We start from the raw sequence: 127,170 nt of genomic DNA on the forward strand, positions 1-127,170 counted from the left end.
TTTGTACCCCTAAGAGTGAATGTGGTCTTGGCATTAGAAAAATAAATATATGAATGAAGCATTATTTTGTAAGTAGCGGTGGAAAAGTTTTCACCATACATATCAACTTTGGTTTTAGGTTTTGTCTTCGAAATATGGCCTGGATTGGCCGGGAATGTGGTTAGGAGGGGGTAGAAATAGAGAGATATCTTCTCTGTGGACATCTATTTACAGATATAGGTCGATGATTGCAAGTTATTTTTGTTGGAATGTTAATTGTAGTGACAACATCTCTTTCTGGCATCATAAGTGGATAGGTGATGCCCCTTTGAAGCTTACTTATCCGGAACTTTTTACAAAGGTTTCACAACCTAATGCTAAGGTTTCTGATATGGTTGAAGTGAGAGGTAATCGTGTTGCTTGGAGTGTTAATTTCCCATATAATAGGCTGAGTGGGGGATTTAAGTTAAATTTTGATGGGAGCTCTATCGGCAATCCAGGTTTGGCAAGCATTGGGGGTGTGTGCGAGACTGTTTTGGAGAAGTCATCTTCCTATATGTTGGCCCTATTAGTATAGCCACGGCTAACCGATCGGAGTTATTGGCTTTGTTGTAAGGGTTAAAAAATTGTATCTTTAGAAACATCAGGAATAGCTGCATTATATAAGGAGATTCAATGAACGTAATTAATTGGTGCAAGAAGGAACAACGTATTCTATAGGAACTAAGGTCTAGCTGGTCACCGATTATGGATCTGGTGGCTTCACTTTCAATTTCTTTTGGTCATGTCTTTCGCGACACAAATTCTTTGGCTGACACTCTGACTAAATGGGGGGCATCTTTGTCCGCTCTAGCTATCTCCTCCGATGTATTTCTTTTGAGTAGATTTTATAAATAAAGTAAAGAATATTTGTCAAAAAAAAAAAAGATAAACGAAGATAAACAAAGGCAATGAGCACGATCTTGGAATTTTCTATTTGTGAGATAGATTAGTTGAATTTAAATGGGAAAAATCGACCGCCAATCAGCGTTGTCAGATTTCTTTCGCTTTGGCAGCCTGGTCACTTTGGTCAATTTTGGGCCGCTTTGGTAAGCTACTTAGGGCCGATTCGGCCAAAGCTTCTGCTTCTTCGACCAAAGGCAAGAACTATCTATATAAAACTTTTTTTTTTTTTTTTTTTTTCAAAGTTTTATTTTAAATTTTTTTATTTTTTTTATATATAACAAATATCTAATTTGTTTATATTAATAATAAAAAAAAAATTTCTGAAGTCTTGTTTCGAATCGGCCAAAACACGTATTTGCTTCTTGTTTTATCTGAAGAAGACTATGAAGCGATGAGAGCATTGCCTCCGACAAAGAAAAGCATGGAACTTCAAGATCCGTCCCAATCAACGAAACGTCCTCTCTCTGCACGAAAATTACATCTCTTCACAAATCAACATGATCTTAACCCATTCCTTCCATTGAGAAATAACAATTTCTTTCATTAAGAAATCTTAGGATAATAACAGGGGATAAGTCGTAAGATTGGGATCCCTTGTGTTTTTAATTTTATTCTTGTTTAGAACTAGCTTTAAGAGATAGAGATAGCCCGTTTCTCTTAAGCATATTGTTAGGTATGTTCATTTTTTTAAAATATTTATTGCTATTTTCAGTATTTTTCAAATTTGGTTCCGAGCATTATTTAGTTTGGTCGAAAAAATAAGAAAAAATTACAAAAAAAAAAAAAAAACAATCAAACCAAGACCACATTTTCTATCCAACTTACCCTCAACCTAATTTTTTTTCTCACTTTTTTTTCCAAAACAAACTTTCTATGCAAATACCTCATAGGAAAAAATTAAAAAAAATTTAAACGAAAATATCCTTCCCGTACACAAAAATCATTATGGACTTTTGGACCCAAACTGATGCAATATACCTTCGTTTTGCTTCGATATGCGCAAAAAATTGAAGACTTCTGCCTCTGAATAACGCTCTCTGTATTCTTTTCTCTTACGCCTCTATAGTGGTAAGAAACTTTGTTGGTTAGTCAACGTTTGTATATGGCTCTATATTTTTCTTGTTTGTTTATCTTTGGTGGAGGTAGAAATTTTTTTCTTGAATATTGCTAACCGAGAAAACTCTTTCCTCTCCTCTCTCTAAATCACAACACAAAGTGCTCCTCTCTCTCTCTCTCTAAATCACACCGCTAATGGCCTCTTTACTTTTTCTCTCTAAATCATTCCGTCATAAAAATAAAAATAAAAACTTTTCTCTAAAAATAGGGTACCTCTCTCCAATTTTATATACAGGTTATTCTCTTCTCTCCTCTTTCCCTAAGAAAGGACATGGGTGAAAAATCATATCATTCTCTCTAAAAATATGGCACATCTCTCCAACTTTAAATAAGGTTATTCTCTCTCTTTCCCTAAGAAAGGTCAAAGGTTATTTTCTCTCTTTCTCAGTACGACAATAGAGAGGTACCACTGAAGGCCATCTGATCCTCTGCCGCTCCCGTACACTCTCTCTTTAACCAACGGTGCGTCTTCACTTTCTCTCTTTAAATTACTCCGATGAAAGAAAAAAAAAGCACCTCATCTCTCTCTAAAAATAGGGCACTTCTCTCCAACTTTATATACAGGTTATTCACTCTCTGTCCCTAGAAAGGCCGGGCTGAAAAGTCACGTGATTCCTTACAGCAACAATAGAGACGTACCATTGAAGCGCATGCGATCCTATGGAACTACAATACACTCTTTCTTTGACCTGTGAAGCCGGAATACTTGTTATTTCCTTAATAAATGCTTGGATTTATTTCTATTTTCTGAACAAGCAACTCAATACAAGTCCTGTATAGAGTATAGTTAGCAAGTCGGGGGCTATCAATAAATCACCATAAAATCGAAAACAAATCGTTTTTTTTTGTTAATGTCGGATGAAAAAATAAAGTAAAAAATAGTTTGGCAAATATAGTTCATATAAAGATATCGCTAATATATCGGATTAGGCTCAAAAAATTGGATAAATTTATAATATTAAAAATTCTAAAATTCTAAAAAATATAAATTATTTCAAAGCCATCAATAACTAATTCATCGATAAAAACTGTACTAGACTAATATAATTAATTTACATGGCTCGTGACTCTCATCCAATCATCCAATATTAAATACATAATTAATTATTATATACCAAAAATATATATACCATAAAAATCTACCCATTAAATACTTTAAGAAACATCACACCTACTTATTACATACCAAAAAAAAATATACTATATAAATTTATTCATTAAATATTTTAATATTAAATACATAATTAGCTAGTATATGCCAAAAAAAAATGTACCATATAAATCTACCCATTAAATACTTTAAGAAACATCACACCTACTTATTACATACCAAAAACAAATATACTATATAAATTTATTCATTAAATACGTTAACTATGGTGACAAATATACTATATAAATTTATTCATTAAATACTTAAACATCACACTTACTTAGCAGATACCAAAAAAAAAACACACGATTTTTGTTTTCTCATTACAATGATTTAAGTATAGTATGGTAACTATGGTCACTCCATAACTATGGTTAAAGTTTTATGAAAAAATTTAATTGAAAAGAGGCTCATAGAAATTTGGGTTTCACAAAAACTCCACAACTATGGTTAAAGTTTTATGAAAAAATTTAATTGAAAAGAGGCTCATAGAAATATGGGTTTCACATTTGTGTGTTTACTGTTTAGAGAGAGAAAAGGAAGAAAAAAGAGAAGAAAATAAGGCTAAGCTCATAGCCATTAGGGTTTATAGAGATAAGGCTAAGCTCATAGCCATTAGGATTTATAGAGAGAAGAAGAAAGAGATCATGGACTTCACAAACCGTAATGGAAAAGACCCTAACTGATTTTTAGAGAGAGAAAAGGAAGATGGGATGCTTTGACCAGTAGATGATTTTGTAAGCTGATTTAACCCTAGATTCGAATTTTCCCAATTTTATGGTTACTTGGACTCAACAGATAATAGTTCCTACAACGGAGCATTAAACCATTGTCAGCGGCGGAGATGTCTTCAATTCTAACAATGAGGCACCATCTTTGTCAGCGGCCTCTCAAAGAACAATAACTCTTGCTCCCTTGGCAATTCGTCCTAGCCCAGGTTTGATGTCAATACTTCCTTTCGAATTTATATAACCAGGAAATCCATTATTCAAATCCTTGTTACGTCGTGCTCAGAGCCCATCTCAAGTATAGAAACGAGCGGGTTTACCTATCCATATAACCAGGAAATCCATTATTCAAATCCTTGTTACATCGTGCTCAGAGCCCTTCTCAAGTATAGAAACGAGAGGGTTTACCTCATCTGCTTATGGGGTTATTTAAATAATTGAAAACAAACTACTAAAAGCCATGAATTAAATTCCTCAATAATTTTAGGGCCCCATATTTACTTCCTCGGAAAAAGTTTGTATAGAGTGTCAACCCTAGAAGTAAGGCACACCTTGAGTAAAGTTAGTCTGATGGGTGAAAAACCCTATAATTAACCATCTTGACCTCTAGATACAAAACAATATACGAAAAAAGAATTTAGGTCGACACCTTTACAAAACGCAGCCACCAGCAACAAACCCGGGATAAGAGCTCAGGTTTTCTATGCAAACATCAAATGTAATTAAAATAGTAATATAATAGAAATTGTATAAAATAAAGATCAGGGCGACACAGCGATCAAGAAAAAAAAAAACCCCAAACCTTTACGGATACGTAAAATAAAAAAAACCCCAAACCGTTACGGATACGTAAAATATTTCTTTGTTTATGGCAATTCTTTTTGTATAAATTTCAAGTCAAAACTATCATTTACCATTTTATTTGCAGGGGAACCAACAATTCCAATTAAAAATCAACTAAGTATGGATAATTCCCAGAACATATCGGCATCTATCCAACCACTGAGCAAATACATCAATCGTCACCTAGCAACAGATTACTTAAGCTATTTATTTGGTTAAATAAGGTCACAATCACCCCAAACCCAACATCAGATGGGCACGGGTACAGCATATCAAACTCTACTTTGCGGCACACCGCCAGTTGTCAAATTTAACGCTGCAATTGACAAAGAAAAGGACAAATCAGAGGGCTCAGGAGATAGAGTAGATGTTCGTTCAGCACAATCTTCGGATCAGCCTCCTGGTTTCGAACGCCACCATGGCTTGGGTCTTCGTGAGTTGCCAATGTCTCCTCCAGCTTCCACTCACGAAGACTCAAGCGATGATAACTCTACACAAGAACAACGGAGACATGATCTCAAACAGAGGAGAGAAAAACAGAACAAAAAAAAGCCACGCAGAGCAGGATCTTTATACCAAAAAAGTGATGCCTATATAATAACCCCTGCTCATTTTAAATGTGTTTATTTACCCAAAAAAAAAAAACCCTGCTCATTTAGGCATGAAAGATTTAGCACCCACGTACAGGACAAACCACCAAAGAGGAGGCACCAGAACCAAACAAGCAAGGGCATGATTCTTTAGTGGTAGGTTTTGCTCACAAGAAAAAACTGAGTGGTACAATTTGGGCAAAAAGAAGCTATCATACATCCACAGCGAGATAGACAACTCAGATAAATATAAAAAAAGTATATAATGAGACTTATATCTTTGGTACGAAGCAGTCACCATTAATCTACACCCTTGAATTTGAAATTCAGAAGGCCATTTATTTCAATGACCAAGCTCAAAGTTCAAAAAATAATTTCTCGAACTATTTGACCATCATATTCATAAGTGAAATTTTAACATCCTTGTATGACCATCATATTCATAAGTGAATTAACATCCTTGTATCAATGTTAAATGATTTCATTGTACACAATCCCATAAATAAAGTCAAAACCTTTCGCAAGAGGGCATTTTAAGGGAAAGAAATGAAAGCATCACAAAGACTAAATAAATCATGAGAAATGTACAGCTACAAGCACGCAAGCAATCCATGACCTCCAGCGAATAATTCCATTTCGTTTCACTGACAGTGATAACAATACGGGGGGAAGGAAGAAGATGGCAGAGGAACAGCGCCTGCACCTCCAGTTTCTCTCTCTATATAAAACCCACCTTTAATTTGCCCTTAAACAGAACCAGAAAACGATAGAGAGAGAGAGAGAGAGCCTCAATCCCTGCCACCAAATCTTAAGAATTTGATTGCCAGCAAAATTAGGATTTCATCCCTTTTCTCTACATGATAAAATCTTCTTGAGAAACTATCCACAAAGCAAAATATATACTCATCAAATCCCATATAACGCATCCATCTAATATTCGTTTCTCAGCCATAATTCTCAGTTTCAAAAGCAATTCATGGTTTAAATTCAAAACCGAGGTCTCGGCAGACCTTAAATTATAAATAATCCTACTCCTTTGAAAGAGCACAAATGATAACCCAAAACAAAATATGGAGAAACCACATTAATTAACTCTCAGAACTTCAAAGCAAAATCAAAACTCTACAAAAGAGTTTTCTTTCCTCACTGACTAACTCCGAGCCACTTGGAAAAGTTCTCAAACTCGGTGTAATCACTGTCAGAGACCATCATCTGGTACCATGCTTTCCCTGCTGCTTTGATTGCAGCCGCATTCTCCTGAATTCCAGCAACATTTTATTATCAAACCAAATCAAATATAGGAAAAGAAAGTGGCATTAACTACAAACAAATAATGATAATGTTAACAAATAGCATCTGTAATATTCAATTAAGTTGATAACATCCATTTCTACCAGTGGTTTAAAAAACAGATCCGTGCCCTAGATCGGGCACCCCAAAAACCCATTCAAATCAGTGAATCGGCATTTTGGATCGGGAAACGACCGAATCGGTCAGATTCGGCCTTAAACAAAAATCAAAAAAATTATTAAAAATCATTATAAATATTGGTTTTTAGGAATCCAATACGAAATAAGCGTACTACATTCATAACTTTTATTTTTTTGCATCAATATACAAATATTGAGATGTTCTTTCCCTGTATAAGATTCTCATCAAACATTTATTAAAACCTAACTAAATACAATATTATACATTGAAATTACAATTATTGGTTTGTATTTTATTATTTTATCACCATTTTACTATACAAATAAGAATAAATTTGAAATTTGTCTTATAATATCATCTAATTTAAAAATCTAATTTACAACTATAACAAAAAAACAATACATTGCATAATATACATAATACAAGAGTACCTAATATCTCACATTGCTTGTAAATATAGGGTTCTTGCCAACTTATTTATTATTTTCCTTTTTTTGAAATTTAATTTAGTATTTTTGGAGAAATAACTAAAAATAACTAGAAATCACAACAACAAAAAAAATTTAAATAGTAAATTAATAATATACATAATACAAGAGTACCTATTATTTCACAAAATTAGTTTAGATCAGATAGTCTATCCAAGATAAAATTAATTATCATCCATGTCCTACAGAAGCTCTCAAATAATTAATACTGCATCAAAGTTCAGTTAGAAACATTAAACTTTTAGAGTTGGTGTGGTACCTTTATGTCAAAAATAATAAATTGAATTTTTTGTGGAGATTTTTCTAGTAGAGATTGAACCTTGATTCCAACTCATTTAATAAACTCTACAACCATTGTTTATCCCAACATTTATGGAGTCAATCAAACACCATTCAATAAACTTTTCAACCATTATTTCTCCCAACACAATAACCATTATTTATCCCAATATTTATGCACTCAATCAAACACCACTTAAATAACTCTTTAACCATTATTTATCCCAGCACAATAGTAGCAGCTAGAGAAGAATGATAAAGATATCCCACATCGAATATTTGTTGGAGGAAATCAGAATATAAATTTAGTAGAATGGTGAGATTACATGTGCGTAGTGTGGGATTGAGATGGCGTGCGACGTGTGTTGAGGTCATTTACAAGGCACATGGTGGATGGGGGCCGTGTTTATGACTTTTGGGGGGAGAGTCGAGAGACTCATTTAAAGCACTTGTCTGTAAAAAAGAGGCTCGTGAGTAGATAAGTCACACGCAGCGATTCACGCGATCCATGACATCATGTTTACTGAATCTCAGTAAAAAACGGCCCAATCCCATTTTATGGCTGGATCTGGGACGGGCTCGCCAATACCCGATCCGGATCACCTGATTCCGAATCGGGTCGCCAATTTTATAAACACTGATTTCTACACAAACTGCTAAAGTGTGACATGGTCAATACTCAGAGAAAATTTGACTAAATACTCAAGAAATGGGTCAAAATCCCAGATTTGATGGAATGTCCTCTAAAAACAAAAAAATTCAAAAATTCAAAAAAAAAAATTCAAAACCACATTTGTCGGGCAATCTTGAGTTTGAAACCATGATCATACAACAATATCACAATAGTCAGTGGTACATCATAGGGACATCCACCAGCAATATTACATAGTCAATGATGAATCATAGGGACGTCCACCATTGATTACAAATGGTGGACAGCGGACTAACCATACCCAGGTAATTCCACAACCCACAAACAAAAACTAGAAAACCAGTGACTTCACCTAGATCAACAGGAAGGTCATTGTGGTTCACAAAGCAAATGATAGTGCCATAGCGTCAGTAAAATCAGCCAGGAATACGGGTCTAGTATCCATTAGCCAAGGATAAGTATGTCATCAATCAAATGTGATTTCTCCATGGCACATGAAGTTCCACTTGATCAAAGAAGCCAATTTGACAAGTGGCCAATGCAGTGGAAGAGAAGCAGCAGTCATATGGTCAATGTCCCGATCGCCATGTAGTTTTGTATTTGATAAGTACAAAGAATGTACTTGCACACCCAACAGGTCCTTTTAATGTGGATTCAACTACCGTAATAACAGGAGCAACTGAATCACTTTCTGATGCAGCCATTTAACAGATACTTCTGGATGTCAAAGCATCTATGGTTGCTAAATCCTTTTACTTCAAATTCATTTCTTTCTCTTTGAGGATTACTGCAAATCCAATTTCATAAAACATATTTTATCAGTTCCTAAATCCTTTTACTTCAAATTCAATTTTTTCTCTTTGAGGATTACTTCAAATCCAATTTCATAAAACATATTTTATCGGTTCTATTAATATAACATGGAACCCTGTCCTGTTGTCCTTTTCATCCATTCTCAGGGAACTCAATTTCCTAGACAGATTAAGTCCTTAATTATCCATGAGTATAACAGATCCATTTAGTTATTCACTTTGTCACATCTTACCTGAGTCGACAAGCTCTTAAATTGTCCATAGATCAGCCCACTGTGGTACACTTTATCTGCTCTAAAACTTATTTCTCATATGTACCCCCCTCCCCTGCTCCTGCCCCCACCCATCCCCACCCACACACACACTCTGGAGGTGACAAGACATCAAGAAAATAGGATGATCGCCTAGTGCTTCATTACACAATCCATCAACAAACAAGATCCAAAAGAAAAATGTCATCGCTAAAAACATGACAATATAACTGGAATTTCTGCATCCAATCATCCAATACTTCTCCCATCATATGTTCTATGGATGTGAAACCAAATTATACACATCTTGGAGTTCTCAAGTTCAAGTTGCATTCGCATGAGATGGCCATAAAATAATCTTCTAAGTACAAATTACTTTTGTGGATGGATCTTCCTTTGCTAGTTTTGCATCTTCAAGTGTAGAGGATCTTTCTCATCCATTCTTTTCTGGATAGGTATCCAGATCAAGAGATCCAACTAAGCAAATAAGACAGCACATGACATAGCTAATTTGATATCTTTTTTCGATGAAACATAGGCAATCCAATATCTAAAAAGCACTATAGCAAAAGCCAATCACAATAGAAGCTTCCAAGGAGATAAATTTGTATCATCTTTGTTTGCCACACATGCTTCACATAAACACGTTTATTTAAAAAGTGATTTGGACCATACAAGACAAACAATCCAAAAATAATGTTCTAACCTCTCAGGCCAAAAGAAAACATTCCAAATGGCAGAGAGTCGTTTATATCCCATATCATTAATTCACATCCATAACAACGATTTGCACTAAAGAGAAATTTAATACTAGCACCAAATCATTTAGAATATTACATTTGCAACCCAGATCCCAGTAAAGAGATAAAAAGTGCAATTCAACCTTGAAAGTGCTTGAAAGTTCAGTAGAAATAAGATATCAATTACCTCCTCCAAACTGTGGCAAAGACCATGACTAATTTCATAAACATAAAGCCAAAGAAAAACACATAAGGACCAAAAGTAACAAAGAATGCTGAGCACTCTGGTTTACTACTTGGACAGCAGACTGTTGGAGCACCAGTCGCTACCATGTGCAGCCAACATGGATTTGTGCATTCACATTATTACCATCATAACTGGCTTGACCTTGAGCATTTAGCAGTTAACATTAGTAAAGCCGCATCTCAAGTAGAATTTCTACCACTGCAATAAGACCATGACTTATTTCAAAAAAAGAAAGCCAAAGAAAAAAACATAAGGACCAAAAGTAACAAAGAATGCTGGGCACTCTGGATTACTACTTGAAAAGTAGACAGTTGGAGCACGAGTCACTAAATCATTTGCCATGTGCGGCCAACATGGATTTGTGCATTCACATTACCATCATAACTGGCTTGACTTGAGCACTTAGTAGTTAACATTAGCAAAGCCGCATCTTAAGTTAAATTTCTACCGCTGCACTAACACCCCGCCTTCCCAAAGAAACAAAAAAAAGATCCTGGATGGAAATTTTGCTATTCTGGATACGTCCCACAATGAGCACTAGGTACACCATTAAGGAAAGACGGGGTTTTGAATCTATTTTGTTCGACTAATGATTTTATATGAGATGAATCAGAATGTCATTTGCTATTTTGGCTAAGGGATCAAGTAACATAACATAAAGTAGTTTTCCTCTTCCAAGCAAGTCAAATCATGTGAATCTCAAAATAAGAAATTCACCAGCTTGGGATCCCATCATCCTTACGAAAGCATCTTCGAAGTTTTCATAATGCAACAGGTTTACACTAGGGTTGTCAGATTTGCTTCAAAGCCTTCTTCGGTTTGGTTGGAAAAAACGAAGTAATTCGGTGCTTCAACCGATTCAAAGGAAGACTTCAGAAGTTTTAAATCATTTTAATATAAATAAAGTATATATTTATATATAAAAATATTTTAAAATAATACATTTTAAAAATAAAAATTCAAAAAATAAAAATAATTAAAAAAATACAATTATATGCTTCGGCTGAAGAGGCCAAAGCTTTAACCAAAGAAGCCAAATCAGCTCAAAGCGGGCCGAAGCACAAAATTGTTTTTTAAAAGACAATTATGTGTTTCGGCCGAAGCTTCGGCCAAAGAGGCTGAATCAGACCAAAGCACGCCAAAACGGCCCAAAGCAAGGTCGAAGCGGATGCACCGGAGCTTCGCTTCGCTTCAATCTAGGCCTAAAATCCAAAAGCTTCTGCCACTTCGGCTGAAGCAAAGCGAATCTGATAATATTGGTTTACACATAATACTTCCATAAAAATCAATATCTCATCAATCCTAAACAGACAGCATCTTAATAAACCGCATACTTCCATTACCAATCTATACAGGAAGGCATATAATGCAAGTGAATAACAGCTGAGGATGCCAAAAGAACCATTTTTACTAATATAAAGAAAAGCATCCATACCACACCTTGTGAGTCGAAAATTTACTTTTCAGGCAAATTAGAATAAGAAAGCATGAAATGTGATCAACTTGAGCACAACAGATTACAACTAAGCTCACTCTTCTTGCAAAAATTACCATGACAACTCCACATTCAAGAAAACAATGCTTTTGTGAGTCTTATAAGGGTTTGAATGGACCATGCAGATGTATTAACAACTAGATATCTCAAGCGTTAGCCTCCCATGCAAATCTAAAAAATATAAAATTCATAAAATGGCATTCTTAAAGCCAAACATATAAAAATATGTAGATAGATCCCATAAACCACACATACAGCAGAGACAAGGACAGGCATTCAACATTACTGATCCATATTTTCTCTTCCAAACTAGTTCATACAGATGCAGGTTTATGACCAAATTCCAAGCAATAATGTTGCACAAAGCTCATGTAAGAATTCTAAAATGAACACTGAAACTATGTAGCAGGCACCACCTGATTTAAGTAAATTATGTCGCATATGCTCATTTCCAACCAAAGAGACCAATCTAATTAAGAAAATAAATACTATATAACAGCACATCATTGACCAACTAAAAATGCTAAAAAGTAAAAAAAAAAAAAATGAGCATGAAACAATACAGTAGGGATATTAATAGACATCACAGATAAATGACATCGCGAAGAGACCTTGAAAACCAATTTCATCTGATATCAGTGAAAGAACTTTAAATACTGGTAAAATGTGTAAAATAAATAAAAAACAAATGAACACAAAATAAACTGTACCATTTTCAATACAAACAGTATTTATTGGAAAAGAATCTAAACGCGTGAAACAAAATCACTAGCAAAACCAAGCTACATAATAGCAAAATATAACATGGGAAACTGGAACTATAATTTAAAACAAAGAATCCGCATAAACCCAATCTATAATAAGGAATATGGAAAATAGTCCTTTAGGTGGAGGGGGTTTGGGACCCAACCCTAAAGAGACAATGAAAATGGAGTCCCAACAAATCATATCATACATTATACAAATATAAGGACCATGGAAAACAGTCATTAGGATGGTGTCCAATGAAATGAGGGACAGTGATGGAGAGTTAGTATGACCCATTGCCTGTGGACATGATTTGTTCTTGTCAATCCCAAACTCCCTCCATCACTATCCATCATTCCAATGGAAAAGTGATGGCCCTCAGGACTACATTTTTTCTACAGGCCTGCGGATTTTATTACATCATCTCTGAAAATAAAATTTGTTTTTTTAAAAAATATAGAAACTCAGAACAGCAAAAAGCAATCCACCATATTTGTGAAAAGCAAGAGTTAATCAACAAAAAAGATGAAAAAAACACCAGATGCAATCTTAAATATCAGTTATTGACTCTTACAGGAAAAAAAAATTTACAATCGTGAATTTATAAGGGAAACCTAGCAAATAAAACCAGAAATATAATACAAAAGCACAACCTAATACAAATACAGATACATTCTCAAGGAAAATAAATATTATCAACATTAATAGTAGTAAGAATAAACTAATAAACAAGGTTAAACCATAATTATAAGATGTACATTAAAAGAAAAAAGAAAAGCCCAAATAACCTCTAAAGAACGAAGAATCTAAACAACATAAGTATAATAAACCTAGTTAACAAAAAAAATGAAGAAAACAATGGCAAACCATGAACATCAGCTATCAACTTCAAATGAAAGAAAAACATAGATACCTACTCGACAAGAAAAAACAACTACTCGATCTTAGCAAAGTAGATATAAGGAAAAATTACTCAAACCCCCCGACTCAAGTTTCTTAACATCCTTCCCCCAAAGCCTTTTTAAATCACTAAATAAACCCCAACACCTTTTTCCTTTGCAACTACCCCCAATTAAAAAAGGCTTTTTTTTTTAGAACCAAATACATTTGACGCATGTTTACAACACCTTTTTTTTTTTGTGCCAAACCGGTCCGGCACATTGATTTCATAGTGCCGGTCTGGTTGCCAGACCAACACCAATATGTGTCAGACCAACAAAATATGTGCCGGACTGATACCAAAAGATGTGCGGGACTGATACCAAAACGTGCCGGACTGATACCAAAAGATGTGCGGGACTGATACCAAAACGTGTCGGACCGATCCAGCACATTAACCAAAACAGTGTCAGATAAAGCCGGTCTGGCAGTGTTTTGTTCTGGACCAGAACTACGAAAGCTTGTTAATAAGGTAAAGCGGGGTATCTTGGTCATAATTTTTATTGAGTAGTTGATTGGGGGGGGAGGAAATGCAAAGGAACACAGTGTTGAGGTTTTCTAGTAATTTAAAAATGCTTTGGGGGAGGGTTAAGAAACTTGAGTCAAGGGAGGTTTTAGTAGTTTTCCCTAAATATCACAACAAAATATGATTAATAAAATAAAATAAAGGAAATGGCTGGGACAATCCCTAAATATGTTCAAATCCAATCAATAGAACTATGAAACAAGGAAAATTCAAAAAATCAAAACATAATAATAAAGAACACATTAAATCTAAGCATTCCACATAGAAATAAACCTAAATATCACACAGCCAATTCAAAACTAGCAGAAATAAAAAATCCATATCCAACCAGCATAAGTACACAAAAAAAGGAAACAAAACTGATAAAACAGCTAGAAACTCAACAGACTACGAATAAATATTAAACATACAGCAACTCCATCTAAAAACAGTTTGGAATTCGATCTAGATCTGACCTTTGGTGGCTCCTTCCTCTTATTATCGAGCTTCTCCTGCTTCGCCTTAACACGTTGAGCCTCTGCAAGCAACGCCATCCTCCTTGCAGTCTTAGCATAGGGATTGAGCTTCAGCATTGCTCCCAAATTCTTGAGTGGGTTCTTCTTAAGAGGCTTCCTCTTAACCTCCTTATTGATGGGCCTCACAACCGACTGAACCTCATCAGAGTTAATTATCCTCGATAAATCAGAATTCACCATCTTTGATCTGGGCAAAACGTAACCCTTCTTCTTCTCTGAAGGCTTTTCAAAGGTCCCATAAACTGAGTCGAGTTTCTCAAAAGCTGATTTGGTCCAAATGATGAACCTCCCAAGATGACCACCGGGTGCAAGCTTCAAGAGATTGAGTCGCTCTACATTTGAGATCTCAACACCCGGAATATTCCGAAAGGCCTTCGCGATCTTCGAGCCCTCTGTCCCGTACACAATCAGAGGGCCCTTACGAGAAACATATCGTCGGTTCCTCATCTTACCCTTGCCCGGTCTAATAGCATGTGACTTCTTTGCCTTCTCGACATCAGGGGCAGCCCCAACGTTCTTCAAGAGTTTCAGGGCCGAGGAGGTCTTTTCAAGGGACTCGGCAGAGTCGGAGATGACAAGCGGAAGTTCAGGGATTTTCTCAATCCTGTGCCCTCGAGCCAAGACCAATGATGGCACAGCACTCGCCGCCAAAGCTGACACAACAGCAAAACGCCTCTGATTGATATTAATCTTTCGGTGCCATCTTCGCCAAATCTTCGTAGGGGCAAACATTCGACCACCCCGACACATGTTTCCAAACGCACCCTGCCCAGCACGGTGGGTGCCACCACCGGGAACGCGAGGGATTCGTGAGACAGCCCGTCCAGTCCCCCACGACTCAGCCGAGGTCTGGTGCCCAGCCTTGGTGCTCACAGCATATGGCTGGCGCTTGTTTTTAGACATCTGAGCATGGACGAAGTTGACGATATCAGGGCGAATCGCCGCTTTCATCACATCCGGGAGGGGCAGAGTGGCTCGGCCATCAGTGGCCATGTCTCCCTCGAGCGTTTGCACAGTCACGAGGGGACGAGCAGCTGCGGCCGCCATTGATCTGAGTCTCTCTCTCTCACAGCCTGAAATTACATCAAATGAGCGTAAATCCAGTGAAATAACTGATACACTGATAACCCAGGGAAAAGAATAACAAAAAAAAAAAAAAAACATGAGAAAAATGGGAGAATCAATACTCAAATGGATCGAACGCAAATACAGGTAATAATGAACACATGTTCTCTTGAAGGCATCATTCATCAGCACATACATATTACATATCAGAACATCAATACAGAATTTGGTAAATAAAATCGGCATAACATTTTCAGCATAACAGTATTAATAATATCAGTATAACATTGGCAAATAAAATCGGCATAACACTATCAATTAAATTAGCATAACATGAGATAATCAATGGGGACAGTCAATAATTCTTCATGCATTCAGTTAGACTCAAGTTATCCAAATCTCAATAATAGCTCCTAATGAGTTGGAATCAATCTCGACCTTGTAAAACCTATAGTCTTAAGTTATCCAAATCTCAACAATAGCTCTGAATGAGTTGCAGTCAATCTCAAGCTTGTGAAATCTATTCCTATTCTTTGTTCTGCACCACTAATTGCAATGGCATAAGTTAAGGGCTAAATCCCATATGATATAATACAATCTTATTATCAACAGAATTCTGGGGTTATTTTGGTATTAAACATTACATGTTTCTCAATCCCTGCTTTCAGTTCTTTCGCCGCTGCAAATTTTCAGCTCAATATAAGTTACCAAAGATGTTTTCAGTATATCAAGTTATCAAAAATGTAAGCTCTAAAGAATTCTAGTCAAGTCCCAAGCTTATGAACCCTATCCCATTATTTGTTCTGCCCCACCACTTACAATGGCATACATGATATATAAAATCATATTATCAACATTTTCTTGGCATTATCTTGGTGTTAATCATTATCTGTTTCTCAACCCTAGCTCAGTTCTTTTGCAACTGCAAATTTTAAGCTCAATATTGAGTTATCAAAGATGCCAAGACATTAACCATGTTGCAGTCCCTTTCTGAATTTCCCCCTTTTTTTAACCGTGACTATGGAGATTGCATGGCAGGTGTTACGTATTATAAGTTAGAATGTCAATACGATGCAACCAAGAACATTTCATTTCCACACACCAAAAAACAAAAGAGCCATAAAGGTGCTGATCTTCATTCCACATAATACTAAGATTCTAACTGGAGATATATATAGAAAACAGACAAGTGGATCATCATAGATACAGAGAGCATCTGATCATAGATACAGAGAGGAAGGATGATACAGAAAGACATACAGAGGGGGAACATTCCAACAAGATGCTTCTTTTTTAACATGAGGCGTCCAATTGTTTTGAGAGAACGAAGAACACAGAGAGAGAGAGAATGATAGAGAGAACAATGAGGAGGAAAATAGACAGAGAAGAGATTTACCTGTGAACTGTAGAGTCAGGTCGAGCTTCAATAGCGAGACGAGGCGTTCTTGACGCAGGGGCGTCTAGGGTTTCAGATAGGAACGAGGAGTGCAGGCTGCCAAATGGGCCCAGTTGAAGAGAGGGGATCTCTGAGACAGATTTAGGCGATGGGTTAGGGTTTAAGGGAGGGGCGGACTTCAAAATGAGTATCTTGAGTATCCAATCAAACTTACCGTCGTTTTTGAAGTCCGTCATTTTCTTAAAAGGGCAAATTATATGTTTGGACAGGAGGAAATCTTAGATATTTGCATTCAAGAAAATCTATGGAATTCAATATCAGGGATTTTTGCCATGGATTCATCAAATCTTTTGTTTAACTCAAAATTTGGGATAGTGTATCTATAAAAAAATTTGAGATAGTTTTTCTCTTTAAAATTTAACATGGTTTTTTTTTCTAAAATTTAATATACATTCTATCCTAAATTTAAAATTTGAATTCTTTATCTAAAAATTTTGAGATAATTTTTTTCACTAAAATTTAGGTGCTTACTCTCTCAAAAACTTAGCATGGTTTCTCTTTCTAAAATTTTAAGATACTCTCTTTAAAACCTAAAACTTAGTTCCCCTCTTCAATAATTTTGAGATAGTTTCTTTCTTTAAACAATTTTAAGTAGTTTCTCTAATGATATAGTTCTTCTCAAACCTAAAATTTGAGATAATTTATCTCTAAAAATTTTTCGATAGTTTCTTTTTCTAAAAAATTTTATGTATTTTCACTCTCTAAAATTTGATATAGTTATTCTCTTAAATTTTAATATGCTTTCTCTCTCTGAAACTTCAAGTTTTAGAAAGTTTCTCTCACTAAAATTTTGAAATGGTCTAGTGCCTATCTAAAATTTGATATATGTTTCTCTCTCTAAAATTTAAAATTTGAGATACTTTCTCTCTCTAAAACTTAAATTTTGAGATAGATTCTCTCTCTAAAAATTTCATATAAATAGTTTCTCTCTAAAATTTAAAGATACTTTCTCTATCTAAACCATAAAATTTGCAATAGTTTCTCTTTTCAAAAATTTTGAGATACTTTCTATCTCTAAAAACTTTAAAGTTGTTTCTCTCTCTAAAATTTGATATAATCTCTATATGTAAAATTTTAATATATTTTCTCTTTCTAAAATTCAAAATTCAATATAGTTTCTCTCTCAAAAAAAAGCGATACTTCTCTCTACAAAATTTTGGCAGTTTCTTTTTCTAAAATTTATAATAGTTTCTCTCTAGAATTTTAAGAATACTTTCTCTCTCTATAATTTTAAGAATAATTTCTCTCTCTAAAACTTTATCCTTGATATAGTTTCTCTCTCTAAATTTTTTTGAGATAGTTTCATCGCTAAAACTTTTTAGGTGATATAGTTTCTCTCTCTAAAAATTTGCATGTACTTTCTCTCTCTAAAATATGATAGTTTCTCTTTAAAACTTAAAATTTGATATAATTTATCTCTCTAAAATTTTGAGATAGTTTTTCTCTCTAAAAAAATTTGGCATTCGCTCTCTAAAATTTTAACATATTTTCTTTCCATGTAATTTTAACATACTTTCTCTCTCTAAAAGTTAAAATTTGAGATAGTTCATCTCTCTAAAAAAAATTGGTACTTTCTCTATCTAAAATTTTAACATACTTTCTCTCTCTAAATGTTAAAACTTGTGATAGTTTCTCTCTCTAAAAATTTTGAGATAGTCTCTCTTTTTAAAAATATTTGATACTTTCTCTTTCTAAACTTTTCATACCTAGCAAATGCTACCTATGTTTTTGGTCGAGGGAGCCAATTAGTGAAATTCTAGAATGCAAAAAAACAGGTTTTGGTGTAGAAATGAAATTATGGAAAGGTAAGTCTTATTTCCATGATTTTGATTTTCTTGATTTTAAGTATACTAGTCATTAAACAATCCAAATGATAGATTTTGACAATATCCAATATATTAGGAATTCATGCTTTAAAATCCATGTACCCAAACACGCCTTAAGAGTAATGATCTTATAGGACCCTCCTCCACCTATATGTGTGGGACCCCTAAGGATCGCCATTAAAGTTAGCACAGATCTAAAAAAGTTAGCACGGATTTGACTTTTCTATAAATCCGTGTCAAAATTAATGGTAATCCTTTAGGGTTCTACACATGGGTGTAGGAAGGTCTCATAAGACAATTACTCATTTTATAATATCCATTTTATTTTTCTTTATTATGAAAAGAGTAATGATCATCCCACACCCATGTGTGTAGGACCCCAAAGGATCACCATTAATTTGTCACAAATTTCTAGAAGAGTTAAGTTTTGATAACTTTTCTAGAGATCTGTGTCAAATTTAATGGTGATCATTTGGGGTCCTACATATACGGGTGTGGGAGGGTCTCACAAGATCATTTCCCTTATGAAAGAGTAATGATCCTATGAGACCCTCCCACACTCATGTGTGTAAGACCCCAAAAGATCACCATTAAATTTGGTACACATCTCTAGAAAAGTCAAGTCCCACACCCTGTGATAACTTTTCAAGAGATCTGTACCAAATTTAATGGTGATCATTTGGGGTCCTACACACATGGGTGTGGGAGGGTCTCACAAGGTCATTTCCCTTGTGAAAGAGTAATGATCCTATGAGACCCTCCCACACCCATGTATGTAGGACCCCAAATGATCACCATTAAATTTGGCACAGATCTAAAACTTTTTGTTATTATAACCCGGTTTCTATAAGGCCAAGCCTACAAATCTAGAAATGCAGGCCTCTTAATAAATCTATTTTTGAGATGGATTTTAAGACTTGATTTTTAAAGATATGTAATCTTTAACATGGAGATCATGAATATAAATAAATGTTAAAAAGTATAAATAATAATATTAGTAAAACAAATTGGACTATTAGTTTCCATTGTTTTTAGATGGAACACCTACTTGCATCCATCTTTAAGATGGATGCTTTACACTTTGTGGACCGCATATGTAGAAACCCACATGAAACCATTTTTCTTATACATATGTCAATGTTTTGAAATTTATAACATTTGAAAAGAAAAAAATACCCATTTTTGGTTTTTCAAAAACCGAAATGGACTTGATTTTCAGTTTTTGAAAAACTACCAGTCTTTTTAAACTTAGCAACAGGTCAATTTATGAGTTTTAGACCTACAAAAGGAATCGTGGGGTAAACCCTATCACCCTTACCCATCTTCTCACCATCGCCATAACCTTTTCTCTCTCCTCCCGTTGCAACCGAGAATGATGACTTCTTTTTTGGTCCTAATTGTACATCTTCATCCCTCTTTGCACTACTACTACTACCAACTTTAGACCCACTATTGGAAAACCCCCCTTTATCACTATGATCTTCAAGAGGATCTTTAAAAGCACACTTACTAGCAATATTTTCAATCAGAATTTTGAGACCTTTAGCATCGCATTCCTCAACTTTTCATGTTGATCACTTTTATCGGTAAAATCGGAAAAACCTTCACTTGGAGAACCCTAAATTCGTAACCAAATGCACCAAAATCGAGATCTTTCGATCTTGGGGTGATGAACCATCGGGCATCTCCACTACTAGATGCCAATATTGAGCCATGACCAGAACCACTACCACACAAAACTTTTTCAAACCCTGAAACTAAGTCGTTAGGTCTCAATGGAGAAGATTTCAATCTTGAGGTGGCAGACGTTCGATCTCCATGACTAGATGCCAATGGTTTTAGCACGAAAATGTTGGTTTTCAAAAACCGAAGAACAAATAAATTCGATTTTTTGAAAAATCAAAAATTTTGGTTTTTCAAAAATCAAAAATTTAAAAATTTGGTTTTTCAAAAAAAAAAAATTGGCAGTTTCATCTTTTTTAAAAACTTTGTTGTGAAGTTCAAAAAACAAACATATGTGTAATAACATAAAGTTTTAGTTATTTTCGTAGTAATGCAAAATAAAATAGATATTTACATAATTTTCCCTACTTAAAATATGAATTCCACTTATTTGGTGGAATTCATATTTCCATTTTTTATACTTAAAAGGTGGAAATGCCAAGGAAAGGTGTATTCCTCTGCTGAATAGCAACCAAACGCTTTTTGGGACATTTTTTTTTTGGAAAAGTGAATCCCCCGAAATCAAACATCCCGTAATCTAAGCTAAAGGGGGAAGAAATGGTTTGGGGGATAAAATACATCAGAGATAATAACCTAATACAAATACATTCTCAAGGAAAATAAATATTATTAACATAAATAGTAATAAAATAGAGTAATAAACAAGGTTAAACCATAATTATAAGATACATTAAAAGAAGAAAGAAAAACACGGAAAACATCTAAAAAATGAAGAATTCAAACAACATAAGTATAATAAACCTAGTTAACAAAAAAAAATGAAGAAAACAAAGGCAAACTGTGAACATATGTTGTCAAATTTAAATGGAATAAAAACATAGATGCCTATTAAACAAGAAGAAACAACACTAAATTTTACCGAAGCAAACATAAGGAAAAATGATTGAAACCCCCTTGACTCAAGGTTCTTAACATCCTCTCCCCAAAGCCTTTTTAAATTACTAAAATAGCCCTACATTGTTTTCCTTCGCAATTACCCCCCAATTCAAAAATGTGTTTTTTTTAGACCAAAATATCCCATTTGACCCATGTTTACAACACCCTTCTTTTTTCTTTTTTTTCTTTTTCTTTTTTGTGCCATACTGACACCAAAATATGTTGGACCAGTTCGCCACATTGATTTCATATTGCCGGTCTACCGGACTGACACCAATTGTGTCAAACCAACAAAAGATGTGACAGACTTATACCAAAATGTGCTGGACAAGTCCAACGCATTGACCAAAACAATGGTGAATAAAGCTAGTCCAACAGTGTTTTGTGTTGGACTAGCACTACGAAAGCTTGGGTAGAAGGCAAAGCGATGAGTATTTTGATAGTAATTTTATTGACTATTTGATTGAGGGAAAAGTGCAAAGGAAAACAATGATGGGGTTGTTTTAGTGAGATTTAAAAAGGATTTTGTGGGAGGATGTTAAGAAACTTGAATCAAGGGGGCTCTAGTAATTTCCCTAAATATAACAACAAAATATGATTACTAAAATAAAATAGAAGAAATAGACAGGACAATCCCAGAATAGTGGATAACAACTCTAAAAAAAGAAAATGTACAAATCCAATCAATAGAACGATGAAATAAGGAAAATTCAAAACATAAAACACAATAAATAGAGAACACATTAAAGATAAGCATTCCACGTAGAAATAAACCTAGATATCACACAACCAATTCAAAACCAGTAGAAATAAAAAATCTATAACCAACTAGCATAAGTACACAAAAAAAAGAGAAGAAATAAAACTAATAAAACAAACAGAAACTAAGCAAGCTACGAAAAAATATTAAATATACTGCAAATTCACCTAAAAACATTTAAGAATTCGATAGCTATACATATTCAAATTTAAATAAACTTTGACTACATTCTTAGAAAAAAGTTTTAATTAATTATAGTGAGGTAGAAAGCAGTTGGAATATAATTATAACGAAATAAATTCACCATCATTCCAAAGAAAGCAATATTTGTAGTATCCGACCACAAAGTTGTAACAAATAAGCAACACTTTATATAAGTTTTTTATTTACACTATTTTATAATATTCGAAAACTTCACTCTTATGTATCTGCCTCAAAATTATGCTTCTTAATATTAGTCCCAATGCAAGAGATGAGATGGTAACCATATCCTCATCCATCATGAAATTCAAATGGAAAAAAAGTCAAATGCATAAGTTAATTATAACATCATAAGAAAATCTCTAAAGTAATTGTTGAGCATAACAACTTTATTATTATTTTTTGAAAGTAATAATGATCATACATTCAAGTATAAACACTAAATTTCAGTTGTGAGGATATCTTTATAAAATATATTCCTTGTATGTTTTCCTATACGAGCTTCAATGGTACAACACTTCACATAAATAAGTGTTGTCTTCAAGTTTATTCCTATTAATAAAGCTACAAATAGTTGCCCATGTGCAAACACATCATCCTTTAAAAACACATCAATATAAGGAATTGTTTGACCTTGAGCTTTATTAATTGTCATTGCAAACGCTAAATTTACTGGGAACTATTTTTTAAAAAAATTAATTGGTATATTTGCATCTTTTAAAGGCAATAAAGGTATTCTTGATATGAACACAATCTTTCCATGATAATTTCACTTATGTTTTGATTATATTTATTGTGAATTCTCTGTAAATCATTTTTGTTCCGTTGCACGTACTTTTTTTAGAATTTAAGTTGCAACGTAATATAACTGGAGCTCTGACTTTTAGTGTAAGTTTATGTTGTGGAAACCGCTTGATGTTAGTCTATTCAAGAATTCTTATAGATATAGATTGTGTCTATTATCAGAGACGTCATCAAAGTTGTAGTAAGAAAATTCCTCTCTAGGGAAAAGCTGCATGACTTGATCATTTATTTCATCAATCCATTCATTCATTGTGGACAAAACTGTTTTATTGCAAATGTTATTGGGGGATCCAATATTCTCAAATGTTTTTTGGAATAAAAAAAAAAGTTCAACTTCAACATTCCTTGGACTTTGCAGATATATTTGGGATTCTTATATAGTCATTATTATATGTCTCTTCAACACCTAGTCATTATTATATGTCTCTTCAACACCATGCCCAACTCAAAGAATGAATTTTACAAAATCACTATCCGCTTTTACTCGCATATTCTCTTCCAACAAAGACCAAATATATGACCAAGTCAAAGTTACAACAATAATTTCTGATCTTACTGCTTTCATCGCAATTAGGAGGAGCAGAGTGGCTTGGCCATCGGTGGCCATGTCTCCCTCAAGCATTTGCACAGTTACAAGGGGACAAGCAACTGCCCATTGATCTGAGTACCTCTCTCTTTCTTTCTCTCTCTCTCTCTCTCTCTCTCTCTCTCTCTCTCTAAGCTTGGAACCCTAATCTCGTACTTCCTTTTCTTGAGTTGGGTGGTGGTTTTTTACCCAAACATAATGTTAGTTGAGGGGGAAAAAATGACTTTGCGGGGTATAAATACGAGAATGATAACAACAATCTTAGTGAAATGGCTAGTGCCCTTGTCATCTATGAAATGACCTTTGAGTGGCTCCGTTTGATTGTAAATCATATTACATGTGTGGGGAGTGTACAGTGAGCAAATGAGCATACAAATTAATGGTCAACTACTTTTGTTGTTGTCCATTTACTTGATGGATGGTGTTGATGAGAGAAGAGAGGGTCAATGCATGCAACACGATTATATTATTAAACAAAAAGTCAATATTAATTACTTCTAATAAAAAATGGAATAAAAAGTATGACTTACATAAAACATGGCACTAGATCGAAAATTTGTGTTAATTAAATTTAATTTGTTCGAGTATGATTTGAAAAATGTATAATGAGTATTAAGAAGTGTTGAGAATGGGCTGGGGCCGTGGTGGTAGTACCACCGAATCCCATAATGAAATCTTGGGCTCCATTCTCATCAAAGGATAGGGCCCACATCCTCACTAATTCTCCTAAAAAATATATATTTGAAAGTGTATACAACATATAAGGGGAAGATGGTAAATCGTATTATTTAAAAAAAGAATAAATTATTCAATTCACATAATAATCAACTATTAAACAAAATCCACACATGTTGCCCACTCAAATAGCGATATATCCAATTGCAAATGGACAAAAATAGCAAAGAAAAATAATCGAGGATAATATTAAGATTTTTGTTGATTTTCTTTTTGATTAATTGATGTAACAAGATAATGTTTCAATTTCTTCAAAAATCAATTTTATTTTGAATCAAACTATGCATTTTAAAATATTTCTAAATAAATTGAATACTTTGGAATAGGCATTTCCAAACTAGGTTTTACCACTGAGTGGGTAGTTGTCCCATACCACAGCCCAGTAGGTCATCACTACCAGAAACCATCTAGTCATCACCACCATCCATTGAGATGGATGATGATCTAGAGTCATTGAAGCATACAAGAAGAAGACATGATGTCCCTCTCTACCTATCACCATCCAATTATTTGAACGTGCCCAATCTCCTTAGATGACTATTAGCTTGGCTAGACAATCATAGATTGTATTTATATTCCATATGCACATATTGAGGGATAGAACACGTGTCGTTAAATGAAAAGATCCTTTACGAGAGAACATTTAACAATTGGTTTTGAAAGAGAGAATTTAAGGCAATTATGTAAGGTAAATAAAGCTTTCAATGGATAAAATATAAAATAAAATGTCTTTTGTATCCAATTTTCTCTATTTAAATTTTAACATATAGGAAATTAAAGCATGAGAATGAGATCTTACAAAAAAAAGAATGAGAAGTACTATCAAAGAAAGGCAAAGGGTACACTAGATTTGAATGGGAATTATAACATTCATGTGAAGAGTAGTATTACGAAGAGGGGAGGGGATTGGAATTCTACTTTAATTCGGTAAAGAACAAAATTCTATCGCGAATGGTTTTCTCTTACAACCCTTTGAATCCTAAAAGAAAACATTAATAGGCAATGTTTTCATAAATATTGCTTATTTCCCTATTTGGATAAAAAAACTAGGGTGAAATTACTTTTCTACCACAAATCAATTCCCCTATTCTAAGTCAAAGATAGAGAAATATTATTCCTTTCTAAAAGCTAAAAAAATAACAATTTCTCTAAAAAATTTCCTTTCATTAAAATGGGTCTTGTTGAAGTGATTTTAAGCTACAATGTGCGAAGAACACAAAACAAACGTAAAAGTACTTCAACAACCACTCTGTCAGGGTATAAACGTGAATATAGCTTTATTTTATTTATGGGGATCAAGCATATTCAAGGTATCCGTGGATGCTTTGTTACTTACATTCATAGTCTTGATATGAAAAACCTCTTTTTAATATAAATGAATTCATCAGGCAAAGAAATATGGAAGAGTCAGCAAGTGAGTCTTGTTGTTCCAACCACTTGTATGAACTCGTTCATACAATGATAAACACTCGTCAATATTCGAATATATCTGCTATCTCTCAGGGATTGTATTTCTTAAGTGCTTGAGCTATTTATAATTGTCGAACATTGGTTGGTAGCTCTCGATTTGCGATATAGCGCATGAAGCGGTCTCTGATAACATGTGGTTTTGCACAATTGTTTGTGGGTTCTAAAGTCTTTTAATGAACTTTATGACATAAATGGTATTGCTTTTTATTTCATTAGTATATTAGAGAGGCAAAACATACATTACTTGCAGTATTTGATAAAAACATATCTACTACCCACTTTTCTCAAGGTTTAGAAAAAAATATTCATCGGTGTGTACAACCATATTTGAGAAGATCTCATATAAAATCCTCTTTGATTAATGATTTAAACAAAATCAATTAAAATCGATAGAGAAAGTTGTTCCAACGAATTATAGGTCACAATAGGTCAACTTCACAACTTCTCTCTTATGATCCATCCACCATGCCGGCTATATCATGTAAAATCATAAAGAAACTCTTAAAACTTTGAAATAATTTAGAATAAAGGATTATGTAAGATTTTAGAATAAATAAACAAACTAGAAGTTAAAGAAAGGCCCCAAGCCCGAGATTCGGATATGGCGGCCCGAGTCAGACTTAACAGTCGATGCGTGTTTCTCCTCAACCCTCAAAATTTACTTGAACTGGAGAATCTCTTGGTCTTCAAAATGATTTGGATTTAAGACTTACCTAGGGTTTTCTTGAACAATAGCCTAGGTTTTGAGGGTTGAATGGTCACTAATATTCGAGGGTTGAAGGCCTAGGGTTTTTATAATTGCTCAATATGAGGAGGTTAGGGATCTAAGGCTTATAGGTTTATCTCAATCTAAAGGTTTTTATCTCTCTAAATCTCAATATCTCCAAATCTCCATGTGTCTCAATATCTTAGCTGATTTTGAACTCGAATTGAGAGACGGTATTTCTAAGTTATAATAAATTAATTCAAAATATGTAACCGATATTTATGAAGGTTTTGGGATGTCAATGAGCATGTCAACACGGTCTACTGTATTGTTGAGCTATGCTATGCTCCAAATGATGCTAGAGTCCTTGTGATTTGACTGGGTGGAGGTTAGATTGATTTTGCATTTGTTTTCGATGTTCCGATCATCAATTCTTCCTTTGATGGCTAAGACCTATCTTCTATGGGTTTATGTTTCCTACTTAAATATTGGAAAGTGAATTTTCAATATGTTTATTCAGAGAGAAAAATATATTAATTTATTTTCTCTAAAAATCATTTTATAACGTCTATAAATCATAATTTAGATGGGGGCCCATCATGAGATATGGGACGTACCATAAATTAACGCACGAGGAAGTGTGTGCGGCATACATAGGATCCCCATGAAGAGCACCCCCCACTTTGGGGGGCTTCTTTCCTATTTTGTGAGCTTGGTGTATGAAAAGTTATGATGGTATCAAACTATATATGTTACAGAATGCAAATGTACATTTTGATCAATACGAATGTTAGGAATCCTTCAGCAGCTCATTCTTGATAAACTTGGATAATTCTAGATAGATTAAGATAAATTTGGTAGTTTTAGTATTATTATTAAGGTTTTCCTAAGATTATAGTCTACAATTCATAGTATACTAGGGTTTATTGCAGTAGTATGTTCTATAGAGGTTTTTTTAGGATGAGCTAATGTTTATTTTTTTATAGGATTTGGGATTTAAATTTAGTTTTTCAAGTTCATGGGAATTCCCTTTTAGCCAAAATTCAAGTCAGTGCTTACAATTGGCCCTCTTTGGTGCTCATTCAGATCTTCAATGAACGGTGAGCATCAAAGAAATAAATACCTGATATACTAGAGCTTAGAGTCATTCACTTGAATGCCTAACACCATGGGTTATAGAGGGTGCCACTATCAAGAATTGTAAGAACTCCTACCAATGGCTTGAGGCAATATTATTATTATTTTGTTGAGTGGTGTCTCTACGAATCTTGCCATATCTCTTTGGCCATCATGACCCGTAAGACTTCAATTACCAATGTTTCGAGCCGATGGTCTTCGTTTATTAAGAGGTCCCTTGTCAATTGTGCCAATTTACCTTTGTTTGAGCATTAATTTTTACTTAAACTAGAAATATGTCGTACAAAGGAAAGCACCATTAGGACTCGTAAGATTTCGACTACCAATGCTTCAAGGTGCACTTGTTGAGAGGTCCACTGCCAATACTACAGGTGTACCTTGACCACTTAGCTAGAATATTATATAGATTTATGGAAGAAAAATATAGTAACTTGAATTACCATTATACTTTGATTTCTAAGATTTTTCTATGGTTGTGAGTTGATAGGTTTCACTTAAAAACAAAATTAAAAAAGGTTTTTACTTGAGATGGTCATGTTGATACTTTTTTGGTTTAATACTCTCAAATCTTGGATTCATACTTTTCATCAACAACTGGAAATGTCATCATCTCTAAGCGACTAATCCAACTACTTCGTTTTTTTTTTTACTATCTAAAAAAAGACCTAAAAATAGGCAAAAAAATTGAGATAAGGAGTAATGTCGAGTTTATAATTATAATAAAGAAATTAAAATTTTGATATCCAAGTATCCCTATCCGCCCCCTTCCCTTAATAAATGAAACTTTGTATCTATTAAGTTGACATGAAACAACTTTCTATTATGAGAACTTCAAATGCTCTCTTTCATTGAGAGTTAGGAAATTTTAGCATTCATTAATGGTGACTACCCTACACCAAGTCAAAAGATTTCCACTCTTGATGGTAAACCATACTATAAAGTTTGGTTAAAGTCTGATCGGCTTCTTAAAATTTGGAACACATGAAAATTATCAGAAGAGTGTCTTAGCTTGTTATTAGCCTCAAGACTTTTGCAGAAGTTTGGAAATGTCTAAAAAAAGCCTATTCAGATAATTCTCAAGTTAGGGAGTTCCAACTTACCTAGCAACTCCAACGTTGTAAGAAAGGGAATTCAACCTTATTAGAATACATATATAAATTCAATAGAATGTGTGATGATTTGGCAGCTATGAGGAAAATATGTACTAGCTGAAAATAAGGTTTTTTGGCTTCTTAACAAACTTTGTCCAAAATATGAGTTTTGCTACTACTATGTTGAGCCTCATATTCATTCCTATTATGAAATTATACAACTTCTTTAAAGCAACAAGATTAGAAACCAGTCACATGTCTTTGAATAACACTCAAATCCAAATCGAACTATTGCTTTTATATGACAACCATTTTTTTTTTTGACCCAACGAGGTAACCAAAATTACAGAGGTAGAGGGATGAATAACTTTGGTAGACCCAACAAAGGTAACCAAAATTTAGTCATCGTTTTCTTCCATGTGAATTCTTGAGCTATAAATCTAGCATAAGTGCTACAGATGTTTACATCCACCTACAAGACGAGTCTATATCTCTAGACATATTGTATTTGATGAAAATATTTATCCTTAAGCTAATCGCAATTCTTTGTTTAATAGTGTTCAGGTTTAGAAGGGGAGTTATCCACCTACGCAAAATGTTTAGAGTGTTATGAGCCTGACATACATACTCATTCATCTTTTGATTTTTCACTTCCGCATAAATTACTCGTACGGGATGCCCTTGATGTATTTGTTTCCTCAAGTCCTGCTTTGACTATCTTCAATAATAGCTCTTCAACTTCTTTTATAGAAGAAGATATCATGACTTCAACACCAATCCAATATGTTTAAGATGATGCAACACTCAATTATGGTGATGAAAATGTTGGCACTCAATAAACCAACCAACATAACTTTTTACCAGGCTTTGAGCATCATCGTCATCCCATGGTCACAAGATCTCAATATGATACTTGAAGACCTCAGATTCTTCCATCCATAGTAGCAATCTCACATACTCCTCATTTTGAAGCTATACATTTTGAACTTAAAACTACTAAGTCTGTTTTGGGTCATCCGGGTTGGCATCGTGCGGTGGAAGAGAAAATTGAAGCCTTACATAGTTATTCAAATTGGGAACTAGTTCCATATCTTTCAAGTATGAATGTTGTTGGTTGTCGTTGGCTCTACAAGACTAAATTAAAATTTGATGGTAGTTTAGAAAGACTTAAAGCCAGACTAGTTGTTAAATTATATAATCAGGTTGCTAGAATTGATTTCTCTGAAACATTCAGTCTTATTATTAAGTTTGTAGTTTAGAAAGACTTAAAGACCAATCAACCAACTTGATGTGAAAAATGTTTTCTTACATGAATTTCTTAAGGAGCATGTATTTACAGAAAAACCTCTGGGATTTATTGGCTCAAAAATTCCAAATCATGTATGCAAATTAGAAAAAAGCTTTATATGGTCTCAAGCAAGCACCTTAAGCCTGGTTTAATCAACTTAGTGTCTATTTATTATCATTGGTGTTTTATTGCACCATAATTGATTCATCTGGATTTGTTTCTCGTATTACTCAAGTCATTATTATCATTCTTATATATATTGATGATATTATTTCTACTAGTGATAGTTTAGATCTTCTAGAATGATTCATTTCCCAACTTGAAAGGGAATTTGCAATGAAAAATCTTTGACCTCTTCACTACTTTTTTGGTATAAATGTATCTTATTTTTTAGGTAGAATTTTTCTTCACAAAGCAATAAACCCTGGATCTTCTTGATCGTGCCCATGCTCGGTGCTAAACCTATTCTAACACCAATGACAATGAAGAAAAATATTAATGGGAATTCTGATCCATTTCTTGATCGATCTCTTTATCATAGTATTGTTGGTGTACTTCAATACATTACCATAACACGACCAAACATTTCCCACAGTGTTAACATAGTGTATCAATTTTTGCATGCCCAACAATTGCACATTTTTAGATAGTTTAAGCATATTTTTGTTATCTCCATGGTACACAATCATGTGGCATAAGAATATGTTTTACTAGTTCACTTGAGTTATATACCTTCTCTAATGCAAACTGGGCTGAGTGTCCAACCACTGGTTTCTGCACCTATCTTGGTTCCAATTGCATATCCTAGAGTGTTAAGAAATAGTCGATTGTGACTCGTTCCGGTGTTTAAGTAGAATACCGATATATGACATCCACTGTTGCATAATTAAATTGGTTTTCTTTTTTTCTTTGAAGCATTGGGTTGCATGTTCTTCATCCTCAAGCACTTTTTGTGACAATATTAGTGCTATTTACATGATAATCATGTTTTTCATGTATAAACAAATCACATTGAGTTAGACTATCATTTTGTGTGCGAAAAGATTGCTCTTGATTAGTTCGCACTCGTTTTGTTTCATTTCGCAATCAAGTGGCTGATATCTTCAACAAGCCTTTGTCATGGGATGTTTTTCGAGATCTTTACTACAAACTTGGGTTTCAAATGCCTCCCCAACCAAGTTTGAGGGGAAGTAATAGAAACAAAATTAAGAATTTCCGGTTCTTAGAAAGGCCGCAGTTGAAAATTCTTCTCTTTCATTTTGAGATGAGAATATAACAATATTGTATATAACAATATAGGAAAGTGAATATTACACCATTGTAATGGTAATTATACATACAATGAAAGAACACTACAAATAATAGAGTGAGGCACAAGTTTTTTTCATGAATATCATCTCTCTAAAATTCTTGAGATATTTGATTTTTAAAGCATATAATTTGGCCATTGTTTTTTTGGGCATGTTCTTGTTGTTATTTTACTCTGTATATCTTTAAGTTACTGATTCTTGTTAGTAGTTTATGTTTACTCAATTTTGTTGGTTTTTTTTGTCATTGATTTTTGGTATTAGTTTATAATTTATGTTCTTGATAGGGGGTTTGAGATTCATCGCCAATAAATTGTTCATGCAAATTAGATATTCGAAAAGAAAAGAAGTTTAATCTTCAAACAATTAAAAGTCTATTGATTTGGATGATGCACGTTCTTGCCCAAATTCGATTATGCAACTTTGTATATCTAATTCCTAGCTTAAGTATATGAACATGATAAAATCTTTTTTCTATAATCTCATTTATAAATTAATTGCAAAGAAGAATCGACAACAAATTTGAGAATAAAAAGGGGAAGACAATGCCAAAAATACGAGTTCTTTAGAAAGCAATATGATGAGATAAGCTAATGCATTACTTGAAGCTTCATCCCTTATTAGTTGACAAGATTTCGTAAAAAATAATAGTTAGATATTCAAAAAAGTAAAATTTAAATAAAATTAAATAATAAAATAGATCCTTAAAAAATAAAATAAGAGAAGATGTCTTTGAAACTTGAAAGATATAAATATATCATAAAAAAGCAAGAATTAATGACCCCTCTGAAATGAGATAACATTAGGCAAAATTTTAATTTTTACAAACTGCTCACTCCAACCACCTAGAAATATAATATTTGGGTTAATGGCATGTGATAACAAAATCTTTGATCCAAATCAAAACCTCTAATGAGGTCGAAATTGGGAGTTAAGCAAATTTGGTTTGAGGACCTCCAGAGCTACTTTGATTTTTTTCACTTTACTTTTGATTGTGTTTGGTATCCATATGCCTATTCGACTATGAAATCACTGGAATTGGACTGAAATAAAAAACTTGTCAATTCAATAGCCAATCTCGATTTTTAAAACACCGAATGCACGCCATCCAAACTCCGAAAACCCAATTTGATTTAATCTCCTGATAAATAGGATTAGCACGAAGACAAACAAGGCCTCAAGGAGCAAGAGAACTTGCAAGAAATTAAAACATTTAATAAAATTAAAACTAAGAAAATGTTTAGATAAAGTATCAACACGATTATGTAGAACTGAGGTGCACCTTAAATATATACCAAAAAAAATAGCTTTGACATTGCTACCTCCTCCAAGGTTTAGATTGCATATCAACACGATATTGTAGAAGCGAGGTACAACTTAAATACATACCAAAGCATATTGTTTTGACATTCTAAGACGTCTTTAGGTCTGCAGGGGAATCCACCTCAAAAGATCTTTTTACAAAATCAACTTTACTCAATTCTAATTTTTGTTGTTTGCAAATATGAACCTTCCCTAAAATACAATCGAAATAATAAAATAAATAAATAAAACACATTTATCTCCCTTCTAAAACATATTTATTTTCTAAAAAAGATAACCTTTCTAACTATATATGTTTATCAAAAGTTTGACTTTTTAACTAAAATAATGACTTTCTAAATATTGGACAATATCGTCTAACATAGTTTTTCCTATTTTTCTCTATCTAGAAAATAACTCATAAGATTCTAAAATAAGTATATTTTATACCTCTTAAATCTCTACAACAAAAAATACAAAAATAAGCCCGATAAACTAAAAACCTAAATAATAGCAAATCTAAAATCAAGAAAAACAAAACATTGATTTTTTATTTGGATCAATTTGCCAACATGGAAAAAAAAAAAAAAACATGTTTGAGTAATTCTTTCACTATAGGTTATTTGTATTTGTAAATATTTTTCTTTCAGACTATTTCCTGTGAAACAAACGATCCTTAAATTTCACGATTAGGAATACATTTTTTTAGGCTATTATAATAATTTATTTTAACATAAATTAGAGGTGGGCCTTACATGGATTGTTTAAGGTTGACATTTATACAAACCACACCATTTAAATCATTGAGCTATGTATAAAATGCTCATGAGCTATACGCCATTGAGAGCATAATTTAATTCCACTCTTAGAATAGAAATTTTTTTGGATAAAGTATTTATATAACAAAAAAGAAAAAAATTATATAAGGTTGCAACCTTAAAACGTAGAATTATAGATCACTTAAAAAATCCATTGAAAAATATTGTTTTAAAGTTGATAAACCTTTTAATTGATTATCTCAACATCGAGATTAATTAATATAAAAAAATTATAAGTTCCAAAAACAATGCATCATGCAACACATTATCTAGACCGTTTTGAAGTTTTTGGTATGTTTATAGATCTACTTGATTTTAATTATTTTTGGGAGTTTAAAATTTTATAATTAAATATGAAAATATATTTTCAGATAATTCTAAGAAATTTTGACCTTTGAAATTATATATTACAATGAAATTTGGGGGTGCGCCTTAATTGGATAGTAGGTTGCAGCTTTATATAAATCGATTTATAAGTTCAGAGAGCGAAAATTCGTTGCGATGTTTGCTTTGTATGTATACCCGCGCAACATTTTACACTACCGACGGTATCAGCGTTTTCCAGTAGACCCTGAGACACGTTCTTTCTGTCCCTCTGTCTTTTCCCAACGATCTCAACGCCTCTGCAAACCCTAAACCTTAAGCGGAAAAGCTCGCATCCTATTTCAGAATTTGTCCGTCTTTTTACTTTCTCTGGTGTCTATTTATAATGGCGCCTTCTTGCTACGGAGATGATAAAGAAGAAGAAGTAAGCAGCCATGGCTCAGAGGACCAACTGGAAGATGACTTGGACGCTCTGAGAAGGGCCTGCCTTTTAAGTGGACGAGATGCTTCGGTTTCCTCTGATTCTCCGGACAAGAGTGAGAGTGAGGAGGTTGATGACCTTGCAATTGTCCGGATGTTGCAACAGAGATTTTCTTTGCCTTCCACTATGGATTTGACTAAGGTCGATGGTGCTGAAGGTACAGAGGTTTCAGATGATTATGACGAGGATGATATGGAGATTCTACGTTCAGTACAAAGGAGGTTTGGATGGTATCAGTTAGATGGTGAGTCCGGTCTACTGTGATTTATTTCTGTTTGGACTTTGCATTTTTATTTTCTGCGGTAATGATGGGTATTTCTTGATGGTGCTTTTTTCTTTTTGATTTTTGTCTTTTGGTGGTGTTTTCTAATGGTTTTAATGCTTATAGTGATTTATTTCTGAATTATTTGTCTGACGGGGCGATGATCTAAAGGTTTGGATGTTTTGAGCGGTTTCATTAGTGTTCATCGGCTTCACATTGCATATTACAAGGGGAAATTTATTTGTATTTCCATAACAGGATTTGGAGTATTGATTATTTTTATTATTGTCAGAAATTGATGCCCAATTTAAGCGAATTGTTCGGATATTGTAATGTGATATTTTATTATGTACGTCCCATTGTACCATTTACATTCCATGACTGTTCCTTCTTGATCATAACCCCGTTGTGCCGTGTAATGCCAGGATATATTTGTCCTACATTATTCTGAAAGAAATATATGTTCATGCCGCATTGATCATTTGAATGTGGATAAACCTTGAGTAGATTTGGCAGCCAAATGTTTGGTGCCATGCTTTTAGGAGAAATGTTGGCTGTAGTATTAAACTAAGCAAGGTTTAAAAAAACGTATGAGTGACCTAGATCGGCCACCCCAATAACCATTGGAGATCGGTGGATCGCTGATCCGGATTGACAAGATTCGGCATTAAAAAACGTACTATAACTTTTTTAAAATGTAGTCTTTTAGGTTTTCAAAAAAGAAGAAGGTATGTTTGCATTGTAATTTTTAATTGTTTTTACTAAAAATACATAAAATTCTGAGAAACTAACTCATGTTTGAGTGTTTGTTATCCATTACACCCGTTTTATGGTCAAAATAAGATTTAAAATGCAACACATTGCAATAAAATCAATAGCCATAACGCAAATTTTTATAGTGAAAAAAGAAGGAATCCTACTATAGTTTTAGACCTTTTGAGTTAATAGAGAGAAAAAAAGGTTATGACTCTCACCATGAGCTATCGTGTTTTTATTAAATAAAAATGGCAATCAAGGAAAAATCTATGATCCTCTATTTTTGCTTTCTCTCCATTGAGAGAGAGAGAGAGAGAGAGAGAGAGAGAGAGAGAGATTGCAATAGTGCGTTTGTTTAGCATAGTTGTTTCATGCAGTTGCTGTGAAGCAAAACATAAAAGTCCCACATCAGGTGTTTAAAGAAGCAAAATGATTTATAAAAGGCCTAGACATACTCAATAACGAGTGGGTGTTAGCCATACGTGCAAATTGCTAAGCCATACTCACCAAGGATTGGGAAAACCATGTCCGGTGGTATGGTAATTGCATGGCTTCCAAAAGAAACTTGTTGTGGGCTGCCTATTTTCTCTTAAACAAGCATTTAAAAATTGAACAACTGCCAAAAAATTCAAAAATCCCAAACATGTGGCGGCTGTTTTAGGCCGGTTCTGCACCGACAAAACTGCATCGACAGAACCGGCCGATTGCTGACAAGATCGATCGGTTTGCTCAGAAAGTGGGCCGGTTCAAGGGGGCAGTCGGCCGGTTCCTGATACATTATGGGTACCGGATTGGCTACAATGATTTTCAATTTGGATCGGGTGATTTCGGTCTGGTTCAACAATTTTTAGAACTGTGTTATTAAGTAACATTGTGTACCACAAAAAATCCCCTATTAGGCCTTGGGTGCTCTATTACAAAATGGATATTTTTGTATAGTGTTCTTTATTTTATTTTTCATTTCCCTTTAAATCTTTCTATAAAATCCTTGTTTGAAGAAACATAAACTATTTGAAGCAGTGTTGTTTTTGAATTCGAGAGACTTTCTTGCTCTGCCTATCTATCTATCTATCTATGAACTAATAAATATGAATGCAATTGTGTCAAGTGTAAGGGCCACTAGGCTGCCTATCTTAGTAGTGCTCTTGCACAAGGAAGCTAGACCTTGCAGTTTTGATGGAATCCAGTGCACTAGGGCTTTTTGTAAATTCACCCAGATGGTTAACTTCATTTTAGGTTTCAATTGTTTAGTTTGAGCCATTATTGTAATATGCAACAATGAAATCACTGTTACCTTGTACTTTATGTAGATTCTATGCAAAAGGCATCAGTGGCTAATGCCCCTGAAAACATACCTGAGAGCCAAACAGATCGAGAAGGATCAATGGAAGATGTTTCAAGCTCAAGGGCTTTAGTTCCTTGTTCTTCAGGCTATTCTGGTGAGACACATTTTGAAAACTTGTCTGCCAGTTTCATTAGACGTGATCCAGAAGACGTAAATCCAGAAGGCATATCTTACAGTTCATCTGCATTGTCGTTGAAATATTCTAGCTTCCCAAAAACTGCACGAGTCTTCTTTGAAGCTCTTAAGAAGAACAGGTTGTGTCAAAAATTTTTAAGGAGTAAGATGATTCAAATTGAAGCATTGATTGATGAGAATAGAGAACTGAAAAGACGGGTCACATGCTTAAGAGACTTCCAATTGGCGTGCAAAAGACATTCTGGACGGCTTCTTGGACAAGAATCTGATGCTCGTGTGATGTTGATTTCGCTTCCAAGGATTGTTAGAAAGACAAAGGTATTATAGCTTTTAAAATATCCTCCATATTAATTTTGATTGTGGCTCAAGTAGTCATGTCTTTAGCATGAATTGTAATATAGAGTCCTGTAACATTGTCCTGCTTGCAAAATGGATTTATATTGTTTCCTGCAATTTAGTGTTTAATATAATCTTATGAAGTCCACTTGTCATATCTAGAAATCTTGCAAAGCTCCAACTTTACTGATTTCTTCTTAATTTTGGTTCACATGGTTTGAAAATTTAAGAATACAAAAGCTGCAATGTGTTTTTTAGCATCCTGCTTTTAGGTGTCATCCGTGTTAGATTCCTTGCTGTTGTTGATGTGCTTAGCAACAGCCTTGGACTTGATTTTTCCAAATTTGAAATTTTGAATTGTATTGAATTCTCTCTGTTTGTTAGTGTTGGAATCTTAAATCTGTATGTGGCATTTCCTTATTATCATGTGTTTTGACAGCATTTGTAGTCTTGAGCCTATTGCTGTGTTTTGGGTTCTGAAAACTTACTTTTAATCATTTTTAAATGTGCACGTTGCTCTTGTAACTTTAGTGTAGTACTTTGATGGGTGTTCTCATTTGATATTTCTAAGTTGCTTGCACTTATTTGCAATTGAATGTCTTCCTGTTATTTTATTATATGTGTTTCATTTTGTTGAGACAAAATGATTTTTATGGCCCATTGATGTCCATTGAGCTCTCTCCTTGTGAAGGAATTCTAGTGGACATGAATCCATGATGATTGTTTATGAGTTTTCATCTTCCAAATGTTTGCTATTGGCTATGTGTGGAATGACCTGAATAGGTGCCAACAGGAAGAACTTCTGGTTCTTGGGGCCAATCTCAAGCACAATTTTCACCTTAGTAAAACTTTGACATTGATGTATCCATGATGGGAATTGTTCTCTTGGAGAGGAATGCCCACCTCCCTTTCTCCAGATGTCTCAGTCACTAAAACCAATAACCAGGATTTCAAATCTCTTCTAGCATTTGGAGTGAGGGCATCGGTTTGTATTGTCTCTAGACAACCCTGTTGTTACTCTGGGTTTTTATTTTTATTTTTATTTTTAATGTTCTCCAATTTTGCTTGACTTTATGACATGGGACTTGGACATTGACTTGGCTCAACTGACCTATGGCATAACTCATCTAATGTGGGTTTGACCTAGAGATAACATGATCCAAAGCATGATCATGAGCTAACACTATGGGCATCATTTTAACACTATGGGCACCATTTTAGTCAATTGAAGACATCAAATTAGAAATCTGATACTTTCTGATTGCCTTTTGTAAATAGTTTCTTCTTATAAATACAAGTCAACCTTCTCATAAAAAAATAATAGAAATCTGATACTTTAAAAGCCAAAATCCACTTCTGAATTTTGAGTATCTTGTTTATGATATGCTGATTGTATGGAGGTTCTTCGATATGTCTGATCACGCCATCTTTCATGTTATCGCACTATTATTATAGTTTAACTTGATTTCATTCCAATGCATTTATGTATTAGGATCCCTGTCTTAACACGGAAGCCCATGGTATTTTCTTTATTAATTTCAATTCTTGAGAGTTTGGATTTTTGTGCATTTCAAAAGTCCTTATGCTGGTTCCATTTAGTCATCACTCACTACATACTTCAACATCCAAAGCTGATCTTCCATCTCTTATTTAGGAGTCTAATGAGGTTGCCCAATAATTGGTGAGAGATAGGGTTTTGAAACCATCTCTTGTGGATACAAACAGTTTTGATTAGAGTGCGGGGTGGATCAACAAATTGTGTGAATGAAGTATATACTAATAAATTTTTTTCATTAATGAAGTTAACCAAAAAAAAAAAAAAAGTCCTGAAGGACATCTTGTCAACCCTTTGTTGTATTATTATTGATTTCCACACTATTTCAGTGTATTTTATTTCCTTCTTGGTATTTATTAATGATATGGTTGCCTTATCTGAGAAGGCTTGCTGTTTTCACAGGACAAGGATGGCAAAGCAGGTATGAGTCTTGGACCTGCTGAAAATTCCCATATTCCTATCTTTAATATTGTGCGAAGGAAGCTGCCAACAGAAGATAGAAAGCTTTGGTCTACGGTAGAGAGGGAAAGTCTTATAAAAGGAATTAAACAACAAGTCCAACAATGCTTACTTCAAAATGCAATGCAAGTTTACAGGTACAATTATAGAACTTTGCATATATGTTTTTTGGGTTCGTAATGAAAGTTGTATTTGCCAATTAAAGGAAAGTAATTTAGGTGCCTTTCTGTTTCTGTAGTTCAGAGGTGGCCTCTGGTGATCCAAATCACTTGGATTCGATTATTGCAGAAATTAGCAATCTGGAAATTACACCTCAGAAGATTAGGACTTTTCTGCCTATGGTTGACTGGGAGAGGTTAGCAACCATGTATGTGAAGGGCCGCACTGGTGCAGAGTGTGAAGCAAGGTAATAGAGGTTCTTGCTGATTGTGAAACATTGTTTTCCATGCATCTTGTTTCTTTTAGATGTAATTCTTATGCGAGTGAGCTTTCACACTTACAAATCATGAAAATAATGGGAACGGATTTATTCACACTTACAAATCATAATGTAATTCTAAGAAATAATTGATTTATTTTCTTGTAAATAATCCTTTTTAATGATAGAAAAAGTGAGTTTGATGTCAAGCCCTCAAATTTTTTTTTTTATAGACAAAGGTTAACTGCATTTAAAATAAATGTATTACAATTATTCTCCTAAAGAAGGCAATCCCACAGATTGGGTGCTCAGACAACAAGAGTTAGAGATAGAGAGAGAAGAAGAGAAGAAAATTAGAAAAACCTAAAGAGGAAAAATGGGCTGAGCCCAACATATGTAAAAGAGATGTTAGAGGTAGGGGGAGAAAAGAAGAGACGAAGAAAAAGAAGGGAAAACAAAAACCTACAGAAGAAAAAATGGGCAGAGCCCTACATATGTATAAAAGATGCAATCTCTTAACGAGAAACAAAGTGCCAAAAGGTTAGAGGTGAGGGTCTCCAGTAGCGGTAGCTGTCCATGATGAATGTGAGACCTCTCCGGGCTTGCTGTAGAGCCGAAAGGAAGATCTGGTGAGAGCTTAGGCTGTTGCAAGATGGTATAGAACCTGTTGAATCTGATTTCTGGTGATGATGTCTGATTTCCGGTGATGATAAGAGCACCCAGCAGCATGGAGTGTAGCGCACCCAAGGAGGTTGTGTTAGGAGGTGCTTTTGTAGATGATGACATTATCCAAGGGACACCCACTGACCATAGCATAATACCCCTCCCTATATTGACTATACCCATTTCTTCGAGTGGAGTGTAGATAGGTGAAGGATGCAAAGAGAGAGGATGAAAAAAGGAGTATATGACCCTCCCTAGATTTTCTATTCCCACTACTTAGAGTAGAGAGTGAATGGGTAAAGGATGAAGAGAGAAAGGATGAGACAAAGAGTATATGAAGTGTGCCTGTAGTGGCTTAATTAAAGTGAGAGATTGTAACCAGCTTGGAGATTGTAGAGGAGCTACAATGAATATAGTGGAACAAAGATTGGAGCTAGAGATAGAGAAAAAGGTCGAAGAGGGAGATGGGTTTGTGGGAACACAACAATTGTGATAGAGTTTTGGTAGGACGAATAATGAGAGTAGAAATGGAAGAAGAGAAGAGAGTGGGGTTGGGGGGTAAAGGTTACAAAGGTGCGTACCTTAGATTAGTCTCTGTTCGAAGCGAATACTTCGGCCACCGGGGCAGTTGGTGCTGAAGTAACGATAGGGTCCAGATGGCTAAGTTAGGTAAGGCTCTAATGGTTTGAAGCGGAGCAAGTTGCCCCAACAGTCAGGGGAGAACAAATAAAACCTCAGGGAAATACTTTTTTTTTTCTCTCTTTTTTTTTTTTTTGGGAGGGGTTTTTTTTTTTTGGGAGAAGAAGTTAACATGGGTTAATAAGAAAGAGTTGGGGAAGTGGAAAAGAGAGAATGTTGAGGAGATCATGCTGGTTGCTGATTCGATAGACCGAAAGAGCCTCCTTCCTTGGCCAACGATCTGCCTCTGAATTTGCTTCTCCAAGAATATGTGAAAAGGAGACCTGCGGCAAAAGATTGCAAATGTAGAATATGCTATCAAAGATGGATAGAAGCCTCCAGGGAGGCAGTTCCTCTTGTGTAGCCCAGCTCACTATGTTACTGGAATTGACTCCACCAAAATCTCAAGAGCGTCAGGTACTAATTGAAGCACCTTGTTGAGTCCAACCAACAGGGCCATGGCTTCCGCATAGGTAGAATCTTGGTGTCCTATAAATTCTGAGAAATGTAGGATGGTTGAGGTAGGTCCTACCAATGTTCCATCAATACTCGAAGGGCCAGGGTTTCCTACGGAAGAACCATCTATATTGAGTTTGAGGTAGCCTTGGGGAGGGTAGGTCCATTGAGGTCTAGGTCTGTTTGTTTGAACATGAAGTTGAAAAGGCTGTCCCAGTTGTTTAGAAAGTGGGAGATTTGCATAGTGGCAAAAATGGGAATGGAAATGGCCCAATATGATATCAAGGATGAAATCGAATCGAAAACTGACTGGGTAGTTTTGTGAGTGCCCCTGAATCTCCTAGAGTTTCTTTCTAACCAAAGACTCCAAAATAAGGCTGCCATCGCAATATGCCATAGTTTTCTTCCTAGCTTTGAAAAAAGCGGTGTAAAGTACATTCGGAACAGTTGGGTTAAGTTTTCCGGGGTTACCCATTGTAATCCAAAAAGGTTTAGAAGAGAAGACCAAAGATTATGTGTCACCTCACAGTGGAGGAAAAGGTGGGAAATAGACTCCTCTTGGAGGCACAAAATGCATTTGTTTGGGAATGAGAAACCCGTTTTTTTGAGTTGGTCAAGAGTGAGAATTTTACCTTGAAGGAGTACCCAGACAAAAGCCTGGATTTTATGAGGGATGGGTAATGACCATGATAAATTGAGGAGAGGTTTGGGATTGGGGTTAAGAATGAGGGAAGAATAGAAGGATGATACTGAGAAACAGTCCGAGGGAGCAAGGGACCAAATCAATGAGTCTGGTCGATTAAGGGTGCTAAAAGAGCTTCCTAAGGTTTGCATAAGTGGGATAAAGGCTGAGGATTCCTAATCTGTAAGGTTGCGTCTGAAGATGGGAGTCCATACTAAGGATGCACCTAAAAGGGCCACATACTCTGCCACTAGGGCCGTTGGGTTTCTGGCTACTAGGAATAGTGAGGGAAAAACTACCAAGAGAGGAGAGGTTTCTGCCACTAGGGCCGCTGAGTTTCTGGCTACTAGGAATAGTGAGGGAAAAACTACCGAGAGAGGAGAGGTTCCAATCCAGATATCTGTCCAGAAGTGAATTCTGAGGCCATCTCCTAAACGGTACCTAATTCTATTGGTAAATTCTGTCCTGGTTGAAGAGATACTTTTCCAGGCCCTAGAAGATCTGTGTGGAGGAGATCTAGGAAGCCAATCTTGCCCATTTAGTCCATATTTAGCTTGAATAACCTCTTGCCATAGAAGTGGATGGGGGGAGGATAGTTTCCACCACCATTTCCCTAGAAGGACGTGGTTCATAATTCTAAGATTTTTAATACCTAGACCACCGAATGTCTTTGGAAGACATACTAGATCCCAAGCCACTAGGTGAATTCTCTTAGTATTTTCCACCCCTAACCAGAGGAAATCTCTCAAAAGTTTTTTCAATTTCTGAATGACCGAAATGGGGATTTGGAAAAGAGACATGAAATAAATGGGGATACTAGCAAGAATGGCTCGAATTAAGGTGATTCTACCTCTAAAAGATAGGAATCGACCTTTCCAAGAAGCAAATTTCCATGTGAATCTCTCTATCAAGTTGTCCCACGTATTTTTCCTAGGCTTACCTATGCATAGTGGGAGACCTAAGTATGAGGATGGGATTGTGTCAGTGGTGCATCCAAGACGAGAAGCCAAGCTCTGAAGAACTGAGGCTTCCACATGTATTCCAATCATTTTAGTTTTAGAGAGATCGACTTTCATTCCTGTAAGAAGTTCAAAAGTTCTCAAAAAATGCCACAGACAATCTACTTGAGAAGGATCAACATCGCAGAAGATGAAGGTGTCCTCTGCATATACGAGATGGTAATTGTTGGACCTAAGTGTGAGGTCTTGAAACCCGTGAGAGAACCAGATTCATAAAGGCGAGAAATAGCCTAACTGAATAGTTCCCCTATCAAGGTGAAGTGAAATGGTGAGAGAGGGTTGCCTTGCCTAAGGCCCCTCTTTGCTTGAAAGAATCCTTATAGGGATCCAATGAGAATGGAGGTTGAAGGGTTTGTGGTGCATTTGGAGATCCATTTTCTTCATTTGGGACCAAAGCCCATTTTAGATTGGATGGAATCAAGGATATCCCAATCTACCCTATCATAAGCCTTTTCCCAGTCTAGTTTTTTGACTAAACCTTGCTGCCTTGAGAGGAATCGAGAGTGAATGGCCTCATGGGCTGATAGAGCCCCATTTAGAATTTGTCTATTGGCTACAAATGATGACTGAAATGGGTTAATAATGGAGGCAAGGGATTGTTGGAGCTGAGAAGCTAGCACTTTAGCTAAGATTTTATAAGAGGAGTTTGAGAGACTATTTGGGCGAAAATCCTGAATCCTATGGGCTCCTTCAATTTTAGGGATCAAGGCCATAAAGGTAGCCTTGTGAGCAGAATTAAGCCTTCCTCTCTGAAACAATTCTTGAAAGAAAGCTATAAGATCAAGGGAGGTAACCTCCCAAAGGTTTTGGAAGATAGCTATTGGAAAGCCGTCAGGTCCTGGGGATTTATCCTTCAGAAGATCAAAGGTAGCCTTCTGGATCTCTTCATAAGTGAAAGGTTTCTCTAACAATGCCGAGTCCTCTAGGGAAATAGATTTGAAAGTGATGCTTCGTAGAGTGGGGCGAGGATGGTTGGGCTGGGAGAAAAGATTAGAGAAAAATCTAATAAAGAGATGATTGATGTTGTTAGGCTTTGAAAAGGTTTGGGAGCCTATAGGAATTTGAGTGATAGCATTTCCTCTGCCTCTTGCACTACCTGTCTTATGAAAGAAAGCTGTGTTTTGATCGTCCTGTTTGAGCCATTTAATCTTAGACCTCTGAAACCAGTAGGTCTCCTCTTGTTTCAAAGATTGGGAATGATCAATCCTAGCTTGGATTCTAGATTGTCTTTTTAAGGAAGATAGGAGTCTAGTTTCTTCCAACTGATCTGCTTCGAAAATTCAGGTTGACAATTCTCTAATTCTGGTCCTGAAATTTGAGGGAAGGTCCCTACTCCAAATTTTAAGTGCTGCTTTAAGGTTTTGGAGTTTGCGTGATAATCTAAAGCCAGTCCAGCCAGTTACATTGGTGGAAGACCTGACTGAAACTAACAATGGCATGAAGGTAGGTTCCTTTAGCCAATGTAGTTCAAATCTAAAAGGTTTATGGGTTCAAGAAGAGGGATTAGTATCTAACAGGATAGGCTTATGATTATAAGTTGTTTTTGTGAGGGCTCGGGAAGTGGTACCAGGGAATCGAGTTTCCCATTGTTGATTAACTAGGAATCTGTCTAGCTTAGACATGATTGGATTGGGGGCATGGTTAGACCAAGTGAAAGAGGCTTCAAGAGGGGACTATCTATGAGAGGAATGCTTTCAATGAAGTGAGAAAACTCCCTCATTGAAGCATTAATGCTCCCTCCATTTGATTTTTCATGTGGCCAGCTCACGGTGTTGAAGTCTCCTGCTAGCAGCCAAGGGGTAGTGTGGGGAGGAGATAATGGGCGAGATCTAACCAAGGAGATGGTCTAAGGGTAGGCCTGTTAGGGCCATAGATGAAGGGTGTATGAAAGAGGAAGTTATCTGAGATGCAGTTAAAGACTATTGATACAAAACACTCAAGAACTTGGCCCAATGAACCTTGGACGATGCCTGGGTTCCAAACAACTTAGATACCCCCAGAAGCACCTTGAGAGTCCTTGTCCTCCCAAGCACACAGATTTCAGCCCCAGATAAATCGAATTTGAGTCAGATTTGGAGACGAGAGTTTAGTCTAAAAAAGAACTAGGATGAAAGGATTAAAAGTATGGACTATGGAGCGGACTACACTTCTTTTGGCAAGACTGCCAAGACCTCTAATGTTCCAACATATTACTTTCATCGGGAAGAATTTGGGTGGCCAGTGGATTTCCTAGAGACTTTCCTCTTGGTGGGGCTAGCAGTGTGAACCGAAGCTGAGGAGGACGACTGAGTTGAGATCTGTGGGGTATCATAGTTTACCCTTGAATGAAGTTTGTCTAACTCTCAAGCACTTATACTTCTGCGAGGAGAATGAAGTACCTGTGAATCTCCAGCGTTGGTCCTAAGTTGGTTGGTGAGGAGATCAATATCTCTCGAAAATGCTAGTCCTGCTTCAAAGATCGTGTGTGCGAGAAGTGGAGCACCTCTGTTTAACCTTTCCATTTCCTGGGAGTCTGTGGAAACTTACGATTGGATATCCGAGTTGAAATCAACAACTTGGACATAATTTTGGGGGATTGATGGTGTATGGTAAGGGAAATAGGGTTGTAAGAAGGGGGCGTGGATTAGAGGATATTGGTTTGGTGCAGGAGGGGGGGGTGAAGTTGAAGGTGAAATGCGAAAGAAGTAGTTAAGTGGAGGGATGCAAGGCGGTAGCTGACATTCAGTCTGCTGGGCTGCGTTCAGAGCAAGCTTCATTTCTAGGGGCATAGGCACCAGGACGTCGAGGTCAGAATGTTTAATCCCTGTTCCTGGAGGGTTCGGAAGCGTAGTGGAGAGTCTACTGATGGATGAAGGATTGGTTGGAGTTGGCTCCGAAAAGACAAAAGTTGGAGAGGAGAAGGGTGAATCTGTAAAGGGAGGTGGGAAGCTTGCACATACTACATATGAAGGTGTTAGAATAGAGGTTTCTGTTGGTTGAGGTGGCAAAGGTAGAAGAGGAGGTTGAGTGGGGGGTTGGTGTGAAAGAGCAAAGTAGTTTTGAGCTTGAAACTACCCCGGATAAGCAGGTTTCTGTTTTTGGTGCCTCGGCATCTTTGAAGATGAAAAGAAGGTTTGGTCTCCTTCCACGAGAGATTGAGAGTGGGGAATAGTGGAGATGGGATAAAGGGAAAGAGTTTGGAGATTGGGGGGATTGTGGAATAGGAGTGTATCTAATGAGGACCATTGTCGAGTTATCTTGGTGAGGGGTGATTGGGTGTTGATCGCCATTGAAGGGCGGTGGATTTTGGGATGTGTGAGATAATAGAGGGCCGGTAGGAGAAGGGGAAGAAAGAGGTGGAAAGAGGTAGTGATTGATGGTGTTGTCATCAAAAGATTCATCGGGGAAGGTGTAAGGTCTGCCTGTTGCTTCTAGGGAAATGGAGGGTTGAGAGGTTGGGGGTGGGGGCTGGGTATGGTGTTCTGCCCGAGGTGTGACATATGGGGAAGTGGAGGGGTGGGGGTGTTGCCACCTGTGTGTGGTTGGGGAGTGGAAGAGTTAGAGGAGACGTTGGGCTGATTACAGCTGGGGGCATTCAATGAAGGAGGAGGAGCTGCGGAACCAATGTGGTAGCTTTAAAGGGTGTGATTGACACAAGGATAGGTGTCGTGACGTATAAGGGGGCTTGATGACAAGTGGGGTGGTCAAATTTGGGGCATTTAGTGAAGGCTCAAGGGGGTAACAGATATTGAAGTACTCGTGCGAATACCTCGGACGGTGTGGGCGGCTGGCAGGTAGTAAAGCGGTCTTTGGATCATGATGGTATTTGGGGGGTTTCGAGGAGGGGACCCTTTCCTCTATCAGATTGAAGGCGGTGATCACGAGAACGGGAGATGGGGTTGCATCCTACGGTAGATGGATGTGGATCATGGTCCACAGGGTGGTGCGGTTTAGTGGAGTGGGCCCTTGGATCATGGGGAACAAAGGGTTGGCTATTACGGTCTCTATGGTCTTGGGGATCATTGTTTAAGGGCTCTCGTTCATGGGGATTCTCTTGTTTGTTTCTCTGGACCACAATCCACCCTTCATGGTCTTGCTTTTGGGCTTTCATGGCGATTCTAGTCCTGAACAGAGACTGAGATTTTGTGAGAGAAACCATTAAAGTGCAGATTAAGGAAGCTTGGGAGAATTATAATTTTTCCAAGGGGTAAAAAACCCATAGATTTCCAATGAACCGAAACGAATTGACCATGACAATTCCTTAAAATTTTGAAAATTTTGTTGGTCCAAAGGTGAAGAGGGATACCTTCAAACGTGACCCAAAACTTACTTCATTTTTGGGCACCAAGGTGCGTATTCCATTTTTGTAAGGTTAATTTGCACCTTTGAAGTTGAGATTGGGACTAGAGGGTATGATCGGAGAAGACTTGTTTGGGAAAGTGATGAGGTACTTACCATTAAAGAGATTCCTACTGACAACATGGGGATTATTGAAAATAACCTTCAACCAAGCCGTAATCCCTTTGATGTCGTTACGTTGAGGTTGAAAAGTCCCTATGAGAGAGTTTTGTAAGGCTATGAGGCGGCCAGTGATTTTATGGTTTGGAAAGAGCCAAACATGGGATTCAGCTTTGAGGGAGGTGACTAGGTATTCTGGGTTTGGATTAGTTAGGTTATGGACTTGTGAAGTTTGGGGGGTAGAAACATCTGGAATGGATTGTACTGCTTGAGCAAAGGTTTTGGGGTTATTATGGGCTTGGTTCCCTCTTTCTATCTCTTCTATAGGGGCATTATGGGTTCGAGGAAGGAAAGGATTCGCTGTGGTGGTGAAAGGTAGAGTTCCCTACAAAATGGGTTGAGAGGGTTCACTTTGAAGGTGGTCTGAAGATACCAGTAAACTAAGTTGGGGGAGTGAACGAGGATAATTAATTTAGGTCTCCGAAATTGAGTGTGCAGGGGTCTCTGGTTTCTGACAGAGGGATCTAGTAAAGGAATAGGTTGATTATTAGGGTTCCTGCTAGGTCTGGGTGTCTGGGGATGTATGTGCTTTCTGGAGGTCTGTTGAGGTTGAAGAGAGTGATACTTGGTATTATGTCTTACAGTGGGTAGGAAGTTCCCAAAGTTGGTAATGGTCTTTGTGGTTGGTAAAATGAATGGGAGTTGGGTCTTGATGATGATAGAAGCTTGAAGCCTGTTGATGTGAAGTTCCATTATACTGAGCTGGTGGAGCTTCGAATGCCCAGTTGGTGGGCCTTGAACCTTTGTAGCCCTTGTGATAGCTGGGGTATTGAAGACTACAGTCCCTGTACTGGTAACGACGTCTCTGTGGAGAGGGGCTTCTTCGTGGAGCACTTCGACGGAGAGGACTAAACCTACGGCGTGGGTAAAACCTGTAATCGCCTCTCATGGTTTGCATTGATGGGTCCAGTTCAAGCCCTCATTGTTATATTGAACCCTTTTAGTGTCGGTTGATCTATCCACAAATTTTTATGGCACTCACTATAAGATGTGATGGTAGATGACTGGCCTTATACATATTTTCCTTAAATTAACACTGAAATAGAATGGATAGCTATATATACATTATTACATCCAGTTGTTCTGGTGCCTTCTCTTTTGACCATCAATGACATGGTACGTGGTGTAGCAATTAGAGAGTATCTAAGGTCCAAGGCGTGCAAGTGTCAGTTATCAGAGAAGGGGAACTGGGACAAGATATCACACTTCAATGTGGGACATTATGGGATCTATGATCTAATATGTGCTTCTAAAACTGTACCATATATTGTTATTATTTCCATATCCTTGGGATAGAGTTTTCTTTTTGTGTTTCATTTGATAGTTAGGATGGTGCAAGTTTGAAGGATGCTTTTGAGGCTTCTTTAATACAAAACCAACCTGTGGGGTACCTGTGCTACATGCAGGTTTAAACAAAAGATAAAAATATGTATCATATATTGATAAATACTATTGGAATCTATTGTTATTATTACCAGATCCTAGGGATAGAGTTTTCTTATTGTGTTTCATTTGATAGTTAGGATGGTGCAAGTTTGAAGGATGCTTTTGAGGCTTCTTTTGTACAAATGTAACTAGTGGAGTACCCGTGCTACACGCAGGTTTAAACAACGGATAGAGTATCCGATCTAACTGAAACTATAAGAAATTTTTTACAATGATAAATTCAATTTTATGTTTATATTATTAAAAGTATCCGATCTAACTGAAAATTAAGTTAATGATAGAGATCATGGAAGTTTGTTAAGAATCTAGCTCTAAGTTAATGATAGGGATCATGGAAGTTTGTTAAGAATCTAGCTCTAGTTCTCTACAAAATTTATTAAAGATAAGTGAAACCTATTCTACATTTACTAACTCAACAAATATTTCAGCAAATTTGAAAGAAAACTTCATAATCCTAATCAAAATAACAACTATTGGGAACAATTTTCACTCACATGATTTGGGGTTTGCAATAATGATCGTTTTAAATAATGCTTGGAAAAGGAAATAGCCGACATGGAGCAGCCTCGTTGCATTCTGTTATATAGATACCCATTGTTTTGTTCCATACTCGTAAGTGAAGCTATGGACCATGCATTGGATGGTGGAGATGACGATTTATAGATATAAAGGCTTTTATAGAACACATTGAGAAAAAATTCCCAATAGCCAATGCCTATATTTTTGCAATTTTCATGAACCTAAAATCCCAGTTTGAGGATTTTTGAGATGGTTCACCATTAGGGAATGCTATAAAATACAAATGGGGTTGGGCTCAATGGTCTTTTCTTCTTGCATTCACTTAAAGTGCTTAAATGCGTTTTTCATGTTGGAGATGGATATGCGTGCATATCCCGTGATGAGTTCCCCTGAATTTCAGGTTTAGCATTCAATTGATGTAGTTGGTGTGATAACTCTCTCACTTAACGCATAAATATTATATTGTTGCTACATGATTTCTTCTCAATATGTAATTTTCCAAAGGTTTCTTCTACTACTAATGTTTAGCCATTTCAAACACTTATGATTTAATTCTTAGTTTTTGAAACAATAAATGGTGGCCCTCTACATCTTCTCATCTTTTTATATTTAAATATGGAAAAGAGATATGTTGCCTATTTCTCATAAAAAAAATGAGAGAAAAAAAATGAGAGAGAGAGAGAGAGAGAGAGAGAGAGAGAGAGAGATGAGGGGAAAGAAAGTGGGGGAAGAGAAATAAGGAACAAAAAAAGGGTATACTGAATTTGGGAGTAACCTGTGGCAAAGGACTCATGCCTTCACAAGTTCACCCAGAGGACCTTTAACGTGTGTATGTGCTTGTGTGTGCTAATAAGATGCACGTGCTTCATAGGTTCCATTAAAAGGTTATATGTAAAGAACATGAAATTGATAACTATAATATGATAAATGACATAGTGAATGAGATTATGCCTATGTCTCTCTTTATACTATGTGAGTAAATTCTTTGTTTTATATTTAAATTCAACAATAAAATTATAACAAATTAAGTAACATCAAGAGAATATTATTGATATCATAAATAGTTAAATTGTTACTATATTTAGTGATTGTAGAGTAAAGGGAAATTTACGTACGGACTGGGTTTTGTTATCGTTATAACAATATGGCTCAAAAATAGCCTGTTATTACCCGAAGGACATATCCACGATTTTTGTTTTTTGCCAAATTTGCCCCTGGTGACTGTTTTATTTCTCCCAAATCTTCCAAAGATTCTATTCCAAGCAAACTCTTTTGCTTTCTCTCTCTAACGCTTCTTTTCTCTCTTTAAACTTTGTTTCCTCTCTCTCTCTTTCTGACATCACTTTCTATAGGTTTCCAAGTTGTCATTCTTCGGTTTCTCTCTCTTTGGGATTATTAATTTGTTAGTTCTCTCTCTAACCTCTTTCTCTCTCTAGAGTGGTTAATGATTGGGAGCGTGCATGTCAGCCTCACTGGATTTATTTGTGTTTACGCCAGGTTGATTTTGCATAATGATCCCCCTCATTATTTGTTGTGATATAATAGTTGTTGCATCCCCCAAGACCTCACGAGCAAAGTCTCAGATATACACAGCCATTTTGAAAAAATGTGGTTAGATGGTTTGAACATCGGACCGCCTTTTGTTGTCTTTTTTTTAGGTAAACCAAGTCGTTCAATTTTTGTTCTTTTTATTTTAGGTAAACCAAGTGGTTCGATGTTTCAATCATCGGACCGCATGATTTACTTAAAAAAATTCAATAGAAGGCGGTCCGATGGTTTAAATATCGGATTGCATTTTTCAGTTAAAATAATTGAAGAGAATGCAGCCTGATGTTTGAACCATCAACCATTTGGTTTATTAAAAAAAATTGAACAGACGGTGGTCCGATCTTCAAACCATCAGACTGTGTTTTTGAACCAAAAAAAAAAGAAGAAGAAGACAGTCCAGTTCTTACAGTGTTTGAAAAAAAAAAAGTAGAAGCGGTCCGATGCTTGAAAAATTGAATTGACTGCAAACTTGCAAAAAATAAAAAAATTCAGGGATTCGTCGTTCCAGGTAATAAAAACCTATTTTCGGGCCATTCCGTTATAATAGTAAAAAAACCCTGTCCGTACATAAATTTCCCTAGTATAAATTAATTAAATTTATATAATTGCTATTATTATAATTCCATATATCTTAATATTATTGTTGTTGTTATCATTATCATCATCCTCATTGTTGTCCCCGTCATTTCATTGCAAAATTATAGTTGTATAACATATTCAAAATTAGTAGATAGGATTCTAGTTATTTGTGTAATTGTTTTAATAGTCATTATAATATTACAGTTACATTATTATATCATTAATAACATTTACATCAGTCACATTTTCATTTTATAATAGTTACTAGTACGAACAATTATTATAATCAAAATGATAATTCATAACAATATAAATAGAGTATGAGGGAGCACTATTGAAAATGTGTGCCCTCACATTTTGCCTTTTCACTTATAAGTAATTAGTGAAGAGTCACGATCGATATAGAGATTCACAATTGATCAAAGGTTGTAAACCCACATGTAATTTGTGTAACTCATAACTAATTAGTGAAGAGACACGATGTATATGGATGAAATGGTGTAGCACATAAGTAATTAGTGAAGAGTCACTTTTTTGACTCCTATAATTGTAGGGTGGTTTTTTGAGTAAGGCAACAAAATTATATATTGAAACTTAAGAGGACAAAATGGAAGTAAAAAAGACACGTATCGCAAAGATAAGGGGGTCCCTTTCTTGCTTAATATATATAATAGTAACACCCACTAGCTTCACAGGTCTCAATGAATTATTATATATAATGTAATAATGAATATATATATATATATATATATATATATATAGATTAACACACACTGGCTTTGCATGTGTCAATGAAGTATTATATAATGTAATATTGAGAGATTATTATTGAAAATAATATACCATAATTATAATTAATGAGGTTATATTTAATATTGTGTAAAATAAGGAATTATTATCTATATCCTTCTATACTATATTATTAAGCCAAAGTTAAGGGGTGGATACATGTCGCAAGAATAGGAAGGGATCCTAACTTTAAAGAGATTATAGGATAACGATTGTTGGGAGGTGATGGTTGGGTGTTGTGGTGGTTAATGGCTATTGGTTAGTTAAATAGTCAACCACTTAGTAAAGAGTCATATCTTTCTACTCAACGATCACTTCCTATTTTATAAATAGGGCTAATTTCTCTCATTTTATGAATACTTTTTTCTTACTCAAATTTCTAACAATAATTATTTTATTTTATTTGAAATAAAATCCAGCAATAACTGCTTTCTTTGAACATGTGTCATAGGAATGAGAAGGACTTTATCACGAGAGAGATTGTAGGGTAATGACCATTAAGATATGACTATTGGGTTGTGGTGGTTAACGGCTGTTGGGTAGTTAAATGGTTATGACCACCTAATAAAGAGTCACATCTCTTTACTCTACAACCACTTCGTCACTTTATAAATAGGACCCGTTTATCTATTTTTACTCAAATTTCTCACAATAACTACTTTCTCTCCTTAGAAATAAAATCAGCAATACCTACTTTCCGTTTATCTATTCTTACTCAAATTTCTTACAATAACTACTTTCTCTCCTTAGAAATAAAATCAGCAATACCTACTTTCTCTCTCTAGAAATAAAAGGCAACTTCAGTGCATTGAATGCTTGTTATTTCAGTGCATTAAATAGGCGACACACCCTATGGTTTCAAAATTATAATTTCCTAAAATTACTATTCATAAATAGTTCAATATTTCTCAAAATATTAAATATAACTTCATGAATTATGATTATGCTATTTTATTTTTTTACTTTAATTTTGTCAATATTACATTATGTAGAATGCTTCATTGAGACTTATGAAGCTGGTGCAGTTATTACAAATGCCACAGTGAAAACACCACAATACAAATACCTGGTTAGACTTTTACAAATCGTCGTGAAGGAGTATTGAGAGAGGGTCCGAAGTGAGGAAGTGATCGTTGAGAGGTGTGACTCTTCATGGGTTGGTTCTGATGGTTTAACTACCCAAGAACAATTAATCACTGCAACACCCAACAGTCACTCCCCTCAATGGTCATTACCCTTCAACTCTCTAGATAGGTTCCCTTGTTATTTTTATGTCACCTGTCTAGAAAAAGTACTTATTGCTTGATTTTTATTTCAATAGAAAATAGTTATTGCTGGAAATTTAGGTAAGAAAAATATTTGTAAAATGAGAAACAAATTTTATTTACAGAGTGAGGAAGTGACAATTGAGTAGAGAGGTATGACTCTTCACTAGGTGGTTATGACAGTTTAACTACCTACAAATATTAACCACCATAACACCCAACAGTCACCTCCTAACAATTATTACCTTACAAGCTCTCAAGACATAGGGTTCCTTCTTATTCTTGCGACATGTGTTGACCTTTTAACTTTAGCTTAATAATATTGTGCATATGTATATAACACACACACACATGTGTGTGTGTTTTAAAGGTGCACACATACATATATATACACTTATATATATATATATATATATATATATATATATATATATATTATCCATGCGCACATATATATGCATGTGTAATGTGCATGCATGCATATATGTGTTTGTGTATATTCTGCGTGTGCGTGTGTGTGCTACATTATTCAGCCAAATTAAGGGGTGGACACGTGTTGCAAGAATGAGAAGTGACCCTATTTCTAGAGAAATGATAGGGTACGTGCTTTTCAAATAAGATATACTTACTCAAAAGGTCAAAATATATCTCCTTACAATTCCAGGATTCACAATAATGATTCTTGGCTAATTACTTATGCTACACCCTTTCATTCATCACTTTCATGACTCTTTACTAATATTTTTTGAAAGATAATTTGTTCACTAATTAATTCTGAGTTACATATGGGTACTCTCTCTGGGGTCACTCTTCGCTAGTTACATATGGGATACAACTTTTTATCAATAGACTCTCCATATCTATTGTAACTCTTCACTAATTACTTGTAAGTGAAAAAACATAATGTGAGGGTGCACATTCTCAATAGTGTTTCCTCATATTTTATTTATAATTGTTTAAATCATTATAATTAATTATTATGATTATAATGATTGTTGGTGTTAGTAATTATGATGACTAAAATATTATGATTGATAAAAATACTATTGATGATACTAATAATATAGTTGTAATATTCTAATGAATAATTGTTATTGTTAGTAATTATCATAAAATAAAAAATTATGATTGATAGAAATACAATTAATGATGCTAATAATATAGTTCTAATATTCTAATGAATAATCATAACAATTACACAAGTAAGTAGAATTATAATTAAATATTACAAATATGCTATATAACTATAATTTTGTGATCAGACGATGATGATGATGATGATATTGCAAACCATATTCTATGATTTCTAAATATAGTTATAATTAAATTAATTATGACACAATAACAATTTCAAAATTAATTAGTTCATTCTTTGATTTCTAAATATAGTTATAATTGAATTAATTATGATCTCAATAATATTCTCTTCATGTTACTTAATTTAATGTATCAAATTTATTTCAATAATATTCTCTTCATGTTACTTAATTTAATGTATCAAATTTATTTGTTATATTTAAATTTTATATGCAGAATATACTCATTTTGCTAAGCATATGTATAATATGGTATGAAGAGAGATGTAGTCATATTCTCATTCACCTTATTATTTCTTATATTATTGCTATCAATTTCGTGTTATTTGTTTACTTTTTGATAGGACTTACAAAATAGGTGCATCTTACGAGTATGTTTGCATGCATGTATGGGATTGTTTTCGTGCAACGGTTTTATGTTAAGGGCGAGCTTTCTATACTTCCCCTACTGTATAAAACTTATATATTTTCTCCTATCCAACTGTCAATTTCGAATGAACGGCTCAGATGGCCCCAATCACAATGTCACGCCTCTATACTATTTTATTTTTAATTTCTTTTCTACAACATATTTTAACACCTAATTTTGGGTGTCCACTCCTACTATCTTAAATTTGCCCTTGTAAAAAATATAAAAGCAATATTACCAATAAAATAAAATGACTAAAATGTCCCTGACAGTTTCAGAAGTATTTTAGTCATTGTATTTTATCGAAAATATTTTTTTATTATTGTTTTTATGTGCGCCCCATCGAGATGATGGCACATACCAAATTACATATTCATATAATTTGTAGAAAAAATTTAAAATAAAATAGTATGAGGGATCAAATCTAAATCAAACGGTCAGTGGTTCACTTGATCTAAATTGAATGGCTGAATGGGGGGAGGGGAGTATATAGCTTCTATATATATATATATGGGCAATGGGCAATGATTTCATGCAATGGTTGTATAGTAGGAATATTTAATCGTGTTTCTCTTTGTATTAATTGTCTAGAGGGGGTATTAGTTGTTTATTTAGATTTTTCCATCCAATGGGGAACAAAATAAAGGTGGATTGTCTTGAAAAAGTAGATAATGGGGTGTTCTTCTCTAGAAAGGATGTATAGGTTATTTGGACCAAACCAGTGGTTTAAAAAACGGATCGTGCCCCGGATCAGGCACCCCAAAAACCCATCCGGATCGGTGAATCTGCGTTTTGGATAGGGAATCGGCCAAATCAGTTAGATTCGACTTTAAAAAAAATTCAAAAAAATTAATAAAAATCATTATAAATGTTGTTTTTTAGGAATCCAATAAGAAATGCGGGTACTACATAAATAACTTTTATTTTTTTGCATCAATATGCAAATATTGAGATGTTCTTTCTGTGTATGAAGATTCTCATCAAACATTTATTAAAACTTAACTAAATACAATATTATACATTGAAATTATAATTATTGGTTTGTATTTTATTATTTTATCATCATTTTACTCTAAAATAATAATAAATTTGAAAATTGTCTTATAATATCATCTAATTTAAAAATCTAATTTACAAATGTAACAAAAAATAATACATTGCATAATTTATAATGTAAATGAATTAATAAATAAAATATAAGATTTGATGATCATTGTAATTAGTATAATTATTAATTACAATATTATAATAAACGTGATTCAAAAAACAAGGGTACGACCCTCACAAATAAATAAATCTAATGTATAATAATTAGTGTTGGTAGAAATATAGAATTTAGTAACATAAATATGCAATTATATTTAATAAAATTAGGAAAATAAATAAAGAAATTCATATTTGCAATGTGGGATAATTGATAAAGCAACTTGACATAAATTCTAAAGTGGTATGAGTTGTGTTATTTTTCTCTCTTAAAATATCCCATAAACTAGTGTTTTTTTAATGTTCAATAAACCAATATTAGTATCAGATCGGGTGATTAAAATAATCCCATATCGCCGAAATAGTAATAGTTCCATAAATTAGGTTTATTTGATGGGTACGAATATGGGATTATTTTAATGGTCACATAGAAACCCGATCTGGCGATTAAAGTAAAACTATTTTGTAGCCATTAAATGATGGACACGGTTTCTATGCAGCCAGCCCGTATTTTGTAGAAATGCAGGCTTGGCAATATTTATATTTTTTAAATATAATTTGATCTTAATTTTTAAAGAATACATAATCTTTAACATGGAGATCATGAATATGAAAAATAAAAATAAATGAAAACTATAAATAATAATTATATTAAGAAAACATTTGGACCGTTTGTTACACTTGTTTTTAGATGGACCACCTATTTGCAGCCATCTTTAAGATAGATGCTTTATACCTCCTGACCACATATTGTAGAAATGCGGTCCAGCCCTCATGAAACAATTTTTCTTTAAAAAATATTGTTTGCAAGTACAAGGAAAAATAATACATTACATAATTTATATTGTAAATAAATTAATAAATATAATACTAGATTTGGGTGCATAATTATTATTTATAATAAACATGATTCAAGAATTTCTATATAATAACTTAATACTTTTCAAAATTATATCAAATTTTTATTGCTGTATAAAATAAGTTATTGTAATAATAACAAATTAACAATAAAATATTTGTTAATATTTGTAAAAGTTAAAATGTATTATTTATGAATACAATCTAGACTAAATATGAAAATAATATAATGGCCATCTACCGTTGATTTTGTTTCTAGAAATGGAAGCATCCAAAGGCCGGCCATCTACCATTCGTCCTAATATCTAACGGCAAAGAGAGCAACTCCACAATGGAATTTCAAAAGTAGACAAATGGTGACTTCCAGCGTCAATTGATGAGAGTAGCCAGTTTATGTTAGCATAAAGTGGACAAAAAAAGTGGGGGTGGCGATGGGAGAGAGAGAATATGGGGTTATTTGAAATGGGAGGAATGGACAATTGTCCCACATCGAAGAGTAAGTATACGTTTAACGTCTATAAAATCGCTGACAACTGCCATATCCGTGCACATGAAGTTTGTAGGCGAGCAACTGGAGACATGTTTGGTGGAGGCACAATTTTTACCCTCGTTTTATGAAAAATTTCTTAAGTGTTTGAATCATGATGTCATCAATCTGAATACGTGGCATCATCAATTGGTTTTCCTGTGGCTAATTGTCCGGAGCCTGTTTCATGGCCGAATCTGGAACGGTTCAGTCGATAACCGATCCGGATCGTCCGATTTCGGATCGGGTCGGCGATTTTTAAAACACTGGGACCAACTCTTATGATAGGTGGGGTAGTGGCTTCTTGGATCTCAGTATCCAACTCCCCTTCAACTTTCCAAGTTCACAGTCGTACATATTTGAGGAGTTCTGACTTTTAAGTCATATATGGAGTATACTAGGTTTTGGACAAGAGAAAAATTCCCTAAACCATTTGTGGGAGAAACCTTTACATGTCAGTACGTGTAAATTGAATCCATACTATGATCTATGTTACATGATTACACACGTAACTGTCCAGTCCTCAAGGTTCATTACATATGTTATTTTCGCATGACCTAAAAAATGTGTGCAATAACCGATGCATTGTGGTTATAATTTGGAATCAATGTGGCTCCTTTTTTTGGTGGTTAACCATCTAACACATCCATCTAATGATATATAAGAAAATAAATAACTATATCATCTAGGGGTATTGTAGGATCATAGAAAAATAGTTATTATTATTGAAGAGGATGCAAGAACTTGTCATAAAAGCATTAGAATGATTCATTGTGAGAAGCCTTGAAGGTTCATGGTTGGACTATAGTTATTGGGATCTCCCAATGATCGGGTCAATTCTAACTTGAAAGTTCGCTCGTGCGCTCTAGGATGCGCTCCTTTGTAATTTTGAAACTTTGGGATCTCGATTCTTCCTATCAATGATTGAAATTTTGAGCTACATGGGATCCATCATATTTGAGGGTTCATAGATAAACCGAACAATATTCCTCAAAGGTGTGGTCAAGATTCTCTTAGTGGTAGACTTTATTGTTCCTCTTACCCTCTTTAGTAGGATACGAGTTCAAACCCTGAGTTTCAACGTAATTCTAGATAACAACTATTTTGCATAAATAGTTAACAATTTTAAGTATTATGCAATATATTAGCTGCATGTTTTGTTTACAAACACAATTTCCAATGTTGTTAGACTATACTTCATCCTTTTTCGATTCTTTAATAAGTCAAGAGTTAAAGAAGGATGGTTATGATTGTTATTGCATCACATAAAGACATAAACTACACTTTTCCCGTCGATTGGAACACCATTTACAGTCTCTATAGTCGGCTCGCTCCCCCTGCTCCACCTTCGCTCGCTCTACGATGTCCCCCCGGCCTCTTTCGTCCAGGTCACTTCCTCTTCCTCTTTGCCCCAGGTGCCTCCGACCCTCTCAGAAGAACCTTCTCTTGCCCAACTGTCTCCACCTTCACCATCGCTTCACTCTCCTCACCTCCCGCTCATCGTCTCCATCCCCACCAAGGTCTCTACTTCCCTTTGCACAAAAAAGAAGAAGAAGAAAATACCTGAGGGGACTATAAAGAGGGGGTTTCCTCTTGCCGATTGGAACACTATTTACAATCTCTATAGTTGCCCCTCTCCCCCCTCCTCCACCTTTGTTTGCTCTACGGGGATCCCCAAGCCTCTCTCGCTCAAGTCACCTCCTCTTTCCCTTCGGCCCAGGTGCCTCCAACCCTCTCGGAGGAACCTTCTCTTGCCCAGCTGTCTCTGGCTTCACCATCTGCTCATCTTCTCCACGCTCACCAAGGTTTCTACTCCCCTCTGCTCCAAGCTCTGTTTCTCCTTGGTGGGTTCTTTTTATCCCAGGAGAGACAACTTCCGGTCCATCGAGAAATAGGGCCAGCAGACTTGAGAGGAGCCTCAACTTGGATTCCGTCCTCTAACCAATGGGTCCATCCTTTTCGGTTTGCCTACGGAGGAAAGTGCCTCATGGGTCTTACAATCAGCCACTATGTTGGTTTTCAACAGAGCCTCCCTCGTGCTGCGAAGGGGGTCACCAGCCGACGGGTCCCATAAGAAACAATGTCTCTGAGTCGAGGTGTCCCACCTTCCTCTCCACGCCTGGTCCCCCTCACCTTCAATAGGGTTATGGAGGCTTGCGGCTCCCTTCTTTAGATTCACTGAACTCCTTTGTGTTCCTTCCCTTGGGTTCAATATGCCTGCTTTTGGAGGTCCTAGACCCTAGACTCATTCCACCATCCCTTTGGCTTGAAGTGGATGGGTCCTTCTTCCTCCATATCTCTTGGTCCCAGGCCTTCCCTCCCTCTCCCAACTTCCTTCCCCCCGCTGAAGTGGATGGGTCCTTCTTCCTCCATATCTCTTGGTCCCAGGCCTTCCCTCCCTCTCCCAACTTCCTTCCCCCGTCTGACCTCACCCAACTCCATTCGTGAGACTCGTTAGACTGGTTTTCGTTTAACTGAAAGTGCCACTAGAATGGGTGGTGCCACCATCCACCTGGCCCTTGTTTGCTTCCCACCTACTATACGACGATGTACGCCTGGGTTGGCAGTGCAACCAGATGCCGTCACCAAAAACAGGGAAAATTCCAGCAGCCTTTTCCTTTCCCTCATAACAGAGTTAACCGACCTCTTGGTCGACACGTCAGTACTGTCTAGCATGCCTCTGCTGCCGGTGATAGTCCCAGTTGCCACCTTCCCTCTACCTGTCTCAGAGCATCCGTCCCCCCGATGACTCCTTGACTCCTGTCCCGATCTCACCCCAGCCGCCGTCCTCCACCCTTCGACAGCTCACCCCCTTCCCTGGTCAGTCTGGAGACCCTCACCCCTCTAGACAGAACAAGGCAGTCTTGGTCGATGCGTCCTCCCCACACATCTTCCAGCCATCTGCATTAATTGACCTAGTCAGCTCCTCTAGCCACATCAGCCTCCCCCATGATGCCACCCCCTCCTCCTTGGGCAATGTAGCCCCTTCCTCCCTCGGCTTCCCACCCACTGCAATCACCGGCTTGCTATCAGGCTCGGCTTCCAAGGCCTTCGTCCCTGGCCCCTTCTGCATGTCTCTTCCTCCCTTTATCTCCCTCTCTACAACTGTCTCTCCCTTGCCCCGTTGGATGGCCCCCACCTGTCCACCCCATTGTCACTCTTCAATCCCTTTTGGAATACTCGTCCCCCTCCTTAGCCCAAGCCCTTTGAGATTCCTACCTGACCCCCTAACTCCCCGTTGACCTTCTATCTACTACTTCCTTCAGCCACGAGACTTCCCCATCCCTTGCCCCTCCACCTCCAACCTCGTCGTTCCCCCTTCTCCTCCATCCTTGTCTTCCTTCTCTCTCTCCCTTCAATGATACCCCCTTCCCATCTCAAACCAACTTAAGCCAGCCCCCCCCGTCTTCTCTTTCCCTTCTATCTACTTTGGTCGACCACCGCCTTTCTCTGTCACCGCCCTCCTTCAGCCCTGGCCCCCTCTCCACTTCCTTTGCCCCCTGAGCCCCCACCCTCTTTGTAGCCCACCCTCTCGGCTCACTTGACCTTTTGCCACTATTCTCTTCTCCTACCCTTCCCTACCTATTGAACCCATTGAACCACCACCCCAAACTTCTCCCCTATTGGACTGGTCTAACTATCCCACAAGTCTTCTCGTGGTGGAGTCTGACGACCCCACATCGCCGGGCAGCGTTGGCCTCCATGCTAGCTCCTTTTCTCATCTATATCCCCTACATCATCCCTCTTGCAAGTCGCTCATACCCCCCGTTCCTTTCTCCCCTCCCCTTGTAGACCCTTTTGCCTCCCTCTTAGCAGTGTTTGCGATAGCTACCCTCCCCCCTTTTCCGTATTACGCCACTCCTAACCCCGTCGATCCCTTGCCTCTACCTCTCCTGGCACTCCTCTATCCCTTTTTCACCAAACCCAGTCCAACACGTTAGCACACTACCCCAACCTCTCTTACACCTACGCCTCCTCCACTCATGCCCCAACTCCCTGACCTAATCCCAATTTTTACAACCCCCCAACTCTAGCCCCCTTGCCTTACCCTTCAGCTTCTCACCTTGCTCTTCGGTCTCCTTATCCACCTGAGCCTTGCCCTCCTCTACTCCTAGATTGAAATTCCACTATCCCCTTAGTATCCTTCCACCCCACTACCTTGGTGTTTTCTTGTTCACCCTCCCCCTCTTTTAGCTCTACCACCAGACCTCAAGTCTCACTGCCAGCCCCCCTTCAGTTTCATCGGTGAACTCGGAGTACGTGGACGGGGTCGACAGCAGCCAAGGCAACATCAAGGAGGTCCTTAGGGTCATGGGCTTCCCCTATGACGGGCCTGAGGGTCATTTTCATCTCTTCTTCCAGGCAGATGCTGATAGTAGGCTCAAGTTGAGAATCATAGGCTCTAGAGAATTGTTAAACCTCATGTCTGGTATCAACTATGACAGGCTGTCGTCTGTTGCACCCATTTTGGGATTGGTCCCTTTTGCTTCCTCCATTGGATCCTTCTTTGCGTAGGTCTTCCAGACTGTTAGCCCATCTCACACCTCTCATCTCTCCATGAAAATATCTTGGAACGCCCTTGGTCTGGGTCAAACCACAAAACGTAGTGTTGCTTGCGACTTGAGTTCCAAGCATCTCCCGACCATTTTGGCTATCATCAAAACGAAACAACCCCACCCTACTCTTCACCTTATTAGACATGTGTGGGGCCTCTTGCCCTGCCAATGGGTGTCTCTACCCGTCGAAGGGGCAGTGGGAGGTATATGGGTCATCTGGAACCCTTTTGATCACTCCCTGATGTCCTCTTGTGTTGGGACGTTCAGTCATCGTTTTCCTCTCTACGATAACAGAAGTCTCCCTTGGAAATTCACGGCGATATATGGCCCAAACTCTTCTGCACTCGGAACTCTTCTTTGGGACGAGCTTGATCTCGTCACTACCCTCCCTCACCCTGCTTGGTGTCTCGAGGGGGATTTCAACATCACCAGATGGTCATTCGAAAGGAATTCCAACCCAAACATAACCCAAGGGATGATGGATTTCTCGGATTTCATCTTGCATAACGAGCTCATTGACATCCCTCTCCAAGGCAACCAATATACCTGGTCCGACCACTCTAACCTTCGACGTCTTCCCTGGCTCTCATGCCTCAGCACTTCCCAAACCTACCTTTGGTCACTGTCCCATCTTGTTAGACACTCTGTCCATTGCGAGAGGCCCCAGGCCCTTTCGTTTCGAGCTTTCGTGGCTCGAAGAGTCGCTCGTCCTCTCCGTCATTCCCTCCTGGTGGGACTCTTTTACCCCCTTGGTCTCGGGTAGGGCAGGTTACAAAATGCAAACCAAGCTATAACTCCTTAAGGCTTCCCTCAAAACCTGGAGCAAAACAATCCCCATAAATTTCTCTCTCCTCAAGAGTTCACACCTGTCAGCCATTCAATCCCTTGACCTTATAAAAGAAACCCGTATCTTATCAACCTCCAAATCTGTCCTTAGAAACCACCACAAGTTGAAATACTTCTCTACTCTCAAAAAGGAGGAGATTTTCTGGGGCTAGAGGTCTAGGGTCAAGTGGCTCCACCATGGGGACCACAACACATGCTTTTCTCATGGGATTGCCAACTGCCGACGCCGGGATAATTCCATTTCGACCATCAAGGTTGGGAAGATGACCCTGGACTAGCCTGCTGAGATTGAAGGAGGTATTCTCTCGTTCTTTAAAACCCTTTACATTGCTCCTTCGGGTCCCAAACCTAGGATGTCTGACGTACAGTTTGTCTCTCTCCCAGACCATAGGGCCCAATGGTTGGATCGATCGTTTTTTGAACTTGAAATCCTAGCGGCTTTAACTGAACTGAGTAAAGATAAAGCCTCAGGACTGGATGGGTTCCCTGTAGCCCCTTTCAATACCTTCAGACTCAACTTTGTGGATTTTTTCGAAGAATTTTTCCACAGAGTTATAATCCACAAAGCCATGAATGCTACCTTTATCGCCCTCCTTCCCAAAATCAAAGGGGCTGAAGAACTCAAGGACTTCTGACCGATTAGGCTAGTCAACTCCACTTATAAGATCCTCTCCAAAGTGTTTACTTCCAGGCTATGTTTAAAAGTCACCGCCCCATCCGGAATCGGGCGATCCAGTTCGGGAATCGGCTAGACTGTCCCAGATTTGAGCATAAAACATGATTCAGTGATTTAACTGTGCAGAATCGGTATGTTGACATTATGGATCAATATGTTGACATTATGGATCGGTGTCATGACATCACAAATCGGACACATCACCGATCCTTTTTCGTTTTTTATCATAGAATCGGCTGATATTTTCCATATAAACTGGATTCGGAACTCTAAGAATTCATTTAAAAAATTTGTGGCAGTACATCATTAATTTGTGCCTACCATATGAAACCAACTTTAAACAAATGCGGGCCCCCCACTTTCATGGGCAAATTCACCTCCCACTTGAGCATTTTATTTTTGAAAGTTATGGGGTTGACCATTTATGCCCCCACATCCTCCCACCATCCAACTATGTGGGATAATTCTTTTAAGCTTTCCTTCACACGCACTCTCTCTCTTGGGATATTTCTTGTTTAGAAGCTTTCCATTACTTTGTCTCTTATACAAATAAACTAACATCCTTTATACAAGGAACCACTAACGTCACACTACAATGGTTTACATAATAGAATTTGTTTATATTTAGATTAATTATATTCATTTTTTTTTTTGTAATTTACCAAAAATAAAGTACATATAATTTAATTTTAATTACATATAATTACAAAAAGGAAATTATGTATAGTAAATTTACAAAAATTATATATCAGGAAGGTCAACTACTGAGGCTATTTTCCTACTTAGGGTAAGTTTACAAGAATTATATGTCAGGAAGGTCAACTATTGAGGCTATTTTCTGACTTAGGCAGCTGATTGCGAATTTTGGGGCGAAGGGAAAAGACCTCCACATGGTCTTCATTGATCTAGAGAAAGCTTATGATAGAGTACCTCGAGATTTGATTTGGCGGGTGTTGGAAAAGAAGGCGTTTATAGACACTACATCAACTTGGTAAGAGATATGTATGATGGAGAGCTAACTAGTGTATGAACAACTAGTGGAGAGACGAGTAAGTTTTAAGTGATAATAGGTCTACATCAAGGGTCAGCATTGAGCCCGTACCTCTTTGTTTTAGTAATGTACGACTTAACTAGGCACTTACAGGATAAAGTACGGTGGTGTATGTTGTTCGCAGATGACATAGTTTTAATTGATGAGACTCGAAACGATGTCAACACAAACTTAGAACTTTGGAGGGATGCTCTAGAATCCAAAGGTTTTAAAATTAATCGGACTAAGACAGATTTTATGAAGTGTAAGTTTAGTAATAATAGGAATAGAGATGAGGAAGTAGTTAAGATTGACGGTCAGGAAGTACAAAAGAGACTGTACTTTCGATATCTTGGGTCGATAATCCAGGAAAATGGAGAGATCGAATAAGATGTCGTACACAAAATTAGATCTGGGCCGGCAAAGTGGAGATGTGCAATTGGAATTTTATGTGATCGCCGCATACCAATGAGGCTGAAGGGCAAGTTCTATAGGACAACGGTGAGACCAGCTTTGCTCTATGGGGCGGAATATTGAGCGAATAATAAACAATATACCCACATAATGGGCGTAGCGGAGATGAGGATGTTGAGATGGATGAGTGGTAAGACAAGAAGGGATAGAATTCGAAATGAATCTATTCAAGAGAATTTAGGCGTGACACCAACAGGCAATAAAATGAGAGAAAGTAGATTTAGGTGGGCTGGCCATGTGTGGTGCCGACCAAGTACAACACCTGTTAGGGGGTGCGAGTTAGTTCAAGTGGAAGGATTGAAAAGGGCAAGGGGTAGGCCCAAAAGGATGTGGTTGGAAGTATTCCGTAAAGATATGGCGACTTATGGCGTCATTGAGAATACGGCCTTTAATGGAGCAAGATGGAGAACCAGGATTCTTGTAACCAACCCCAATTAATTAGGAAAAGGCTAAAATGTTGATGATATGAAATTGTTGTTGTTTATTTATGTTAATAAAAATTAATACAATTATGTTAAACTTATGTTAGTGTAATTATGTGAATATGATCATATTAAAATTACGCCATATTAAATGAGCCTCAACACGTTTTTTAATTAATTAACTGAATTGATTAGTGTGCCATATTGAAAAACTGTCATATGAAAGTGTTTGCTATTTATTAGTAAAATGACTTTATCGGTAGGTTTTGCTATCATAATATTATTATTATTATTATTTTGTAGCTCTATGTGTGTTGCCGAGAGGCATTTCTTTTTTTTTTGAATTTGATGTCTTTAATTTCCATGTTTTAGGGTAAATTTTTTTTGTGGATTTTGTTTATTGTCATAACATTGAAATTTATAGAGGGTTTTATTGTTGTTTTTAATCATATGAAATGAAAGTGTTTTCTAATCAATTTTGAATTGCAGTGTATAATATTATAGGTTGTGATAATTTTGGATGAGTAAAGCGAATTAATAAATGTTTGATACTTTGATGTGATACAAACATCACTTCATATGCAAATTTGTTTCTTTTAATCTTATAATATAAAAGTGTTTTCTAATGTTTTTAAATTATTTTGATATAATATTATAATATTATATTACAATCAATAATTATATAGACATTCAGACAGGAAAACGTCTCAGTATTCACCTATTTTTACGAAGTAATGAAAGTACATAGCGCACCACTCTTAATTTCTTTTAGAAACTAAAAGAACACTATTTTTTGAGATTTATAATGATTTTTTGAAAATTTTTTGGTACAAAAATTACCGATTCGGCCGATTCTCCTATTCGATCAACCGATCCAGCTATTCGACACAGGTCTGGTTAGACCGATTCGGGTCATCGATTCGTTATTTTTAAACATTGCTTCCAGGCTTAAAGAGGTGCTCCCTTTCGTGATCTCCCTCTCCCAGAGTGCCTTCATCAAAGATGGGCAGATCTTGGATGGGGTACTGGTGGCACATGAATGCTTGCACTCAAACATCTGGCCAAACAACCGGGTCTCGTTTTCAAGATTGATTAGGAAAGGCGTACGACCATGTGGATTGGGACATCCTTGACGAGACAATGGCCTGGATGGGTTTGGGGGACTGTTGGAGAAGGTGGATGAGAGGCTGCTATTCTCAGCCTTTGTTCTCCATGCTTATCAATGGATCTCCAAAAGGGTACTTCCTATCGTCTAGAGGCCTCTGACAAGGAGACCCTCTTTCCCCCTTCTTCGTGATTTCAGAGGAGGTTTACAGCCAATCCATTACCCGTATGTACCGGTTGTGCCTTTTAACTTGCTTCAAGAGCTAAGGGGTTATAGTCTGTCTCTCACCTATAGTAGGTTGATGACAACCTTGTCTTCTTAAATGCCGTCCCACAAGAAATCAAGACACTGCGTCTCTTCCTTAAATGCTTTGAGTTTGCCACGGGCTGCAAATTGATCATGATAGGGTTTTCCCTCACTAGGTCTAAAACAAGAGCCCTTGTTCCTCTTCACCCTCTTCCAGAAAAACATCTGCTTCCACCATAGGGAAGGCCATCACATCCGCTTTTGGCCAGACCTCTGGTTGGGCCACACCCCACTCAAGGACCTTTTCCTCCTCTATTCTCTCTAGCCGCCAACAAATCGTCTTCAATTGCACATGAGATGCCCCTCTCGGGTAATTTTAAAGTCTTGAACCTGTCCTTCAGACGCACTCTCACCGATCCTGAAAACACAAATTTCCTCTCTTTGTCCACCTTGCTTCACTCAAACTTCCTCGCCGTTTTTGGGCTAGATCGCTTGGTATGTACCCCTTCTCCTTCGGGTTCCTTCTCGGTAGCTTTTTTCTATAACAAACTCTTGTCCTCCATGGCCCCCCCTTTAAGTGCAAGCCTTCAACTGCATCGCATGTTTTGAAAAGGCCCTCATAGTCGACCAACTCCAATGGAGGGTTCCTTCTCGGTAGCTTCTTTCTATAAGATCTATCGTAGCTCAGGTGTGGTCCTCCATAGCCCCTCCTAAAGTGCAAGCCTTCAACTGGATTGCATGTTTTGAAAGGCCCTCATAGTCGACCAACTCCAATGGAGGGGTGTTCCTATACCCAATCGTTGTGGGATGTGTACCAATAAGGAAGAGACCAACCCCCATCTTTTCATACACTGCAGTCTTGCCCAAGAGGTGTGGAGCTTACTCCATCACCTCTTCGGACTCTCCTGGGTCACTCCTCCCTCCCTACTGGCACTCCTCAACCTTTCAAAGGACATGCCGTTGCCTACTGCTGGCAGGCTCCTCTAGAAATCCTCCATTGCAGCCACGATCTGGACAATTTGGATGGAAAGAAACTCGAGGATCTTCCGAGTGACAAAGTGCGAACTTCCGACCCTATTCCACAAAATCACCTCGGAGGTCGCTTTTTGGGCCTCCAACCACATGACTTTCATAGGAGTCTCAGCCACAACTTTCTTGCACTGCTGGAAAGAAATCCTCCTCTCCCATTCAACGTGGATTTCCAAGTCTAGCAACTGGTCCCCCCCCCCTAGACGGGCCTTACAAAACTTAACTTCGACAGGTGTTTAGCAGGAGTGGGTGGCTTCCTCCGTGACCACCTTGGCAATATTCTTGTGTCCATCTCCATGAACATTGGCCATGCAGACTCCCAATTGGCTGAGTCAAGCACTCCTCACCGGCCTCAAGCTCTTGGACCCCTCATGGCCACAACCTCTTATCGTTGAGGGTGACGCACATAATATTATCACTTGGGCATCACGCGTGACGTTCCCCTTGGTACTCGGCTTCAATTTTTGATGAGATTACTCACATTTGGAGGGATGTGGCCATCTTATGGAGGCATATGTGGTGGGAATCCAACGCCCTGGCGGATCAACTGGCTAAAGATGGAGCTTCTACCAGTACCTCGAGTTTTTTATAGGCTATGTTTTGGACTGTTTTTTATTATCACACATGTATTGGGCAGATGTTTTAGCCTGTTTTTGTTTTTCAGTTATCTTTCCCTTTTCGGATTCTTGTTTTAAGCCCGAACAATATTTTGTAAAGGGCTACCGCTCTGGGGTAATCTATTCTTTTGGCAGGAGGCCCGGTTTGTGGGATCCCTCTGCACATCCTTGTATTTATTTCCTTTTATACTGCAGTTAACAGCTTAAAAAAAAAGACAAACTCCTCAAAGAATGCAAATATTAAAATATTACATAATGATTTGATTTCTTATTTATTTATTTATTTTTAATAAAATTTCAATTGGTTTAAAATTATAAATTAAACTGAAAGGAGTTCAAAGATATTAAATTTTTACAGAATGTCAGGATTTCTTACATTTTTAATAAAAATCAGAATATTTAAATTGTAAAAGTTATATAAGGTTGCAACCTTGACACGTAGAATTAAGGTTGCACCTAAAAATTCCATCGAAAAATGTTGTTTTAACATTGAAAAGCCCTTGAATTGATCATCTCGATATCGAGATGTATGAATATGAAAAGAAAAAGATTTCGAGTTCACGAAATGGTGCACTTGTAACACATTATCTAAACTGTCTATTTTCAAGATTTTTATGTGTTTATAGATCTACTTGATTTGAACTATTTTTATAATTAGAGTTGGAAATAGATTTTTAGGCAACCGTAAGAATTTTTGACACCAAAATTACACCTTATGATAAAATTTGGCGGTGTGCCTTAATTCGATTGTTTAAGGTTGCAACCTTATGCAAACCACATTGTGCTCCTGATACAGGAAACCCTAGTTAAGTGCACTTGAGGACCTCGATGTTTAACCAGATGGAGCTCAGAGTTGTAGAACTTTTCATTCATTCACCTGAAGTTAGGATCGAGCTCCCAAGCATGCTTGCAACTTGATCCCTAAATTTTGGGGTGAATGGATGATGATCCCGAATGTTGGGACCTTTTAGCCTGTCACAATCTCTCGCTTCCAATCAGATCCCAATCCCAATTACTATAGCTGGGCATTTTTTTTGATTTTCCTTTCTTCCTTTTTTCTGATAAGTATAATTGTTTTCATGGATTTTTACATACAACCATGCTATAGATGAGACCATGATTTCATGGCTGTGGTCTGTCACATCTATGAGATTTCTCTAACTAAACTTTTACAAAAGCACAAAAGGGAGCCTTGATTTATCACTATTTGCCTATTTGGTTATCTGATTGGAGATGTGATCAGAGGAGTACTAAGGTACTGTAATGGGGCCCTTTAGGGCATGGAAAGCATGAGCCATGTTGGTTGGCATTTGGGTTTATGTGGTTGCTTTCACCAAGTCCCATAGATGTTGATGTTTTGTATTTGCATGCGACATGCATTTATCCTTGCATCATAGGTTCTACCTCGTCCGCTGCATAAAAGTGGGTAGTGAGGATAGTGTGCTCAGGTCCTCAGTCCTTTGAGATTTTCAAATTTCCTCTCCTACAAGTTATGCAAGGTTTAAAAAATTGGGAATTTCCGGTTCGACTCTGAATTGGTTTGGTACCAGACCAATTCCCTTTCAGAATTGGGAGTCGGCTTTTTTGAAAGGGATAAATTCACCATTTTTATTCGTTTTCCCTCAATTCTTGGCCACTTTTTGACTGAGATATTGCAAAATCTTTGTCTTTGACCCCTCTACAAGATTTGCACAATTATTTCGAATCGAGACCCTCTTTAAGATCGAAATTGAGTACTCTTAAGTTTTGGGATTCTTTTAGAAATTGAATTTTGGGATTTTTTGATTGTTTACATCAGATTTGAAAATTGTTTAAATCTGGTCAATTTAAAACAGATTTGAAACTAGATATTGTTTGAGCCAGATTTAAAATTGTTTAAATAAATTTTGTGCTTTTTTGTTTGCTTAAATCAGATTGTTTGATTTATTGTTTAAAGTTCAAATGGTCATTTTATGTTTATCAAATGTTTGCATGATCACAAATTTGTGAGAGAAAGAACGATTTAAAGCTTAAACAATCTGCCATTTCTAATTTATTGTTTTCTGATTTAAACAAAAAAAAGAAGTTTATGTCGATCAAATCAGTTTTGTTCGATATATATCAATTTTGATTTATTAAATCAGATTTAAATGATTTAATAATGTGATTTTTTTTACCCTTTGTTTTATTTTCTTCATCAGCAGATCACCCAAAATCCGGCGATCCCGATCAGAATTGCCAATCTGAATCTGTCTGCGAGGGACTGATTCCTCGTTGCCTTGCAGTTAGTTGGAGTTGGGTGCTTGTTGGATTGAGGGTATATGGACTCAATTCGTGGAATTATTTGGATTTTCAGGCATTTCATTGCAGGTTGCATGTGCACTTCCTCAAACTTTCACACTTTGTTGCTTTTTTGGTAGATGAAATTTCTTATGTGCAACTAATGGTCATCTTTATCTAATTTAATTCGGTAGCCACTTCCTGGTACTTATCATATTTGAACATGAATGTTATTCTTTCAATGAAAAAATGGAAGCCGTGAATATATGCTTTTGTTGTTCATACTAATTTAATTGGTTTTGGGTACATAGACAAATTTATCGTGCTTGCTCTGTTTTGGGAACTCCATACACTTACTACATCCATTAATAATTGCTATCAACCATTCTCTCTCCTTGATGCGATTTTTTGTTCTTTGGTTGTGTATTTTATTTAAGCATTCCATAATTGTTGGCTTCTTGAAGATGTCTACTGCTTTCTAAAATTCACCTCTGCTGCTTCCTATAGGTGGTTAAACTATGAAGATCCTTTGATCAATCATAATCCATGGATGAAATATGAAGACAAGAAACTTTTGTTTGTTGTCCAGAACAATGGGCTGCATAATTGGAGTAATATCTCGGAAACCTTGGGGACAAACCGAACCCCATCACAGTGTCTGTCACGATATCAAAGAAGCCTTAATGCTTACATTCTTAAGAAAGAGTGGTCAGTGGATGAAGATAATCAACTACGTGCAGTTGTAGAAATTTTTGGTGAGGATAACTGGCAGCTGGTAGCCTCTCATATGGAAGGACGGACTGGGGTCCAATGTTCAAATAGGTCAGTGTTACTATCAGAAACGAATTTGGGCCATGTATATCATTTTAGACATAGCTTCTCTGATGGCTGTTGACCTAATTTTGTTTGTATTTATTGACAAATAATGGTTATGGGTGACTTTTTCGCATAACATCTGGAGGTGTTTCTTGGTCAATTATTTAATTATGATGCTTTTGTATTAGGGCAGATTGATTCTGAATGATCCTTAATAGCTTTTAGAGACCATTTTTATATGCATTTGGCGTTATGAAACATTCGTCATGGTGAACTTATAAAGAGGGACAACAATCCTTTTTGTGAAGGATGAAGATGATTTTAGGAAGTTTTGTTTTGAGAGAAATGGTAAACTTGTATTAAAATAGTATGGAATTACAAGTAAACAGTTCCGCAGTCACCCACAGGTAGGGGCTCGGTAAAAAAAACGTGAGGTCAGGTTTATACAAAGATATAACAACAATACACAGTTGCTTAGTTTAGCAGCGAATTCAAATTAAACAAAAAAGAAGGGCTTATAGAGCCGCCCTTTTACACTGATATACAAAAAGCTTTCAAAAAGTAATCTTCTGTGCAAAGAAAGGTCTAATGGCTGGGCTAACTGTTAGGCTGCCCCCTGTCCTGGGTCAAAAAAAGGTGGATGACCCTGTCTTCTAGCTCCTTCTTTCGTCAGTCGATCTGCGTACTCGTTGGACGTCCTCCAGATATGCATCCAAGAGATGTCCATAGCCCTGCAAATGTGATGTATCTCGTCAAAAATAGGAATAAGGTGCCAAGGTGGAGGGGTAGATCTGCTAGCCCAAGAAATCACATTTTTGGAATCCCCTTCGACGCTGAGGTGTGGGCCCCATAATGAATTCTAATTTTCAGGGCATGTAACAAGGCCAAACTTTTGGCTTGAGTGGAGTCCTTGGTGCCTATGTGCTCTGAACATTCGAGGAGGGCAGAACTTTCATGGTCTCTATAAATTCCTCCTACCCCCGCTGGGCCCGGGTTGCTTAAGGAGCACCCATCAAAATTCAACTTGCTTGTTCGCAAAGAGCACATCTATTGGGAAGTTGGACTCCTCTATGCTAGAGTTTGTCCACCGTGAGGGCTTTGTGGGAAAAAGCCAACCAATTAAACGTTTGGACCTTAGGTGGAGCTATGGAATTCCACACTCTCTTAAGTGTCGAGCTAGGATGACCCGAGGGCGTGGGTTGAGGTGTTAAACTCTTATAGAAAGAGGCAACCGAAAAGTTTCCTGAGGGTAAGAGTGTCCAAGCAATTGCATCTCTACCTTGGGGCAGGAAGAACCAAGAATGAAGGATAGAAGCTAGGACCTGGAACTGACTGGTCTCTTCTTCGGTTAAACTCCTTCGAAAGGATGGGCTCTAGACTCTTCGGTCTCCGGAAAGGACCACCTCGTCCCCTATAGTAGAGTTGGCATTGCGTGTAAGGGAGAAAAGTGAGGGGAAAGCCTCACTGAGGGGGGTGGCTCCCAACCACAGATCAGTCCAGAACTTGACTCTTGATCCATCTCTAGGGATGAACCTGTTAGACCTATTGAAGAGGGTAAAAGCCTTAGAGAAAGATTTCCATGCCCCTGAAGCATTGTGTCTCTGGGTCCTTTGAGGTAGCCAATCTTCTTCAGAAACATGGTATTTGTGCTTGAGGACTCGAGCCTATAGATCTCTTAATTGGTTGGCTGGACGCCACCACCATTTCCCTAGGAGGGCAACGTTGTGCAATCAAAGGTTTTTGATGCCAAGGCCACCCTGTGTTTTCGGACGGCATACTATGTCCCAGGATACAAGGTTGTATTTCTTCTTTTCCCCCTGCCCCGACCACAAGAAGTTTCTCATAAGTTGGTTTAGTCGGTTGGCCACTGAGGCAGGCATGTGAAAGATGGACATGAGTTAGATCGTTGAGTTCGCTAGAGTGGCTTTGATCAAAGTTGATCTACCTGCCATGGAAAGGAAACGACCTTGCCTCCCTGCCAGACGTCTATCTACCTTGTCTATTACAGTTGACCAATGTCTTTTCTTAGGTTTGCCTAGCCCTAAGGGTAAACCTAGGTAGGTGGTAGGGAGGTCCTCAACTTGGCAACCCCAGCTAGGCACAAGGGCACGAACTTGTGTAGAGGTCAAACCGACTCCCAACAGTTTGGATTTGTGCATGTTAACTTTGAACCCCGTTGCCTTTTAAAAGCAATGGAGGAACAATTTCAAGGTGTCCACCTCGCTGGTAGAGGCGTCCAAGAAGACAATGGTGTCATCCGCGTACCGCAGATGGGATACAGTTGGACCGTGTCTGTTGGTCTTGAATCTTGTGAGCGAGCCCGCCTGGTAGAGTCCAGAGATGGAGAGACTGAAGACTTCAGCTGCTATCGCGAAGAGGAAGGGGGAGAGGGGATCACCTTGACGGAGTCCCCTCGAGGAAGGAAAGAAACCTTTGGGTGTGCCATTAATGAGGATTGAGAAATATGGATGGGAGTAGCAACCTCTCAGCCACTTTCTCCATCTATCCCCAAAGCCCATTCTGGTCATGGTCTCGTCTAGAATCGACCAGTCGACGTGGTCGTAGGCCTTCTCCCAATTGATTTTGAAGATGAGACCAGATACCTTGGAAAGGTGTCTGGAATGGATGCATTCATGGGCGACTAACGCCCCATCCAGAATTTGTCTATCCCTGATGAAAGCAGTTTGAGAGGAGGAGATAACACTAGGCAGTATGAGTTGGAGCCTAGAGGCTAAGGTTTTGGCCAGGAGCTTGTAAGAGAGTTGAGGAGACTAATTGGCCGGTAATCTTTAATTTCCTCGGCTCCTTCTACCTCAGGGACCAATGCCAAGAAAGTGGCGTTCAAAGCTTTGTGGAGAGTACCTCTGTGGAAGAACTCTTCAAAGAAGAGAAGGAAGTCCGGATGGATGATCTCCCAGAAGGCCTTAAGGGGGGCAATCTGGAATCCGTCACGACTTGGTGCCTTGTCTTTGGGTAGAGCATTGAGTGCTTGGGTTATTTCTTCCTCTGAAAAGGGTCGTTCTAACCACGAGGCTTGATTTGCAGGGAGGGTTAAGAAGTTTAGGGAGGTGATTCTTGGTCTCGGCCCTTGAGGGGCAGAGTAAAGGGATCGATAGAACGAGAGTATAACATGCTCAATTTCTCTTGGTTGGGTAAGGTAAGAATTGTTGTGTTTAACCAAAGATATAGAGTTGTCTCTTCTTCGGCAATTGGCAATCTTATGGAAATAGGCTGTATTGTGGTCCCCTTCTTTCAGCCAGGAGACTCGGGACCTTTGATAGGTCTCTTCTTTTTTGATGGTTGAGAGATAATCCAGTTTAGTTTTGGTTCTAAGCTCCTGCTCTGATGAGTCCAGGGGTCGGGTTTCCTCGAGGTCATCTAAGTTTTTGAAAGTTTCTAGAAGGTTGGCTTTGATGAGGGAAAAGTTTGCAGGGGAGGATTTGCTCCAAGTTTTTAAGGCTGACTCTAGGAATTGGAGTTTGGTCTGAAGGATAAACCCTGCTCTACCAGACACCTGTGAAGTGAAGGAGTTCCACCAGGTTTGGACCAGTGAAAAGAGGTTGGAATCTTGCAGCTGATGGAGTTCAAAACGAAAGGGTCTGGGACAACTGTTGATTGCATTGGTATCTAAGAGGATAGGGCAGTGATCTGACGCCGGTTTGGGGAGGGCTTGAGACAGGGTTGTCAGGAATTTCTCCTCCCAATCAACTGAGATGAGAAACCTGGCAAGTTTGGAGAGAGTAGGGTTGGTGGAGTGGTCGGATCACGTGTATTGGCATCCTTGAAGAGGGATGTCCAACAATTCGTTGTGGCTGATGAAGTCGGAGAAATCCCTCATCTCCTTTGTAATCGAGGAGAAGGTATTCCTCACGTAGGACAAACGAGTGACATTAAAGTCTCCTCCCAAACACCAGATGGGATGAGGTAGAGAGGAGATGTGGTCCAACTCAGTCCAGAAACTTTGCCTGAGAGAACTAGACTTTGGGCCGTAGACCTTTGTAAATTTCCATTGAGTATCATCCGAAATGTTGGAGAGGAGGAGAGTGACAGAGAAATTCCCGATGTGGTAGTTGTTAAGGGTCAGGTCGGAGGGGTCCCAAACCACCTAAATCCCACCTGAGGTCCCTATTGCCAGCAACGAAATCCATTGGCAAGGCCTTCTGCCCCACACTCGACGGACAAGTTGGAGGTTAGGATCAAGAAGTTTGGTTTCGACCGGGGCAAGGATAGAGGGGGAAAGTTTGGAGGTGTAGGCTTTAACTGCAGACTTCCTAGAGGCTTGACCTAAGCCTCTCACATTCCAAATTAGGAACTTCATGAGTTAGGAGAAAGGAGGTGGGAGGAGGCTAATCTAAGGGACCTCCTAGGGCGATTCTCTGAGGCCATGGGCAATGAGAAATCTAAGGGTTGACCAGCAAAGGGTAAGGAGGTGAAGAGGTTGCAGAGTTCCCTCTGTCCCTTGAGTCTCACGTGCATCCTACTCTGGGCGTCAGCTGTCAAGAACCTGTGAGCAAGGCCTTCGTATTCGAAGCCCATGAGTCTATACATTGTAAGCATCCTGTCATCAACTGTGTTTGACCCTCTCTATTGGTTTCCCTTTGGTGCTCTTCTCTGCCTTCTTCCATTGGGGATACACCAGGCAAAGCTTGGGAAGAAGAGGTGACATTCTCGGAGTATTCCTTGAGAGCACTGGTAGATGCAAGGGGGGTTGAGGCCTTGGGGTCCTGTGAGGCCATGCTGTGGGCAGGATACTGAGCTGGATCCTTCGATACTAAAGAGTCCAGAACCTTCTCTGAGGATCCATCGTATCTATCCAGGAACTTGCGGAGGTCATTGGTTTCGGGTAGGCTTGTTCAGGTGAAGAAGAGGAGGGATTCGACCTTTAGAGGTCGGAGGGAAGAGGGGGGAGGGGTGAAGTAACAGGCTCAGCCGAAGCGTCAAGCGAGGAGTTTAGAAAGGATGAGGGGGAGCCGGGAGGGGGAAGGTGCACAATAGCAGTCTTTGACGACGCATGCTGGAGGGAGTGCTGGAAGGTAGAAGAGGAGCTGGGAGGGGGATAGGGTAGATAAAGAAGTGGTCCAGGGGGTGGGTCAACTGGTGAGGGTGAAAGCGAGAGGGCAGAGGGTGCAAATAAACTCTGTGGGGGGAGAGAATATATGTCGTAAGGGAAGTAGGCTAGAAAGAGGTGGGACTAGAAGGAGGAGTAGGTGGAAACGACAAAGGGAAAGGATGGGGCCCAGACGACCTGGTTGGTTTGGAGGCGACGGATGTGGACTAGGTGGGGAACAAAGGTGATGTGGGGGGTCAGCAGGTCCGAAAGGAATGCTGGGGAAAGGCAGGTCTTCTGGGGAAAAAGGCCAAAAGGAGAGATAGAAAGGGTGCGGGGGAGGAGGGGTTAGGGGGGGAAGAAGGGGTCCAATCGAGTTGACCAGTGGCTGAGGGGGGGAAGGGCTCAGCTCAATAGGGACACTTGAGGCTTCTACCAGAAGGAGGGAGGAAGGAGGTGAGGGAGAGGGGGGAGGGAAGGAAGAGGAAGACGGCGAAGGGGACGCGCTTCCCGGTGTATTCGATGACGCGTGGCCTAGGGGTGAGGGAGGCTCTGGCGCGTGGCGCAAGGGCGGCATGGGGGGTGACGACGAAGGTAGTGTACTGTACTCGGGAGGGGACGGCTGGATTGCAGAAGGCGGTAGTGTTAGGGAAAAAGAAGAGGGGGTAGACATATCGGCTGCCAAGTGGTCAGGGGTAGGTGAAAGGGTGGGGCACAAGGAGGGCGGCGAAGGAGAGAGAAGGATGAGAGGCTGTGAAGAGAGAGAGTCAGGCAGGTTGGGTCTGCGGGCCACAACTTGCAGGTCACCTATTTCTGTGGAGAGAGAAGGTCGAGAGGCTGTGATTAGCTTGACGCACTTGACTTTCTGTGGTCCTCAGATATTTTTTGAGCCTTCCAACAATTAGCTACCTCCTTTTAATTGTTTAATGATTGAAAATTTATTTCCATCTTTGGCAGTTGCTGATTATTGAGATTGATTAAGGACCAAGAAACTTCTCTAAGACGGAACAAGAAGTTCTAATACTGAACTTGCCCATCTACGCTCACCAAGCTCAAACTTCGACAGTTAGAAATTCTCTTATTCATCACTTTTTTAGCCTTCAATAAGTGGAAAAAGGCAGCCGACTCTATGAGATGCGCACCCTCCGGATGGTGATTTGGAGAGTCGAGCAGCATAGTAATACTGTACCCCATGATTAACTCTATTGGATTTTCAAAATCTCCTTAGGAAGTGAAATGAATTAAGAGTTGGTAAATAATTTTTATCATTCCCCAACTCATGTAGTACATGTTGGCCCTACCATGTTATGTTAAGAAATGTGGCTGCATAAAGCATTATGCAGGTCTGGACACATCGCTTCTGAGGGAGAGGTTCTTGAAGAAGTTTAACCTTTCCTCCAAAAAGGAGAGGTTCTTGAAGCATATTATGGTGGACCCAATTGTATTTGATGGACCGGAGGGCATAAGTAGGCAATAGATTTACAATCAGATCAGGTATTTGATGGTGAGGACCATGGTTTTAAAATGCGGCCGCATCGCTGCATATGCAGCCACATAAAGTGTTATGCGCTGGGCAGCGCATCGCAACAAGCTGTATATGTGCTTTGGAGAGGTGGCCTTGTATATGCATTGCATCTCTCTGCATATCCGGCTGCATCCTGGATAATCAGCACATACGTCTAGTCATTTCTATGAAAACAAAATACCCTATGGCAGGGGTATTTTGGACATTTTGAGCCCTAAAAAAGGGGGGAAAGGGTTTTGGGGGGGATTATATCCCCTAAACAACTAAAAACAACCACATCCGTGGCTTTTTTTGAATCAAATCAATACTTTTTTTTTTTTTGGCGAAGTAATGGTTTTTGTATTGCTTGTTGATTGGTTGTTGATTTACTCCTTTTGGGTGTTGATTTGAGAAATTTAGGCGAAGTTTAGAATGATGATGCACATGGAGACTTTCGAGATAACTTCTCTGATTAGGATTTAAAATTTAGAATCTCAAGACTTAAGAGTTGAGAAATGATGATGATTTGTCTTAAGCTTGACTTTTGAACTTTTTAATCTTCATAGACTTTTAGTGTGTATTTTGTAACTTTAAAGTTTGTGGTTGCAAATTTGTGATTATGGTTGTTGAATGTTTTATGAAGTTAGTTTCAAGTTTCTAGTTTCAATCAGGGGATAATGGATATAGAATATCCGATAGGCGACAATTGATGCTTTGGGAGTTAATGAATAAACTAAATACCTACTATCACATAACACCTCCATATTTTTTTCTACGATTTAACCTATTTTTTTTAGATTTTTTAGAATTTTCTATATTAATTGACCACATTGTGGCGATGCACCCACATTTGGATCGCATTGGCGCCCTTCCCCCACCAACGCATCGGGCCGCATCCTTTAAAACACTGGTGAGGACCTACTTGGTTTGATGTTGAGCAATCTAGGGGGACTGGATAAGAGACAAGGGACAACACTAGATCACAAAGAAAGACGGTTGGGTTCACATCAACATTGATTCCAAAGTTGAAGTGGAAGAGGCTGACTCGAAGGAGATAGAGGAGGAAGAAGTGTACATGGAGGAGCGTGATGATATTGATGATGATGGCTCTTCAACTTTGGGTTTGGATGGGGGAAACACATGTGACAGATTACATGACTTATCTAATTAAGACTTGAGAGTTGACAGTTAGCTTATTGACTCATTGAGCTTAATTGTTCTATCAATGTTAAAAAATTCGCCCCCCTCGTTGCCTAGGTGGCCGGCACTAGAAAACACTTAACATGGGCCTAGGCAGGTTCCTCCTAGGGGGACATGTTCCTAGCCAGCTTAGCGGGTTTGGGCCTAGTGCCACCCTCTTAAAAAAAAGCCATTTTAAAATAAAATAAAATAAATTTAAGGCCTATTTAAGGCCCTTCTCTCTCTCTGTCTCTCCCCAACTTATGGGCCCATGCACTCCCTCTCTACATAGAAGGAGAAGATGGGCTCCAAATGTTTGACGTGAGGCCTCCCTCTCACACACAAAGACAACACATGGATCCATATACTCTCTCTCTCTGCATGTATGAAGAAGAAAAAGAATATGACCTCCAAGTGTTTGATGCGAGGTCCTCTCACTAACTAATTCTCTCCTCTCTCTCTCTCTCTCCCCATATTAGAAGAATAAAAAGAGGAATGTCCAAGTGTTCCAAGGCCTCTCTCTTAAACACACGTATCCGTATGCTCTATCTCTCTTACTCTACATATAAGACAGGCAAAAAAGATGATCTTTAAGTGTATTATGTGAGGCCTCACACACACACACGTGGCCCCCACCTAAACCACACCCCCAAGTATCTGGATGCCCGTCTGGGCGGCTGCCTTTTTGAACGTTGATATTTTTTATCTTCTATATTTATATGTTATGAGCTTTTGTCTTTGGAGTTTAAAAGTTATGTTTAGGCTGTGACTGGGAGGTTGTGGAGGTGAACTTTGATTGTGAAGTATTTTTGGTCTTTCGAAATTATGTTAAATTGTTAATTGTTTGTTACTATTGGGATGGAATTGATTACTTTATATTTCATGTAAAACAACAAACTGTGGTACTCTTTATCTAACTATCAAGCTCTTAGGTGACTCAGACAACTAAGGTATTAGTGAAAGTACTAAAATTAAAATTAAAATTACTATCACACATGCATACACCTGTGTTTTTCTATGCATTTTTATATATTTATGATTTTTCTATTTTTTAAAATTTATTGACTGATCGCATGTGATGCACTCACCTGGGGACTGGATTGACCCGCATCCCTCATTGGACCGTCGACTGCATCGAGTGCGCATCTTGCATTTGATACCATTCCTGCTGTCACGGGGCCTATCTTTTGCTCAGCACCATGCGGCCTTAATGCTTAGCCAAGCCTGCTAAGGGTTAAGTTACGCCTAAACAACACATCGAGTAAAGGGACTTTGCACATACACACACACACACACTTGCACCAACAAAAGGCTAATGAGTTCAAGGGCCGTGACCCACTTTATTAAGCTGTACACTTACAATGTATGCTGCCACAGATGCCCCCTCAAGGGTCTGGGCTATACCCCCCCCCCCGCGTTTGCAACAGTTTTGCAAATTCAAATTTATACACGTGGTGGCCAACCATAGCCTAAGGCCTGGTTGTGGATGCTGGCAGGCTGGTTATGCATGAGGCTGCCGCCCTCAGGCCATGTCCTGAGGTGAGACCTCGTAATGCGCTCACACGCCCTTGCACCTGACCACTGCCGCCTTCAATTTTGTGGCCCACATCCTGGCTGTTACGCCCACGTCTTGGCTGTTACACCCACATCGCCCACCGCTTGGTCCATTTGAATTTTAAACCTGGCACCTGCTCAACACAGGTGCTTTAAAACCCACGGTCAGCCCACAATTGATTTGTGCCAACCTGTGGTGCACAGGCTCATGCACGTGCACACCATGTTGCTGCACACCATGTTGCTGCATGCATGTCTTGTCCATTGCTATCCGCCAGTCTACCCAAGGCTTCCACCATCCCCTTAATAAGATGTTTATGCCTAAATAACTTCGAATCCAAGAGTGCATGTTTTGAGCATCCATGTGGCATAACTGCATGCTATGCATGCCTGGGGTTTTCCTATGCACCAGGCTGGTGCGTGAGGCTTGCTGGGTCATGCCTAAGGCAAGCAGGAGGGCCAGGTGAGGCCTCAGGCCGGTTGGGCAGTGCATCAAGGGAGCGTTGCGAGCCTCATCCTTGACCAACACGCACGCAACCAGCATGGGTCCTGACAAGCTGTCGCGGGGCTTATTCTTTTGTTTAGCACCGTACAGCCTTAACACTCAGCTAAGCTGCTGAGGGTTAACTTCAGCCTAACCAACACACCAGGAGTCGTGGCTGCAGGGAGATCCTTTACTCCCTGCCTCGTCAAGTCAGCCTGGACCCATGGCTGCAGCCCAGCCACGAAGTTGAAGAGCTTGTCTTCTTCAGACATCTTTTTAACGTCAAGCATCAAGCTTGTGAATTGCTTGACATACTCACGCATTGTGGCAGTGCGCTTGAGCTTATGTAGGGTTTCTCTAGCCGTCCAGGCAGCATTCCCTGCCAGGAACTGCTCCTTGAGCTCCCTCTTGAGGTCCTCCCATTCAACAATAGGAGGCCCCGAGCAAATTCTCCACTAGAGTTTAGCATCTCTGGTGAGGTACATCGAAGTCACCGTTACACGATCCTCGCTGGCACGGGCAGCAGTGAAGAACTGCTCCATATCCCACAAGAGGTTTTCCAACTCTTTCGCAACTCTAGCCCTGCCAAAAGGCTTAGGCTCAGGCACCTTTACACGTGGCTGCTCAAGCACGCCTGAAGAGTTGCTTAAAGCCCTCTGTACTAGGCTAGCTCATCATTCAGTGTCTTGAGGTTTTCCTTGAAGACATTGGTCAAGGAAGCAACATCAGCCTCAACGTCCCCCAACTGTGTTCCGAAGTTGCCAACGTGCTTCCTCCTGTGAAGCCATCAGCTCGTCAAGTCTGGTGCTAAAGGCTTGAGCTCTCTCCTCCGAGGTAGCCAGTCGAGCAACAAAATCGTCTAGTCGCTCCTCAACCAGACTAACACGATTGCTCACATTTAGGGCCATTGCTCTGAGCTAATTGTGGAACCTATGCTCTGATACCAACTGTCACAGGGTCTATTCCTTTGCTTAGCACTGTGCAGCCAGCCTTAACGCTTAGCCAAGCTGCTAAGGGTTAAGTTCAACCTAACCAACACCGAGTAAAGGGACTTTGCACACACATACACACTCGCACCAACACAAGGCTAATGAGTTCAAGGGCCTGGGCTAAGGGTTTATATAGCCCCTTTTACAACCGTTTTGCAAATTCAAATTTGTACACGTGGTGGCCACCCACAGCCTAAGACCTGGTCATGGGCAGCTGGCAGGCAGCCAGGGGGTTGTGGAGGGTTTTGAAGAAGGAGAGATAGGGAAGTGTTCAAAGGCGGGGTTCGAAATTATTCTATCGTTCCCCTCCGAAGGTAAAAAGGTGGAGTGAAGAAGGGAGGAAAGGGGGCTTGAAACTCTGGAATTTCAAGATCCCTCAATGGCCTTCTGAATCTCGGGTGCCACACTCGGTGTTGACCCACCGTTTGGAAAACCTCCGCTACCATGGCTTGTGGGTTCACCTCAATAAGGAAGAGGAGAGGGAATCTGTCCTTAAGTGGGGTGTGGCCGAGCCACAAGTGTGACCAATAAAGGACTCAGTGACCTTCACAAGGGTGGAAGCGGATGTAAGCTTCTAACTGGGGTAGTCAGTGAAGGATTGACATTGACACGCTGGAGCAGTTGGACTTGGCCCTTTCCATTCGTAGCCACCCATCCGGCTGGCAGCGGTATTTGAAATGAACAACCGCCTTCCAGCGATGGTTCTCTTGCTTAGCGAACTGTCACCACCATTTGCTGAGGAGGGCAAGATTGTTGGCTCTGAGGTTATGGATGCCAAGGCCCCCTTGAGATCTGGGGGAGCACACTCTGACCGAAGAGATCAAACATTATTTCTTCACCCCATTGCCTGTCCAAAGAAATTTCCTAATGAGTTGTTCTAGCCGGGTGGACACCGAGGCAGGCATGAAGAACAAGGACATCTGAAAATTGGAGATACTTGAAAAGGTATCCTTTATGAGGGTAAGACGCTCCGCAAAAGAGAGGTATCTGCCCTTCCACCCCACGAGCCTAAGCTCAACTCCATCCACGAGATGTATCTGCCCTTCCATAAGTGAAATCTCAGATTTGTTTTATCTTAAATGTTTGAATTAGTATATCTGGTTTGCCTACTTAAACTTTGATGGCTGTAATTATTCTTTCGTAACATTAACTGGTAATCAAATAGACAGGATCTCTTTTTAGCAAATTAGGTTTGATACTTAAGCTTTGAAAGATTTTTATTTTTGGAGAAGTCATACTGATTGAGAAGTTGAACTTGACTGTATCTTACTGGACTAATTCATAGGAATCAGTTTTTATATACACACACACACATACATATATATAGGTACATATACACATGCAATGAGATACATTTTAATTTGGATGCAGATGGTTGAAAACCCTTCACCCTTGTAGAAAAAGGGTGGGAAGATGGACTGTGGAAGAGGACAAGCGCTTGAAAGTAGCCATCATGCTTTTTGGTCCTAGATCCTGGAAAAAGATTGCTGGATTTGTCCCTGGTCGTACTCAAGTTCAATGTAGAGAAAGGTATTTTGATGCTTCTACGATTGAATACTTATTATGGTAAGTGATTATTTGTTTTGTTTGACTAATCTTAAGTTCCTTTACAGGTGGCTCAATTCTCTGGATCCATCTTTGAAGCTTGAGGAATGGACTGATGGAGAGGACTCCAAGTTGAAAGCTGCAATAGCTGAGCATGGATACTGCTGGTCTAAGATTGCATCGCATGTGCACCCTCGCACTGATAGTCAGTGTAGACGGTATGGATATTCTGTCATTCGTTATTATGTCTCTCTATGAGTTAGACATGATATCTCTTATGTAATTTTATTCAACTACCATATGATCTTGTTATGCTATCTTCAGTAATTAAATAGCTTTTTTTTAGGTGAAGTAAAATTTTGATTCAATATAAATTCAATTTCTCTTTGAATTTATTGATATTTCTCTCCTATCTAAATGCTACAGGAGATGGAAGGTTTTGTTTCCAGAGGAAGTACCAGTGGCTCAGAAAGCTCGAAAGTTACAAAAAGCGGCTCTTATTTCTAACTTTGTGGGTCGGGAAAAGGAGCGACCTGCAATTGGTCCTGATGATTTTGTTCCAGTTTCTGAGGAAAATAGTCCTGATAGTCTTGTGCCAGTTTCTGAGGAAAATATGTTACTTGGTGCTTCAGATGGACATGTTGGGACCATGAATAAGACATGGTAAATATCTTGGAGGGTTTAGCTATTCATCTATCATCCCTGGATTCTTATTTTGACGTCATTCTTCTGCTTTGTTTGTGCAGTACTACTCCCAAGTTGAAAAAGAAAAGGAGGCAGAAAGGCAGAGCCTCAGATGATTTGGTTCCAGTTTCTGAGGAAAATGTGTTACTTGATCCTTCAGATGGACATGTTGGAAACATGAATCAAACATGGTAAGTCACTGGAAGGGTTTAATATTTACCTATCTTCTCTAGATTCCTATGTTGACATCATTTTTTTGCTTTGTTTGTGCAGTACTACCCCCAAGTTGATAAAGAAAAAGAAGGGGGAAAACAGAGCCTCTGGGTATGTCATCATTACAAAGTCTTGAGGTTTTCCATCTTGCTTTGAATGGTATTCCATGTCATGAAAGCATAGATTTGGTTTCACAATTCTCTTTCGCTTTGATGCCAATTATCTACTTTGCTGCTTTCTTCGTTTTCTTTCTTTTTTTTTCTTTTTTTGGAGCAAATATATCTATATTTTATCAGGAGCAAATATATCTTCATCTTATCAAATAGACTTTGGTATGAAATTGCAGTGATGTCGCCAAACGAGGTGTCTTCAAATCGAGGACTAAAAAGAACTCCCTTGAAGATGCTCTGATTACAGAAGGTGGAGGCTCACAAAGCAATTTATGTGACAGTGGAAATGCTTCCAGAAAAGCCAGCTCTAGAAAATCATTGAATAAAAAGAAAAGACTTGTAGAAGATAGGAATCTGACAACGCAGGAAAACTTCAAATCTCATAAAGAATCTAAGCGAAGGAAGGGAGCATTATCTAATGAAGACACTTGTCTAAACATGATTCATGAGATTCCTCCATTAAATAGTTTCCATGAAAAGAAGCAGAAGGATAAACAGATTAAGTCAGTTTCTCTTCCTGTGAATAGTCCCACCAAAAAGAAGCAAAAGAAGAAACCAGTTAAGTTGGGGCATGTTAGTATAAGGGAGAACCGTGGAGCTACAAAATCCTCAATGAAACCCATTTCCCTAAGAAAATTGAAGCAGGCAATCCGAGAGGAAGCAGTCACTAGTATTGTTTCAGAGAGGAGCTGTGTAGTGGAACGAGCTGCATTTCAAGTAACAGACTCATCGAAGGAGAGAGGAAGGGATAACTGTGATCAGAATCAAGGACCTAATGCAATGGACGAGAATACCTTGGTTCCCTTGCAGCATTATGGACCTCTATTAAATACCAGAGAAAATGTTAGTGATGCAAATCCCCATGAGACTGCTCACATTACTGAAATGGCATGTTGCCCCTTAGTAGGTTGCTCATCCAGTGAGCCTATTACCATGAAAGAGTCTCCTGAATTGTCTTTGAAAGAAGATAAAATGTGTGAACAGTGTCTAAATCAGAGACAAGATGCTGATGGGTCAGATGTTTCACTTCCTCAGGACACTTTACTGGACAAAAATGAGAACTCATCACTGCTTGCAACCAATCTTGCATTGGTTTCCTTAGCAGAGCGTGAGCATGCTTCTCCAAAGAAGAGTCGTAGAGCCTCCAGAAAAAATATAGATTACAGTGAAATGGTTAAGGGAAAAGTCTGGCATTGATTATGAGTTGAATTGGAAATTTGATGGATGTTTAAAGAGTATCACTTGAAGAAAGATTTTAAAATATGGCTACTTGTTTGAGTAGTTGTTTCTGTTGTGGTTTCTGCTAATCCTGATTGATCCGAATAATGGGAGGAGGTCCAATCCTATTATCTTTGAAAATTTGGACCCTTTATCATCTATGGATTGCAAACAGGTACTATTATTGGAAATGCTTCCTTTTTTTATTACTCTTGTTTGATGGTCTGAATTATCTGTATATTAATCAACTGACAGAAGTAAAAATTTTTCACACAGACCCTCACACATACAGATGGCATGCTAATGCTGTTCAGCTTAGTGGGAAGAAAATATCTCAATACACTGCAAGATATTAAATTTAGGGCAAGCTTTCTATGCTGCCCCTATAGCATGAAACTTATAGCTTCCCCTTATCCAACTTCCATCCTGAATGGACAGTTGAGATTTCTCCACACAATGTCACTTCTCTACTCTATTTTATTTTTAATTTATTCTATACAAATTATTTTGACACCAAATTTTGGGCGTTCATTCTCTCTTAAACTCGCACTTATAAAAATATTAAAAAACTATTATCAATAAAATGAAATGACCAAAATACCCCTGAATGTTTCAAGGGGTATTTTGGTCATTATATTTTATTTAAAAATTATTTTAAATATTTTTTGTATGTGTGCCCCAATGAGAAGATGACACGTACCAACTTTCATATTCTTACGATTTGTATAAAAAAAATTAAAAATAAAATACTCTGAGGCGTCGGATCTAAAATCAAACGGTGAGTGGTTCACTTGATCAAAATTGGACAGCTGGATGGTAGGGGAAGCATCTATGTTGTAGGGGAAGTATAGAAACCTGTCCCTTAATTTTATACAGTGCATGACTATCTTTGCAAGATATTACATCTATACAGTACATGACTATTTTTCATAAGATAGAAAAAGATTCCCCTAATGTAGAAGTTACTTTGTAGTGGCCATTGAGATGACATCTTGTCATCTCTCTTGCCTCCTTTCTGTTGTACTTTTTTGAATGATTTAAGAATTTTGTTATTGGTCGATTAAGAAGTTGGAAAGAAAGAGGAAAATCAATGTTCATGCAAACTGATCCAACAGTTAAAATTGAAAATAAAAAATTCAGGGAACCAAAATTGGTGTCATGTTTCTGTAGACTCTTCCATGGTGTTTGTATCTTTCTGTTTGTCTTTATTTTACAAACTTCAATTATTTTGTTTGCTCTTGTGGAATAATCTCATGGAAATCAAATATTAGCCCAAAATTATAACCATGATTAATTGGTCATCGGGTGAACTTATTCTTACCCTTTCATGCCCCCCATGGTCATAAGGTGCCTTTCTAATATTCCATCTCTTTTGTTTGTATTGCATGGTTTCAGGCATGCCCCTGTTTCTCCGTGTCCTCTGGTTGCTGCAACATGCTGGGACGGCTGGTCTACCTCAAGCTTATAAAAAATGTACCGCTGGTAACCAGTGGATGTTATTTACTTTTGATATTTATTTTTTGTTTTTTTAATTGCATTATCTTCAAATAGAAATTCGACCTTTTAGATGGTCAAGTTGTTTGTCATCAACCTTCCCTTTGGAGACTTCAACTCGTCTGTGATCAGATTTTTGATATCACAAGGTCCTTAACGGTCTCTGCCAACCATGTTTGGAGAGACGCTAATGAGCAGATGCATTGGCCAAGGAGGGCAAATTGCCCAAAATTTGTCACATCCTCAGCGTGGAATGAATGGTTAGGCCTACATTTTTGTATAGTTTCTTTTTCTGTACAAAATTTCCTCAAATGTTTCCGGGGACATTTTCGTGTAATCTATTTTTGTACAAACTGCCCTGCCTTGTAAAGGGGATAGAGATGTAATGTAATTTTTATGTAACACTACATGGTCAGCTTTATTCAAAACAAAGAAGTTGTTTTTGCTGTTCAAATATGCTTCCTTTTGTGTTTGCTGACTGGTTCAGTCAAAGTAGGCATGTTCTATCATTTTATTAAATTCATGATGTATCATTATTTATTTTTTGGGTAGTATAATGGGACAGAAACTCAGAACAGAACGTGATGTTGTGGCGCATAGCTACCATGACCAGCTAGCCTTGAGCTCATTCCTAAAATAATGCACGATTATTTGTTCAACATACATTCTAAAGTGAGTCATTTTAATTTTTCAGTTTTACTTGCAAGACATTTAGGTCGATTGCACTTCTTGGGTTGTCTTTCTTCAGGATTCCCTTATTTTTTTAGTTGTATGTGGTAGTCAATTAGCATATTTTTCTGTTTCATGTTTGTTTTTTATTTTGCAATTTATGTTATTTTTACTTTTATTTTGGTTTTAGTTGTTTTTTCAGCTAGTGAACCATGATAGTAAAGATTGAATGGTTGGTTCTGAGTTCTTCGCAATCCAAGTTGAAAAGAGCCATCTTGAAATATGCTGGTGTGACACTAGTTACAATTATGCTTGTCGCCGTTTACATTTTCCATGAATAACGCGGGCGTATATCTCGATTGTACTGCTGGCATTCGCATTCCTTTTATGGCTTCCTGAGATTTAACGGTTTTCACTTTGAAAATGAAAAAGCAGGAGCCCCATGTGGTAGAACATGTTCATTTTGAGGGACTTTGTGGTGCCATAGGCCTCGGCTCAGTGGCACGCATGTCTGTTTGGGTAAAGAGGAAGGTCAAGCGTCTCATACCATCCACGTGCAGTGGTCCCACTGGCATACATATTATTATTTAGGCACTAGATATTTTTTCCTGTGATGTTTGTTTTCTGGTGGGTGAATAAGTTCTAGTGAGGTGTACAAATCTAAGGAATTAAGCTTGGGGTAAGCATAGGGTAAGAAAACGATTTTTATTGTCAACCTTTTTAAAGGCATGGGAACGTTCTTAGGTTTGAACACTTACTAGGAAGGTGAGCAAATCCAAAGTTCCATGTTTAGCACATGGTGAGAGTACGCAAGTTCAGCAGATGGAGAGAGAAAAGAGAGAGTTTGTGGTTCACTTTTGGAAAAATATCTTCATACTCACTATTTTTAAGTATCATTTCACGATAGACTCAAGATTTTAAAATATATATTAAGGAATAAAATTTGTAGTTTTTATTTCTTCTAACCCCCTGAGCTAGATTAAACTTGTTTTTTTAGGCCAAACAAATTTTAAAAAACATACTTTTTGTAAAGCATAGAGGTTCTTAAGCATTCCTTTTTCCAAGAAAGTATGACTGCAGATAGGACAAGAGTGTTTTTTAATTGATGTAACTTTAGAGGGATGTGAATCAAAGGTAAAAACATATCCCATAATGTATGTTTTACAAATATTGAAAATGGGCAATTTGCTAAGTACCAAGAAAAATAGAAATCACAAATCACAAAAAGTATAATCACAACACAAGATTTAATGTGAAAAACCCTTCAATGTGAACGGAAAAACCACGGGGCAAATCCGAAAGATAAATCCATAAAAACAAATAAGGATTACAATATAGTTTTTTTTCAAGTTTTTGCCCAAAACTTGAGGCTTACAATCAAATGAGAGAACAACAATAACTTGAAGAAATACAAGGTTACTTTACAAACATCAACAGAATGATCTCTTTCCTACCTCATAAAACCCCAAAGATGGTCTTCCAATGGCTTGGAGAAACTGTCGTAGAGCACAACAACTGTTCTGGTTTTCAGCTGAGTGTAGAGTGTGAGAAATAGCAAAACACACCAACTGTTCCTGTTTCAGCTGAGTGTAGAGTGTGGGAAATAGCAAAGATGGCCTCTGGAATGACCTATCGAGATGCTCACCAATGGATGAAGGGTACTCAGCGGTGGAGGGTGCTCGCTAATGGAGATGGTCGCTCATGTAGGTCATCGCTGGTGGATGGAAGGTGCTGATCTCTCTCGTACTCTCTATACCGTAGTGAAATACCCCTTTTGGGGTTTGTCTGTTAAACACCCTTATGTTCTCTCTCTCTCTCTCTAACGTTTTTTTATTTTATTGGGTCCTTTTTTTTTTTTTTTTTTCTTTCCACTCCTTATGGAGTTGGACACCACAAGGTAATTACCCAACAAACTCCCCCTCCAGACCCATTAGGAGGGCTCCCCCATACTGGATGCTCACATGGCACCCATGACTGCCAAAGCTCTGCATAACTCATGCTTCTCCTTTGGCACTGTTTTTGTCATCATGTCTGATGGATTCTGATTGGTATGGATTTTGTAAATCTTCATCAACCCATTTTCTAAGACGTCTCGAATCCAATGGTACTGCACCTCAATGTGTTTGGTTTTGGAGTGGAATGTAACATTCTTGCTAAGATCAATGGCGCTTCGACTGTCACATCTAATTACATACTCTTTTTTCTTCAAACCCAACTCTATAAGAAAACGCTTCAACCATAATATCTACTTATAGGCTTTTGTAGCAGCAATATGCTCTACCAACTTTGATCGCCAAGAAATGGCTCCTCCTGCAAAAGTAAACAAGTAACCTCAAGTAGATTTCCTTCTATCAAGATTTCCTGCCATATCCGCATCTGTATAGCCTTCCACCAAGGGTGATGAGTTTCTAAAACATAGACAAACTTTAGATGTGCCTCTTAGATACCTTAGAATCCAATTTACAGCTTCTCAATATTGCTTGCCTGGATTTACCAAGTATCTGCTAATGACACCGGTGGCATGTGCTATGTTAGGCCTTGTGCACACTATAGCGTACATCAAACTTCCTACGACTGAAGCATAGGGGATCTTATCCATTTCCTTCTTCTCTTCATTGCTGGTTGGAGATAACTTGGCACTCAACTTGAAGTGACTAGCTAATGATGTACTAACTGGTTTCATATTCTTCATGTTGAATCTTTCAAGTACATTCTCAATGTACTTTTCTTGTGATAGCCACAACTTTTTGTTCTTCCTATCACACTTTATTGTCATGCCCAAAATTTATTTTGGGCCCCTAGGTCCTTCATGTCAAAAAACCTTGTTCAATTCTTTCTTCAACTTGTCAATCAAATTAGCATCTTGACCAACGATGAGCATATCATCAACATATAACATGAGAATAATAAAAGAAGATTGGAAATACGTTTAAAGGTAAACACAGTGGTATGCAGTGGTTCTCATAAAACCATGACTCATCATAAAAGAGTCGAACTTTTTGTACCATTGTCGTGGAGCTTGCTTCAATCCATACTCGCTCTTCTTCAACTTGCATACCATGTGCTCTTTGCATTTCATTAGGAAACGTTCCGACTGTTCCATATATATCTCTTCCTTTAGATCTCCATGCAAGAAAGTTGTTTTGACATTTAATTGCTCAATCTCCAAGTCGTGACTAGCAGCTAGACCTAGGATAGTGCGAATAGAAGTCATCTTCACAACGAGAGAAAATATTTCATCAAAAGCAACACCATTTTTCTACTTGAATCCCTTGACAACCAACCTTGCTTTGTACCTCATTTTCTTCTTGTCATTTTCATTTTTCAACCTAAATACCCACTTGTTCTTCAAAGCTTTTCGTCGTTTTGGTAGCTCAACTAGCTTACAAGTTTCATTCTTAGAACTTGATGACTTTATTCCATTGTTCATTTTGCTCATGTACGATAACTTCTTTAAAACTTTATGGTTCATCACTTTCAGTGAGTGTGACATACTCTGATGATGAATATTTTGTTGAGGCTTTTCGTTCCCTTTGTGGCTTTCTCACCATAAGTGGTTCTTCTTGAGGAGGCTGCTCCCTCTACTCAATATCACCATGTACATCATCATTACCATATACGTCATCATCATGCACATCATCTATTTGAGGAGTCTCACCACCCCAAACTTGGTTATCTTTATCTTAAACTTGCTGCCCATCATTATGATGTATGGGTAAAGGGGCTTGTGCTTCTGGTAGCTCATCTACAAACCTATTTGACGGTTCCTCCTTATCAAAATAAAAAAGTGTTTGATTTTCACGAAAGATCCCATCTCGGCTTCTATGCAACTTTTTGGCCTTTGGATCCCACAACCTATACCCAAATTCATCATCTCCATAACCCAGAAATATACATTGGGTTGCTTTGTCATCTAACTTACTTCAGTGCTCTTTAGGTACATGTATGAAGGCCTTGCATCCAAAGACTCTCAAGTGTGTGTAGGATACATCTTTGTCGGTCCACACTCTTTCTGGCACATCCCCTTCCAATGGAGCCGAAGGAGATAAATTTATCAAGTAGCACGCCGTATTCATAGCTTTACCCCAAAACTCTTTTGGTAACTTAAATGAGGAAATCATGCTTCTAACCCTTTCCATTATGGTACAATTCATTTTTTCTACAATGCTATTATGCTGCGGTGTGGAGGGAACAATTTTCTCATATCATATGGCATGCTTGACACAATAATACTCAAAGTTCCTTGAAGTGTACTCTCTACCATTATTTGTGCGAAGGCATTTCAAGGACTTCGATGTTTGTCTTTCAACCATGGAACTTTTGAAAATTTTCAAATACTTGATCTTTGCTCTTCACGGTAAAACTCCAAACTTTCCTAGATGCATCATCAATGAAAGTGACAAAATACAAAGCACCAATAAGAGTTTTCACAATCATAGGGTCACATACATCAGAGTAAACTAAATCAAGTATTTCATTATCCCGTTTAGTTTTTCATATGAAAAGGAAACTCTATGATGTTTTCCTACTAAACAATTATCACAAGAGGTTAAGGACGTACCTTTGAGACTTGGAATAATATTTCTCTTCACTAAAATCTCCAAACCTCTCTCACTCATGTGACCAAGTTGCTTATGCCACAAGTCGGATAGAGGTTCTTCAAGGGCAGCATTCACCTCACCTTTGGATAGCTGGGCTTCAGTCTTGTAGAGAGAGCAGCATTTCTTGTTTCTTGCCACAACAAGAAAGCCCTTTTTCAACTTCCACACTCCATTGCCAAACTGTGACTCATATCCTTCATCATCAAAGATTCCTATTGAGATGAGATTCAATTTAAGGTCTAGAACATGTCTCACATCCTTGAGGACCAACTTGTAGCCAATATTGGCAGTAATGCAAACATCACCCATTCCAACAATTTTAGATACGCCATTATTTCCCATCCTTACCGAACTAAAGTCTCTCGACTTGTATATGGTAAAGAAATCTATGTGTGAAGTACTATGGATGGATGTTCCTGAATCAATCAGCCAATTTGAATCATCACATGTTGCACTAACACAACCTTCGCCACACGTCGAGAATATTATAACATTACTGGATGCAATTGCAGTGGTTTCCTGATGTGTTTTGTTTCCATCACCACATTTCCTTCTTTTTGATATCTTTTAAACTTCCGACACTCCTTCATAAGTCCAGGCTTTTTGCAATAGTAACACGTCACTCCTTTTCTTGACTTGGATCTCCCTTTTGATTTGCTTCAGTTATAATTTTATCTATTTTTCGATCTCTCTTGTTCTTCAGTGACTAATGCGTGTGAGTGGAAGGAATCTAAAGATTTTCTTCTCACTTCTTCATTCAACAAACTACTTGTAACTTGACTCATGGTAACAATTGTTGACATATATGGCTATAAGGCCTTATGTGTCTTAGCCTACATTATCGGAATTCCATATATCCAATGGTTATATCCATATGAATGTAACATTTTGTCCAACGGTCATATCCATATGAATGTAACCCTTCAGAAACCCATTAGAGATTAGGGAACCCTTTCGTTTCTCAGAGACCCGTTAGAGAAATAGAACGTTACCCCTTCTTTCCCTATAAAAGGCGTTCGTCTCTCTAAAAGGCGAAGGGATAAAAAATCCGGGTTCTGCGATCACCAGCCTCACGACATCCCTGATCTCGGGTCTGATCTTATACACGCTTCATCAAATTTTGCTAACAATGGTATCAGAGCGATCAGATTCCATCTTCCATATTGCTTTATCTTATATTGCTCACACTTATCTTATACTGGATCCATATATATTCAAGTATATCTTTAATGGTGAGGCATACGTAAAGTATATGTTTTATCTTATCACATGTTTTCAAAACAATAAACCTCTATTGGTATTATTGCAGTGAATTTCAGTGATTACCACTGATTGTCACTGAATATCACCTATTGTTTAAAGGATTGTATAGTTACGTGCATTTTGATAAGCATGTATTGTTTAAAGGATTAACATGTATATCTTTGTTTAAGAGATTGCTTGGAATTACAACGTGATATGAAAGATGTTTAAAGGATTGTATAGTTACGTGCATTTTGATAAGCATGTATTATTTAAAGGATTAGCATGTATATCTTTGTTTAAGAGATTGCTTGGAATTACAACGTGATATGGAAGGATAGATATTTTAGATTTCATGTGAGGATAGATATTTTAGATTTCATTTGACTGAGATATAATCACCTAATAAAATTATCCATGAGGTTGAATTTTTTTTTTCACTAAATATCAGTGGCTGCAATTTTTGATTTTATTTTGTTGCCTTATATATTGCTGATATTTCTATTTTTTTTTTTTATTTTAAAAAGTTTCTTGTCGCCTTCAATGGCGAAGAAAGACTGTATGGTAGGTTAGTTTATCATCATCTCTTTGCCATATTAATAGGTTTAGTGATCGAGGCCCTCCTGTTATTCCGTAATTTTCAAGCGGAATTAAGTCTGGAAGGAAAATTGTTTATTGGCGTGTTCCTGGAGGAATTTGGATCTATTGAAGCCGATTTGAAGAGGAATTAGGGTTCCTGACTTTTGGTAAATTAGGGCTCGCAATCAAGATTAAAAAAATAATATATATTGGGTTTTTTTTTTTCTTCGAGTGATCATCAGTGTGGACGGCTGAGGGTTGGTTACTGTACTCTGCATTCTTTTTTTCATTTGAATTTTAGTGAGAGGTTAGGGTTTGGAATCTTTTTTCATTTGAATTTTAGTGAGAGGTTAGGGTTGAATCTTTTTTCATTTGAATTTTAGTGAGAGGTTAGGGTTGAATCTCTTTTCACTTGAATTTTAGTGAGAGGTGAGGGTTTGGAAGAGTTGAGTGGGTTTGGAGGAGTTAAGTTCGTTGGATCTGGTAGACCAATTAACGCATGGCGATTGCTGGATATTTGACGTTGTAAAGGAAATTTGGGCTCTCAAGTCGTTGATGGATGTTTTTTTTTCCCTAAAAAGTGGTTTCTAGCGTTTTGGGTTTACAGATCTGAAACTTGAAGGAATTAGGTCTTTTGACTGTGAGAGTAGCATCTGATTGATCGAGGTTTGCTGCAAGCTTTTAAAGGCTTGGGCACAGAAGTTATTGGGTATTAGTGCCTGCCAATGCCATTTTTTAGGGTTTCTCTAGAGTATTTTATGGCTCTGTGGAGACAAAAACTCGAGGGATTGGTAGCAAGAGGAGAACGTCTAGGTTGACCTTCCAACAATAACGGACATAGTAAATATTGTTGTCCACATGAATAGCCACATTGGCTACATGCAACTTACTAACACCAAAAAAAAAAAAAAAAAAAAAAAAAAAAAAAAAAAAAAAAAAAAAAAAAAAAAAAATAGAAGGAAAAAAGTAAAAGGGCCTCTTTCAACTTAGATGCACGGTTGAAACTATAGTCCGACTTGCCGGATTCGAACCAGCGACCTAACGATAGCAACCGACCTTAGCTCAGTTGGTAGAGCTGATGATTCTGTTCTCAAAAGATTTAAAATGAAAAATTGTAAGTCATTGTCTACTCCTGTTGAAAAGGAAGTAAAGTCGTCTAGGAAAGATTGTTCAGTAGAAAGACAAGAAAAACTTAACATTCCCTATGTACAAGCTATTGGTAGCTTTGTAAATGGAGTAAGATGTACAAGACCGGATTGGAGTTATACCGTAGGACTTGTTAGTAGATATCAAAGTAATCCAGGCATAGCTCATTGGAAAACAGTTAAGGTACATTAATGGAACAAAACATCTAAAATTGTGCATTCAAACAAATAAGCTTGAAATTATATATGCATATTTTGCTGGGGATAAGGATGATAGAAAGTCCACCTCAGGACATATCTTCATTTTTGAAGCGGCAACTTGTAACAATCCTAAACTTAAATAAAAAAAAAAAAAGTAAAATAAAATAAAATAATATATATATATATATATAAAATATAAATAAATAAATAATTCTTATAGTGTGATGGTCCATATAAGTATTATGGTCCTTAGGGACCATCACCACTTTGTGAACTTTTTCCCTTTCATTACTACATCCTTTAGTGGACGTGGGCTTTAAACGTTTCATGTGTAATATACTTAATAAAATAATATAATAAGGTATCTCAAGAATTTAAAAAGGAGAGGCGACGACTCCTACCCTAGAAAATTTTTGAGATCTTTCTCTTTCTAGTCGAAACGTAGTGAGCTCTTTCTCTCTTTAGCTGAATGGAAGCTCCCTTTCAAATATTTAGGTAAGTGATTTCATTATCTTGAAAAATAATCCGTTCTTTTTAAAAATGAAATGAAATAATTACTTCTGCTTATTATCATGAATTTTAGGCGCGATAAGTTTTATGTGCAAGCGACCTCATTATTTTGAAAAATAATCTTTTTAATAAAATTGTGATATTTTATCTATGTTAGAAATTTTAAATTATGTAAATTCTTAGAAATACATTTATTTATTTTTCTTGTCTATTGTTAGAAAATTTTAGATACTGTAAAATTATTACAAATAAATGTGATATTTCTGCTTTTAGTAAAATTGTGAGATTTCTTTCTACCGTTTTTGAAGATTTAGACATTGTAAATTTCATGTGCAAATGACTGCCTTATTATTTGAAAACTGATATTTTTGCAATTGATTATAACATTGTCTGTGAAATATTTATTTGTGAATTGACACCCCATAAATTGTGATAATTCCGGATTCTTGAATTTTTATAAGAGTTTTTCTATGCATATTAGATTGGCAATTATGCTAGAATGTCTTTACGAACTGCTACTTTTCTAAATCTGAGCCCAAAATTTTGACTGGTTATTTTTGAAATGTTATTGAAAGTGACTGTTATTAATGGTTTCAGTAAAATTCAAATTAATAATTTCAGTGATATGTTGAGTACATGATATTGCTGCTTTCGAATGTTTAAAGAAATTTAGAAGTACTTTAAGTATGCAAGTGGACTCATCCGGTTCGCCGGTGAGGTATAAGTGGACCTATCTGGTACACCGGTAGGGATTAAGTGGACTCATTCGGTATGCCGGTGAGGTATAAGTGGATCTGCAAGGATTAAGTGGAGCTATCTGGGACCCCAATAGGGATTAAGTGGACCCATCAGGACGCTGATGGGGTATATAGGTGAGCTACTTAGGATGCCAGTAGAGTAATTTGTGAAATCTTTTGAATTATGCACTGCCGTTAAAATGTTATATGCATTTCAATTATTCAGACTATACTTAATTATGCATTTTTGAAATTGAAACTGTTAATGCATTTCTGTTAATAGATCTCCTTTTTGAAAATATTGATAACTTTCAACCATGATCATTTTTAGGATTATGATGATCACTTACTGAATAGCCAAACTCATCAAATTATGGTAAACATTTTTTTCAGGATAACTGCGGTTTCATTTTAAGTGCTTGTCAGGATCAACTCTGGAAGATATTGTAGTTGTGCTTAAACTTTCTTTTGTTACTTTGTAAGAATTCGTCACTATAAATTTGTCTTATCAAGAGATGTATATATGTTTTGATTGTCACATCTCAGGAATATCAGTATTGTGAGGCGTGACACAACTGTTCTTGGTCTAACAAGAAACAAGGGTGTGTAGCTAGGTACATACAGGAAGCATAATACATTGCATGTAGCACTTCTTGTACTTTTGCCGTCTGGATAAATCGCTTCATAGATAACTTGAAGCTGTAAATAATCGACTAACGGATCCAAATATTTTGTGATAATCAAGCTGCAATTAAAGTAATTCAAATAGGAGTAAATAGCTCCAAAAGAAGACGTATAGATGTCCAATGTCACTGCATTCAGGATGTAGTTGAGAAAGGTAAAGTAACTATTAGTTACTTGCCCTCATCAGATATGATCGCTAATGCATTAACAAAATGTTTAAAATGTGACTTAAAATATTTATGTTAGAAAGTTTTCTTGAGTGAGAAACCGCATTAGTGTGAAAATCCTCATGATAGACCATCTTAATGGACTTAAAATGTTTAAGCCAGACAATTTTTCATGAGTGGGAAATTCGAATTAGCGTGAAAATCCTCATGATGGACATCAGTTTTTATAAGTGATAAATATGCATTAGCATGAAAGTCCTATTGATGGACATTTGTGAGCTTAATGAGATTAAGTAAATCATTTATCATAAGTGACAAATCTGCATTAGGGTAAAAATCCTCATGATAGAGTTTGTTATGAAAAGTATATCCGCAAAAGCGTGAGAAAAACCTTATGACAAGATATTTTCTTAAAGGTCATACTCAAAAGTGGGAGTATGCATGTGACTTATTAAGGTTATACTTAAAAGTGAGAGTATGCATGTGACTTATTAAAGTCATACTCAAAAGTGAGAGTATGCATGTGACTTATTATGCTCGGCCGTCATTGTCAAGTGGGAGATGTTGACATGTATTGCTATGAGGTCTTACGTGTCTTAACCTACATTTGTGGGAATTTCATATATCCAACGATCATATACATATGAATGTAACATTTCGTCCAACGATCATATCCATATGAACTTAACCCTCAGAAACCCGTTGGAGATCAGGGTCCCATTGGGTGTCGAGTTGCTAAGGGATACAACAAGGGTCTCCCAAGTGTCAGGCAATGAGCTCAACAACAACAATGCTTGCAGCTCATCATCTAGTACCATTTTCATAGTTGTCAACTGATTTACAATGCTTTGCATTTTATTCAAGCGTTCCGCAACTGACCCGTTCTCCTTAAACTTCAAGTTTACAAGTTTTCTAATTAAAAATGCCTTATTTCCGGCCATCTTTTTGTCATACAAATCATGCAATATCTTCCAGAAGGAAATTGCACTAGTTTCCGTTGATACATGGTGGAACACGGTATCATCCAATCAATGTCGGATGTAAACAATTGGTTTCTGGTATAACTTCTTCCAATCATCATCGGTGATGGTTTCCAGCTTCTTCTCTATCCCCTCAATTGGCAAATAGAGGTCTTTTGAATAGAGAAGGTCTTCCATTTTGGCCTTCCAAATTGACTAGCTGCCCCTATAAAAACAAACACTTGATGTGCAAATACTTTAATACTAGTTGTTGGAAAGTAATGCCCTTCTCTTCTATGTGTGAATCAAAGGTAAAATCATAACCCACAATGTATGTTTTACAAATACTGAAAATGAGCAATTTGCTAAGTGCTAAGAAAAATAGAAATCACAAAAAGGGAAATGATAGTTCCACCAAGCACAATTACAACACAAGATTTAACGTGGAAAACTCTTCAATGTGAAAGAAAAAGTCACGAGGCAAATCCGAGAGAAAAATCCACTAAAAACAAATGAGGGTTACAATATAGTTTCTTTTCAAGTTTTTGCCCAAAACTTGAGGCTTACAATCAAATCAGAGAACAACAATAACTTGGAGAAGCAGCTACTGAGCACACCAACTGTTCCTGTTTAGCTGAGTGTAGAGTATGAGAAATAACAAAACAACTGTTCCTGTTTTCAGCCGAGTGTAGAGCATGGGAAATAGCAAAACACACAAACTGTTCCTGTTTTGAGCAGAGTGTAGAGTGTGTGAAATAGCAAAAATGGCATCTGAAATAGCCTATTGAAATGCTTATTCAGCGGTAGAGGGTGCTCACTAGTGAAGATGGTTGCTCATCGCTGGTGGATGGAAGGTGTTGCCCTCTTCCCGTTCTCTCTCTACTGTAGTGAAAAACCCTGTTTGGGTTGTTTTTAAACACCCCTATATTCTCTCTTTGACTATTTCTTATTTTATTGGATTTTTTTTTTTCTCTTTTCATTCCTTATGAGGCTTGACCCCACAGAGTAATCACCCAACATGTACAACCCTCTCGTAAGTTTAATCTTCCATATAAGCCGTTGGATTCATTTGAGGAATGGATTGAAGTGAAAAGGAAAGTGAAGCATACCTTTAGTTCTCAAAGATTGGGTCATGGCGTTCAAAGCTTTGGATCTTCTTTTGCAGTACAATATGAACGACAAAACTCGATTTCTCGGGAACGTGGGACACGCGGTATTTCTAAAAGCTATTACAATTTCAATTCCCACCATATTTCATCAAATTTGAAATTTTAAAAAAATTGGATTCTGGTGGGTTTGTTTTGATAGACCAAAAGTTTCTTTTCCTACACCTTAGCATCCGTTGTCTGTTTTAAAGAAACCAACTGTTGAGGCGGTGGATAAGGATTCGATAGATTTCAATTACATTGAGGTAAGGAAAATTTATAGGAGGATGGAATATAATGCTTTTAGTTTCGTGGTCCGATATAGCTTCATCATTTTTAGTCATCTCTCAGCCTTTATTCAAGATAGGTTAATTACTTCTAGTGAAATAATTTTCTCTTATAGTAAATTAATTTTTTAAGATATAGATTTCTTAAAATTAGATTTCATATGAAATTGTTTTATTTTGTTTGGTAAACTATTTGGGAATCTACCATCTTGAAATCTGAAATGTAAGCTATTTTAACTTTTAATTCTTATTACAGATATTATTGAGAAGGCACTGATAATTATCTAATGAATATGATATCTTAAAAATTATCCATTATAAGATGATTACTAATAAACCTCCCTAAAAATCCAATCACACACTCTCTCTAAAACTCATTCTCTCTCTAGAAATCCAATCTCTCTCTCTAAGAACTTATTCTCTATCTCTCTAGAAATCCAATCCTCTGTCTAAAAACTTATTCTCTATCTCTTTAGAAATCCAATCCTCTGTCTAAAAACTTATTCTCCATCTCTCTAGAAATCCAATCTCTCTTACTCTTTCTAAAAACTCATTCTCTTTTTTTATCTAAAAACTCATTTTCTCTCTAAAAACCCAATCTCTTTATCTTTTTAAATATTTATTATCTCATTCCCTATCTAAAAACCCATTCTCTCTTTAAAAACCCAATCTCACTTTCTCTATCTAAAAACCTATTCTCTCTCTAGAAATCCTATCGCTCTTTCTCTCTAAAACACATTATTTCTCTCTAGAAACCCAATATGTATCTCTCTCTCTGAAAACCCATTTTCTCTCTTTAGAAATCTATTATCTCTTTCTCTATCTAAACATCCATTCTCTCTCTAGAAATTTAATCGCTCTTTCTCTCTAAAACACATTCTCTCTCTCTAGAAACCCAATATCTCTTTCGCTTTATGAAAACCCATTCTCTCTATCTAGAAATCCACTATATATTTCTCTTTGAAAACCTCATTCTCTCTCTAAAAACTGAGTCTCTTTCTAGAAACCCAACCTCTCTTTCTCTTTCTAAAAAAGCCATTGTCTTTTTTTCTTTAAAAACCCATTCTCTCTCTCTATAACATCCCAATTTCTTTTTCTCTCTAAAAACCCATTTTCTCTCACTCTAGAAACTCACTCTCTCTTTATCTAAAAACCCATTCTCTTACTCTAAAAATCCAATCTCTTTTTCTCTCTCTCTAAAATCTATTCTCTCTCTAAAAACTCAATCTCTATATCTCTTTAAAAACCCATTCTCTCTCTAGAAACTTGTTCTCTCTCTCTAAAACTTGTTCTCTCTATCTAAAAACCCAATCTCTCTTTCTCTTTCTAAAAACCTATTATCTCTTTCTCTCTAAATATCCATTCTTTCTAAAAAACCAATCTCTTTTTCTATCTTTAAACCTATTCTCTCTATCTAGAAACTCAAGCTCTCTCTTTATATACTCATACTCTTAGAAATCCAATCTATCCTCCTCTCTCTAAAAATCCATCCTCTCTCTAAAAAACCCATCTTTCTTTCTCTCTCTCTAAAAACTCAATCTCTCACTCTCTTTAGAAATCCAATCTCTCTTAGAAATCCATTATATCTTTCTCGATCTAAAAATTCATTTTCTCTCTGTAAAATCCAATCTCTCTTTCTCCTTAAATTCCCTTTCTCTCTCTCTAGAAATTCAATATCTCTTTTTCTCTCTAAAAACTTATATTTTCTCTCTAAAAACCCGATATCTCTTTCTCTTTTTAAAAACTCAATCTCTCTTTCTCTCTCTAAAAACCTACTCTCACTAGAATCTCAATTTCTATCTTTCTCTCTCTCTAAAAACTTATTCTATCTAAAAACCTGATATCTCTTTCTCTCTTAAAAACCCATTCTCTCTCTAAAAACATATTATCTCTCTAGAAACCCAATCTATCTCTGTAAAAATCCATTCTCTCTCTAGAAATTCAATCCTCTTGCTCTCTCTGAAAACCTATTTTGTCTCTATGGAAAAACTCTATCTAAAAATCTATTCTCTCAAGAAACTCAATCTCTCTCCCTCTAAAACATATTCTCTCTCTAGAAACCCAATCTCTCTTACTCTCTCTAAAACTTATTCTCTCTCTAGAAATCCAATCTTCTTTTTATCTTTAAAAACCCAATCTCTCTTTCTCTCTACCCAATCTCTCTTTTTCTCTCTAAAAACCTATTATTTCTTTCTCTCTCTAAAAATTCAATTTCTATTTCTCTTTAGAAACCCAAGCTCTCTTTCTCTTTCTAGAAATAATCACTTTTTACTATTTAAAAATACATTCTCTCATGCTCTCTCTAAAACCTATTCTCTCTCTAGAAAACCAATCTATCTTTCTCTCTCTAAAAATCCAATATCTCTTTTTCTCTCTAGAAACCCAATATTTTTAAAAATTTCTAAAATTAATTTAGTCTTAAATTTTCTTAATGGGCCACGGACTGAGCTTGAATATTACATATTCGTGAGGGGCGTGCTTTTGAGGTACATTTTTTGGTCGGGACTTACGGGGCCGAGCCAAGGTATTTTTGGCCTTTGTCAGGCCTTGGGCCAACCCGGTCTGATGGCAGCCTCCCACCCCTGATTATTTTCATAGAAATTGGAACCTATAGAGGTATGATTCCAATTTCTGAGATTTTGAACACTATTTATGGAAATTAATTTCCAAGGTAAAAATATTTTTTACTTTTGTTACGAACCAAACGTGAGAAATTAGTTATTTTTTAATAAAATATTTCTAAAAAATCATTTTCATGCGAACTAAACGTGCCCATATTGTTTTTTTTTTGGGTAATTTAGTGGGGAAGACAGGCCCCCTACCCGTTTTTTCAATAGATTGGGGAGTTACATTTTGAATGTGTTAATTGGGGATGTAGCAGAGGAATAGATATCACGATGGTGGTAATTGGGTGTGGGGATACTATCACCACAAGCCCAACCCCTTTCCTACTTATAGGGTTTTGATGGAGTAAGAATGCATACATTCCAGGTTATTGAGTAAGAAACCTTGAGTGGTAGTTAAATTGGATATGGAGAAAGCTTATGATAAAGTTGAATGTAATCTCATTTTAGGAGTGAAATCAAGATATTATTTTTTGGATGTCTCTTTTTAGACCATTTCTCTATGCTGATCAGTTGCAACCTTAGGGGTTTTTTAATGCCCGTAGACGTCCGTGATAAGATGATCCATTATTGCCTTTTCTTTTTACTCTTATGTTGAGTGCTTTAGCTTTATGAGTCAAAATGTTGAGAATAAAGATAACTTTGCAGGATTCAAAGTCGCCTAGGGGGATCAAGTATGTTTCATCTATGATATGCAGATGATACTCTAATTTTCTATAAGGCTGAACAAGCACAAGTAAAGAAAAATTGGTAGATTTTTGAAATGTTGCGAAGTTGTTTTGGGTTTGAAGGTTATTTTTGTTAAAACATCCTTGATTGGAGTAAGGTGTAATGATCTACTCGTGGCTCATTTAGCAAGTAGTTTGGGCTATAGGGTGGACGTTTTTCCTCTTATCTATTTGGGTATATACCTATTTGAGATTCAAAGTTATCATTCTCACCTTGGGATAAGATGATATAAATAGTACAATTCAAATTGAATCTTTGGAAGCTTAAATATGTATTATTGGGAGTGATAGTTACATTACTTAAATCATGCTCGGCTAATCTTCTTTTTAAACTGAATTTGGCTTCGAGATAATAGATTTGCACAACATTGTAGGGATTTGTGGAACTTGAATCACATCTTTAAGCATCATTTCGCCATTAGCCTTACTTAGATTGATGAAGGCGCCAACCTTATACAAACCTCACCTTTCAAATTTTGGGGATCCCTTAATCATGAAATAAAGTTTAAAGAAAAAAAAAAATCAGAGTTTTGAGTTTTAAAACACTAAACTTTAACTAGAATCACTAGATGATAATTAAAAAGAAAATTAAACATTAAGTTTTCAGACACTTTAATTTGAATGTCAAATAATTTGGATAATTTTTTCGATTGTAGGACATTATTTTTTAAGCGCATACATAATGGCTCTTCGTTTTTTGCCAATTGTTCGATAAATTAAAATAAAATATGGAAAATTATATAACGATATTTTACTTTTAGTAGAAAGTGGTCACAATTAATCTTGACAATTGGATGTAAATTGAGCGGTTGCATTTATTTCATTGATCATGTTCAAAGTTAAAAAAAATAATTCTTGAACTTTGTGACACACCCAAGCTATCAAATTTTACATTAGATAGTTGTAAGTAATTGTGACCTCTCTATATTAAAAGTAAATGGTCTCATTGTATATAATCCCATAAATAATTAGATTGCTTTGGTTCACTAGAAAAATAAAAAACATTAACTAGACAGAAAAAGAGAAGATTGATTTGGATTAGAAAGTTCTTTTGAGATAGGCCCCAACTTCGGGGTCCTAAATTACTCTTAAAATTATAATAGACGCTCTAGCCTCTTACTGCAACATGGTTCCCTTTCAAATTTTATCTCGAGGATGGAACAATTTCAAGGCAAAATATCATTTAAGAGCTCAAAACCTCTTACAATGCTATTAAGGGTTTAAAATATCCCAATTAATATTAAATGGCTGGATTGTTACTTTCATTTCACACAATTTTATCATCAAAGAATTTTTTTCAAAAATACATTAGGAACTCTCAACAAACATTGGCATTTGAATAATTTACAAGATAAATAGGTGTACTCCAGTCATTGGTTGAGATGGGTCAAATTACTAAAATGCTCCTACTTGTTAATGTTCACAACCCTAACTAAGGGCAATTTAATCATTTGTAAGGAATTCTTAAAAAAGTACATATGAATGGAAATTTAAAAGTAAACTGCTCAATGTTGATTAGAGCAATTTCACGGCTTATGATTTGCAAGGGTTGTGACTCTTTAAATGTTACCATTGCCAATTTAGTGTTTCTAATTTCAACACCAACTCTAACCCTGAACTCTTGAACATCTTATATTCTTTGAGTTTGCGATAATCTTAGCTACCTAGTTTCGAATAAAGGTCATAGTGGAATTTTGTACATAAAGGAAGTAATTTGCAGTATTCAAATCTAAAAAGAAATGGGAAAAGTTTATATAAGGTTTCAACTTTAAAATGTAGAATTACAGATACACTTCATAAATCTATCGAAAAGGTTGTTTTAATGTTGAAAAATCCTCTATTTGATCATCTCAACATCGAGATGTATGAATATATAAAAAAAAATGTTTTTGAGTCTCAGAAATAATGCATTTTACAACACATTATCTAAGCCGTCCATTTTCAAGATTTTCATATGTTTATTGCAACACACTATCTAGGTCGTCTATTTTCAAGATTTTCATATGTTTATAGATCTCCTTGATTTTAACTATTTTTAGAGTTTAAAATTTTCTAATTAGAATATGAAAATACATTTTAAGAAAATCCTAAAAAAAATTTTACAACAAAATTACATCTTATGATAAAATTTGGAGGTGCACCTTAATTGGATTGTTTAAGGTTGCAACCTTATAGAAACCGCACCCAAAAGAAATACTTCATTATTCAGGACACAAATTTCAATAAAACAATTTCATGAAATAAACCACTCAAACATTTACATCAATGAGAAGCACATAGGCCCCCACAAAATACATTTACAAAGGCCCTTCAACTAAAAATGAACAACTCATTGACATAAACCACAATCTGTACAAAGAATCAATGAATTACAAAGAATCAAAACAACTAGCAAAAAATAATACAAATATACTTTTCCAGTCTTTGCAATGTTTATGGCACTTGCACCGTTCAATTGGGCATTGAGCAGCTGATCCAGTAAGAGGTTCAATATCCCCCATCTTCACCCTGGCCTAAGCAAAATCTGAGCAGAAAGCACTTCGACTCTTACTATAGGACCTCACTATCTCATCAGTTGATCCACCATTAAACAACAATTGATCTGACTCCAACAAACCCTTTTTCTGGATTAAAATCTTGAAGTAGTTGTTGTCGAAACTAGTGGGGGTAACGACGTTGAGAACTGCGAGGATAGAGTCCCTGCGATTTGAAGGCCGGCGGCTACATCTTGTGCTAGCAAAGCCGGCATCGATGTTGGTGTGGTTCTAAATTCTGTTTCTCAATGTGAAGCACTGGGCTTGGCCTATGGTGCGTGCACCAGAGAGAGCCACCATGTCTTTGGAACTGAGTCCCATTCTGCCGAAGAGAGAAATGAGACCCGTCCAAGGGAGCAGTGAAGATGGGGAGTTCTCTCTCGGCATCACTTTTCCTTGCTGTGGCAGAGTCTCTTTGCCTTAGCTTTACAGTCCAGGATGGACCTCCCATCAGCATAGAGTTCATTTCTATATCATTTTTTATTTCTCTGTTGGATTTTTATCAAGTAGTAGAGGACTAAAAACATAAAGTGTTGGTATACATGTTTAGAATTGAATTATAATAATAGAAAAAAAATGAAAATGTTTGGAAAACCTGAAGAGCAGTGTATATCTTACGAATTAGTCCAAATACTTCAAATGTTAGGACGATATTTTTGACCCCTTAAAAACTTATTTTGAATGTATAATTTAGGGAAAATTATAAATACCTCAAATTTTAATTTCCTAAACATCTTCTCCCTAACAATTTTTTTCTTGATCCTAAAGTCCAACTAACTTATTTATTTATTTACTTATAAATCAAATAGTCAACTTGATTAAGGACGAAACTGCTCTTTTTTTTTTTTTGTTTTTGCCCTTTTCAAAAAAAAAACACTCAGCCTCTTACTTTAAAGAAAGAAAAACACGTGCCCTTTTTTTCTCTCTATCCTCGCCTAAAATCTGTCCGTGCTTTTATTGCCATTGCTTCGGTTCGTAGTTTTTCGTTATATCAGATGGATGTCAAGAATGCTTTCATACATGGTGAGCTTCTATAGGAGGTTTACATGAAGCCCCCTCCCGGTTTACCTCATCCGCCTCATCAAGTTTGTCGTCTTTGGCGAGCTCTTTATGGTCTTAAACAGGCTCCTCGTGCACACCTTCTCTTTTTTCTCTCTACCAGCTTGAAATTTAACATGTCACTTTTTTTTATTCTCTTTCTCTCTCTAGCCCGGCAGATGTAGGGGGTTAGGAAAGGCAGCGGCGAAACCCATTAGTCTCTCTATATCTACATGATACTGTTACTCGTTCTATGCAAAAAAGAAACCCAACTCCAACTTTTCTCTCTTTTTTTTCTTCTTTTTTTAACAAATCTCGTTTTCCTTTCTCTCTCTCTACATGACCCTAGCGCCACCATTTGGGCTCATCTTGGGCCGTTTTATCGGCATTTCTTCGTAGCTATAATGCATTGAAAAAGTAGTCGACTGTAGGTGGTTTTGTGGTAGGAAGTTCTTTGTTTGAGCATTCCTTGAGATTGTATGAGGTAAGTCTATATAACCCCAATCTTGTAAGTTTTTCTCTTGATAGTAAATACACCTTTGTCGTCTTGCATGTGGACGTAACCCATTTTTGGTGAACCACATATATGTGCATGTCCCTCTCTACTTTCATTTGTGTTGTACTTTGAAAGTTTCTCATCTTGCTTGTTTTATTGTTTTGACATTTTTCTCAGTTATATTGCACTTGTTATTGCATCTTGGGAATGTTATTTTGAGTGTTGAAATCATTGTAGATGAGTACTCACTACATCTAGTGGGATTTGAGATATCCCGATTTGCTCAAAAGAGGTGATTGGGTTATCCTGATTTTAGAATAAGTGGTATCAGAGCTCAAGGAGTTAGTGAAATATTTTTGGGAAAATGGCATCTTACAAGTTTGAGGTGGAGAAGTTTAATGAGAAAGATAATTTTGAAATTTGGAAATTAAAAATACAAGATTTATTGGTACATAAAGGGTAATATAAAGCATTACTTGGAAAAGATAAAAAACTGGTGAATATGACCGACGATGATTAGGACGAGCTCGATATGAAGGTGCGGCTCACTATTTGCTTGTGTTTAGCGAATGGAGTTTTGTTTAATATTGTTGGTGAAAGGACGGTAAAAGATTTGTGGGAAAAATTGAAAAGTTTGGATCAAACAAAATCTCTAACAAACCGAATTTTCTTAAAAAGAAAATTGTATTATTTGAGAATGAAAGAAAATGCAAATGTGTCGCAACACTTGAATGAGTTTAATAACATTATTTATCAACTTGAGAGTATTGGTGTAAGAATGGACGATGAAGATAAGGCGGTCACCTTACTTTGTTTATTGCCGGAATCCTATGATAACCTTGTTACTACATTGAGTTAGTAAAGAGGATTCTCTTGATTTGGGCTCGTTGTGTAGTGCCCTACTTGCCGATGAATTTCGAAAGAATGCATATTTGGGAAGTTCGATGGAATCAAAGACGGAAGCTCTTGTGGCAAGAAGTCGATTGAATAAACGGGGTGATTCATTGAGGAATCATTCAAGAAGTAATTCAATATTTTGATCAAAATCTAGAGGGCTCAATAACAATAATATGTGTTGGCATGTTGGGAAGCTCGGTCATATAAGGAAGAATTGTTTTAAAAGAAATTGAGTGAATTCTTCCAAAACTCCTAATGCGAGGAGTGATAAGCTAAGTGAATCCAAGAATGAAGCAAATCAAGTTGAAGAGTCGACATCCTGGTTCATTGAAGATGAAATATTGATAGTGGTATATAATTCAATATTCTATCAAAATTGGATATTTGATAGTAGAGCCACCCATCACATGTACCCACATAGATCATGGTTTAACTCATATGAGTCATGTGAAGGAGGATAAGTATCCATAAGTAATAATTCCAGTAGCAAAGTGGTTGGAATGAGTTCGGTTCGCCTAAAGATGTTAGATATGTGCCGGAGCTAAAAAAGAGCTTGATTTCCATCTCTTCTCTAGATTCGAAAGGTTATAAGTTCACCGATCAAGGTAGAGTAATTAAAGTATCAAAATGGGCTCTAATTGTGATGAAAGGAGTCCTAGTTGGGAGCTTGTATAAGTTATTGGGAAGCACAATACTAAATGATGAAGTGAATTCCGTGGTCGAAGGTGAGGAAGTTTCATTTCACCTATGGCATAGAAGATTGGGGCATATGAGTGATAAGGATATGGAGGTCTTGATGAAGAGAAATTTTATTCCTATACTTAAAATTGATGGATCCAAAGTTTGTGAGTATTGTGTCTATGGGAAACAACATAGACAACCTTTCAAGGTCGGGAAACATACAAGCAAGTGTAAACTTGATTACATTTACTCGGATGTATGGGGCACTTCACCAACTACATCTTATGGCGGTGCATTATATTTTGTATTATTTGTTGATGACTTCTCAAGAAAGGTATAGATTAAAACTCTCAAGTCCAAAAGTGATGTGTTATGTACATTCAAGAATTTTAAAGCCGAAGTTGAAAAATCTATGGGGCATCACATCAAAGTTCTTTAAACCAATAATGGTGGGGAGTTTGTATCAAAGGAGTTCGATAATTTTTGCAAGGCTGAGGGAATTACTAGGCATTACACAAATGCTTATAATCCTCAACAAAATGGCGTGACCGAGAGGATGAATCGCACTTTGATGGAGCGTGCGAGGTGCATGTTAAGCAATGACGACCTAGAACAAGAATTATGGGCGGAAGTCGTATCAATGACTTGTTATCTTATCAACCGATCACCTTCGGTAGTATTAAGAAGTAAAAGTCCTAATGAGTTATAGTATGGAACTCCGAGGGACTACTCTGACTTAAAAGTTTTTGGTTGCGTTGCATATGCACTCATTCCAATTTGCCAAAGGAACAAATTGGATCCAAGGTCAAAGAACTGCATCTTTGTGGGTTATAGCAAGGGTGTGAAGGGATATCGATTATGGGATTCAAGTACCCGAAAAGTAATCACTAGCCGTGATGTACATTTTGATGAGTCCAAAGTATTAGCAAAGGGGATGATGATAAATGACAATCAAGAAGTATAACAAAAGAGCCAAAAATTTCAAGGCAACCCTGAAACAGTTCCACCAAGTACAATTATGCTTTATGAGAATATACCCATTGATCATAGTGAAGAACATAAAGAACTAGAAAGATAAAGAACCACATGGCCATCATGATGAAGTTGTGCCTTTGACATATAAGCGCTCTACTAGATAAACTCGTGCACCCGGGTGGCACAAAGATTATGTAGATCCAAATACTTTGCATGCTTTGATAATAAAAAATGAAGAGCCAATATCATTCCGTGAAGCCATTGATAGCAATGGTACCAAGCATTAAAAAAGAGCAATCGAAGAAGAGATATTAGCCCTTCAAAGAAACAAGACTTGAGATTTGGTGGAGCTACCAAAAGGTAAAAAGGTCATTGGTTATAAATGGGTGTTTAAGATAAAGAAGGGGTTTGATGGCAAGTTTGAAAGATATAGGGCAAGATTGGTGGTAAATGATTTTCGCAAAAGGAAGGGATTGACTTTGATAAATTTTTTGCATCGGTTGTCAAGTTGGTCTCAATTCGTTTGATGCTTGGGTTAGTTGCCATATATGATTTAGAGCTTGAGCAAATAGATGTGAAGACGACTTTTTTGCATGAAGAACTTGAAGAAGAAGTATACATGCAATAACCAGAAGGCTTTATAGAGAAGGACAAAGAATGACTTATGTGAAATTAAAGAAATCGTTGTATAGACTCAAACAAGCATCAAGACAATCGTATAGAACATTTGATATGTTCATGATGAGCCTTGGGTACACAAGAAGTAAGTATGATCATTGCATCTATTTAAAGTTATTTGATGATGGTACATACTTGATTTTAATATTATATGTGGATGACATGCTTTTGGCATGCAAAGATAAGGCAAAAATTGATGAGCTCAAAGACTTGTTTGAGCAAAAGATTTGAGATGAAAGATGTGGGGCTGACAAGGCAAATCCTTGGGATTAAAATTGAAAGGGATAGACAAAATGGAACTTTGTCATTATCTCGTTACATAGAAAGGGTGCTTGAAAATTTTGGTATGAAATATTTAAAGCCGGTAAAGACACCCCAAGCACCTCACTTCAAATCGTCTTCAATACAAAGTTCGAAAACGGAAAAAGAAAGAAGAAGCATGGCTAAGGTTCCTTATGCAAATGCGATTAGAAGTTTAATGTTTGCCATAGTATGTACAAGACTGGATATCGCGCATGCTGTTGGTGTTCAAAGTTGGTTTATAGAAAATCCCGAAAAGGTTCATTGGGAAGCAACAAAATGGGTGATTCGGTACTTAAGAGGTACAACTATTTATGTAATCACATTTGGCAATGGCTCAATTCTAGTACAATATTTTGTGGATGCAAATTTTACAGGTGATCTTGATAGAGGTAGGTCGACTACCGCATTTGTTTTTTGACTTATAAATGGACCGATTAGTTGGATGTCAAGACTCCAAGACACGGTAGCATTGTCAACTACCGAAGCCGAGTACATGGAGGCAACAGAAGCATCAAAAGAAGTAGTGTGGCTTCAAGGGTTGATATGTGAGATGGACATTATGTGCAAGCCTATGGAACTCTTTTGTGACAATATGAGTGCTATCCATTAAGACGAAGACAACCTTGCAGATATGCTTACGAAGCCCATCAAAGTAGAGAAGTTAGACTATGAAGTCTAACTTCTCTAGGTTTCAAGAAAGAAAGGAAGTGATGGATTGGCAAAGCAAGGGTGTGATTTTACATCAAGGTGGAGATTGTTAGGGCGTGATGCGAAATCACCACCCCATGTGGTATTTATCCTCTTCTTTTGAGCATTTTTGTCATTTTGAATGGAGGCCCTTAAAAAGGGGTTATATATAGAGAGAGAGACGTGTGGATGGGCGTGAGATAGAAAAAAGTGCGCGGGCGAGAGAAAAAGGGAGAGAAAAAGGGGGAAAACAGTGAGGAAAGGTTTGGGGAGAAAATTTAGGGGTTTTTTATATAAGACCCTAGCGCCACCATTTGGGCTCATCTTGAGCGTTGTTTTCGGCATTTCTTCGCGGCTATGGTGAATTGAAGAAAGGAGTCGGCAGTAGGTGGTTTTGTGGTAGGAAGTTCTTTGTTTGAGCATTCATTGAGGTTGTATGAGGTAACTCTATATAACCCCTATCTTGTAAGTTTTCATCTTGATAGTAAATACACTTTTACCGTCTTGCCCATGGACGTAGCCCATTTTGGGTGAACCACGTATATGCGCGTGTTCCTCTCTACTTTCATTTGTGTTGTGCTTTGAAGATTTCCAATATTCCTTGTTTTATTATTTTTATATTTTTTTCAATTATATTGCACTTGTTATTGCATGTTGGGTATGTTATTTGAGTGTTGAAATCATTATGGTCGAGTGCTCACTACAACTAGTTGAATTTGAGATATCCCAATTTACTCAAAAGATGTGATTGGATTATTCGGCAGTAGGTCTCCAGTACTGTGTAAAGTGCGGTTTGGCAGTAGGGCTCTAGCACTAAGTAAAGTGCGGTCAAGCAATTGAAAAGGGCGGTTCGGCAGTTGCAAATGGCTATTCGACAGTAGATGTTACTAGATTCCAAGCCTCCGGCACTATGTAAAGGGCGGTCCGACAATACTCAATTTTGGCCTGGTAGTTGTCTTAGGGTAGTCCAGCACTTATGCGCTCCGGCAATGTGCAACTGGTTCCAAAAGTCAACATCAAATCTGGCCAAAATAATTCTTGTGTACGGGAAGGGCATTTTAGTCTAAAAAAGATGAACTTTTTCCCTTGGGTGGGTATTTGTATAGAAAGTTTGTTAAAAGTGAGAGAAAGTTAGGTTGGGAGTAAGTTACATAGAAAGTGTGATCTTGGAGTTTTTTTTATAATTTTCCCTATTGCAAATCTAGTTGACTATTTCATTTGAGGGGGTAAATACAAAAAAAAAAAGAAGTTGAGTTGAGGTTTAGGATGTGAGAGAAGAAATTTTTTTTGGGGGGGGGGAGGATGACTAGAAATTTCCTTATGTTTTATGGCTTATTTTGGATGACTACTTTAGAATTTTTTTGTGACACTAGAAACCTACAACGGCAATTATGGGCGATGCTTTGCGCCAGACTTTCATGCCAAAGCACGAGTATGAAAGCCTCAGAGAATAAGAGAAAGCATGGCTTGATCACAAAGACCTGTGGTCATGGTAATGGTGAGGATTGTGGCTTTGTGTTGTGGTCTCTTCATTTATTAGCCTGAACATTGTTTTTCCAGCAAATGGCGAGAGGACTTTTTGCCATAATCGTAGGTTTCAGGAGCTTCCTCTTATGCAAGAAAAGGGGACTCAGGTCTCTGATCTATTTCCTGGAGCTTATTATTTGACAAAGGAGGAGGCAGCTCAGTTTTATTGGATAGTGGTGTTTATACCCTCCTCCTTTTTAGTACCAGTTTTATTGGATAGTGGCATTTGCAGGGGGACATGGCTATGGCCTCCTCCAAAGAGATAAAAGGGCTTCATGGAGGTGAGAGGTTACCGAGAGGAGAGAAAGAGATGTTTGGAGAAATAAGGGAGGAGAGAGAGAGAGTGAGACACAAGAAGAGAGAAAGAGAAGTTTGGTTTAGAAAGAACATGTCTTTTTCATATTTGTTTAGGTTAAAAAATAGATTTAAAGTGGCCATGGGTTGGAAGATATCTTTTTAAACCTTGGGTTTATAACCTAAAAATAAAAGATTGAGAGTTATTTTCCCTTTTTATTGTGTTTGGAGATTCTATCTTTAAAGAGGACCTTGACAATGGCTTTGCAACTACAAGAACCGGTCTCAACACGCTCCTCGATCAAGGATGGTAAATCCCTGCAACCCACTGCTCTCTCTCTGATTTTTTATCAAGAATACTTCAATCAATTAATTCACTCTTTCTCTACTTTTGATCAAGAATACCTCTCTCTAACATAATTCACCTCACTCTTCCTTAGTCCCTCAAACATCACACATATTTTTTTCTTGAAGCCGCTCCTATCTCTCTCTAACATTCTCTCTCTACCTTCCGCTGTCCTCTCTAATCCATTTCTTTCTTGAACCTGCTCCTATCTCTCTCTAACACACACACACTCTCTACCTTCCACTTTCCATCTCTAACCCATTTATCTCACATGAAACAGGAACTATATGTTGTGATGGGAGTAGCATTCACTCTGACATCTACTTCATGAAAGGGGACATAAGAACCAGCTCCTTCTCCTCATCAATCATCCTCTACTCTAGTAATAATAGCTCATCAATCATAGAAGAGAAGTACATAATAAGACCATACAAAAGAAAATGGGAACCCATGTTATGAAAACAATCAACGAATCTCTCATCAAAACCGGAGAAAGAAGCACCGAATCTTCAAAGCGTTCTCGTGAGATCGAGCACAAAGTTCCTCTCATTGTTTTCTAAACAATTGGTTACACAGGCAATGTTTACCATGAATTCAATGATGGCATTCTCCCTCTTTATATCATTGCTCAAATATTCAAAGGAGAACTGGTTGTCGCCATGGTTGAGTGCCATGAGTGGTGGATTATAAAGTATGGCGATATGCTTTTGAAGCTCTCAAATTATCAGCTATTGATATCTCAGGAGAATGAAGAACTCATTTTTTTTGTAAGGCCATTGTTGGCCTCCAAATTCATGATGAGCTCACTGTAAATTCAACGTTTGTGGAGGACCATAAGAGCATTGCGATTTTCGGGCTCTTCTGGACGAAACTTATGCCCCAAGAATTCAAGACATCCAGGAAGAGGAGAGAGAGATGTTGAGAAAAGAAGAAAGAAAAAGGAGCAGGAGAGAGGACAAAGAAACTGGCAGGGGTGATGAAAGAGAAGGGGGGGAGTAAAAAGGAGAGAGACACGAGGAAGAGGAAGAAAGAAAGTGGGGTATGTTGGGTTTATGTGGCCTTTAAAGGCCTCATGAGTGTGTAAGGAAAAACATTTCTTATATTGGAATACAAACTCAGTGGGAGTGTGGTCCCGCGGAGACCATATTAAGCAAATGATGTTTGCTGATACCGGATTGTGCTTGACGATCTAGGCCAGTCGGTTGGAAAAACCAAGGTACCTGGGCATATAGAATAAATCGAGAAGGGTTATGCGTTATCTTTTGATGAGGTCGGAGCTTATGCCTAGATGAGTGAGCCGAGGGACTGTGTGACCCTTGTGTGTGATGATAGGCCTACAGATACGGGGGTCAAAACCTCATCTATGATCCATCACACGACATGCATATCGATAGATCGTTTGTAAAAGCCAGATATCCACCATTTTAGGGTGAAGCATATATATATGCGAGAGATACCCTTATGCACCATAAAGCTATGGTCGCATCAGGTCGTGGTGACCTTGACTCGTCTCTAGAGGAGGACCTGTAATCCACAGACTGGGATTGCAATCCCTTGGCTCATCGGCCAAACTTTGGTGACTCGTTAATGAGCCCCTGCTTGGAATGTGGGTCATGGGAAACACTAGGTCGGTTCGATAAAGCAAGTGTGGTTTGCAGTCTACAGTTGAAGGTGGAGGACCCTATGATTGCTGATAGAATTCTTGAACCATATGGATCCATTTCCCATCATATTAATTTAATTTTGTTCATTTTATTATTGAAATTATTTTAGATTTATTATTTGAATTTTTATGGATCCCTTAATAGTTTATTTATGATTTTTAGACATATAAAGATACAATTATTGATTTTACAAAGTTAAAAAAATTCAAATATATGTTTTAAATTTTTTTATTTAATTTTAAAATGTTTATAAAAATACATAGGGGCTCATAGTGCACATGGGCCCAGCATGTGAATATTGGGTGGGGCCCCACATGCCACATATGGGTGGCACGCCCCACCCTTGGATGCCTCCTTTTGTTACTTTGTGTTGAAGGTATTTGATTTTGGTAACTTTGTTTTGTAGCATGTGGTCAAATCTTGGAAGGGAAATATTGGCCATATTTTATTGAAAGTATATCTTGACTGGTCATATTTTTATGGTATATATGAGATGAAACATGCGATTTTATGGAATGCATGATAATTTAATAGATTTAATTTAAATATATTGATGGAAAAATAATTTAAAGAAAAAGGGATAATGGTTCATGCACTTTCCATAATGTTGATGGCCCATCTATAGAATGGATTACTTAGATCTCTCACCTTACAAGTCGCCCTGATCAACGATCCATATTCAATCTCAAGAAAAAGTCAAACTATGAGAAACCCTAATAAATCATAAACCTAACTTTGCACTATAAATAGGGGTGTACCCTCTCCTATTCTTTACACCTACTCTATCCCACAACTCTCTCTCTAACCATCTCTCTCTCTTAAGATCCATAGGGGGCACGCCCAACCCTAGGCCTCCTACTCTCTCTCTCCTAAGACCCATAAGGGCCACGCCTCAACCCTAGGCCTCCTACACTCTCTCTCCTAAGACCCATAGGGGGCACATCCCAACCCTAGGCCTCGTATTCTCTCTCTCTCTCTCTCTTGACCTAAAGATAATAAGGGTTGAAAAATTAGGGTTAAGCCTAAATTATTATGGGGTTAGGGTTTTTTAGAGATTTAAGGGTGCTTACTCAGTTTGATCGAAATTAGCTTTACCGATTTGAGATTGAAGCTAGACCATTGATCCCGCACCTTCGGATGTTGGTGATTCAGTATGAGGTGTAATAAGCCCTGTTGTGGTAATCTTCGACATCTTTTATTTCATGCAAATTTATCTTTATTCTCAAGCATAATGTTTAGTTGTATAAATGACATCAAGTGGTTGAGTTTTATTTTATTGTTAAGTTGCCTTTATTTTAAAATATTTATTGATTGTAATAAGACTATTTGTAAGTGATTTTTTTTCCAAAGCAAAAGGGGTGATTAAAAAAAAAGGAAAAAAGAAAAGAAGTTATATTCACCAGCAAAAGGTCACATAGGTATTTTTTTCATTGATATTAGAGCTAGTTTTACTTGATTTCCATTTAGAGTCTTTTCTTAGTTTTGCTTGAGAATAGAAATATATGGCTGCACGTACTTGCATCTTAGAGATTCTGAAAAGCGAAAGGTTTAATGGGACCAACTATGCTTCCTAGAAAAGAAAAATCAATTATGTGCTCCATGAAGAAAACTTGCATGAGGTACTCTATGAGGACCGACCTCGTCGTCCAATTGACAACTCATCTCAAGAAATTAAAGATGAGTACGCCAGTTGGAAGAAGAGGAACCTGAGATGCAAACACATTCTTTTATGTGTCATGACTGACTCGTATGCTTCTGAGTACGAGTTAAACTATACTGCAAGTGAGATTTTTGATAGACTTAAAAGAGAATATGCTAAACCCTCTCTCATGAAGCAAACCATGGTTATGAGGAGGTCTAATAAGTTAAATATGACAGAAGGTACCAAGTTTGCAGATCATGTGCACGTCTTCTGCGTGTTTGTCAGAGAGTTAAAAGACACATGCATGAAACCTCATGAATCTATGCAAGTGATTCATCTCATGGATTCGCTTCCTAATTCATGAGAGGCATTCATATCTTCCATCTCGACCAGAAGGAAGGCAGTAAAACTGGAGGAGCTCATCGCTACAATCAAAGCAGAAGAGGAGAGGAAAAATTCAAGGCAAGCACTGACAACAACTCCAAGGAAAGTCGTGCATATGGTAAAAACTCCATCTTCTTTTAAATTTAAGAAAGGAAATGGAAGAAATTATTTTCGGAAGAGAAGATATTCCAAAAAGAGAGATTTTGGAAATAAGGGGGCAAAAAGAGAGAGTCGAACCTGTTTTATTTGCAAGAAGGTGGACTACATAGCCAATAGTTGTCGGTTCAACAAATCTGGAGGGATCAACAAGGAATTACCATGTGTGGTCTTTGAGTCTATATTGGCTGACCTTAAAGGAGCTTCTTAGTGTCTTGATTTGAGGGCTACGACCCATGTCACAAATATCAAGGAAGGTTTTCTTTCTTTCACTCCTATGAGGCCAGGGCAGCAACATATTTATATGGGATGAAATCAGAAGACTTATGAACTTGGAATTGGAGATTTTGAGTTGAAATTGAACAGTGAGAGTACCATGATATTAAAACAACTACTTTATGCTCTTGATATGAGGAAGTACTTGGTTTCGGTTTCTAAGATGTCTATGGCTTGATTCATGACCACTTTCATTGGGGAAAGTGGTAGTCAAGATGGGGGAAAATGTGATCATGACTGAATGACTTGTAGATGGGCTATTTACTATTGAAATAAAAGAGAACGTTGCTTATGTCTCGTCCCCTAATGAATTAGATGTTACCCTATGGCATATGAGATTAGGACATATTAATATCAAATGAATGGAAAGATTAAAAAAAGACGACATTCCTCTAAATTACAAGGGAGATTTATCAAAAGTGTGCGAATCTTGTATGCAAGGAAAATTAATGAGGAAAAATACCACAAGGGCAAAAAGAGCTACTAGCGTATTGAAAATCATTCATAGTGACATATGTGGACTTATGAATGTGACCACCAAAAGTAGAGAAGGATATTTCATCACTTTTATAGATAACCACTCGCGATATGGCCATGTGTACCTTATTCATACAAAATCAGAAACCCTAAAAAAATTCAAAGAATATAAGGCCGAGGTAGAGAATCAAATCAACCTGAAAATCAAAGTCATTAGAACCGATAGAGGGGGGAATATTCGTCTGATATTTTCGAGGAACTTTGTGTTGAAAATGGAATTATCTATCAATACACCACGCCTTATACTCCCAAACAAAATGGTGTAGCTGAGAGACAAAATATGACCTTAATTGAAATGATAAGGAGTATGATGGGGCATGCAAATCTCTCCTTAGACTTTTGAGGAGAAGTCGTGTTGACGGCATGCTACATCCTTAATCGAACTCCCACAAAAGATGTCCCACTTACTCCTCACAAAATTTTCACAGGTCATACTCCCTCCCTTGATCACCTGAAAATTTGGGGTTGCTCAACCCATATCCTTATCCCACACCAAAATAGAACCAAATTACAACTTAAGACTGTTAAATTCATTTCCATTGGTTACCCATATCATGGTAAGGGGTATCGATTCTACAATCTCGAAACAGGAGCGTCATTGAGAGCCGCGATGCTCACTTCTTCAACAAAGAATTCCTTGAAGCAAGGGTGGGTAGAAAACAAGCCGACTTCCTTGAGGAGGCGAAAAACAAGGATGTAGTTCGAGAACCTGTACCTGAAACTTCAAAACAATCCCAACTTGAATTTAAACCCCTAAAGATAATAAACCGTTACCCAAACTAAGACGAAGTAACCGAGTCAGTAGACTACCTTTGTACTTGGAACAATTTGTCTACCTTGGGGAACATTTTGATAGAGTTGGGGAAGATCCAAATTTTGAGCCTAAAACCTACCATAATGCTTTCTCCTGTGTTGAAAGGGAATAGTGAGTAGAAGCCATAAAAGATGAGTATGCTTCAATTAACCAAAATCATGTGTGGGAATTAGTACCTCTACCTCGAAAACGTAAGGCCATTGGTTGTAAGTAGATTTTCATGAAAAAATTGAACTATGAAAGGAAAATAGAAAAATACAAAGCTTAGTTGGTTACAAAGGGTTTCACCTAGAAAATAGATTATGAGGAAACCCTTTCCTCTGTTGCCAAATTTCTATCCATTCGAATCGTTATAGCTATAACAGCCTATTTTAACTTTGAGGTTCATCAAATAGATGTCAAAACAACCTTTCTAAATGGGGATTTAGAAGAAGAAGTTTACATGACTCAACCTGAGGGATTTGAGGAGAAAGGGAAAGAGATCATAATATGCAAACTTAATAAATCCCTTTTTGGTCTGAAACAAGTATCGTGATAGTGGTACATAAAATTCCAATAGACCCTTGCTCTTGCAAGGTTCTCTACAAATAATAAAGATTATTGCATATATCAAAAAGTCAGTGGGAGTGATATGGTTTTATATAATTATATGTGGATAATACGCTAATTATTAGTAGCCCAATTGCCTTAATAGAGAGACGAAAAAATTCCTTGCATAATACTTTGATATGAAGGATCTTGGAAAAGCTTCATATGTATTGGGCATCAAGATAATAAAAAATAGGAGAGAGAAGATTATCCAACTTTCCCAAACAACCTACTGTAAGAGGATACTAGAAAAGTTTGATATGAGTATCTTTAAGCCCATGTCTATGCCAATTGACAAAAAGACGAAGCTTAGTAATAAAATGTGTCCTACCGAAAACATGGATATAAGAGCCATGGAGAGAGTACCATACAGGAGTGCAGTTGGGTCCTTATGTATACCATGACGGGGACAAGGCTTGACTTGTCATTCGTCATGAGTCTGGTGAGCCGTTTCCAAAGCAATCTAGGAGAGGAGTATTGGAAAACACTAAAAAGAATTCTCAGATATTTAAAGGGGACCATGAACTATGCACTCACATATAAAAGGGGAACTGAAATAGCAATAGAGGGATATTTAGATGCAAGCTATCTCGCGAATCCAGATGATGCGAAGTCTATATCTGGGTATGTGTTTATGCTTGGAGGGGGTGCGGTTTCTTAGAAGTCAAAGAAACAAGATATAGTGACATTATCCACCATGGAATCCAAGTATGTGGCATGCTGTCTAGCAGCCAATGAGTCTATGTGGATTAAGTAGTTTTTTAATCAACTTAATTTTCGTCCTGTATGTTGTGAGGCAGTACAGATTTTCTGCGACAACACGACGGCTATTTATGTCTTTAAGGAACCTTGCTTTTATAAGAATTCCAAGCATATCAAGCCATACTTCTATCATCTGAGAAATGAGGTGAGATTGAAAGAGATCGAGATCAGCTACATATCTACAGATTTGATTATTGTAGACCCTCTAACTAAGGGAGTTGTCCCTAATATTTTAGTAAGACAGGTGAGAGAGATGAAGATCAGAAAAAGTGAGGCAGAGAGAATGTAAGGTCTTCAAGGGCCAAGTGGGAGATGTAGAGTTTATGTGGCCTTTAAATGCCTTATGAGTGTGTAATGAAAATCATTTATTATAGTGGAACTTAAACTCAATGGGAGTGTGGTCCCTCGGGGACCATACTAAGCAAATGATGTTTTATGATACCAGGCTGTGCTTGACGATCTAAGCTAGTCGCTTGGAAAACCCAAGGTACCTGGGCACAAAGAATAAATCGAGAAGGGTTATGGGTTATCCCTTGATGAGGTCATAGCTTAAGCTTGGATGAGTGAGTCGAGGGACTGTGTGACCCTTGTGTGTGATGATAGGCCTATAGAGACAGGGGCCAAAGCTTCATGCATGCTCCATCACACGGCATGCATATCGATAGATTGTTTGGGAAAGCCAGCTATCCACCCTCTTAGGGTGAAGCATATGCATGTGCGAGAGATACCCTTATGCACCATAGAGTGGTGGCGCATCAGGTCGTTGTGACCTTGTCTCGTCTCTAGGGGAGGACCTGTAATCTATAGACTGGGATTGCAACCCCTTGGCTGATCAGCCAGACTTTGGTGACCCGTTAATGAGCCCCTGCTTGGACTGTGGGTCATGGAAAATGCTGGGTCGGTTTGATAAAACAAGTGTGGTTTGCAGTTCACAGTTGAAGGTGGAGTACCCTATGATCGCTGATGGAATTCTTGAACCATATGGATCCATTTTCCATCATATTAATTTAATTGTGTTCATTTTATTATTGAAATTATTTTAGATTTATTATTTGAATTTTTATGGATCTCTTAATATTTATTTATGATTTTTGGACTTATAAAAATACAGTTATTGATTTTACAAAGCTATAAAAATTCAAATATATGTTTTAAATTGTTTTATTTAATTTTGAAATATTTATAAAAATACATGGGGGCCATAGTGCACATGGGCCCACCATGTGGGTATTGGGTGGGGCCCCACATGCCACATATGGGTGGCACGCCCCACCCTTGGATGCCTCCTTTTGTTACTTTGTGTTGAAGTTATTTGATTTGGTAACTTTGTTTTGTAGCATGTGGTCAAATCTTGGAAGGGAAATATTGACCATATTTTATTGAAAGTATATATTGACTTGTCATATTTTTATTGTATATATGAGATAGAACATGCTACTTTATGGAATGCATGATAATTTAATAGATTTAATTTAAATATATTGATGGAAAAGTAGTTTAAAGAAAAGGGGATAATGGTCCATACACTTTCCATAATGTTGATGACCCATTTATGGAATGGATGGCTCAGATCTCTCACCCCACAAGTCACCCTGAGTAATGATTCATATTCAATCTCAAGAAAGATGCAAACTATGAGAAACCCTAAATCTAACTTTGCACTTTAAATAGGGGTGTACCCTCCTCTATTCTCTACACCTTCTTTATCCTACATCTCTCTCTAATCGTCTCTCTCTCCTAAGACCCATAGGGGGTATGCCCCAACCCTAGGCCTCCTACTCTCTCTCTCCTAGGACCCATAGGGGGCACACCCAACCCTAGGCCTCCTACTATCTCTCTCTCTCTCTGACTTAAAGATACTAAGGGTTGGAAAATTAGCGTTAAGCCTAAATTATTATGGGGTTAGGGTTTTGTAGATATTTAAGGGTGCTTATTCAGTTTGGCCGAAATTAGCTTTCTCGGTTCGAGATTGAAGCTAAACCGCTGATCTCGCGTCATCAAATGTTGGTGATTCGGTGTGGGGTGTAATAAGCCCGGTTGAGGTATCTTCAGCATGTTCTTTTATTTCATGCAAATTTATCTTTATTCTCAAGCATCGTGTTTAGTTGTATAAATGACATCAAGTGGTTGAGTTTTATTTTATTGTTAAGTTGTCTTTATTTTAAAATATTTATTGATTGTAATAAGACCATCTGTAAGTGATATTTTGTCAAAGCAAAAGGTGTGATTATTTAAAAAAAAAAAAAAAATTATATTCACTGGGAAAAGGTCACATAGGTCTTTTCTTTCAGGGTCTGGATTCTAGAAGCCAAGACTTGTGATATGTCTTGGAACAATTCGAGAGCGATACTGAATCAAGACGACGTAGTGAGAGAAGCTGAGAAAATCGGATTCGAGGTCAAAGTATTGGGCCCAACCCCATTAACCGAGCTTGCAAAACTTTGTGAACTCTCAATGCCGGTGTTCATGGAGCAGCCATGACCCATTTCTAGTTCATGAAACCAAGTTCAGTTTTTATTTAAATTGTTCCATTAGGGACTGATTGGGCTGCTCAAACTTACTATGGAGAACCAGCCATGAAAATGGGGCTCAAGGATTTTGGTTACAAGATATTGGCTAGAGAGATTTCCTTGTATAATGAGTATAAAAAAGAAAGTCCAGTGTTAAAAGATCCAGATAACATAACAAGTAAAGGGTGGGAGGGGACAGAGAATGTGAGGTTGGAGATGCAAAGGTTTAGAAAGAGGTTACTCAAGGCTTACACCCATGCAGTGGCAAGGAGGAAGAGGAGAGGTTCTAGATAGAAGTAAGAGAGAGAGAGAGAGAGAGAGAGAGAGAGAGGAAGGGAGGGTGGAAAATGGGTGTGAGATAAAATGATGGGGTCTGTAGATAGCATTCTTTTTGTTGATAAAATGAATATCTTTGGTTACATAGCTTTGCAAATTACAACCTTTTCTCTTTTTTTTTGAGAATTCTCTGTAACATCAGATGAGATTCACTTTTGCTTGGCAGGTCAGGTAGCTTAAGCATTGTTAAAGGCCAATTAAGCTTTTTATGGTCTTTTCCTTTATTGAGAAATCAGGTCTCGTGAAGAGGGTAGAAAAAGGTTTTTGTCATTTTTGAGGCTAACGGCCCTAAAATAAGTGTCTTCTTGTGAAAAGCCAAACCTTTAATGTGATTGATAGGGCAGAGAAGGGGTTTCACCTTCGGTCAATTCTGAGATAGACAGCCCTAAGATAAGAAGAAGGTTGACTTTGGTCTTGGAGATTACCATGGTCATGAACAATGATTTAAAAATCAATTGCCGAGTTAGTATGGAGTGTCAATGCGACCCGGGAATCAGTCATTCCGTACCGATTCTCACTTATAACAAACAATCGGGTGTGTCTAGAGGTGAACCGGCGATTTATAGCGATAACTCGGTGAATCTCTACTTGACACTTTTCGGGCATGTCAAAGGCGAATCGTAACTCGATTTTCGAGCGTGTCTGGAGGCGAACCGGCGATAACTTAGCGAGTCCGAAGCGATAACTCAGCGAGTCCCGATTTCAACCGTGGAGTTATGATTTCAACCGGTGAGGGTAAGCTGAGGCGAACCGGCGATATCGAGTCGCTATTTTAACCTGTAAGGGTAAGCTTTGGAATTTTTTAAAAAGGCAAGCCACGATTTCAACCGCGGAGTCACGATTTTAACCGGTAAGGGTAAGCTGAGGCGAACCAGCGATTTGTAGAGCTCGCGATTCGCAGCGATAACTTGGCGAGTCGCGATTTCAATCGGGGAGTCATGATTTCAACCAGTAAGGGTAAGCTGAGGCGAACCGGTGATTTGCAAAGCTAGCGATTTGTAGCGATATCTCGGTGGGTCGCGATTTCAACCAGTAAGGGTAAGCTCTAGATTTTTTTAAAAAGGCGAGTCGCGATTTCCACCACGGAGTCGCGATTTCAACCAGTAAGGTAAGATGAGACAAACCGGCGATTTGTAACGATAACTCGATGAGTCGCGATTTCAACCAGTAAGGGTAAGCTCTAGAATTTTTTAAAAAGGCGAGTCGTGATTTCAATTGGTAAGGATAAGCTTTGGAATTTTTTAATAGCGATTTCAACTGATAAGGGTAAGCTGAGGTGAACTGGTGATTTGTCGCGATAACTCGGCGAGTCACGATTTCAATCGGTAAGGGTAAGCTCTGGAATTTTTTAAAAAGTTCTGGAATTGGTTTCAACCGGTAAGGGTAAGCTCTGGAATTTATTAAAAAGGCGACTCGCGATTTCAACTGGTAAGGGTAAGATTTGGAATTTTTTAAAAAGTTTTGGAATTTTTTAAAAAGGCGAGTCGCGATTTCAATCGGTAAGCGTAAGCTCTGGTATTTTTTTATAGCGATTTCAACCAGTAAGGGTAAGCTAAGGCAAACCGGGCATTTGTAGCGATAATTCAACAAGTTGCGATTTCAATCGATAACTCGGCGAGTCACGATTTCAACCGGTAAGGGTAAGCTCTGAAATTTTTTAAAAAGGCGAGTCGTGATTTCAACTTCAACAGGTAAAGGTAAGCTTTGGTATTTTTTAATCGCGATTTCAATCAGTAAGGGTAAGCTGAGGCGAACTGGATATTTGTAGCGATAACTTGGCGAGTCGCGATTTCAACCGGTAAGGGTAAGCTTTGGTACTCGGCGAGTCACGATTTCAACCGGTAAGGGTAAGCTTTGGAATTTTTTAAAAAGGTGAGTCACAATTTCAACTGGTAAGGGTAAGCTTTGGATTTTTTTAAAAAGTTGGGGGCATATTTGTTGCCTATAGGGTTCATAACACGTTACTCACACTCATAGGATCTCAACATGAGGTACACATGTCACACATGCTGACACACACACATTAACAAGCAGCCACCACAAACAATTTGTACCAATCAAATCTTCTCTAAAACTTTGATGTGGGATAGTTCCCATCAAACATTCTGCTTGCAAATAAGGTATTGGTGCACTCTCTCTCATATGTATAATGGTGTATAATGGTGTATATGTATAAAGTAAATTACATACTTTATAAATAGCTCTCTCTCTCTCACATATATATAATATATAAAGTAAATTACATACTTTATATGTATAAAATAAATTACACACTATAAAGTAAAGGGAAAAGTTTATAACAAATTTGAACCTACCTCAAAAATTTCACTAGAAGAGGTTGTTTTGATGTCCAAATATCTTCAAATTGATCATCTCGACATCAAGAAGCATGGATGTGAGAAAAAAATGGATTTCAAGTTTTGGAAATAGTGCATTTTG

The 127,170-nt window shown here is 37.4% G+C and overlaps 3 protein-coding genes and 1 pseudogene across 5 annotated transcripts; 3 read left to right on the forward strand and 1 right to left on the reverse strand.

Moving 5' to 3' along the window:
• Window positions 1-6,150: 6,150 nt before the first annotated feature.
• On the reverse strand, window positions 6,151-17,067 carry LOC18428056 (large ribosomal subunit protein uL4). Its single transcript, XM_006837097.4, has 3 exons — window positions 16,938-17,067; window positions 14,417-15,549; window positions 6,151-6,611 (listed from the first exon to the last, which is right to left on the reverse strand). The coding sequence occupies exons 2-3, from the start codon at window positions 15,521-15,523 to the stop codon at window positions 6,498-6,500; spliced, it is 1,221 nt and encodes a 406-aa protein (XP_006837160.1). The 5' UTR covers window positions 15,524-15,549; window positions 16,938-17,067; the 3' UTR covers window positions 6,151-6,497.
• Window positions 17,068-34,080: 17,013 nt separating this feature from the next.
• MYB4R1 (myb domain protein 4r1) lies at window positions 34,081-88,782 on the forward strand. Of its 3 annotated transcripts, none has more exons than XM_088855083.1 (12): window positions 34,081-34,696; window positions 36,781-37,268; window positions 39,244-39,437; window positions 39,539-39,706; window positions 71,939-72,253; window positions 84,376-84,534; window positions 84,618-84,767; window positions 84,976-85,212; window positions 85,296-85,424; window positions 85,507-85,605; window positions 85,793-87,009; window positions 88,230-88,782. In XM_088855083.1, exons 1-10 carry the CDS (start codon window positions 34,357-34,359, stop codon window positions 85,580-85,582), a joined length of 2,256 nt encoding a protein of 751 aa, XP_088711209.1. In that variant the 5' UTR covers window positions 34,081-34,356; the 3' UTR covers window positions 85,583-85,605; window positions 85,793-87,009; window positions 88,230-88,782. The 3 variants fall into 3 exon arrangements, with proteins under 3 accessions (XP_088711209.1, XP_006837162.3, XP_088711210.1); XM_006837099.4 differs by having other exon boundaries at window positions 85,507-85,557; XM_088855084.1 differs by lacking the exons at window positions 34,081-34,696; window positions 36,781-37,268; window positions 39,244-39,437; window positions 39,539-39,706 and adding an exon at window positions 71,362-71,521 and having other exon boundaries at window positions 85,507-85,557.
• A 25,504-nt stretch (window positions 88,783-114,286) lies between these two features.
• On the forward strand, window positions 114,287-114,756 carry LOC148779044 (uncharacterized; annotated as a pseudogene).
• Window positions 114,757-114,974: 218 nt separating this feature from the next.
• On the forward strand, window positions 114,975-124,689 carry LOC148779045 (xylan glycosyltransferase MUCI21-like). The gene is made up of 4 exons (XM_088855376.1): window positions 114,975-115,026; window positions 115,343-115,514; window positions 124,177-124,328; window positions 124,421-124,689. Exons 1-4 carry the CDS (start codon window positions 114,975-114,977, stop codon window positions 124,687-124,689), a joined length of 645 nt encoding a protein of 214 aa, XP_088711502.1.
• The last annotated feature ends 2,481 nt before the right edge of the window (window positions 124,690-127,170 follow it).

The sequence above is a fragment of the Amborella trichopoda genome, chromosome 13 (assembly GCF_054954075.1).
Source record: "Amborella trichopoda isolate Santa Cruz 75 chromosome 13, AtrichopodaSantaCruz75HAP2 v2.0, whole genome shotgun sequence".
Classification (NCBI taxonomy): Eukaryota; Viridiplantae; Streptophyta; class Magnoliopsida; order Amborellales; family Amborellaceae; genus Amborella; species Amborella trichopoda.

Bases quoted from the DNA above. Each gene is read 5' to 3' on its own strand.
- LOC148779045 (XM_088855376.1), top strand. From the start codon at position 114,975: ATGGCTTTGCAACTACAAGAACCGGTCTCAACACGCTCCTCGATCAAG. The intron at 115,027-115,342 runs GTAAATCCCTGC...CACATGAAACAG, and splicing joins ACGCTCCTCGATCAAGGATG to GAACTATATGTTGTGATGGG. The intron at 124,329-124,420 runs GTGAACTCTCAA...TTGTTCCATTAG, and splicing joins AACCGAGCTTGCAAAACTTT to GGACTGATTGGGCTGCTCAA.
- LOC18428056 (XM_006837097.4), bottom strand. From the start codon at position 15,523: ATGGCGGCCGCAGCTGCTCGTCCCCTCGTGACTGTGCAAACGCTCGAG. The intron at 6,612-14,416 runs GTCAGATCTAGA...GCTGGAATTCAG, and splicing joins AGAGGAAGGAGCCACCAAAG to GAGAATGCGGCTGCAATCAA.
- MYB4R1 (XM_006837099.4), top strand. From the start codon at position 34,357: ATGGCGCCTTCTTGCTACGGAGATGATAAAGAAGAAGAAGTAAGCAGC. The intron at 39,707-71,938 runs GTAATAGAGGTT...TGCTTCCTATAG, and splicing joins GGTGCAGAGTGTGAAGCAAG to GTGGTTAAACTATGAAGATC. The intron at 85,558-85,792 runs GTATGTCATCAT...ATGAAATTGCAG, and splicing joins GGGGAAAACAGAGCCTCTGG to TGATGTCGCCAAACGAGGTG.